This window comes from Megalobrama amblycephala, linkage group LG2 (genome assembly GCF_018812025.1).
Source record: "Megalobrama amblycephala isolate DHTTF-2021 linkage group LG2, ASM1881202v1, whole genome shotgun sequence".
NCBI lineage: Eukaryota > Metazoa > Chordata > Actinopteri > Cypriniformes > Xenocyprididae > Megalobrama > Megalobrama amblycephala.
In genome coordinates, this window is record NC_063045.1 from 32,628,786 (window position 1) to 32,772,964 (window position 144,179).

Sequence of the window (144,179 nt, forward strand, 5' to 3'; positions counted from 1 at the left end):
GTAGCTATTTGAAAGTCTACTTAATTACTTTTGGTCAACTTAATTCATCCTTTCTGAATGAAATACCGACCCCACGTTTTTTCCTCCAGTAGGTGTCGTATTTTTTCAAGGTTTTCAAACTTCTAGTCTCATTCCCAAATCACTAATGCTACTATGGCGAGAAATCCATGCTGACGTTGCCTAGAAACCTTCGTGGAGCGTCGTGACACGTGACCTCGTTAATATTCAAGAGCCAATCAAAGTTTGCTATTCAGCAAATCAAGTAGGCCTGCTGATTGAAGGTATCATTTGCTAATTAATATTCATGAGCTGGGCCTTTGTCGTAGTAGGATTCGTAAATTCGCTTCCCTCCCTTGGGACGGTTCCATCCTACGTCATGAGGAGTTGGAGTTACTCGCTCCCTTTTCTATTAGGAGAATTTTGGGACACATGAACAGGATCAGCGGCGGTCGACGAACACCTTTCGATTGAACGGGATGAAACGCGTTATTGTTTTGCAAACGAACCACCAAAAACAGTTTCATTCACTTCACACTTGAGACCTTGGGAAAACGCGCTTTGTTCGCACCGCACAAACTCACTTATCACTTGTGGAGAGGTTTGATTCCAGAATCCAGCTGCACCAGAGGAATGTTCCCAGTAAGGATGTATATACTAAGGATTACAACTCAAACTCGGCTGCTGGTGATATCCATCTTCCTCGCAACTTTTACATACGCAGGTAAGAATTTCCTACTTTAAATATCATTTTCTTCCCTGAGCTTATGAGCTTCCATAAAACGTTTTCTTTTTTGTGATTGTGACATTTTATTGCAAGCAATCACTGCTGAATTTAAAATTTGATCAGATTCTTTTTATCATTATGCAAAATTAATAGAAGTGTGGAAAATGTTTTTGCTGTTTAACAAGCTTTATGAAAATGTGAGCTGATTTATTATCCCATGTCACCTAAAGATTAATGTAAGTGTTTGTTCATATTGCTGCTAAATTATTGAATACACTGCAAAAGAAGCAGATTAAGTTCATTTGATATGAGCATATATGTACCTTCATTATTCCCCCTTTAAATCGGTGAGTTTTGTTTGTTGAAATTGCCTGTTGATAATCAGATGCATATTTTGAGAGTGATTTGGTGTTAATTCATTTCCCTCCCTGCAGGGAGGAGTGTGACAGATGTTGAAATTTCCTGTTTTGAATTTGCGCTCTTTTGGCCATTTGGCTGGAGGTTTAAAGGGGGATGGGACATGCATGGTGTCTCCTACCAACTTTATCACCCTGTGCTAAAGCTTTGTCACCGGCACTTGAGATTGTAGGCCTGGTACAGTGGAAGCGTTCAGCTCATTGATTAGGTGTACGTGCGTCAACATCACGTGACTGATTCTTCTTTATCAGCCTTGCCACCAATTATTTCATGAAGACTGCAAATGTACAACCACAATTTTCACCTCAAACTAGAACACTCTCGTTCACACAGAACGCGTTTTTGTGTTTAAAAATGCGAGACAGGGCAGTTGAATGAGGAAAAGAAAAGCAATGATACTTGAGCGTATGGAAAGCCGTAAAGACCAACATTTCTTTAGGTGTAGCGTGTGAGGACGATATTATGGAAGACTGTTTCTGCCACAGAATAAAAAATAAGTTTTTATTTAACAATTCATACTTTTCTTGTAAATGCGAGTTTATATCTCAAATAGTCGCAGTTATTTATATATTTATTTTAGGAAACAAGCTTCCATGCGATATTACGGTTGCACCCATGATATCAGCTTAATTATGGTATTGACCATTTGAACCAAACAATGTTTTTCTGACAAGCTACTGAATTCAGAGGCACTTTTTATAATACCAAAATACCATATTTTTTATGCATTTTAAAGTTTTTGAAAACTCTTCAATCTGCCTTGAAAACTGAAGTGAAAATCATAAACAAGACTTTTGTCTCAAAATATAGGCTATTTTGTATTTTAGCTATTATAAAAATTATATTACCCGAGATGGACAAACACGCCCTGCATGTTTACATAGAAAAACAATATTAAAGTATGCACAGTGGAATGAAAAAAGTTGTTCTGTGTTGAGATTTGCTACAGTATACACTATATATTGCTTTACGTGAGTGTACTGTAGTTATAATACAAGCAGATAAGAGATATAATATATATCCAACTTTATATATAGAGCTGTGCAATAATAATACAGTTTATATTTTGACAATATAAACAATCAAAGCATCCATGTCCACGTGAAAATGTGTCAGTTTGCATTGGGTTTTGTTCTGTTGGCCCTCACCATCCTCTGGATTCACGCTGCTCGCTTTCAGCTGCATTTCTGCCTGTCCACAGGAGGTTCAACCTCTTTTGGCTCACACTTTCAACCATCAAAAAGGTGTTGGAGATGTTCAACAAGCCCATTGACATGGTAATTGATTCAGTTGCTAATAAGAGTCCCTGAACCCACAGACAACTGAATCAGCTTCAAACAATGTAGACTGAGAAGGGGGTATGTGTTTTTAAATAGTCAAGTTATTTTCAGATCTTAATGCCTCCTCCTTTGAGCTTAATGCCTGCTCCTTATAGCCATTTGCATGTTTACACTTTTGAGTCTTTGCATGTTAATGCTGACTGAATCTGTTAATCATTAAAAAACAAAAGGGGCTGGGCTGGTGTAAGGCTGAGCTCTGCATCAGGGTTTTTCATACTGTTTGATGCCTCAGGCACTCCGCCCATTATCAAGATCTCTTTCCTAAAATATAAAGAGAGGAGAAAATTTATTATTGAAAATTAAAATTATTGAAAGTAAATTTCATTGGAATGAAGGAGAAATGAACACATATAAATAAGACATTTTAATTTTATTTATTAAAAAAAAAAAAACACTACTTTTTGTACTAACAGACTTACCAATCTCTGTTTAAATAAAATAATGATGCTGCCATCTTTCTAAAGTAACTTTCTTCCCCCTGTAATTAAAATTGACATTTTTACCCCCCTCAACAAAATATTTGATTACTCATTTTACATTTTTAATATTTTGACTTTCATCTTCATTTGTGCATGTCTTTCACCAGAAAAGAAAGTATAATTTTTTTTAGCTGGGGGCCTCTGGTTGAGGGTATATTTACACAAAAATGATGTACTAAAAACAGAAAGGTTTTTCTTTCATTTTTTTTTATCCGCGTACAGTCGACAGTGTTGTCAAATTGATCTCTGTTCACACAGATCAGCGAAAATGACTAAAAGCGCTGTATTATTCATGCTAGGCCAGTAGTTGGCGATGTTACTTAAAAAAAAAAAAAAAAAACACACTAAATACATAATACTAGGGATGTACCGAAATGAAAATTCTGGGCCGAAACCGAAAATTCAGGATGTACTTGGCCGAAAATCGAAACCAAAAATGCTTTTTTTTAATAAATTATTTATTTCTTATTTTGAGCTTATTAGCTTTTTTGTATAATTGTATTAATATTATTGTATTAATTCAATGTTTTAATGATCATGAATTTAAAAAATGCAAGGCAATAAAATAACAAAAATTTTATTGAAAGTAACGGTAACACATTACAATAAGGTCTCATTTGTTAATATTAGTTAATGTATTGTAATGTATGACCATGATAACGGCTAAAGCGAGAGAAAAACCAGAGCGCTGAACACCGAGGGATGGGCACCATATATTTTTGGTTCATATTTTCATCTGTTTTTCTCTTTCAGCCAAAAAACAAAAATGCCATTTTCGGACAATAATTTTTGGCGTGACTTTCCCTACGTAATATGCATGCACCGTTTTCACAAATTTGTGTTTTTGTAGTTTACACAAAGTCGATATCGTTATAGTTTCCAAAACCATGCACTTTGAAACCTGTTTTCAAAAGTTTGCGTTTTCAGGCCCTGTTGTCGTGGAAATGAACAGCCAAAGCGCATAAAAAGTTTTAAGTTGAAAATGGTGTTGTGTAAACAGCCCCTGAGTTGTCACAGAACGATCCTATATTTTTAAATTTTGTTTATGATTATGGGGTGAAATATGATGAACCTCATCAAGGTACAGCAAGATGGATCTCATAAAAAATCTGAAGAATATCAACAATGTTCATCAAAAAGCCCTGACTCAAAGAAAGCAGGTTGCCCAGCAGAGACGGCCGGTTTGCCTTGATTTTTGAAACAAAGAGAAACATGTTTGGTTGTCCTGTTTTATGGCTCTCTGTCAACCCCCATCAGCAGCGCTGCTATTGAGCTGTGAAATGAGGTGGATGGAAAGGAACTGGACGTGGTTGTAGAGTTACTCAGAGTTCAGTCTGTTAATCCAGAGTTGACCAGGGCAAGAGAAAAATCTTCAAAGCGCCTGTTATGGGGAGAGAAAAAAAAAAAAAGCGGCAAGGCAGCTGATCCTTTAATGCTTTTGGAAAATTTAACCATGGGAATGGCCTTGTCAATTAGTATGTGAAAAAAGAATCATGTTGTACACCTTGATCATTCTGGTTCTGCGGTACCGCTGTAACCTTTATTAAATGCACATGCCTGTTCTGTAATATTAAGGAAGTATAGTTCTATGGTTCTGCAGTGTTTACCAGACGTTCAGGAATACAATATATTATTAGAAATATATTATACCTAAAAGACTAACAAAGCAATATTGAGGACAGAGAAAAAAATCATTTACACTACCTTTCAAAAGTTTGAATATTTTCCATGTCAATATATTGTATCATCAATGTTGAAAACGGTTGTGCTGCTTCATATTTTTTTGGAAACAGTCTGTGATACATTTTATTTTTCAGGATTCATTGATGAATAGAAAGTTAAAAAAGAACAGCATTTATTTGAAATAGAAATCTTTCACAACATTGTCTTTACTGTCACTATGATTAATTTAATGCGTCGAATAAAAGTATTAAATCTCACTAAGCCTAAACTTTTGAATCGGCTCTTTTAGGTTGTATGACTGTGTTGCCTTCGCTCACTATCACTTCATCAGTCAGCACTGCTCTTTAACCAGCATCATTCCAGCATTAAATGTTTTCAGCTCTGCGCATGGATCAGGTTACCTGATGACGCACTGCTGAGATCTCTTCTGCTGGCATGGGCTTATGGTCTACAATAGTGCTGTTTTCTTCTAAACAACTCGCATTGTTCAGGAAGGACAATGCGACCCACTGGTTTCAACTTTTCTTGCTATGTTTTGATTAGAGATGCTTGGATTAGTGATGCGAGAGTTCAATAATGTTACAAAAACATATTTCCGTTCCACAAGCACAACCACTGACCGCAACGCTCTTAACTGCTGTCAAGTCTACGGTTTGGCAGTCAGTGACATATTTCCTCTTTCTAATGTCTCTTTCTATGGACAGCAGCAAAACCATTTTCATCTGCTTGGACTGATGCAGTATTGAATCAGCACCACTGCATGAATTATTTGCTTTGCGTGAATCAGCACACCGAACTCACTCATTGAAGTTTTCCACATTTGTCACCATATTGAAATTACCATAAAATGGATAAAGTAATGCCAGACTTGCTTTGTCCATTTGTACTAGTCAGCCTAGGGGCCTACTTATATAATTGTATCAACCCCCAAAGTGCATAGTATAAATCTTAACCAAAGTATATATTCAGCCATTCCTCCCATGCATTTTATTTAGAAATGATTTATTTTGATTTATTTTTTATTTATTCCATTTGTTTCTTCATTTGTTCCTTTCTTTAATCAAATGAAGCAGCATAACTGTTTTCATCTCTGATAATAATCAGAAATGTTACCAAGTAACGTTTGTGAATGACATTTGTGGATGTTACTCCATGTTGTACAACAAATCAGTTTTCTTGCCATCACAAATGAACCTCTTGGAAGAAAAAGACTAAATATGAATGTAATTAGTACATAAAATGCTTAAAGGTCCCGTTCTTCGTGATCCCATGTTTCAAACTTTAGTTAGTGTGTAATGTTGTTGTTAGAGTATAAATAAAATCTGTAAAATTTTAAAGCTCAAAGTTCAATGCCAAGCGAGATATTTTTTTCAACAGAAGTCGCCTACATCGAACGGCCAGTTTGGACTACATCCCTCTACTTGACGTCACTAAAACAGTTTTTTGACTAACCTCCACCCACAGGAATACACAAGAGTTGCGTTTGTAGAGTGTGTTTGTCGCCATGTCGTCGAAACGCTGTTATTTTCATCCCGCAGTCCAATCGCCGGGTCTGATTCCTGCTCAAATTGATAGGGTAAAATTAAAGACATGTTTACAATAACACTGAGCGCGTGCATCTCCACGTTATGGTAAGAGGCGTGACTTTTCCGGGCAAGATGCGCTAAACTGCTGTCGAATCACAACACAGGAACCGCTGGCACAATCAGAACTCGTTACGTATTTCTGAAGGAGGGACTTCATAGAACAAGGAAGTCATCAGCCCGTTTTTATGACAGTGGAAACAGCGGTATACAGATAAGTAAATTATGTGAAAAATACTGTTTTTTTACACGCGAAACATGAACACATGTTATATTGCACACTATAAACACAATCAAAGCTTCAAAAAACCACGAAAAACGGGACCTTTAAAGGATTAGTTTACTTCAGAATTAAAATTCCCTGATAATTTACTCACCCCCATTTACTCATCCAAGATGTCTTTCTTCAGTAAAAAGAAGAACCGCGGTAGGGTGAAAAACTTCTCAAACCATCTCATTTTCTCCTCCAACTTCATTGTTTTACCTTTTTTTGTAAAAGGCGTTTAGCTTAATCTTTGCACTTTCACCTACGTCACACGTGACCTTTGTAACATGATTGCATCATGTGTGGCGGATCGCAAAGCAGTGCAACCACAAGCATTTGTGGTTAAAAAGTATATAAATTATTATTCTTTTTTTAGAAAATGACGATCGTTTCGCTAGATAAGACCCTTATTCCTCATCTGGGATAATGTAGAGTGCTTTGAAGCTGCATTGAAAATGCAATTTGGACCTTCAATCCGTTGTGCCCCACTGAAGTTCACTATATGGAGAAAAATCCTGGAATGTTTTCCTCAAAAACCTTAATGTCTTTTTGACTGAAGAAAGACATCTTAGATGACAAGATTACGAAACCATTCATGTTTGAGGTCAGCACAGCGAGTACCACGGTATGTACACAGAGACGTATCATAAATCATAGGAAAGTTGCTGACCGCTAAAATGAACTTCTCCATCTTGCCTCGACACTCCACTACAGGTTGTAGTGACGGATCACGGATCACGTGCACTCCACTCCTCTTGGTTGTCGTTCCTGAAAGTCGCTCTTCATTTGTATAAAGTTAAACATATTTCAACTTTGTCACATCAGAAGACACACAGGCATCCTGTCTCTAATGGTCATTGTCGCTCCTGTCACCTGAAATTGCCAGATCTCCATTGAAATGAATTGGATTTGTCACTTTGTCACTGGTAGTGTGAATGCAGCTTAAGTGGCTTTGCATTAAAGTGTTTGTCAGTACATAAAAGGATAATGAATGTGGAGACTCTCATTGCAAAGAAGGTGTTTTATATGGAGTATAGATACATGATGATGAGATAACAATAAATTGATTTTTTTTTTTTTTGCTGAATGATACCATAAAATATATTACGCTGGTCATGGGTATAAAGGCAACAACTTTGTGTTATGATAAACACTGTGACTGATTTCTCTCATATACTATATTGTTGTTTTATACATTAGTAAATTAAGAGTGTAATGACATGGTCTACTCCACATGGTCTGCTCTCACATTTGTTGCATAAAAACAAAACTCTTTTCAAAACTGTTTTTTTTTTTTTTTTTTTTTTTTTGTTATTCAGGTCAGTGACATTCAAACAAGTTAATGGCTTTTCCTGTGTAATCTTTAACATATTACACCATTCTTCCTTCTTCCTCAGTCGCATATCACCGTTTGCTCTACTTAATGCTTGTGTTTGTAAGCATAAGCCTGAAAGAAATTGAAAAAGAATCACTTTTGAGCCATTGATTCATACCACATTAAATCAAAAGTAGGTTATTTTCCAGTGCTACTTTCACATATTCCAATTGAATGTGTATAGAACTATGACTAAGCAGTTTGTTGTTGTTCTCTTGCTGAATCAGATTTTTCACAATGTCGTATTTTTGTAGACCAACCAATTAGCTTGCATCATTCTGGTTCTCTCAACAAAAAAACCCAGTTTATCATGATTTTCACAAATGAACAATGCTAGTAAATTTGGAAGCCTAAATACAATCGACTCAAGACAAAAGCTAAATGTAGGCTGTAAACGAACTACACCATGGTCATGTGACTTCAGCATCACCACTAAGCTTCCGACTCTTTCAGTATTTATTAAAACATTTTACCTGAAACTTTTAAGTTACAATAGTTTGCAAGAGTGTGATTATATAAACGCAACAAGGGTGTGAAAGTGACTGTAACACTTTAGTATAGGGAGCATATATATAAACTATTAACTATGACTTTTCCCTCCATAAACCCCTAATTTAATGCTTATTAATAGTTAGTAAGGTAGTTAAGTTTAGGTATTGGGTAGGATTAAGAATGTAGAATAAGGTCATGCAGAATAAGGCATTAATATGTGTTTAATAACTACTAATAAATAGCCAATATCCTAGTAATATGCATGCTAATAAGCAACTAGTTAAAAGACCCGAGTTAAGCGACTAGTGAGTAGATGAGTTTACCTGTTCCGTGTGATGTTTAATGTCCAACAACCACTGTAGTCCCATTTAGACACTTGATAGCAACTGTTTTTGCTATCAAAACAAGTAATGGCTTTAAAAAAAAATCACAAGTCACATAACTGATGTATTTTATTTTGTAGAGAACAAAATGTGAAAATATATTTTAAGTCAGTGCTACAATGATATATATTACTGCAATTTATAGCAGTCTCTAAGGTTATAAAAACAATTATCAATGTGACAACCTCTCTTTCTTGCATATAACTTTGCCAACAAACCCACCTTATTTTTACCGTAAGATCGGGTGTAACGTATTAGTTAGGCTATTAGTACATTTTAGCCGTGCAAAAACAGAATCGGAAGTCTTGCGCATTCAAAATAGCTTCCTTCCATTCCGTGTTACAGGGTAAGGTGGATACTAGGCACTCAAAACAAAAAACATGGTAACTGCTCTGATTCCCAAAGTAGTATCACAGCTAACCAATCAAATCTAATAATGGCCTCATTGTCATTTTTTTAAAGCAAGGTTTAAGTTATTTAAATGTTCCATTCCTTTTATGTTTGTGGCCATCAGTCAGTGTACTAATATCTGCTCAGATTTTACATCAGGCATATGTTGCATGCCAAACATGTTCTGGAACATTTTTATTTCCAAGTGCCTGTCGTTCGATGTCTTAAGTCAGTGGAATTTATGCTGACTCCCACACCTATGATTTTCTTTGACAGCTTAAAGAACCCGATTCGTCGAAACGCCACATTAAACCAACAAGGTGACATTTTTCCAAAGGCCACCCAGCGTTAGATCAGGAATAAACTTTTAACGTTGAGTGGAGCCTTAGTACTTCAGCACTAATCTCTCCTTGGAGCAGAAGAGCATTAATGTGGTTGCCTTCTGTTGGAAAATTGGCCTGCATCTCCCTCTGTGGTGCCACTCTGGTGCTTTCAGAGTTATTTTTTTCCACTTTGCATGACAGATATAAATAGAATATCAGACAAAAAGCAAAGTGCTTATTCATGTTTATACATATCCATATAGCAGCATTGAGCTGTGTTTTTCATTAGAGAAACTGATACTGAACTGCCATCAAAGATAGTAGCTCGCCCAGATGCTTGTGAGAAGACTGGAGCTGAAGGCATGAGATTACATACTCAGATTTATCAACATCTACTGGAGAATTAAATTCCATGCGGGAAAATCTTGATTCCACTATCACTCCACTGAAGGACCCGAATGTACTTCAAGCTAAATCGAAGAACAAATGGGTGTGGTGTCATTTTGAGGTGTTTTGGAGATCATTTCAGTGGTTTGAAACTGCTTGCCAGCACAAACCTTTTGGAAAACATTGCCCCGGCTGTTAAACTCCTTCAAACTGCTGATGGTCCATGATGATTGGGTAATAGGTGAGGTGCTCTGGAGCTCCACCTCTTTTGACATGGAAATCGTAATGTTCGAAGAATTTCTCAGAGAGTATATCAAGGCCTCAATGAGGGCAGCTGATTATTATTATTATTATTATTATTATTATTATTATTATTATTATTATTATTTTATTTTAAAGAATTTAAGCCACTTTACTCTATAACTCTTTAAGTGTGAGTCTTGGCTGTAACATCTATTTGTGTTTTGGACATTTTAGTTTGAGGAGTGTTTTATTTAGCGTGTTTTATTTAGTCCAAATTTGAATGGAACAAACATATTTCATTAGGTGTGAATCCTGCTGGGCAAAGCAGAGGGAAAACCAGCTGTGCGTCTCTATAAATTCCACTTGATGTGTTTAGATGAGGAAATGGCCGATCCTCTAGCTGATATGTTTTCAGAAACTGTAAGAAACTGCCTTTAATCTAGTGCCTTGTGAGATGTTAATCAACAGTGCTTGTTTGTGCATGAGCATTGTTGTGTGTGTGTGTGTGTGTGTGTGTGTGTGTGTGTGTGTGTGTGTGTGAGTGTGAGTGTGAGTGTGAGTGTGAGTGCCTGCAGGCCATGTTGGCAATCTTTCCCAAAAAGAAGGAGGGTCTGAAAGCTGTGTGCTCAAAGGGAAGGTTGTGGGTGTAACTTGCAAATATGGATAAAAGGAGCATTGTAGAATAAAAAATTACTTTCAAGATATGACATTGAACAAACGTCCACTGAACTAGATGTTGAAATCAAGACATGTAAAAAAGCAGGTGTTACTGCTTCCTCAGATTCTGGTAGTACAGCTCCATTAAAATATTTATTTTTAAAATTTATAACCTATACATAGCTGTATATTAACCAGCAAATATGTTTTGATTTGTCGTATAAGGACTAGAGCCGCCCCCTAATATTCGACTAATCAAAGCTTAGTCAACCAAAAATGTTATTTAAAAAAAAAAAACTTCAGTAAGGGACAGATCGTTAACGGCGGGTCCTTGTGGTAATTACACTATGTCGGGCAGGATAGGTTTGCCTATCATCCGTTGACCTCAAATATGGGTTATCATTTAAAACATGTAAGTAGCAACTTTACATGGCTGTTCGCACTAACTTTAACCTAGATAAATGTGTGCTATTATTAGGCTCATATCCAAGTGGTTGTGTGGAGTAAGATAAAGTATACTTTTATTTGTGTAAACTCACGATAACAAAAAAACGTTGTGCCTTTGTAAAATGAAGAAAACAAACAGGATGCGCTTTCTGCCATCTCGGTCTCTGTGAACTTGAGTTCGTCAAAAAAATAAACCAAAACTTAGTGTATACTTGCCTCACAGACATGAGAAATATCTTTTGTCAAACAATTCAAGTGGAAAACAAATATTCTCAGGTTATGTTATATGAATATGAAAAAAGTATGAAATGTGCATATAGGCATGTTCACTACTGCGGAGATGACTAGTCAGCATTGTTAACGTAAAAGGATAGTTCACCCAAAAATGAAATTTCTGTCATTAATTCACACTCCCCCTCATGTCTTTCTACACCCGTAAGACCTTCGTTCATCTTCAGAACACAAATTAAGATATTTTTGATGAAATTCGAGAGGTATATGGCTCGTCCATAGATAGCAATTTAATCACCACTTTCAAGGTCCAGAAAGGTACTAAAGACATCGTTAAAACAGTCGACGTGACTGCAGTCAACTGAGCCGCTACTGAATACTGAGCCGCCATTCTGACATAGAACCTGAAAGCGTTAAACATAAACAGCATACGAGAATGACACAGAAGCGTCATTCATAAATAAAAATAAAGTCATTATTTTTGTTTTATGGAGTCATAAAACAAAATTGTCATTATTAAAGGGTTAGTTCACCCAAAAATGAAAATTCTGTCATTTATTACTCACCCTCATGCCGTTCCACACCCGTAAGACCTTCGTTGATTTTCGGAACACAAATTAAGATATTTTAGTTGAAATCCGATAGCTCCGTGAGCCCTGCATAGGGAGCAATGACACTTCCTCTCTCAAGATCCATAAAGGTACTAAAAACATATTTAAATCAGTTCATGTGAATACAGTGGTTCAATATTAATATTATAAAGTGACAAGAATACTTTTGGTGCGCCAAAAAAACCAAAATAACGACTTATATAGTGATGGCTGATTTCAAAACACTGCTTCAGGAAGCTTCGGAGTAGGGCTGGGCGATATATCGCATGCATTTGTCACGCGCATTTCGTCAGTAAAGCCGGTTCCCTGATTACCGCGAAATCACCATCACCTGCTTTTAAATTGCGTGGCTTATCAGTGAACTACGGCTCTGTCTATTAAATACCGCTCCATTTAAAAGCAGGTGATGGCGATTTAGCGGCAATCAGGGAACCGGCTTTATTGACGAAATGCGCGTGACAATCGCATGCGATATATCGCCCAGCCCTACTTTGGAGCATAATGAATCGGCGTGTCGAATCAGTGGTTTGGAGCGCCAAAGTCACATGATTTCAGCAGTTTGCCGGTTTGACGCGAAATTCTGGTAGTGTCAGAAGATTTGGCACACGGTACTGCAGTGCGACACCTTCTATGGCGAATGTCGGATTGTCTTCGTTTTTCAAGACAATCCTTTATCAAAATTAATGCAAGAGATTTCTTCGTTAGCCACCATTTAAAACACCACGTGCAATGCAGCTCACAGTTGCCAAACGTGAATGGGTTGATGTAAAACAAGTTTTCGTGAGTGCGTTTGTTTTTAACGTATAGTTTTACATAAATGACTGCTGAGATCCCACAGTGTAACATGAGGATCATGTTCATACAGTTAGGGCTGGGCGATATATCGCATGCGATTGTCACGCGCATTTCGTCAGTAAAGCCGGTTCCCTGATTACCGCTAAATCGCCATCACCTGCTTTCAAATGGAGCGCCATTTAATAGACAGAGCCGTAGATCACTGACAAGCTACGCAATATCGCGTTCATTATTGAAGGCGATTCATCTGCGATATGAACGCGATATTGCGTGGCTTGTCAGTGATCTACGGCTCTGTCTATTAAATGGCGCTCCATTTGAAAGCAGGTGATGGCGATTTAGCGGTAATCAGGGAACCGGCTTTACTGACGAAATGCGCGTGACAATCACATGCGATATATCGCCCAGCCCTACATACAGTCTGACAATCGTAAAGGACTATTATAAATCGTACTGCGCCCGGCTCTCTGCAGCCGAAAGCACAGAAAACATTATCAATAAATTGTTAAAATGTTTAGTGTCCTTGCTGTTTTTTCAAAATACATTCATAATCCTTACTTTTGAGGCAAGCTTTATGTGTGCGATTGAGTGCTGATTAGGCTATGTATTATATATAGGCAATTAAAGGCTCATTATTATGGTTTATATGGCTTATTAACATACATGTGCGATTAGTTGACTATTCGCTTAAATGAACGATTACTAGTCGACTAGAAACATCTTTAGTCGAGGGCAGTCCTAAGGACAGAACAAAATTTTGTCACTTTATGTAGATGCATAAACTTTGAAACAAACATATATATGCAATATTTCTAACTGAAATGTTTTCAGCGCACAATGTGACAGTTTCATAGGGTATAAACATTAAATTTTATAAATGGCACTTAAATATGACATTTGTAAATCCTGTAGATCTTACATCCTAACAAAAATGTATAAAATCTCCTTCCCTCTACCTCTCCCACAGAAAAAGAAACTAACGTCTAGCTCGCCTGTCCAGATAAGGTTTAAGTTTGTAATCCTTACACCTTCATGAATCAAGGATCTGTAGAGAACCTTGCATCGTAGCTGCTGAAGAAATGAAATGTAAGATGGCCGTCAGCCAGCAGTAGATCTAGCCTACAGTTATGTGCGTTCATCACGCATCCATCAGCGGTAAGCGAGCTACAGCAAGGCCTCATTCACGTCTGCTGCGGCAGGTGTTCAGCGTGGCTCACTGCATTCCATCAGGTGACTGATCCTGAGAGGCTTTCAAATGAGATAAGCCAAAAACTAATAACCCACAGGCATGTTCTGTTGGCTTCACACACACAGGAAGGAATTTATTCAAAAATATGTTCTGTTCATATTCTGCACTGACAGGAGATGGAGATGGCAAAGAACAATGTAGTGGATATACAGTTTGGTGGTCTAAAAAAAAAAATATATATATATAATACAAATTATATTATCAGCATAATAAGTAAAAAGTTTAAAGTTCCCTTTTGGTGAAAATTAAGTTTTTAATGTTTTTTTTATTTGTATATTTGGTTTTTAAAATGCTTTGAGACAAGCCATGTCCAAATTCATAAGTCAACACCATTGCTGAGAATTTTCCCCTTAAAACTGCAGTGATCTAAAGACGGTTTCAAAAATCCGGTTTTGAAATAGATAGTGTTTCCTACTTCTACGTTTCTTACAAACTACCTTGTAACCAATCACATCAACGTACGGGCGGGCTTTAGCATATCATTAACTATATGACCGCTGTGAAGCAAGGGAGTCGTGTTACTTTAGCAACACGTATGAGCTGTTTGATAACGTAGTCGAGCAAAAGGTTAATCATAATAATTACTGTTATGTGTCCGATGTTGTAAAAGCGATACCATCATGCAGTGTTTACTTCAGTAAGTTGACTGGGTGGATCTCTGAGCTCGTGTGAGTGAGTGGAGGCGGGGCCAATTAGCATATTCATATATCCACTTATACTAAATGAAGCAAGGGTGTAGAGTTGCATTCAAGCTATTTTAAGGCATGAAGAATTTTTTTCCCACTGGGAAAAACATTTAAATATGTAATTTTGGTGATCAAAGATGAGTTTTAAAGGGATAGTTCACCCAAAAAAGAAAATTTTGTCATCATTTATTCACTCTCAAGTAGTTCCAAATCTGTATACATTTCTTTGTTCTGCTGAACAAAAAGGAATATATTTGGAAGAATGTCAGTAACCAAACAGATCTTGACCCCCTTCAATAGATCTTACTTTATACAGATTTGGAACAACATGAGGGTGAGTAAATGACAGAATTTTCATTTTTGGGTAAACTATCCCTTTAACGCTGCATCCACCAGGGAGCGTTGGCGTTAACGCTTCTCATTTACTTTGGGTGACGTCATGTGTTGCCGAACTGAATTGTGGGTTCCGTCGTGTTGGGACTTCAATTCAAGTCACCTTTATTTCTGTATCACTTTATACAATACAGATTGCTCAAAGCAGCTTTACAGTGATAAACAGGAAAATAATGAACAAAGATGCAAACAGTTCAGTTCTGCTGTAAAGCAGCTCTAAAAAGATATTCAGTTGAAATCATTTCAGTGTTGAATCAATTCTGTTAAAAAACTGAGTTATGATCAGCTCAGTTCAGTTCTCATCCAATAGTGTCAGTGTAGTCAAATCAATAATATTGCTCAATATTTTAATAGTGTCCCAATCTAAGCAAACCAGAGGCGACAGTAGCAAGGAACCCAAACTCCATTGGTGACAGAAATGGAAAAGAAAACCTTGGGAGAAAACTCAGTCGGGGGGCCAGTTCTCCTCTGGCTAAACAAACCTGTGTGATGTGGTTATATTTCTAGGCTACATCACAAGTCCGATTGTAAATTGGTATCATTCAGTTCCTTCTGCCTGAAGATTGGCAAATTGGTCCCATTGATCCCATTTGGTGGGAGGGAGATGTAGCTGGCCTTAGGGTCTGTGGAGAAGGCTTCGCTGTTTAGTCATCACAAAAAAAGCTAGAAAATGAAATGTCCTTGCTCTTAAAGGTAAAAAAAAAAAAAAAATTCTTTCATTATTTACTCACCCTCATGTTGTTCCAAACTTTCTTTGTTCTCAAGGAACACACACACACACACACACACACACACACACACACACACACACACACACACACACACACACACACACACACACACACACACACAGATATATATAAAAGAATAATATATATATATATATTACACACACAATGTAATGATTAGATAGTTTGTTCCAAATTTGAGAACTTTTAGAGATTTCAATACTGTAAATTGTTAGACATTGTGAAGTCAGTAATTGAACTATTTAGCTATAAATTATTTAAATCAAAGTATTCATTCCTTTCATGTCATTTGGATTCCTAGTCTTACCGGCGCATGATAAAAGATGTGTTTTTGCAGATTCATGTAAGTGATTATAAATCTGTTTCTTGTGTAACTTTGTGGAATGGTTTGCGGTTTGTATTTGTGTTGATTGTTGTTTTTTCTCTATAGTTGTCTGAAAGTAATATTGTGCCATTGATTTTGATTAATTCCTGCTCTGATAAAGATGGAAGTCTATTTTCAGCATTTAGCAATTGCTGTTTCATGTTGAGCTGCTGAGATGCTGGGGTCTTTAATGATACACTAGGAAACGCTCTGAAATCTGTTTTTAATTTGCCTCATAAACAGTCACAGGACATTGCCTCATGTTTAATACAGCATACTTCCACAAGTATGTAACGGTCTAGCATCGGCTTGCTCTTTTGGATCGGGATGTATATTTTCTTCTTGGACTCGAGGGTTATTTTAGCTTTCTTTTTAAAATAATTAAAACACATGGGCTTTGTTCCAAACCTGTGTAGTCTCAAATGTTTAGATGTCATCTGTCTTAAAAACAGCTGTAAAAAACACCAAAAAAACCCTTTAACTCTCATAATCCTTTTAACCGTTTGTGCTTGAAGTCTTAATAGAATTGTCATTTTAAATAACTACATACCAAAACAGTATTTCATATGGAAAGAAGACCAAGATTTTCTTTGAAAAGCTTTGAACGTTAGCTCTGTTCCAAAACCTAGTGAGCTGCCTAGCCCTAGACCATAACTTCCTAATTTTTTGGCCGTAGGATATATTTGTTTTTGATATTCTGAAAAAGGAACTTCTAACCATAAGGGAACAAGTTGTCGAGGCTTTTGGGGTGTAGTGGTACTGTGTGTGTGAGTGCGTGTGTTGAGTCTGTCAGCAACATCACCTATCTTATTAGGTGAGAAACAATTGGAAACAATTATGTCTATTATATTAAGAACATCTTTGGGTTTAAAGTTTCTTGGGTGGAGGTGGAGCAAGCTATTACTTTTTGATGAAAGATTAAGACAAACTTTTTTTATTTGATACAATTTGCAAAAATGAATCTCACACACCCTGAACATGCAATAAGTTTTGATTTCATTTTTAAGAGGAAACTGATACACCAAGGGAATTTTACACATTTTTACACTCACCAATTTAAAGTGCCCCTATTATGCTATTTTAGAGGCTCCTAATTTTGTCTTAGAGTCTCCTACAATAGGATTCCATGCATCCAAGGTCAAAAAACAATTTAATTTGCTCATAATATACATTGCACATTTCTCAGTGTCTGAAACTGTTTGATAAAGGATTCAGTCTCTCTAAACATCTCCTTTCCAAGAGCTTCCTCTGCTCTGATTGGTTGGATGGCCCAGTCTGTTGTGATTGGTTGACTGTTTACAGCACTTGTCGGAAGATCATTAGCATATCTGAATTTGGGCTGTGGATCATACCCAGCACTTGATTCACGGTAATATGAACAGTAACGATGGTGTCGGTTTTACTGTATACATTACAGCGTGAGTCCTCATCCTTTGGAAGTGTATCAAAGTGGATTTGCTTTCGTAGCACAGAAAACAGTATCTTCTTGACATGTCGAAAACGCAAACCAAACTCTTCCAGTCTCAGCTACAAATACAGTGTTTGAGGGTCAAAGTAGATGTTGTTCGTGGGCAGCCAATGAAAGCCATAGGCTGGCATTATGCTTTTTTTTTTTTTTTTTTACCAAGCTAAGTAGGAAGTGAGACTTGAATTACCATCTGTAAGCTACCCTGATGATAAGGTTGATGCTGTCTGTTGATGAAAATTTCAGTGTTGCTGTACTGTTGGTGTGGTGTTCTGGGTGGTTTATTAAAGGATTAGTCCACTTTCAAATAAAATTTTCCTGATAATTTACTCGCCCCCATGTCATCCAAGATGTTCATGTCTGTCTTTCTTCAGTCGAAAAGAAATTAAGGTTTTTGATGAAAACATTCCAGGATTTTTCTCCTTATAGTGGACTTCAATGGCCTCCAGATGGTTGAAGGTCAAAATGACAGTTTCAGTGCAGCTTCAAAGGGCTTTAAACTATACCAGACGAGGAATAAGGGTCTTATCTAGCGAAATGATTGGTCATTTTCGAAAAAAAAAAAAAAATACAACTGTATATGCTTTACCTTAATTTCTTTTTGACTGACGAAAGAAAGACATGGACATCTTGGATGACATGGGGGTGAGTAAATTATCAGGAAAATTTTATTTGAAAGTGGACTAATCCTTTAAGGCCCGGGTATACTTCACTTTACGCGCCCAGATGTGTCTCGCATGCAACCATGGATGCACCCATATGACTGAGTTCAACACATGCGCAGTACAATTTTTTTTTTTTTTCCTATACTCTACCAGACATCGTGGCATCAATGGGACATCCGCTGGGCAGGATCGGAGAAGAAAAATAGTGCATCCACCATTGCAACATAGTTCAGAAGATACACCAAGAGAACAAGAATAAAAAAACGATGGAGAAAGCACGCTTCTGAGTTTACTCGTCTTGTTTTTGAATCACTCTTTCCACACTCTTCTTCGACAACTGCACACTGTGCTCAGTACTGTGCGTATTGCCACCTAGTGGACTCTTCTGTCCTGCATGCGCATGCACTGTTGCACGCGCGCTGTCCGCATGGTCTCAAAATTTGGGCTGCACGCGGACTGGTTGTGCGGACGTCCATGAGCCCTCCGGATGGCGAAAATTACGTCACGCGGACGGTGCACGAACATGGACGGCCAAAGTAGATATAGTTTTATTTTTTTACTTTTAGTCAGCAAGGATGCATTAAATTGCTCCAAAGTGACAGTAAAGACTTTTACATTGTTGCATAAAATTAAAGAATCCTAAATGTAAATATGAAGCAGCACAACTGTTAATAATCAGAAATGTTTCCTAAGCAGCAAATCAGCATATTAGAATGATTTCTGAAGGATCATGTGACGCTGAAGAGAAACGCTGAAAAAAAAGAATAATTTTACCAATAAATTCAATTTAAGTGAGTATAAGAAACTTCTTACAAAAACACACCAGTCATATAATTTGAGGTATCATTCATGTATGTAACACACATGGTGCAGGATGAGTTAAAAGCAAAATTAATAGAAATTGTTAAAGTTTGTTCAAATCCCTTTTCCGTAAGCATTAGAAACACTAATGAGAAGCATCTAGAGGGTTAAGAAATGTTGGTCACTTTATCAAAAGTTTGTGCCTTAATGGAACACAGGCAGTGAAACTAGATGTGCCTCTATTTATTGAACGTGTACACAATGACATCTGCGTTTCGTTTCTCAGCCTGTGCAATCATTCATGGCTTATGTTATGAGCTCTCTCTCTCTCTCTCTTACTTTCTCTCTTGTGTGTTTGATGTCTTGATGTTTACAGTTCCCTTCTCCCTGATTGAAATCGGAACAAACACACACAAATGCACACTTCTTCCCATAATTTCTTGAAAAGTTTAAACCTAAAGATCAGTGGTCAGCAGTTGAAAATGGATCTTTTTTGCCTGTCTAGATGCATATGCTGCCTCACACCGTGTTCTTTTGAGCACAGTGTGAGGGTTTACCATATTAATAAAGACCAGATGATGCTGGTTCACGAAAGGGCCTGTATTTAAGTTTGGCGACGGTTCCATCCCACTCCAACTGTAGTGACTCATGTTAGAAGTTTAAAAGGAAATATTTCACCCCCAAATGAAAAATGTCATCCTTTAATCACACTTATTATTATCATTTTTCAATAAAACCTTAATGTCTGAGCTGTTATTTTCCATTCAGGAAAAGTGGATGTTAATTTATACTGTCAAGCTCCACAAAGAAGGAAAAAAAAACCCAAAAAGTCCATCTGACTTTTGTTTTGTGGCTCTTTTTTAAAGCCATACAATAGCTTCAGTGTTCAATTAAGAAATGGCACCTTCAGATGCTTCACTCCAGATTCGTGTCTTTGACACCAAATGCCATTGGTTCTCACTTATACACTACTGTAATATTTTTATGTTGTGGAAATTCTCTAAATAACTGATTTCTATTGTAATATATTTTGAAATGTAACTCCGGTCTTTAGTATCACATGATCCTTCAGAAATCATTCTAAAATGTTGATTGTTGACATGTTGAAAACTGTTCTGCTGCTTAATATTTTTTTCAAGTTTCATTGAATAGAAAAAACTCATTCAAAAGAACAATAAAAATATTATTTTAAGTTACTGTCTTTAGAATGGTAGTATAAATCACCATCCACTTTCATTAAGGGAAAACAGTAGCTTTAACATTCTGCGTAACGTCTCCTTTTGTGTTTCACATAAAAAAATATTTGAGGAACCATTCCTTCATAGTCCTAACTTTTTTTTTTTTTTTTTCCAACAAATATTTTGGATCCTGTTGGTTCAAAGTTCTGGTTCTGTGAAAATTCTGATGCATTGATCTTGTCAAAGATCGATAAGAGGGGCATCTGGTAATATGAAAGTTATTTTAAGTGGAAAGCACTTATGTATTAGCAGGGATGACAAACCACATCAAACTGACAGAGCTCCTTGCCCCTCTCCAAGTAAGGTAAGAAGAGGCTTCAAGCCTTTTCATGTGTCTTCCCACTTGAATAACTCATTTAGTTATCAGTCAATCATCCTGTTCATGAGAATAGTATGGCAGCCATAAAAGTGGAGTCGGAGTCAGACAGCGACTCCGGCTGGCTAATTACAGGCTTGTCTTTGTGCAGATATACATCTTAGGAACGCTCTGTAAAAGCATTAGTGTACAGTCAGGGTGACTCAGATACCAAAATGCCTCATTATTCCCCCTCCTCATTTCCTGTGCCCATGTTTCACCTGGTTTTAGCACTCTGTGTGCCATACACACCTGTCTAGAACACCACAGATTAATGAAATCTAAACTTTTAGAGCGTTCACACTTGTTTGGTTCTGTAGTGTACATGCATTACATACATTTAGCATTGACAAACAATTGAATCTACTGCCACTTATATTGCATTCAAGATACATGTTTTATCAGTTCATGCATTCCCTGGGAATCAAACCCTTGACCTGTTTGAGAGGGAACATTTTGTCGCAAATGTCTTTTGAAGAAATGTTGCGTAATGCATGCAGTCTTGTATCGAAATTCAGGCAGTGTATTATATACTGGTCCGAATACCATTTTTTGAGCTTCGAAGCTCTGTAGTAATCGGCACCGAATATTTGAAGCTTCTGCGGTAGGGGGCTGAGGATAATTCTTCTAATAAAGGCATGTGTAATGAGTAGAAATATGGTGTGGCCCCGATATACTTCAAACGAAGTTCTTTTTCATTCTTCGTTTAGGAGTAAAACGAAGTTCAAAATGTGTGAGCAGCGATATACTTTAATCGAACATCTGACGCCGCCCAAACTGCTGAGAGCGACGGTTAGATGAATATGTAAATACATGCAATACACTTTCTTCTCAGTAATAAAACAAACACAACTAAATAAGAAAACTACTAGCATTTTTATTGAAAGCATAAGAAAAGCGTCTGATCATAACAACATGGGTATGTTAGCACAAACTCTGCAAATTAGCACTCCAGTCACGTATATTTATGTAGCACTTTAAGCAGCTTTACAGTATCAAACATGAAAAACAGTGTCAGTGCCTCGTTTTTTCAGAAGCACAACTTCATTTGTATTATAAAGCGGCTATCCAGTGTGTTCATGTTTTCACCCGCAGAGCTCTTACCTCAACAAACTCAACAGATGAAATGAGTCCGAGAGAAGGGTTCCAAGTGAAATAAGGCGGAGCCTCAGCGCACACTGTTACGTTATCGTCAAGGACCAATAGAGTACCTCAGGGATGACGCATTTTTGTAGGCAAAACCGGGAAGCGAGTTAGCATTTTAGGGCTTCCGGTTCCACCGCCGTAAAGTCTATGGGTTTTTTTTAATGGGTTTTTGCTAAATCGCCTAAAATAAGGTCTGTGGTTAACAAAGCCTCTAAACATTTTCACGTTTTGATCTATGACATAAAACACACCAGTTATAACCTGCTTGTGATTTTTTTTTTTTTTTTTTTTTTTTTTTTTTTTTTTTTTTTTTAAAAGGTGCCCTAGAATCAGAATTTGAATTTACCTCGGCATAGTTGAATAACAAGAGTTCAGTACATGGAAAAGACATACACTGAGTTTCAAACCCCATTGTTTCCTCCTTCTTATGTAAATCTCATTTGTTTAAAAGGCTTCTGGAAAACACTCGGATCTCAACATAACACCGACTGTTACTTAACAGTCGGGATCATTAATATGTATGACCCCAATATTTGCATAATGCCAGCCCATTCGACGCATTAGACAAGGAAAGGCAGTATTAACGGCTGGATCTGTGCACAGACAAGGTAAGCAAGCAAGAACAACAGCGAAAAATGGCAGATGGAGCAATAATAACTGACATGATCCATGATATCATGATATTTTTAGTGATATTTGTAAATTGTCTTTCTAAATGTTTCATTAGCATGTTGCTAATGTACTGTTAAATGTGAGTTACCATCGTTTATTACTGTATTCACGGAGACGAGAGTCGTTGCTATTTTCATTTTTAAACACTTGCAGTCTGTATAATGCATAAACACAACTTCATTCTTTATAAATCTCTCCAACAGTGTGTAATGTTAGCCGTTAGCCACAGAGTACAGCCTCAAACTCACACAGAATCAAACGTAACCATCTAAATAAATACTTTACTCACATAATTCGAAGCATGCATACAGCATGCATGACGAACATCTTGTAAAGATCCATTTGAGGGTTATATTAGCTGTGTGAACTTTGTAAATGCACTGTATTATAGTCGAGAGCTTGTGGGGCAGAGGGAGCGCATCTCTTAAAGGGGCCGTGCTGAAAAAATCAGTGCATAGTTGATGCCCCAAAATAGGCAGTTAAAAAAATAATTTAAAAAAATCTATGGGGTATTTTGAGCTGAAACTTCACAGACACATTCAGGGGACACCTTAGACTTATATTACATCTTGTAAAAAAAACAATCTAGGGCACCTTTAAACCTTTACTGTGTCTTAAAAACGGTGGTTGCTAACAAGTTGCTAAAAGGAACTACTTCCTTTGGCGGAGACTTTAGACGTCATCATGATAAACAGGACATTTGGACAGCATTTCTCATGAAAAAGTGTACAAGTATTCATACACAGCACAGATCATAAACAGCGAACATGTTTTTAAATAACGTTGTTTTTTAAATACAGTTTGAAGAAGCTTGGTGGTGACGACGTTGATCCGCGACCATGGTGTGCTGTAGGGGCCTATCGGGGCCTTAAGAGCTGCGCGCTCCTGGTTGAACTGTTTTGAACGACTTGAGCACTGCATGTATGCGGGTTATTTGTTTTTCTGTTGCTCATTTAAATTTATTTTCTTCATTAAGTAACGCTGTGGACGGCATAACATTTGTAACGGAGAGTTACACAAGTTTCATGGGGAATAAAGTGCCAGTTGTGAAATTTCAAACACCCTCGTAGTCACAATCTCTTCTCTTCCCTGTCATTATCCTTACGCAGTTGGAGTAAGTGCAGTGAAGGCTTCCATGTTTATGTCGGAATGCCGGCTCAGTATTGGTACCGGCTCATCACGACGCATACGTGTGATGCTGATGCAGGAGCCGGCCAATAATGAGTCGGCATTCTGATGTAGAACCTGGAAGTGCTGGACGTGAACAATGTATGAGAATGACATGGAAGAGAAGATAGTGTTGAATAAAGTCGTTATTTTTATTTGTTTTTGCGCACAAAAAGTATTCTCGACGCTTCATAAAATTAAGGTTGATCCACTGTAGTCACGTCGACTGTTTTGACAATATCTTTAGTACCTTTCTGGACCTTGAAAGTGGTCATTGTATTGCGGACTATGGACGAGCCATTTACCTCTCAGATTTCATCAAAAATATTTTAATTTATGTTCTGAAGAAAAATTAAGGTCTTACGGGTTTGGAACGACTTGAGGGTGAGAAATTAATGACAGAATTTTCATTTTTGGATGAACTAACCCTTTAAGGGATGTAGAATATGGTCATGCAGAATAATGTGCTTTATAAGTACTAATAAACAGCCAAATATCCAACTAGTTAGTATTGACAATTGTACTCTAAACTAAAGTGTTACCAACATTTCTTATGGATTGTGAGTGTATATGGTCAAATGGCAGATGAGACTGTCAGCACTAAAACCTGTTTAGAACAGAAATCTCAATGTTCACAGCAAATTGATCATTGTTGTCTTGGCCCTCTCAACTAGCATCCTGCTGGCCAAGACACTTAGAGGTGACTATACCGTCTGATGTGCATTTTTCTTTGCCGATGAAACAGGCATGAGAGGTTCATGGATCCTTGAATGATTTTTCCAGACTCTGTTAGTTTTCTGCTCCCCAGGACATCTCATGTCTGCTCGTTTAATCGTTCAGAGTGTTAACGGAGAGCTGCACTTCACACATGATAAATTGGGCTTCACTTTCAGAGAGCACAGGCCCAAAGGGAGTCCCTGGCTCTCGCTGTTCCTCATTTCCGAGTCAGTTTTTATACAGCAGCCCACAACTATCTTAACTCTTTGCACTTTCTGTGCCCCTTTTTCCTGAAATAACACATTTCAAGTTTCTCGCTTCACTTCACGCAATGTTTTTATTCCTACATCATTTTCCACTACCCAATATTTTGTCTGCTCATGCACTTTTTACATTTCCTAAAATAAAACCCTTTATTATGGTGGGATTGTGGAGTAGTTGACTGTGCAGATCTATGAACTATTCACTTCTAAAGAGAGGATGTTTTTTTTTTGTTTTTTTTTTAAATCTGGTTTCTGTGTAAGACGGAGTCACCTATGAACTGCGAGTTTTCATATGTATTCATAATTTTTTTTACATAAAGTAAAAATAGATAGCAATGTTTGTTTACTTAGGTTTTCATACACACTTCTAATATTGATGTACTGACAGCACTAAAATGTAAATTATTTACGTATGAAGAACTAGCAGTACAAATATGTATGAATCCTTATGAATATTAAAGGTGCCCTAGAATTAAAAATGTAATTTATCTTGGCATAGTTAAATAACAAGAGTTCAGTACATGGAAATGACATACAGTGAGTCTCAAACACCATTGTTTCCTCCTCCTTATATAAATCTCATTTGTTTAAAAGACCTCTAAAGAACAGGCGAATCTCAGCATAACACCGACTGTTACGTAACAGTCGGGATCATTAATATGTACGCCCCCAATATTTGCATATGCCAGCTCATGTTCAATGCATTAGACAAGGGCAGAATGTCTGGATCTGTGCACAGCTGAATCATCAGACTAGGTAAGCAAGCAAGAACAATAGCGAAAAATCGCAGATGGAGCGATAATAACTGACATGATCCATGATATCATGATATTTTTAGTGATATTTGTAAATTGTCTTTCTAAATGTTTCATTAGCATATTGCTAATGAACTGTTAAATGTGGTTAAAGTTACCATCGTTTCTTACTGTATTCACGGAGACAAGAGCCATCGCTATTTTCATTTTTAAACACTTGCAGTCTGTATAATGCATAAACACAACTTCATTCTCTATAAATCTCTCCAACAGTGTGTAATGTTAGCCCGTTAGCCACAGAGCACTATCAAACTCATTCAGAATCAAATGTAAACATCCAAATAAATACTATACTCGCATGATCCGACGCATGCATGCAGTATCCATGACGAACACTTTGTAAAGATCCATTTTGAGGGTTATATTAGCTGTGTGAACTTTGTTTATGCACTATTTAAGGCAAGCGCGAGCTCCAGGGGTGGAGAGCGTCAGCATTTAAAGGGGCCGCAGCCTGAATCGGCGCATTTCTAATGATGCCCCAAAATAGGCAGTTAAAAAAATTTATTAAAAAAAATCTATGGGGTATTTTGAGCTGAAACTTCAGACACATTCAGGGGACACCTTAGACTTATATTACATCTTGTAAAAAAAAAAAAAACGTTCGATGGCAACTTTAAAATCGTGGCATTAATATTTTGATTTTATTGTATTTGTTATATCAATGACATTGTTTTCAGTCATATTTATTCATCTACTTAAAGGATTAGTCCACTTTTAAATACACTTTTCCTGATAAATTTACTCACCCCCATGTCATCCAAGATGTTCATGTCTTTCTTTCGTCAGCTGAAAAGAAATGAAGGTTTTTGAGGAAAACATTCCAGGATTTTTCTCCTTACAGTGGATTTCAATGGCTACCAACAGGTTGAAGGTCAAAATTACAGTTTCAGTGCAGCTTCAAGGGCTTTAAACGATACCAGATGAGTAATAAGGGTCTTATCTAGCGAATCGATCGGTCATTTTCAAAATAAATACAACCGTTTATGCTTTATAAACACAATATTGGCTTGAACATACTTTCGCTTCCGCATTCTTCATAACGCTTACGTTGAATGTCCTCCTATGCCTTCCCTATTCAAGTTACGGAAAAAAACTAAACTGGCGCCGCGTTCTTTCCGTAAGTTGAATAGGGAAGGCGTAGAATATCCAGCGTAAGCGTTATGAAGAATGCGGAAGTGGAAAGTACGTTCAAGGCGATATTTTGTTTATAAAGCATAAACAGTTGTATTTTTTTCGAAAATGACCGATCGATTCGCTAGATAAGACACTTATTACTCATTTGGTATCGTTTAAAGCCCTTGAAGCATCATTGGAACAGTAATTTTGACTGCCTCAAGAAGCAATACAGCATGTTTTACGGCAATGATATCAAACGCTTATGGCTCTTGCCTACTTCGTCACAGATTGAAACATGCTGTATTTTGGTTGATGTGCGTTTGAATGAGAAATGCACGCCTTCATGAGTGGATCAGGATAAGATTTTCAGTGATTAAGAACTTAAATTCTGCTTTGTACCTCATATAAATAAGTAATTTGAACTACTTTTTGTATTGCTTTTGACATTTTTGCAACAAATAGTATTGTGATTCCACTTGTCCATCTATTATGTTTTTCTTTATAACCACATAGTTTTAGGAAATGGTTATGGGTAGGTTTTTAATCGAGATAGGAGTAGGATTAGCAGCTCAAAATATCTTTTTAATGGTATATTTTTAGTAAAAGTGTAATTTTCCTACACATTTCTGTCCATTATGTTTTAAATATTCTTTTTATATTCTCTATAAAATGGTTGTTTGGGTTTGGGGGTTGGGTTAAAGGATCTACAATTTATCTATAAAATGGCAATTATACAAATATCTTTATGATAAAAAAGATTTGTAAATATTTAGTTTTTAGCTGTAAATGTTTAGTAAAGTTTACGTTTAAGTGTTGTCAATATTGTCCATATTGTACGTTTCAGCATCTATCCAAATGTACAAAAATGTAGGTTTTGCACCTGAAAATGTTACATATTGATACCTACATATTAAATCAATTAATTATTGAGTAATTTGAAATTTCTATTTAAATGCTGTTTTTATTTATTTATTTATTTATTTATTTTTTATTTTAATCTTTCTATTTAGCAAAGAATCCTGAAAAAGTATCATGGTTCCAACAAAAATATGAAGCAGTGCAACTGTTTTCCACATTGATAATAATCAGAAATGTTTCTTGAGCATCAAATCAGCATATTAGAATAATTTCTGATGGATCATGTGACACTGAAGACTGGAGAAATGATGCTGAAAATGCATCTTTGATAACAGAACTAAATTACATTTTATTTGTATTCTTATAGAAAACAGCTATTTTACAGTGTAAAAAATATTACAGAATATTACTCTTTTACTGTATTTTTGATCAAATGAATGCAGCCTTGATAAACAGATCAGACTTCTTTCAAAAACATTTCAAAAATCTTACCGACCCTAAAATTTTGAAACGTATAGTGTATATAAAGTGTATAGTTTGAAGCAGTAAATGAGAACAATGACCAGAACTATATTCCACTTTGCTAGTAGAGTTATGTTTGTGCAGTAGTCATTATTTATTAATTTTGGATGAATGGAGTTTCTACCACAAAAAGTAACGCTTTCCAACAATTTCCTCAATCTTTTCTGTTCACGGAGACTGCTGTGCCATTATATGAGTAGCTACCACTTCATTGTACTGCAGTCTATAATTGTGGCTGTGGGTAAATTCTGTGCTTGGTCACTGAACAATGTAGTGAGCTGTAGTGGATTGAGCTACACTGTCACTGTATCAAAGATACTTCAGGATAGAAGAGACTCAAAGAAATTGGTTTGAAAGTGGGACTGAATGAATAACTAAAGAGCTCCATTATCAGCATGTCCAAATAAAATCCTCCTCTCTTTCTGTTCTTAGCCTTGTAGACACCCAATACCCTTCTATTGTGCTTCCCAAGAGGCATATGTTCTCTAAACTTCAGTCAGCTCAGGATGTCTCTCTAAGGGGATTCTGCCTGGATTCATTTAATGGCAATTCAATAAATGGTGTACCATATTGTCCAGTCTACGTTTTATGGAAGTTTTATTGTATGGTTATTAATAGTTTTGAATTGATGATGCATTATCTAGATTAGAAAACAAGGAGGCAGATGGTTGTTATGATGCACAAATGTTTCTTAAATACTATTACCTATAAATTTTTAAAAATGTATAATGAAATATTATATATATATATATATATATATATATATATATATATATATATATATATATATATATATAGTAACAAGATCATCATCAACAACAACAAGAACAACAACAACAATAATAATTAATATTATTATTATTAGTGGTAGTATTTTATAGTCATTGATATAGATTAACAATTTTTTTTGGCCAAATTGCAAAACACACCTGGAACTTTTCTTTTAAATCGCATAATTTTATGGTTGATTCATTATTTAGTTAGTTAATTTTATCTGTTGATCTATTGATCTTTCAATCTATCTATCGATCTATATATATTTTAAGGGATGCCAACATAAATATCCATAATCAATCGTTGTTTAAATTAACGTTCAATTAATCGTTAACCTTAACCTCTTAAATCCGAAGCGGGAGCGCTACTAAGTTATCACATTACTTAAATACTTGCTTAACCAACACAAAATGGATCATTTTAAAGCTTAGAGCTTTTCTTTAATGCTTTTCTTCACAGTGAATATGATCATCACTTAACAAGTGCTTTTAAATTTGTTGACATGTCCACCCTTTTCCTAACAAGTCTGCTGTGTTTTAGATTATGGGAGGCACTTCTGGTTTGAGGAAGTTCCACTCGTAGCCAGAAACAAATAATTTCAAATCATAAGGTTACGCTACAAATAATCCTTATCCATCAGTCTGACTAAATGAGCTGTAAAATTTCCTTTTAATGTGACATGGTATAAAATATCTATTGCAAGAGCTCTTTTAAGTCGCTGCATTCTTTTCCTCCTGATTATTTTCTATTTTCTTTTGTTTTCCACTGTAACAGTATGAAAAAGGACAACATATACTGCACATTTGTGGTCTGCTCTCCTGATTTAATTTACAATATATATATCCCATGATCACTGGAATGCATAATGATTTCTCTGGAATGTTTCTAAAGCAGGTAAATACAATATTTATTGTCTGTCAAAATGATGGAAATCACTAAATATTCCAGTTTATGAACATTTTTGATTAAGGGAACGTGTTACATAATACAGACATATATTACTACAGTGATATTTAACATGTCTGTAATATTGCTGCGGAAATAATCTGGGATTATTCATGGTCTGTTGTAGTAATTTAAGTAAGTTCCATGGATTCATTTGTTTTGCGCATGAGCCACATGCACCTAAATATATTATGACTGATTTGTTTTGTAAAAGGATAACTGAGTAATTGGCTTTTTGATCAGTGATTGGAAATGAACAAATTATTTTTCAGGGGATGTAATTCTTTCTGTTGCACGTATGCTTATTGCGAATAATGCAGAAAAGATCTAATTGGTGAGTATAATTAATTAAGTTAAAATGCTTTCTTTTTCTGATTTTAAAATCCTGACATCAACAATACCACAACATTGATGTTCTGGGATTTTCATATTGGAAAGAAATAATTGCATTAAATTTTCATCACATTTCAAAAATTCAAGTAATTGTTTAAATGCCTTATGAATCTGTCGAATTCTTGGAGGCAACCCTGCTTGATTCTGTGTTTAGTCAGGCTCCTAACTGTTTCTAAAGTGAGTTGGGACTCGGGAGTTTCACAGAACACATTGTAGAGTCTAGTGCATTCCTTCCAATACAAGTGGTGCCTTGTTCCCATTAAAAATGTTCATGGATTTAGAGGAGCTGTGCATGTAATGAGACACAGATCAGAGCAGATGTTGATGTCTGATCTCTGAGGAACTCCTCACAGGCCGAAGACTTGTCCTGAGGGGGTCTATTCTGTCGACATGCACTCTGACATTTTGACAAAATATGTATCCTCCTCATGAAAAATCTTTCAGTTCTGTTACTGAACCATGAAATCGGTTTTATTTTTGGTAAGCTAGACACTATGGTGTTTAAGACAGGCGGTTTGTTAAGAAAAACTGCAGTAAACTGTCATTATTAATTACTTTTTTTACTTTACTAATTACTAATTACTTAATTACTTTAATTTGGGTTTTGATTTGAGCCAGTAAACTACTCTTGCAACTGCCTGGCAACACATTAAAACACTGCATAGCAGTGCATCATATCATATAGGCCTACCTGATAAAATGGAGCTTTGTAAATGGAGCGATCTGATTAGTGTACTAAATGAATTTTTTTTTCGTCATTGTCAGATGATAAAATGTGAAAATCTAGCCCATTCCAATCCCATCCACACCTGTGGCAATTAGTTTAATCTAATGCAGGTGTGAGGTATAAGCCAGTATTATATCCCTCCTACTTTGTTCCTAGAGTCCAGTGATTGGCTGCCTTTGCTGTGAACTAACACAAGGCAGCTGCTGTGGTCTTTGTCCAACTTGCCAGCCTGCAAACAATTTGACGTCTGTGACTGCCGGGAGTCCTCGGTCAAAACGTGTAGAAGTTAAGCTGCTGGGAAGCTCAGCAAACCCAGCGAATCGGCCTGAAACCCCAAAGGAAGACACGAGAGCATGTTGAATATCCTGTTTCACTCAAATAGAAGGTGCTGTGGATGATATAAACACATGGATTTACAAACCATCTTATACTCATGGAATTTTATTTAATTTTTTAAAAATTTTTGCTGCATGTATAGTGATTGTATTCTTACTGTATAGTTTCATAATTAAAACCCTTTAAAAAGTGAGAATGAGTTCTGCTGTCTGACCAGTGTTTGAGGTAACGAATTACAAGTAACGTGCATTTCATTTACTTCAGATTACTTTTTTGATTTAACAAGTAAAGTATTTATATTTAAGTAATGGATTACTTTATAAATTTACACATTAATATTTGAGTTAAAGGATTAGTTCACTTTCAAATTACAATTTCCTGATAATTTACTCACCCCCATGTCATCCAAGATGTTCATGTCCTTCTCTCTTCAGTCGAAAAGAAATTAAGGTTTTTGATGAAAACATTCTAGGATTATTCTCCATATAGTGGACTTCAGTGGCCTCCAAACGGTTGAAGGTCAAAATTACAGTTTCATTGCAGCTTCATACATGCTACGCGATCCCAGACGAGGAATAAGGGTCTTATCTAGAGAAACCATCACTCATTTTCTAAATGACACATCATTGGTATTTTAATATCACTGTCTTACTATATTAGTACTTAGCACAAACCTGGTAAAAATGAATGGTGGACGATGGAGGAAATGCTTGTTTTGCCCACCGGGGGGAGGGGTTGTGACGTCACGTGAAACCCTTGGTTGTGTGGGCCATGATCTGTACATTTACCAGGTATCAGGGTTTTTCCTGGGTCAAAAGTGGTCTTTGGTGATGGCTGACAGACACGGTCATACACACAAACAGTAAAAAGTAGCTTACCCACGTGATCTGAGAGCCCAGTACTGATAATAAATTACCTGCCACTCTCACTGTAATCGTTTCTTGCCCTCTCTGTGATTTCATAGCTTTGTAAGAGAAGATGCTTCTTTGCTAGACCTGATAATTATTTTGGTACATATATTAATAATGATTAATAATCAATATTAAGAAGTAGCATTAAAAAAGCTTATTTTAACTAATAGTCTAATATTCTACCATATACAATTGAATGCACCTAGCTAACAACAACTTGTTTGTTCTGGTTTCACATCAATCCAGTCTAAACTAACTGATTTTATAGGTAATTTACTACACATTTTCATATAAATAACCTGAAAATACTGTGGATTATTAAGGCTAAATCTTATTAACCGCTCTTGCTAAATGGAGTAAGCGCACTTACGTTCTCATTTCAGAGGTGTTCAGACTCAGAGTAAATGATTTGTTACACCGATTCAGACAGTGACATCTCGTGAGTTCAGAGCTGGACAGATAAGTTGTTATAAATATTCATTAAAATGAATCGGTTCAAATGAGTCATTAGGTCGCGGATCGGACATTAGCGCATGTGGACACATTGTTTGCGAACCCAGGCTGTTAGGACATCGCAAAGGATAACACTTCATCACTGGATATTTATTTATTTATTTATTTTTTGCTTGTTCCGCCTGTCAGAGAAGATGTGACGTTTTGCCACGTGAAATATGGTCTTCCGAACTTTTAGCATTGTGCCAGTTGATTTAGATTAATATGTGCAAGGGAGAGCAAAGACAGTGCTTAGCTTGAAGACGGAGGAATTGCGTGTGCACGAGAAAGGAACTTTCTGCTCGTTCTTTCCATCAGTTAACATGCGCCCTATCACTGCGTCACTCATAAATCACATTACTGATCAAATAAAGCTTTGGCGGGACAAAAATTAGTTTTGGCGGCCGCCAAAAAAATTTCAATGCAGAAAAAAACCCTGGGTATGTAGAAAGTATGTCTAGGTGGAGTCAAGAAGCTGTAAGTTCTGGCAGCCCTTGTCGAGTTTGTACCTATTAAAAAGGCCACACTAATTCAGTTGGGCCTCCACACCACACTTGTAGGTCTCCATGCTCCATTCTGAATCCTTATTTCCTACAAGATGTCATGGTTCTTCATTTGAAGTTAGACAGACACACCAGTCAGAGATTATAAGGGCAAGACATCTGTGTCATAGACTGAAAAAAACTTACATGTAAATGTCACAGGAGTGTTTCCATTTTGCATAAAGGCTTGTCCTGACAGCAAGCGAGACTCTGTTAAACTTCATAGAGCACCGGCGGAAAAGAGGATTCTAACTGAAATATACATTTAAAAAAAAAAAAAAAAAAAAAAAAATTTCTTAAACGTCAGTTAAAAATTATAACAAGTAATTGGGACTGTTGTAATAGAATATATTCAGATGAGTGAATGTGTGTTCCTCTTTCATTTTTTATTTATTAATTTTTTTTTATTTGGTGATTTTATTTTTTTATTTTTATAAGCAACCATTTTTAATTTGAACCCCTTTTTTTGTTTTATTACACAGAGCCTTTATAGATATAATCTCTATATTTGTTTTCATTGCCTTCAAATTGCACATTGTTTGGAGGAAAATATTGAGCAGGATGTGGAATAGCAATTTTGTAAAAAATGAGTTAAAATAAATGTATTTTAAATGATTTTTAATCAGTTTTTTTCCCATTTGATTTTGATTCATTGAAGAAAAAATTAACAGATTAATCATTAACCAAAATAACTGTTAGTTAGCCCTATTTTGAGATGACAGGGACAAGACGGTTAACCTCTCTTTCTAATAGAAGACAGCCAATTGCTTAAACACAGTAATGGCCACATTAGTTAGCTTTGAGCCTTTCTTACCTGAAATCTTAATTGCAGATAAGTGTTGATTCTACAAACACTTTGTTAATTGTATGACCTTTAGAATGGCATGTTGGACATTAAGTGAAATGCAGTTGATGACATAAATGTCCTATGGTGAAGAACCAGAGGCTTGTGTTGCGTTTGAGTGTGTGCACATGGACGATCAATGGAACAAGATTCAGTGCACAGGAAGTTACGGTTCATTTATCTGCAAGTCAACATTGAACATTGGCTCATTTTTACTTGATTAATGCACATTGCTGGGCATGACCAATTGGTGCATGTTATTCCAGGTAAATACATGTCTGTTTTCAGAATATAATTAAAACGTAATAGCCTACTAAACCTCTGAAACAACTTGACTGCCAAGTTTGTTTTTCTTTTTTTCTTTTTTTTTAGCTTCTGGAAAAAGACACATTGCTGTAGGGTTGTCATGGTCTGTACCAATACCAGTAACATTTAATGGTTCTCTGTACCAATTTCAGTACCGCAGCAAAATATTTTGAGCTATTTTACTATTTTATTTAACTATTTGAAATCAAAATTATGAATTAAATTAAATGAGTTTATCATTTATCATGATAGTAATTATGATACATTTAAATAGCATATAGCCTTTAAATGTTCATAAGTAAACATTGTTTATTAAAAGATCAAGTGAAAAAGGAAGGACAAACATACACAATACACAGAACAAGACTTAATGCACGGATCTATTTTGACATAGAGTATCAGGTTGTTTTGTCCCACTCCCATCTGTTTCTATGGTTATATCACTGTCATTCGTTGCAGTCAACCACTTCAGTTCAGTTCAGAGCCTGCTCACTGAGATCTACACTCCTGCGAAAACTCACGCTATAATCAAAACGGCTGTCTACACTGCACAATGAATCTCTTATTTATATCATGTTTCCACTTTTTTGGTAATGAAAGGATTCGCGAGCATGCAGAACTCTAATGCACGCAGTGAATAAATTCTGGTGTTTTGAGTGCTGTTGAGTCAATTCTGACTAACTTAAACATGTCTGATTGGCCATTGTGTTCGCGGTCTCAACAGTTAGGTCTGTGATTGGCTACAATGATCAATGCTTCAAAAACACATTGTAAAACCTTTTGAAGTTCTTCACACAGCACATACACAGATACACACGGGAGCATTTGAAAGCAGCCGCCTATCAGCGGGTACTGAATATACCCGGTACTCGGTACTACCGGTAGTGCAGAAATGCTGGTATCGTCACATTTTTAAAATTTCAATACCGACTTTGTTCTGAAGTACCGTTACTTTTGACAACCCTACATTGCTGTATATTTCAGATAAGGGTTATTGCAGGTGTCAGAGATTCATTGTTCAGTTTGAAACTTTCGTCATGCATGTTTTTGCACCAAGCAAACTCAAAGCTACAGTGTGTGATTTCTCCATCCCCAGCAGCACCAATTGGAATTACACAAATTGTTTTCGAACAACCTTTGCCTACAACTGTACTACTCGCCTGACTCAAACATCATTTGCTTCGTGTGCTCAACTGCCTTTGCTTACACTTCACTAGCATTTCACCTTTTAATTTGAGAAAAACTATTGTCAAAATCACAAGGAAACTCAGTCTACTTATGGGGTAGTGAAAATACCTCAAAATCACATCATTGGTTAAGTTAGATAGTGTCACTCAAATAAAACATCAGGAAGAATTTTAACTCTAAATTTTAAAAACTAACTTCAGCTTGAATGTAAAGAGGCCTAGGATTTGTGGTTTCACCTCAAAAGCATGTTTGTCAGAATCATTCTGACATATGGTGCAATAGCATAGCACTTGGGGTCCTTTCCCAATCCCCTTCCTCTCTGTCTTCTCCAGTTATGTCCTGTCTCCTCAAACTATCTTGTTTAAATAAAGTCAGAAAAGAGACAATTTCAGCAAGTCTGTTGCTTTCCAGATTTCCACTTTACAGAAAACACCACCATGTGCTAACAAAGTGTGATGCAATAAGTTTGTAGTGACAAGCAATTTGTCTGTACACAATGAATAGAGAGTTTTTGCACAATATGAGACAAATCACCAATTTCCTATATAATATATACAGTTATGTGAAGTAGGATTCTAGACCAATTTGAATTCACAATGGGCGGGACTACCCAGCACAATGCTGAAGAAACTAGCTGCATAGGACAACAACTTGCATCAAAGAGACTAGTGGTCGTGTACTATATGCAAAATTAGCATGATCTTTGTCTTTATTTAAAAAAAAAAAAAAAAAAAAAAGATTCCTGGTGCCCATGACTTATCAGATTTCTGGGTAAGATTGCTATTCATATTTTTAACAATTTCTTTATTTGACAGCCATAAATAATAGTATTGTAATTTTTATAGATAGTGTAAAATTATTACTTTTATTTTACAGTGAAATTTTACAACAGTAATATTTCTTATTGCTTAATATTTTAATTAGTGGTAATAATGTAATTTATATTTGTTGTATCATTATTACTTTAAAGTAATTGATATTTGAGCAAAACATTTTTGTGCAAAACCTTACAAACCTGGATTTTTTTAAATTGCATTTTTAAATAACCAGATTTGGGTAAGATTTCTGCCATCAAAAAAATCTATGGTTGCCTACTAGAAGAGACAAATCTTAATTATGTCATACGGTCTCAACTATCAAATCAGCTGATGATCTGATGCATTCTGTCAGTAAATATCATTTTGAAAAAGATGCTGTCCTGGTAAATGCAGTATATCTCTGTGAAGCTTTGCTGAAAGGTGCTGCTCTTGGCATAAATCCGCTGGCTCCACTTCTAATCTGGAATATTGTAAGAAAAAACAGCAGCAGAATTTGGCACGTCTAAGAGTTTGCGATTGACTCTTAATCCCAATCACACTGACCCGTTTGAGCTGTGTTTATGTAAAGAAACTGTAAACTTTGCGTGAGGTGCTGAAATATGCACTATTGAAGCCCTCTAAGCTGGGAGAAGCACACTTTATGAAAACAACAGGGCAAAGAAGAAAACCCAAGCCCTGGCCGACCACAGGGCTCTGTGTATATGGAAACTGAAGTTATGATGATATTATACGTAAAGAGTAACGAGGGTCCCAGCACTGTTTATTCCAGTTCTGGGTGTTATCATCAAAGTCCCATGAGGCAGTATATGACACACATCAGCAGTGATAGATTTATCACATTAGTGTGTGTGTGTGGTCTGCTCTGAACAAGAGGTACTAGGTCACATCTTCTGTCCATATTTGGGTACCTTATTTCAAAAAAAGCTTCTGGTGGGTTGCTGCCCAGTAATGTTCTTGTAGACTTATGGACGGAAGAGTTGTTATCATTAAAGTCTGTGCTCTGTGGTATTTTGGTACAAATTTACAATTAACTCTTTGATAATTGAGCATAAAAAGCAGTTCAGCAATAGTAGACTGCATTTTACAACACAACTTATTTGGATGATTTGGATGTTAAGTTTGGCTTAGGGAGGAACAAAAGCACACAGCAGAATGCGGCAGTGGCACAATAATCATTTTACGTCGATTATATTGTTTTCATAATGGTTGAAAGCCAAAATCAAAATAGAAAAATCAATTACGATTAATCGCACAACCCTAAATCGCAGTGTCACATGAGCGTAACCCTGCCTCTGTGTTAAAGGTGCCATAGATTTGAAAATTGAATTTACCTTGGCATAGTTGAATAACAAGAGTTCAGTACATGGAAATGAAATACAGTGAGTCTCAAACTCCATTGTTTCCTCCTCCTTATGTAAATTTGATTTGTGCAAAAGACCTCTGAAGAACAGGCGAATCTCAACATGACACAGACTGTTACGTAACAGTCGGGATCATTAATATGTACACCCCCAAATTTTGCATATGCCAGCCCATGTTCAAGGCATTAGACAAGGCAGAATTAACGTTTGGATCTGTGCACAGCTGAATCAACAGACTTTCTGCAAGTAAGCAAGCAAGGACAATAGCGAAAAATGGCAGATGGAGCGATAATAACTGACATGATCCATGATATCATGATATTTTTAGTGATATTTGTAAATTGTCTTTCTAAATGTTTCGTTAGCATGTTGCTAATGTACTGTTAAATGTGGTTAAAGTTACCATCGTTTATTACTGTATTCATGGAGACAAGCCATCATTATTTTCACTATTAAACACTTGCAGTCTGTATAATTCATAAACACAACTTCATTCTTTATAAATCTCTCCAACAGTGTGTAATGTTAGATTTAGCCATGAAGCATAGCGGTCTCAGAGCGGTTCATAGTAAATGCTGCTCCACACAAACTCATCTCTGCATCTGTTGAGTTTGATGCAGTCGCTTTAATGTGCATTTGGGAACATAACATGCAGCAGTATCTTCCCAAACTTATAAACCTGCTGTTGTTATCAAAAGAGAAGCTTTACGGGCTGTCTGCAGTTTTCCACCAGAGTAAAATCTTGATGGTTTAATTTGAAAATGAGTTAAGACGGCCATAAATAGTAGTTTTGTAATTTTACAGGTGTACTGTAAAATAGTGATTATTTTTATGAAATGCTTTTAATAATACTAATACTGCTACTACTACTACTAATAGTTATTTTATTATTATTATTATTATTTCATAGCTATTGATATACAGTGCTTCCCACAGGTTTGAAATACACTTGTGGTTCTGATGCACACATAACGAGTAGGTATGAAACACGTATTTTCCACTAGTTAATCGATCGCAGATGGTTTCATTATCTTGGGCGGATACAAAAGTATACGAGGATAAAAATAATAAAAGCATAAATGTGTCTCCAAATATACTTGGGCGGCCGTTAAAATATACCTGGGCGGCCCGCCCAAATAAAGTCTATGTGTGAGAAGCACTGATATATAAGCATAACATTTTTGGTCAAATCGTGCACCCCTGAAAAGTTCTTTGGAGGTTTTTTTTTTTTTTTTTTTTTTTTTAGAATCACATTTTAAATCAGTTGTAATTTTTATTGCTGGCCTACTATTCAGTTCATTGCTATATTGATACATTTCACTGAGTGAAAGGACATTTTTCTACAATAAACAATGTTGGGACTGTGTTGCATTGCCATTTGATGTTCAATGTAAATCATGTTTCTGAGAAGCAGTGTTTTATACTCTGCACCAACAATTTATTTGCCTAAGCAGGGGTGTTATTTAGGCCAAAAGGCTCTCATTGTGACTGAAAGTAAATGGTGCTTTGTTAAGGGTCGTTAACAGTGCTTTGACATGAAGAAAGGTGAGGGCTGACAAACAACAAAGACACACACAGAGAGAGAAAGTGGGGGAGATCCAGTGAGAAAACAACTTGAGCGAGGATAAGGATGCCAGTAGATGGGCCAGTCAGATGCCTCAAAGGGCTCTTTCATGACCACAGTCATTGGATGAACGTTGCGTTTTCAAGTTCATGCCTACCTTTCCATTCAAAGCCCTAGATCTCAGAGTTAATATAGAGAAAGAACATTTTTCATTTATTAGCTGCAACACTGCTTAGTTTTTGGTACTTAAAAAAAAAAAAAAGCTGGAATGGTACCATGGTACAGTGATGATAATACTGAATGTTACTGAATAGGGGTGAGCGGTATGACCAAAACCTTATATTTGCATGGCAACAGTTTAGAAAAAATTCAGTCTTTATTTCAGAGTGATTCCCACATGATATGTGAATTTACATATAGCACTTGTTAACTCAGAAACATCTAAACACAAAGAAGGCATGCAGTTTGCATCTGAATTACCTATTTAATTTGAGCGTTAAATCCACAGGAAACTGTAGCACTATCAGCAAACATGCGAAGCTCCCTTAGTCCCGCTGTCAATCTCACAATACCCAAATCATCGGTCACTCAGCTTCTATAAAGAATAAATTAAAAATGTCTGTTCAGATCCGCTTAGTACCCAGCAGTGCACATGTACAATGATTTAATTTCACGGTGGCATTTTACACGAATGTTCAAAAGTTTAGGGTCAGTAAGATATCTTTTTAAAGAGAAATTAACACTTTTATTCAGCAAGGATGCATTAAAAAGATCAAAAGTGACAGTAAATTCTTTTTTTAAATAAATGCTGTTCTTTTAAACTTTCTATTTATTAAAAAATCCTGAAAAAAAGTAAGAAACTTAAGAGAATGTTTCAATGTTTCAAAAACAAAAAAGCAAATTCTTAAATCATTTGAGTCTTCTCTGTTTATTTAAAGGGACAATGAAATGAAAGTGTCAAATTTTATAATACATTCTCTAGGTTACTGTACATAACTGTGAATGGGAGAATTTGAAAATGAGTTGGTATTGCAGGCGACTATCATAACATTTTAATAACTGAATTTAATATCGACTTTTGACATGACCACTATAAACTGAATAGTGCTCATACACTGTCATGACATTGATTGAGCCTATTTGGTATCACCACGGTATATGTCCAAAAACATTTTTTGTTAGAGGGTGGGTAGCATTGTGTATGAAAAAATAAATCACTGTTAAATGCAAATTTTTTTTATTAAATCAAGAGGCTGTACTCCGTTTTAATGAGTGTGAGTGAAGGAATGAATGTTGTAGACCTGTTGTTTGCAGGTTTGGGCTCTTTTAAGTTTAATTGCGGTTGTTCACAGACAGTAAAGACTTCCTCTAGTGGCTTCATAAATGCTTCCCCTGAACTGGCTCTGATTTTTGTTTTTCATTCGTAATTCAGTAACTTTTGGTCAGAAATGTGGTCTGTGGAGGTCCAATTGAGTCAGGATAAAATCAAAGGAAATTGGACTTATCTGATCTTCGTCTGGGGGCCATTAAAAGGATATGGGGGGCCAAGAGAGAGGGGATATGAAAAGAACTACAGAACATGATGGGGGGTTGGGATCCTTTGTATATACAAAACATTCATGCAGCTTGCTGAATATTCCTCTTGAAAATGTGGCCGTGTTTTTCATAGTGTAATGTAAATAGGGCCATTTTTGATTTTGTGTTGACTTTGTGTAAATGGTGCTAATCTGTAGCACTAAAGAGAAGACTCTCTCACCCAGACACGGTGTGTGAAAGGTCAGGAAAAAGAGCTGCTCTGTCTGTTGCATTGCGTCTGTTCATAAGAGGCTGTTTGTTTTGGGCACCTCCAAACCCTGCTGTGGTATGTGGAGTGCCCTGGTGGTGTGTCCGTACTGATACGTCTACAAACGCTTTTATTCCCAGCCAAAAGCTGAAGCCATCGACCAGAAATTGAGATTACACTTTCAACGGAATATATTGTAATTTGATTGAAGGTGGTATTTGGCCTAAAAGGTCAGTAAGATGTTTGGAGAAAACTTGTTAACCTTTTATTTGACATGGTTCCTAAGTGGATTAAAGTCATTTAAACAACATAGGCTCATTGGAAAAACATGCTTCGACCTACATTTTTGCTCAAAACAAAGCAGTTTTCTGCTGAAATGAGGACGACTGGCAGTAAAATGCCAACTTTTATTCCTTTTCACACAAATTGTGATTAGAGAATCAGATTGAAGGCTTATTTTCTCATGGTTCCTTGCAAAAATACTGTTTTATGACCTAAAAACACTTTTATCATAGTGCATGTTTTGCAAACTAATACATTTTGACATTTGTATCACATAATAAGCTACATATGTATGGCATATCTGACATGGTAAACTTGCTCGGTAGCTCACCTGCTATAGCATTGCATTTGTAATGTGGAGTGAAACACAAGTCACAACTAAAGAGCTCAAAGACTTAAATGTAGCTAAAATGGCATGATTACTTCAGCAAATATGTTTTCATGTAATCGGTTAGGATTAGTGTTAGGTTTAGTGTAGGTGGAATGTTATTTTCAAATACAATAGAGTTTTAGTGCCACTCAACAGACATTTAATTTCAGAGCTGCTATGATACGTACAACAACACATGTCAGAATCATGTTGATCTGTTTCAAATAAAACTGAATGCACTTTTACTTTGAAAGTGTTGCGTAAAGTGCAAGAAGCAAAGTAATTTCTGACGGAAATTTAGTTTAGTCAACACAAAATCAAAAATGGCCCTAGTTTAGTTTAGTTTACCTACTACTACTATGAAATAAATGAATTATTTTGCAGACTAGCACTATTAGATCAACGTAATTGATTTTAATCTAACTGATGTGAAGGAATACACATTTCTAGACTTCTGAGAAGAGCTTCCTGGCTTTGTGAAGTAGGGTCAAAGTTTTATTAATGAGCGTTGAGGTTGTAAGCCGGATATTGTCAAGCCACTATACAGAACAAGTTTGAGGTACAAAAGGAAAGCACTTGTTTTCCCACATCTGCTGAGCACATGGCACTGGTGCAGTATGGAGAGTGAAGGTTAGATGAGTGTGTTCCATGTTTTTTTTTTTTTTTTTTTTATGTATTTTTGAGTACTATAGTGAGGCTTTACAGAACAGTACTTTACATTAGTTTTCGTAGTTTTGTATTGGTTTTTCTGAACAAACACCACATTATTTAATAATATTATACACTTGTTGGCACATTTTAAAGGGTTTAAATGGAAGGGCTTCTGAGAAGCATCATAAGATCTTTTGTCAAGCCAACCATATTTTTTTTTTTTAGTACTTTCCTAAGAATGACATTATATTAATTTAATTTGACTGGATCTGTTGAATTGATAGGAGTCCTTTGATGCATAGATTCTTAGATTAAAGATAATTTGAATTTGTGTTGTGCGGGGATTGAGTTGTCTTTAGTTGCTATTAATGTCATGTTTTGTAGAGTTTGTGTTTCCTCTAGATTGAGCTCAATAAATAATTTGTCACTAAAGTTAATTATATTGAGAAACATTTCCACAGAGTTAATTTAGGTTTGTACCTCTAGACCAAAAAGACTAGAACATGTCCATTTAAATAAATAGTTTTGTTGGACAAACTTAGTAAATTTAAGTTCTTGTGTCAGATAACTACTAGCTAGCAATAGCACATGTTAGCATGCCTAGTGGTTGACTGATATATTGCCAAGGCAGCTATATCTGCTGATATTTGGCTTCTTTTTTTTTCTTTTTTTTTAAACATCGTTTTGCCATTTAAGTTTTCCTGTTTGGCCGATGTGTTGGAAGGGGGACCTTTATTTTGACGCCGTTGAGAAAGGCAGTGCTTGAGCACACAGTGCTCCCATTCTCTGTCTTCATTAGTTATGGTCTCTCTTTAACAGTTTTGTCTCATACGTTAGATAGAACTGTTAAAAAAAGAAAGTAAACTGTGTATGCGTGTAAGTGCGTCAGTGAATGGTTTTACCCTTGTTAATTTTGGACCTTTATGACTTGAAGATAAACTCAAAATATCAGATCATTTGTTTTGCAATGTAAATGGTGCATTTTTAGTTTTCATTGTCCGTGAATCACATTAAAATATTTATGCTTTGTGTAATGTGTGCTACATTTGTTTTCTCGAAGAAAAATGGCATTTTGAGGGCTGATTTGGCCATTTCACAAGCCAGGATATAAATGGTTTGCAGTATGGCGTGTAGTGAATACTAAAGCTCTGACGTGCAAGAAATTTAATGAAGTACATAGAAGTTTATTGAGTTCTGGAATTATTACAATTTATCAATGTAAACAGTCAGCAATGTTGGTAAAATATAAACATATTCATTATAAGTGATAGTTTGTTAGCTTGTAAAAATGTAATGCTCCTAAATGCAAAAGTATTGAAAAAATATTTATAATTAAATGAAAAAATCTTAGGTAAATGGATCACTAATGGTTCGAGCAATTTCACACTGATACAATAGATGGTGCAATGCACCTTTCAGCTGCTCTGACATATTATAACATTTTTTCAGGTTTCTGTAGAGTTTAGTGTTTGTATTCACTTGTGCATTTTGTTTTTATTTTGAGCAATATGAAATCTTTGTGTGTGTGATGGAGTGAGATGAGTGTTTTCAGTGACTTTATATATGCAGTAGCTCTAGATGCAACACAAAGCTCAAATCTTATTGGCCGACACAGTTTATCACTGAACAAAGAATTAAAAATGATGTTGATGGCCACATGTTCGCTCCATAGAAATAATCTTTGTGCCACTGAATATTTGTGTTTGGTGTGAAAGAGCCTTAAGCTACTTTTTTTACAACGCAACTGTACTCAGACTAGACAAGTAAAGTACTATTTATATATTACTTGCCCTGATTGCTTCTCACTTGAAGTTAAGTTGATAATCTAATTGCAGGCCAAGTTTACGAAATCCACAGCAGTTTACATTAAACCACAGAAAACAAACCATAAATTCAAAGAGAACAACAATGCACAATAAGTGCATTACACACACATACACAGTATTGGCCAAAAGTGATGTATAGAGGGGATATTTGCTTCTAATGATACTTCAGGTTCTCCTCTATAAAGAAGTATGCTATATTGGAAAGAAGAATCCAACTTAGTTATGGTACTGAAATGACAAAATTATTTGGCAAGAAAGGCAAACTCCAGCAGTCCTGGGTAGATTACTTACAAACTATAGGCAGTTACAGTTTGCAAATTACATGATAAAAATTGTATTCTGGCTATTTTGTGATTACTTTAAGATTACTTTTGGCCTAACTCATTTATCATATTGATTTGAATAGGACAGACAAAATATATATATTAAAATGAAAAAGAAGAAAAACATTCTGTGAATATGTAATCATGTAATCTATTAAAATGTAACTGTAGTCTGATCATAAGTATTTTAAAATGTAATATAATCCATTGTACCTTTTTTCAAATCTTGAACCCTGGGATAGTCTACACTAATGTGTTTACGCTTGAGGCCCAACAGTGGTCTTATTTTGGCTCTTGTGTCTGGTGATGTTGGTGTCATTAGATGGCTCTAAAGCCCAGGCCTCCCTGAGGGCTCGTCCTCGTTGTCTGAGATGAACGACTCTGCCATTTCCTGTCCGTGACACAACAGTCCTTTTAACTGCATGAAACCCCTGATGACCTTTCCAAATATGCTAAAGGTAGAGATTGTTTAGAAGATTAACTGGACCTGACTGAGTCATCTGTCCAATACTAGATAAGCTATTTTATTTTGGAAATAAAATATCATATTCCTGAAAGAACTTTGTTTACAGCAGTTGTTTGTATTATCTGCCAAATTAACTGTTGTTGTTTTATTTTATTGTGCACAAAGTTTTTTTTTTTTTCTTTTACCAAATTAATTTTGTTGTACATAAAACAACAAATGTGTTTTCATACAGAAACAACAGTTTTACTGTATTAGTGCATTCCAAGCCACTGGCCACAGGTCTAATGAACTAATGAAGTACATAGAAGTTTACGGAGTTCTAGAATTATTAAAATTTGCCAATGTAAACAGTCGGCAATGTTGGTAAAATATAAACATATTCATTATAAGTGATAGTTTGTCTTGATGCACAATTCCGATTTGGTGACTATATCCTTTTTTTTTTTTTTTTTTTTTTTTTTTTTTTTTTGACGACCCTCTTATATCATCCTTTAAGTGACCCGTGTCCAATATTTGCATTTACACTATACACTGGCAAAACAGCCCAAGATGTTCTGACCCGGAAAAGAAAGTAAAATGGCGCGATATGCAATGGATGCAGACGAAATGATTATATAATGCCTTTAAAGGTGCCCAAGAATGCTTTTTCACAAGATGTAATATAAGTCTAAGGTGTCTCCTGAATGTGTCTGTGAAGTTTCAGCTCAAAATACCCCATAGATTTTTTTAAAAAATTTTAACTGCCTATTTTGGGGCATCATTAACTATACACTGATTTTGGCAGCGCGCCGCCTCTTTAATTCGCCTGCTCCCTGCCACACGAGCTCTCGACTATATTGCAGTGCATTTACAAAGTTCACACAGCTAATATAACCCTCAAATGGATCTTTACAAGATGTTCGTCATGTATGCTGTATGCATGCTTCGAATTATGTGAGTAAAGTATTTATTTAGATGGTTACGTTTGATTCTGTGTGAGTTTGAGGCTGTGCTCTGTGGCTAACGGCTAATGCTACACTGTTGGAGAGATTTATAAAGAATGAAGTTGTGTTTATGAATTATACAGACTGCACATGTTTAAAAATGAAAATAGCGACAGCTCTCTTGTCTCTGTGAATACAGTAATAAACGATGGTAACTTTAACCACATTTAACTGCAACATGCTAATGAAACATTTAGAAAGACAATTTACAAATATCACTAAAAATATCATGATGTCATGGATCATGTCAGTTATTATCGCTCCATCTGCCATTTTTCGCTGCTGTTCTTGCTTGCTTACCTTGTCTGTGCACAGATCCAGACGTTAATTCTGCCTTTCCTTGTCTAATGCCTTGAACATGGGCTGGCATATATGCAAATATTGGGGTCATACATATTAATGATCCGGACTGTTACGTAACAGTCGGTGTTATGTTGAGATCCGCGTGTTTTTAAGTCTTTTAAACAAATGAGATTTATATAAGAAGGAGGAAGCAATGGGGTTTGAAACACAATGTATGTCTTTTCCATGTATTGAACTCTTGTTATTTAACTCTGCCGAGGTAAATTCAAATTTTGATTCTAGGGCACCTTTAAAGGTCAGCAAAACATTGCTCTTGTAAGGCGGAGAGAGCCATTAGTGTCATGTGATCACAGTTCATGTCCACCTGAGTTGACGTTGTTCGCCTCCGTCACTTTTTCAATGATGTACAACTCTCATTTACTGGGGAATATTTGATTTGACCACTTACATGGCAGACGCAAATGCACATATCCGATTCATATCAGATTTATTTCCACATATGAGTGAGGCCTGAAACTGATCTGAGAATATCGGAATTCATGAGGTTTTTCCTGCTTACACGTTCACATGTCATATCTGATCTGAATTAGGTCACTTGAACCATGCAGTGTAAATGGGGCCTTATAGACTTATGTCTTAATCTTGTGCAAATCTAAACCTCTGTTTGGGCATTCAGTTTGAGTTAGCAGTTTAAATAAGAAAAGTGAGTTTTGTAAATCCGTTTACTGTGTTGGTACTGATGCCAGTCAGTAATTTACGTTATAGACACTTTGGTCCCACTTTATATTAGGTGGCCTTAACTACTGTGTACTTGCATTTAAATTGATCATTTGATACAATGCACTTATTGTGTACATACATGTTTTTACATTGTACTTATTGTACATATATTTTAAAAACACCTGCATGTAATTACATCTGTAATTAATTTCTGTAATTACATTTATAATTACACTGTTGACCCATTCCTTACACCTTAACCCTCCCTTAAACCTACCCATACCACTAAAGCTTTCCCTAACCTTACCCGTATCCCACCTCAATAGCAGCAAAAGTGTTTTGCAATTCAATATGAACCCAATAAGTACATTGTACTTATTTTTTGATGTAAGGCCACTTAATATAAAGTGGGACTGACACTTTTACTGTAAACATCAACAAAACCAGTCTGTTTTAGTGCAGAAGCTGCACAGTGTGCAACTGACAATGAATCTGACAATGATCTAGAACTGTGAAAATCCTTTATAAAACTATGAATTAACTGAATAGAGTTGTTTGGAAATCTGATTTACACTGGACACACTTTTTTGCATACAGAACAAATTTGGGATTCTGTCCAAACCTGTGGAAGAACAAAGACATTCCAGCCCTGATAACGGAACCAAACAAAATAAACTGAAAGATGCATGCAATGAATACAAAGATATTTTAAGCGCTCATAACGTCTGGAGAGAAATGGTACAAACACTGGGAAATGCTGAAACTTTCCTTTGCCTGTATTCATACACTCCATCAAACATTTCAGGGTTAAAATGTGATTCTCAATACCCAACCATAACAGACTCTCTAAATTACTGCTTCAGTTTCCTAACTTGTTGGAATACCATTTGGGAAATTCTGGCTTCTCAGCAAAGTTCTGCAAGATAAAGTGCTGTAAAGCGTACAATTGCCAACAACAAAAGTTTTATTAGCACCGTTGGATGCACATGTGTAAGGATCATTTTGAAACTCTGGTTTCCGCATCTGTTAGAGCGGTTTTGTGGGAGTTGTACATCTGTGAAGGTCTCTCCCCAGAGGCGTGTAGTTGGCTATTGACAGGCTGGAGGTGATGAAAACCAGAAGATGTCTCAATAAAGGCCCAGTGGTTCTCAGACCTGCTCGAGCAAGTCCAGCAATGCGTGACCAAACATCTTTCCATTTCCATTTATGCTTTTAATGAACAGGTGGCATTCATCTTTTTATGAACTCTAAATAAGTGTATCTTCTACAATAAGGCAACTGTATGTTTTGGATATGTTCTACAGTGCCTCCTCTGTTAATATATAAACTATTTGACCAGAAGTATATTGCCAAACCCTTCTAATTAACTAAGTAGTGTTTGCTATTCTAACCATTTCTTTGGGGTCTTAAAGGGCTAGTTCACCCAAAAAGGAAAATTCTTTCAGCATTTACCAGCATTTACTCGCCTTCATATCGTTGCAAACCCATAAGACTTACATTCATTTTCAGAACAGGGCAGTTTAATCCAAGTCTTTTAAAAAGAAATTATCAATTTATATGATGAACAGATTCCATTTAGAATTTTATACTGAACAAATATTGTTGTACAATTTACTTAGAAGTGATTTTCACTCAGAAATTGCTAGTAAATTTCACAGTTCATTTCACACATTTAATTAAGCATGAAATTTTGAAATAATATTTTTAAGTAGTATTTTTCTTGTAAACTGTACTCCAATGATCTTTATTTACAATTTTGAAAAGTCATGTTTTACAGTTTATTCACATACAAATATAGAGAGAAACACATGCATACAGCATATGGATTACATGGATTACTTTTACAATGTCTTTATGTGCTTTTTGAGTCTTTAAAAATGGCTACATGGACACTATAATACTACAAACATAAAAATATAACTCAAAATGATAAAAATATAATATAATATAATATAATATAATATAGTACAACATTTTAACTTTAGGTTGAAGTTTTGATAAATCGCTCTTTGACAGGTTACAGAACTGCTCGTAAAAGTAAAGGTTCTTTATTGGCATCAGTGGTTCCATAAAGAAGCTTTAACAACAATGTAATCTTTCCATTGCACAAAAGGTTCTTTATAGGAAAAGGTTTCTTCCGATTATTAAATTGGAATCTTTCCATTGCACAAAAGGTTTTTGTGTGTACTAAGAAAATCTCTGGACAGTTCTTTGTGGAAGTCAGAACAGTTTATCTGAGGCATTGCTGTGAATAACCCCTTTTAGGATTGTTAAGAGCACTGAGTGTTTTTCTTTGAGGATGGCACACAAAATAGTGCGACTCAATGGCTGCCTCATGTAAATGGAATTTATTGCTTTGTTCTAATAACAGGGTGGTTTCTTAAATAAACTTATGTTGGCAGACGATCCACAAATCTGGTCTGTAACATATCAGATGAAGCACTCTGAAAGTTTCCTCCCCTTCCTCCCTGTTGAATATTGCCCACTGCCCCACTTTGGGTGACTTTTGCCAACATCATAATCATATGAGCATTGCAGAGCTATAGACTGTGGAGACTGCTCTCTGAGGTGGAAAGTTTAAGGTCTCCTTGTGTCAGCGGATGTAAATTGTAGCACGTCGTCTGACACGAGCCAGTGAGGTGGGCTGCAACTGCCTGACGTTTTGTTAGTGTGAGTTTTGTCAGCTTTCCAGCTGGAGCATTAAATGCTTTCAAAAGGTCATTGCTGGATGTTAGAGCCACTGGTGCAGTTAGTTTGAGTTTGACACAGATGCATGTATACAATACCATGTTTCTGTAACGCCTAAGCTCAGCTTTACTTACAGACCAGAACATATCTCCTTGTTTTTGTTACAATGACCATGACATGATCATGAACATGACAACGGATGTTTTTTATTAATTAATTATAACCATTCAACACTACAACATAATTGAAAGCTATCATTTGTAATATTTTGTAGGCTTTAAAAATATATAAAACTTTTAATTTAAGTGAACTTAAATCAATCTTCACTTGAACCCATTGCAATAAATGTCACATTTAGCTGTGCCTTTAATATATCAGGGCTCAAGTAAAATTTTGGATTTGTCGTTATTTGAATTGTCTCGTAAATACCAAAGTGGAAGTTTTTTGGAAAGCTGTGACTGCCGCTGTACGCCATAGAGTTCAGCGCATTGGGCAGTGCTGTGATCTCCACATTAGGTGATCATATTTGCACTATGCTCCTCATTTTATGTGATGACCTATTACACTTTATATATTTAGTCTTGTTATGACTACCAGCATTCCTGCAGATAAACACACTGCCCAGAGGGAGTTTATGTGTGTGGAGAGAGCTGTTATTATCCCATCATTTGTGTGGAAGATCTGAGCAAAGCTCATATGCTGCCATGTAATTACAATTTTGCCGTGAAAAAATACTCTACTCTAATGGAATCCCATCTGACTTCGTTTTTAGTGTGAAAGACCTTGTTTAGTGACAAATGTTCTGTTTCCTGTCTCGACACTAGTCCATTTAGGAGTTATGACATTACACATGCACAGCTCTATCTCACACACCCACTAATGCACTCATTTATTGCATTCTTTAACTCTGTCACAAACTCTAGTTGCCTCATTGTCTATGTTGTACATGGTTAACTGAATTTTATGGTAAATCCTAAATAGTGGTCAACAAACTTTTTTCAATTTTTGAGACACTTTTCAGAGACTGGAGTTGGAAAAAAAATAGGCATTGAAGAACAAAACCTGCACGTCATCCACTGACATGGGCTGCATTGTCCAAAAGCATCATGAGCTAAGTTTATCATAGAGAATGGTCTCCACGATCAACTTGGGCTCAAGGTGCTTTTGGGAAATGCAGCCATGGTCTTTTTTTAACAAATGTCACAAGTGAGTGTTAATACTTTTGGTAATTGGCTAAACAGGCACTGTTATCATCTCAATCGATTATCGTACAATGGTTAATTTTAGCCAATTAATCGGGCAATTGGCAGTCTTGCTTAGTTAATTCCTAAAGTATATACTCTACTAAGGGCAAACAATAGCACACAGAAATTGGATGGATGGATGGATGGATGGATGGATGGATATGAATCATATAAATGATAGATAAATTAATCATATGAATAAATGTAAAGTTATATAGATACAGTACTGTAAAAATTATTATTTTTAAAGTTGTAAAAAAGACATTAAAGACATTAAACATGTTCACATGGAAATACTATTTCAGTCTTTCTACTTGAAAATTTCACATTTAATTCAATGTGTTACTTGCTGGTTCTTTGTAATTGTTTGTGAAATTTACTGGCAATTTCTGAGTGAAAATTGTTTCAAAGTAAATCCTGCACAAAATTAATATCTAATCTGTATCTATATCTATATCTACAGTGCTCAGCGTAAATGAGTACACCCCCTTTGAAAAGTAACATTTTAAACAATATCTCAATGAACACAAAAACAATTTCCAAAATGTTGACAAGACTAAGTTTTATCTAAGTTTTATACATCTGTTTAACTTATAACATGAAAATAAGGATAATAATATAACTTGGAGAACAAAATTTTCAGTTTTACTCAAATTAGCAAAAATGAGTGCACCCCACTGAAAATCTCTGGAGCAAAGCTAAATTTTAGACTTCAAATGTCTAATTTAACAAGAATTCAACCACGGGTGAGTCTAATTATTCATTACTCAGGTGTCCAGCAGACAGTTGACTATAGAGGGTATGCATGTGACGTCACCGTCAACCGTTATGACTGTGGTTGCACCCAATGAGTGGCAGCATTGGTTTTCAGCGTGAATGCCGCAAAAAACACACAAAACGCATCCAAAACGGGAAAGAGCTTTGCGATTAACTGTACAAATAACTTTGACACAAAATCTGAGGTATAATTTTACAGACTGCCAAAAGCTATAGGAAAAAAAGCAAATGGATCGCTGCAATTCACAGAAACAACTGGACTCCAGGCAGAGAAACGTGGATTTGCAGTTATCATTTTGTGTCAAAACATTGGATTGTGAGGTAAAATCATACCCTATATATTGTATTGTTATATATTGTGTTGTCAATTCATCAATTAAATATTTACCATCTTATATTCTGCATAATTGGGTGTTTTTAAATAAACACTGACAAAGACTATACAAGTTTTAGGGCTGGACAATATATATATAACATTGATATAAGTGATCACTCCGATTTAGACTTACCTATATTGTAGTTACATAAAGCATTTACAGGCAGATTTGTTTTATGTATTTCCCCGGCGTCGAATTCAGGCACATATAAATGTAAGGAAACAGGATTCTTGGCTGCATGTCAATATCCATGGATTAGGTTAGCACTGTATATCTATATCTATAGCCAAATCTAAGATATAGATTTAGATTTACTTATTTTTATAGATTTACTTTTTCTGTATTGAATGAAATACAGGTGTATTTGTAGTTTTCATTTCTCTCAGCTTATCTGCCATTATGACAAGCATTTTCACTAAGCTCATCACAATGCTTTTTCTGTGAACACATGTAATTCTGCTTTCGAATCTGGCTCTCTTAGCAACACTTTGCTGCCTTCTATCTATTCTTTGTATTAGATGGGTGTCTAGAAATATATATCTCTGAATTACATGCATCTGTTTTCATGTAAATATTTTTTTTTGGTTCGGATTCCAGAAACTTCCTTCAATACATTGATTTCAAATTGTAATCCCCCGTTGAATTGATTTTAAAGATCTAATATTGCCTTTGTTAGAGTAGCTGGATAGTGTACTGTATATCTGGCAGGTTCTGCTCAGATTTTCAGAATGTTGCTGGCCTTGAGGGGGAAAAACTGGATGGTTTGAACTGCAAACAAATGTTTGCTCTTACCATCTCTTTTGAAGTCTGTTTCCAATGGTCTTGCCAGCAATTGTTTACTGTGTGATGGTGGTCCTCAAGTTCGTGTATTAAAACAGATTTGATTGATTGATTTTCTATGTAAGAAACTGTGAGCACTTTTTAATTCAGTACCTGAACTTGTTTTGTGAATTTCTTGTGATTTGTTAAATGACTACTGAATGGATGGATTATTTGAGTTGCTGGATTATCTCTATTTGGCACTCTCTGGTAACGAGTAAGACTTTTTGAGAGACACCAATTTAATTTTTTTTGCCACTTTCTTTCTTTTTTCTTTAAATATATTTTGTCTGTACATTTTATATGCAACCTGCAATCCTGACCACTCTTAAATAAATACTACACCAAAATCGCCCAGGTTGTTAACCACCATGTACATGATGGGACATAGTGTGTAATTTGAAAATAAATCTTAAGTGAAAAAAATTACAGCGTGACATTCTGCTTTTGGTTCAGGGCCATTGGCAATTAGCTTTTTGGTTACAAGCTGAACAACTTCCAGTGGCCTCGCATGGTATATGAAAGCTACACTGAAGATGTAGTAAAGTCAGTATGAAAACCTGACCACACAACCACAGCATTATAGAAAAAATTCTCTATAGCATTTAGTTTAACAAACAAACAAACAGCCGGTAATTAAACAGTTTTTCTTAGTACAAAGATTGTGGATTATGTCATGGCATTGTGGTAATACTGAATTAAATGAAGTTGCTCTTAAAATCGGTGTCTATGTCAAATTTTTTAAGGTTTTAGTTACAGTAGCTACAGTATACCGATTCTGCGACCCTACATGGAACAAGTGGTTTGGAGAATAAATGGATAGTCAGGAATTGCAGGGCTTGATTTGATGTTGTCACATGATATTGTAGGATTGGACGTCATGTTGAGCTTTGGTGAATTGATGGGTGATTGTTGCCTTTTAGTTGCCAATTTGAAACAATGCTGGCTTTGATGTAAGTCTCAGATGTCCTTTAACACTATTGGAAGAAGTGAATCTCGAACTAATGAGCCACTGCTGACCTCACTAACCATATCAACCAACTGTTAAGTAAATGGATCTAAGGAAACTTGTTTTGGGCTTTTTCCTTCTTTAAATGAGTAGTAGGTAAGAAAACAAATGGCTCAGGAATGTCGTAACGATCCTTTCACCAGGTCATTGCTTATGTGGCCTCTGCTTGTCAGGAACCACCAGGAGCTGTTTTTCATGCTTGGCACCTCATGCTAAGTACATCTGCAGATGTGCTGGTAAACCAGGTCTGGAAGTGAATTGTCCTGGTGTCTTTTTGCAGACCAGAACTGACGATTAAGTGATTGAACTCAATAAGGCCAGGAATGTGCCCAGTCAGAAAACCCGAAAGGTACAGAATCCTCCTTTTAAAAGCTTACACAGTTTCTCATATATGGTCAGGCCCTAAACAAAACATCTAATTTGTGGAAGAGAATGCAATGTTCTTCTCAATTTGTTACAATTTAACTAAGTGGGTTCTTAGCAGTTTTGTTGTACCCAATGAGTTCAGCTTCTCCAATGTTTCTCCCCTTTATCCCACTCCTTGATTTTATGAATCTGGCAACCAGTTCCTGTTTAAACGGTTCTCCAGAGGACAAGATGGAGTGTTAACAAGCTTCTACATTCTCAGTCTGGCTGAGGGTGTGCTGCCCCCATCCTGGAGCCGGACTCTCCCACGGGGGCGACTCTGTGTACTGCAGCCATCGTGCTGTTTGCCATCACCTCTTTATGAGCACCCAGAGCGGCCTGCTTGCCGACAGTTGCCAGGCGAGTAATTCGCTCAAAAAGGAGAATCCGCTGTGAAAGGTGGTGATTCAGAGGGTTGAGTGCTCGCAGGCACCCCGAGCCAAAATAATTAGATCAGCGTCTTTTCCCAGGTCTCGACACTGGCCCTTTTGTTGGCCTCCCTCCAGTGTGGTGGCAGCCTACTGATTACTGCTTTGGGCTGCTTAGACGAAGGTTGCAGGTTCAGTCCTTAAGTAGAGGTGTCTTGGGAACTGATAAGATACAGTGACTGTAGACATTACAAGAAATTACAAAAGAAAATACAAAAACTTAAAAAGTCATTATTAGAGTGATTATTAGTGTTCTCTTCTGTGAGATTTCTTTCATTTCAGCACATATTGCTGAGCTTGTTTTGGTGTATAGAAGTAATTCTATATAACCTTTTTCAGTTCTACAGAACTGAAAGTTCTACAGCATTATTTTGAAATATCAATGCTTGTATTAACTTAAAAATCTGATTGAACATGGATCTACAATTAAACAACTTCGGGCCTCAAGGTACAGGGTTGAGAAACACTATAAAGCATTATAATTTTCTATTTAGTAGCATGATTGTTGTAGTGTTGTTGTATGTGTACAACAAATGATTATGATTAGTCAAATGAGGTGATTAGCAGAGAGCAAATTCATGCGAGCTCAAAACCAGTTATAGAGAAGTTGTGAACAAGCCTAAGCCTAACTTGGTCTTTATTTGTCAGTGTACATGTAAATGACCTTGCTTTCCAGACAAATAACATGTGCTTATTCATATATTCATCTCAGTTTGCTCTCACAAGTCCTTGCCAAAGTCAGCCTAATTATTCACTTTGTTGTGCCTTAGGCTTTTCCAAGACCAGGAATCCTTTTGCACATTATTTGAGAGCGGAAACACCTGTTCAGTGCTCTAAGGTGCTAAACTACATGTGTTTTTATTATTATTTTTAATTAAACAACTGTAATTGTGGTTCAACAGAAATGGAAACAAGCATTTCTTTCTGAATAATATGCTGTCTTCAGAATTTTACTGCACAGATCTGCTTAATTATTTGTATTGACTCAGTATTGGTGTCCACATCAACCGACACTAACATTCTGTTTGTTGTAAGTGTGTGGTGCAATTTTATCGTCTGTTGTTTTAAATGCTCAAGCACTTTTTGAAGTGAAGTTGATACTGATTGGGTGTAAATGTTTTTATCATTCATCAGCTGGAAAAATGTCATTCTAATGGTGAGACCAAAGATCTCATTCCTCTGTGTCTCTTTATAGTGATTGTCCTTTAGAGTTTCTCATTTATGGACATGATGTGACCATCTAGTTAAATTTTGCTTTTTGAAAGTGTCACTAAATTAAAAATTTGAATTGCGTTTGATAGTGCAGGAGCATTCTGAATTTCACTGTTGAGCAGAAAAATATGCTATGATAAGGATAATGCTGGTTTTCTGAAACCTTTCCAGTTCTGCTGTGCTTTTTGCCGATTCCATTAATAATCCACTAATGGATTCTTGTAAAATGTGTACATTCTAAAAGCATCCTTTTCTGTTATGGGACTCATGCCTTTGGATTGTGCAATAGTTTCAGGCATTGGAATGTTTAAAATATTTCATAGGCAAATTTTTTAACCTTAGTGTCGGTTCTTCCCTAGCCATTACCATCTGTGTGTTATGGCATATAATTATTTAAGATGGCATAAAATAGACAGAATTTAAAGTCTTAAAGATCAATGTTTGATCAGGAGAATCATCAACATCATCAGGATCCTCCTAATCTTTGCAGTTCTTTGTTTTAGAAAAGATGAATGTTAAATAGTCAATGTATATTTTGCATAAATAGTTGGATAATGTGCCTTTTGGCACCTTTACACATGCCCAAACCCCCAATCTGATTCCTTTATACAATCTATATCTGTATATACATTGGTGCATTGTGGTAGTACTGTAAATAAAGAAACAGGATGGGATCCTTTTCATTTAATGTATTGCAGTACGTTTGGGGTGAAATATGACCCATCTAATGTCTTCCATGTGGTGTGTTTGTTAGGACTATGTGGATGAGTCCTAATCACTCACTAATGGTTCAGCTGGCAGTGCATTATGGAATACTACTCGAATACAGCACTACTAGACCAGCTGTTTATAGCATGTCAAATGTGGTTTTCAACATGCACATTCCCAGCTTTGTTTTATTTGAGGATAATTTGCCTATTATGAAAAAAATAAAAACAATTTACTTTATTGGAACAGATGAAACAGGGAAATAATTGAGGGTGCATTGCAACATCATATTAAGCGAGCATAAATTATGCCCCATGTTTCTCATATGTAATGGTTCTCACATTGTTTTCAGTCTCAGAAGGAAGTCATTCCACACTGTTAAACAAGGATGTAATTTGCCCTTAACCACATACGGTGAGCTTGTTAAACACCGGCCCAGTTAAAGATTCTATGAAAACTCCACTAATATTGTCTGTGTGATTAACTTAATGTAGGGTATTTATGTAACATCTCAGAAACCACTCCGTCAGCAGTAATGTGATCTTCACAGTGTTTTATAATAAATATGATGTTCTTTTTGGAACAGATGAAGAATGAACTAAATGCTGTTTTAGGTGAAACCTGCAGGCTTGAAGCCGCCTAAAGTTGCTTTTGCTTGCAATGTAATGGTAATTGTAATGGTAATTTTCCGCTTAGAGACCCTGACTCTCAGTCTGATATTTTCTTTTCTTTTTTTCTCGTTTGTGCAAAATATGATCCAAGATGAAAAGAAGAAATCTTTCAACAATATATAGTTTAAAAATGAACATGCCAACTTGGAAATATGTATGTCTTTGTATTCATATTGGCATACTGTGAAAGTTCAATTTTCAAGTCTTTTTTTTTTTTTTTTTTTTTTTGTCAAGTTGTATTACAATACTCAGATATTTGATTTTATATGCCTCACAAAAATACTTTTGTTATTGACTATGTAGAAAAAGTATATTCAAGTCTGTATGAATTGCATGTTTGTTTTTTTAATAACCTGTTTATTGAATTCTAATATGGGTTTACTGTTGTTGTTGTTGTGAATTTGTATTGTGTAAACTCTAGAACTACAAGTTACTTCTACTGTGTTTATCAGAACAGATGCTAAAGTTTCACAATTTGATTATACTGAAGAAACGGGCAGAATATTTGTCCTCATAATTTGAGAGCACATTTTCCTTGTTATTCCTTGGTTATTTTAGCACAGGACTTTACTAATACTGCGCTAACAGTCTCCTCTCTGTTTTGCAGCGGCTGACATGAACCTGTCGGAGTCTGGAGAGATTGAGGCTCTAGCTGAGGCCCAAAGCGGAGGACTGCCAACAGCTGAAGGTAAAATAACACAAGGCCCCATTAAACTCCAGTCCAGAAAGCCTCATCCTGAGATTAAAACAACCAGTATATCCAGGTCACATTAACACTGTGTATTTATATTGCCTTTTAATTAACATTTTATATAATTATTATGCAGTTTAATGTACATTTGACGTTATCACATTCTCACAAACCGCCAATCTGGGAAATTCAAATCAAAAGTTCACCCCAAAATGCAAATTCTGTCATTTATTTACTGATGCTCTATATCTTTATTATAGTAGTGTCATGATAGTTGGCTCCACCCACAATGAAATCTTATTGGACAAAAATCCCACTCACATAGCTGTGTATTAAACATCTAATATGTTCTTATTGGCTTTTAAGACCCTTTCACAGCAAGAACAATATATATTAGTGTCCACATTAATGAATATAACTAGGGCTGTCAAACGATTAATCGTGATTAATCGCATACAAAATAAAAGTTTGAGTAATATATGTGTGAGTAATGTGTGTAATTAATATGTATATATAAGTACACACAAATTAATGTATATATTTAAGAGAAATGTTATTTATGTACAAAAAATGTATTTATATATAATATAAATTATATAAAAATATAAATAAATAAATATACTTGTAAATATTTCTCAAATATATACATGGATGTATTTGTATTTATATATACATAATAATTACACACACATATATTAGGCAAACTCAAACTTTAATTTTGTATGCGATTAATCGTGATTAATCATTTGACAGCCCTAAATATAACATTTGGTTAATTATATGCGTGCCTGCAGCTTTAAATGCTCGAGCTCTTTAACCCTTTAAACCCGAAATGTGCCTCCCATCCATCCATCCATCCATCCATCCATCCATCCATCCATCCATCCATCCATCCATCCATCCATCCATCCATCCATCCATCCATCCATCCATCCATCCATCCATCCATCCATCCATCCATCCATCCATCCATCCATCCATCCATCCATCCATCCATCCATCCATCCATCCCAACTCTTAACGAGTGCTGAGTCATCCCTATAAAGCGGAGCATATGTTAGAGAGTCGGACCAGTAACCCGAAGGTTGTGGGTTCGAATCTCTGTACCGGCAGGAAATGCAGGTCCAGGTGAGTGAATGAACAGCGCTCTCTTCCACACTCATTATCCACAAGTGAGGTGCCCTTGAGCAAGACACCAAACCCCCAGTCGCTCCCCGGGCGCCGCAGCAAAAATGGCTGCCCACTGTTCTGGGTGTGTGTTCAATACTCACTGCTGTGTGTGTGCGCACTTGGATGGGTGAAATGCAGAGCACAAATTCCGAGTATGGGACATCATACTTGGCTACACGTCACGTCACTTTCACTTTTTAATCCAACCAAACATGCCAAATACTATCCAGTATGTCCATAACTACATAGTATGTTAGAATAAGTGTGTCCCAAAGCATAGTATGTTGAACAGAGTATGCCAAAAGTCCCCGGATGATCTACTATTTCTGGTAGGAGTGTGGATCCGTGCACACTATAAAGGCGCTTTGGAGGAGGATTTGGTTCAGAACTACAAACACGAATAAAAAAGTGCTAAACTACAAACATGGCGGATATACGCTACCGACGGTTAATTAGAGAGGTTTAGATAAAGGGGTTTGAGTGACTAATAATCAACATTTAACCTTGTAAAAATATTTAATGTTATCAGTGTTATATTTCATCTACAACAAAGTGAACTTTTATGAAGATCCGTATGGCCATTAACTTTTAAATGCATCATTATGCAAAAATATGAGAGTTCTCCACATGAAAGACCAATGACTGGCAGATCAATGTGCAGCTACTTTTCTCACCAGTATGGTAGGAAATGAAAAGAAATGCAATGTGGAGGATGTTAACTGTGACAAGATGATTGACAGGCCATTTTATGGTGACAGGATGCACGTAACTGAGACAGAGCAGAGCGTCTGTTAAAGATACAATTTTATGACGTAATCGTATGTCCCAAAGCTTGTCTACTCTTCTGCTACACACTCAAAAGTATGTACTTTTTTCTTCACAAAAAGAGTACATACTTTTAGGGCGTAGTGTTAGTAGGCTAATTGGGACACAGCAAGAGAGTGATTCTAATGACATCATTCCTCTGTGATGTTATTGTTAAAGCTGTGGTGTGGACTCTAGAATGGTTATTAAGCCTTAGCCTTTATTTTGTTATTTTAATCTTGAATGCTGAACCAAAAATCTTTCTCTCTGCTGAAGCTCTGATTCTCATTCTTCATTACACTTATTCAAACTGAGGTGCCATTCATGTCAGAACCAATGCTGTTTACATGACATTAATAATTGAAATCAATGAAACAATTCCTTTATAACTGCATGATGGGTGTTCACGATAAAGTTTGGATCATGAAATGTGGCCTGCTGTGTCGAGCAGGAGTGTGTCTGCGTTTCTGCTTTCAGTGTGCATAAATCAGTGGGTTTCAGGAAAACCCAGCACTTTGCTCTGGCAGGCCTGTTTAATAGCAGCTCAGCAAAGGAGTGCTGCAGAGACTATTTGTGTTGGCCATGGGACCAAGGGGTCTGGGGACGAGAGGAGGCAGTAATAGTTTTCAGGAGAGTGAATGAATGTATGAAGGGCAGCGTTTCTAAACCATGCATTACCAATATGAACTCGAAGCAAGATCAAAATTCACAGTGGCTGCAAAGCATGTTAGTAAAATTAAATTAATTCCTATATCTAACCAGGTGCATAATAAAGCATTTTTTGAATCAAAGATGTCTCCATATTCGATAACCAGTTGTGACTGTCAACAGTGTTCTTCAACAAGACATTTTGTTAGTTTTTTTGATTTCTATTTTAATAGTGTTATATGCTAGTTAGCTCCACCCACAATAGATCTTGCTGGTCCACCAGTTTTAAATGTCCCTAAAACTCTAAACAGTTCAAGTAAGGCTAGGTATTGATACAGATTTTATGATTCAATAATAACCACTCAAAACAAAACTGTATACACAATTTTATATAAATTATACTCATTTAATTGGCACATCATTGAATGGCACGGGTTTAATAAACCCATACGTAAAAAATTAACCAGTTACATCACAAATGTTGAATATTTATTACAATAAAACAAATCAGCAACATCTGAAATGTTCCCATACATCACTTTGACTGACTTTGTTTACACTTAATTGTATTGAATGTGCACTTGCAGCGATATACAGTGGCATGAAAAAGTATGTGAACCCCTTGCAGAATCTGTGAAAATGAGAATTATTTTAATAAAATAAGTGATAAAATTAAAGTAAAATAACCCCATTCATAAGTATGTGAACCATTGATTCTCAATACTGTGTGTGGTTACCTGATGATGTTCTTCAGAAAAATCCTCCAGCTCCTGCAGATTCATCAGTTTTCAAACATTTTTGCATATTTGAACCCTTTCCAGCAGTGACTGTATGATTTTGAGATCTGTGTTTTCATACTGAGGACAGCTGAGGGACTCAAACATATATATATATATATATATATATATATATATATATATATATATATATATATATATATATATATATATATATATATATATATATATATATATATATATATATATATATTATGTGTGTGTGTTTATATGTATGTATATATATATACACACACACACACATTTTTACTGTATTTACAGATATTATTAATATAAAGGCCACTTATACAAAAAAAGCACATTTTCATGACTTTCTTAACACACTTTGTAAAAGTGTGCTTAGTAATAATGTGAAATTAAATAAAGTCAAATGACATAAAGTACATTTTAAATCCTTGTTTTAATCTTTTGCAATTGAGGCCTGGTTTTACAGACATGGCTTATTAAGCCAGGATTAGGCCTTAGTTCAATTAGGACATTTAAGTAGCTTTTGTAAATATGCCCTAGAAGAAAAAAAAAATTACTGGTGTGCATCTTGAAACAAAACAGTGGCACTGACATATTTTAAGATATGCTAGTGCAGGTTGCTTTCAGTTAAAACAGCTCAAACATGCACTTTAAGTCTGGGACTAGGTCTTGTCTGTAAAAACATTCCAAAACTTTCTGTTCAAACTTAAGTGTTCTTTTAAAATATATTATTTCCGTACTATTTTTGAAAGTACGCTAAAGTATACTTCTTTTTCAAATGGGTCGCTGGCTTCAGGGCTGCATATTACTCATATTACTGCATATCGTTTTAATGACATGTTTGGTATGTTTGATCAGTAATAACTTGGCAAATTCTGCTACAAATAATGTTTATTAAAGTTATATTTATGCAGCCACTGAAAAAATCTATAGACAAAAGATATATCTTTAAAATAGTCATTGTGATGCATTGAAAATTGTCTTAAAATCCTTTTTGTTCATCTTAAAGCTGCAGTCCGTAAGTGTTCTCAAATTGTTAATGTTAACATTGCGTGACTACGTTAGTGTGTAATATTAACGTTATCCAATTAGCATTATCCACTGAGTGAACCATTAAAATGTCTTACCTGTCCAGCAGAAAAAAGCAATCTCTGCATTCGTTTTAAACCTGTTCAAAACACAGACTTCATGCCACCTATCAAAAGCACTGCCGATATTTATTCTTGTTTTCACACGATCACATTCCCTATTTTTCTGTAGCCACTCCGCAGTCTGAAGTCTTTTGCTTTTTACTACTGGTTGATTCACCAGTTATCAAAGATACAATCCGCCATCAAAATGACATTTAATTATTCCAGCTACTGTTTAAAGAACCTACAAATGACCGCCACCAGCAGCATCCGGGGCTCCTTCTTTATGTATACAGATGTGACGTAATGATGCAAAGGCAAACTCGCATTTCCTACCAGTACCACTCAAATAAAAAAATAAAAATAAATAAAAAAACATTATTACAAGCTCCTAAGGTAAGGAGATGGCTTTGAACACTGGCTGGTTATGCACTTACTCAATAATTTATTGCAGTTTTAAAATATTGAAAATGTAGCATTTTGTGTTGCGTTTGAAGGCCAGAGGTTGGTTACATGGAGGGTTATAGTGGCTTGTCAGCACTGCTTGTGTTGTTTATCGTTCCAATCATGGCCGGCCACAAATAGTCAAACCCACTTAAACTCGCCTGCTAGCTGCACTTGCCAAACCTGGGCTACAGAGAGAGATATCTTGGAGACTTTTTTTCTTTTTGCATGACGGTCAACTGCATGATGGTCTGTTCCAAATATATTCTTGAGTCGTATTATTATTATTTTTTATTGTGATTATTATTATTAAGGCAGTAATGTTGGCTTCTCTAATTCGGCCTTATTGTTTTACTTCAACTTACCCCTTCCCTAGCCTGACACAAGCGAATGCTTTATTTTGTACTGTTCACAGCATGTTGTAACCCTGCTTGATTGCATGTACGACTTGACGTCTTCACAGTAGGTGCAGACATTGAACTTTTGTTTTGGTGTGCTTTTTGTGATTCATTTGCACTGGCACACATGCATGAGAAATAATGGACTTGTGTAATATTATTTTCACATTCTGCATGTTGTAACATGCTGACCTTACCTGAATGTAAGTCTAGCCACAGACGGTCTTGCAGCAGCGGTTCTTTGGAGAGTGCTGTGCTTCACTGATACGGAACACACTCATGTACAGTAGTAGACACTCTCATTGTCATGTCTTCAGAACGTCATCTGAGCATGATAACAACACCCTCGCTCATGTTTCCACACCGATTATAGATAGCAGAGTGCCTGTGACAACTTGCCTTTACCACAGTTGAGGGTGTCTCACTCATTCTCAGACTGCTTGTGTTTTCACAGCTTCTCCTCACTTTCTCAGTTTGGGTGTGCAACACAAATGGGCCTTTCATGCCTCAGTTTCTTTACAAATCTTCTGTGATGTGATGCAGATCTTGTCAACGCTGCCTTGTTTTGATGTTGTTATTTTTTTGTGTGTGTGTGTGTGTGTGTGTGTGTGTGTTTTTTTTTTTTTTTTTTTTTTTTTTTGGCTTATCCCTGTTGTCTTTTGTTGACTGTTGAATTATCTGCTTCTCAGGATCATTATGGTTTCATGTTGTTCCTAACTGTGTGTTTTCAGGGTTGCCTTAAGCCCAAAGTATACTTTGGTTTATACAAAAAAAAAAAAAAATGATTTTAATGTTTTAATAATTTTATCTTATTATTAATAGACTTTTTCATGGGACCCCTGTCAGTCCCTTGTGGCCCTGTGCATGTGTTTTTTGTATTTATTTTATTTCTAACCTCTTGTACTCCATATACAGTCCACAACATGCGTATTGAATTTCTTTGCTCTAATTTGTTGTTCCTCAAGGTGACGACACTGACCCACATATTGTTTCACAATTGAAAAAAACAAAAATACTGGAGAAGGCAGCAACAATAGGTGCCTGCATTTATGAGCGGTGAGCGCTTCTGTGGGGATGAAGAAATATGCACAAGTCTAGTTTAAAAGAGTACAATTTTTTTTTTTTTTTTTTTATCGGCCATAACTTAAGGAGAGAAATGGCACAGACACTAGACAAAGATGAAGTTTTGTATGTGTCGGCACGCTATAAAATGGAGTATACATTAAAAGGCTACATGTTTGGATGTACGCATTCACTAAGTGTTTGCCTAAAAACCATATACTTGCTCTTGTAATCATTCATGCGTAAGCTGGACAACTTGGCAACTGCGTGTCAACCCATTTAAGGCTACATACCACCCTTATGATGGCTGTGGGTTGTAGAGATATGATCTCAGATCAGGTTCAAGAGCGCAGCACATTTCATGTCTGCTTGATAAGGCTGAGGTCTGGCTCTTGCGCACACGGCTGTGTTTATTTGAGATCCGTCTGGCTCTGTACATGCTATGAGCTCACACTTTTCAGGCTGAGGTTACCCAGGACTGTTGCCTCTTCTCTTTGCACTCTTGCTGACACTTTCTCTGCTTTCCCATCATGCAATCCTGTTGCATTTCTCACTTCCATACCATCGAGTCATCTCTCATGTCTTTGTGAAGAGTGGAGGCCTCTGACTCAATGGCACACCGGGGCCAGCGCTGGTAAAACTATTTAAAGCTAACTACATCCCTCTATGCACACAATGGCAATATAATCGGTATTGACGATAACCGTGATATTCAAAAAAATACATATTGATGTCATGTTAAAATTATACAATAATATTGTAAATATTGGTTGACACTCCAACATAGTAGGTGGCGCTATTGCACCTTTAATGCTGGTTGCCACCCGTCATAAAACAAAAAAGACACGGTGTGTAGCTGCTGCTGTCACACAAAATCATGTCGGAGGAGAAAGGCGAAAGCATGACGCTACTTGTACGTGAGAAAAGTTCAATCGCCAGTGTGGGAGTGTTAGATTCCCCAGTTCCCAGCACCAGGAAGTGCTGATCAACAGGAAGTTCTGCTTTTTGTAAAGTAATGGTTACAAACTCTCGCTCCACTTCCTTGCACTCATAATTTGAGTGATTTACTTTTTCTTTTTGTTGTGAAAACACAAAATAAACAAGAAAAATTAATTTGACTGATAAGTTTTTTTCCAAACTTAATATTTTGATTAATATCATAATTGTGAAATGTTTTAGCCAAGGTATTCAAAATATGAAATTGTAAAATCCAACTTTGAAAGAAAGTTCAGGTGTTTTATTAACTTCTGACCAAAACACAGATTCCATGCACATTTGGAAGGCTCTGCTCTACCCAAAATGAGTAGCCTTTTCAGGGTTTGTTTGCTACATTGCTAAGGTCTACAAATCATAGGTTCGCCAAAACAAACAAAACCTCTCCTGAGACGCTTCTTTCATCCGCATTTGTCAGGATGGGACCACTCAACGGAAGATGTTTGTTTTGAGCTGAAGCTGAAGTTGCTTAATCCAGATGTGCTTTCCCAGAGTTGAGAAGTTCATTTAAAATTCTGCCATCTAATGTAGGGGTCAGCGCTGCAACAGTCTGACCTTGGCCAGTCCACTTGTTTATCTTTTTCATTTAAAAATGAGACAAACTTCAACTAAAACAAACTCAAAAATTGTTTACAAACTAGTGATGTAACAATTGAAATTCTTGGAACCAAAAATCTTGGACCAGCTTCAATGTGGCTCATGCAAACCAAATTTTGAATCTGTTAATAAAGTAATATCACATGAGCCAGTGTTTTAGGACAGTTCATAGAACATGCAATTAAATGGAAGAAGTATTTAAATAAGAAAAAGATGAGGAGTGTCAAAAAGAACCTCTTGTATGTGGAACCTCTTTCTTACCCCGCAGATTCAGCATCTGCCAACCTATTTTAAAAGACCTATTTTAAAATAGTGGTTTCTGAGGAATTGGACTAAAAAGAAGATGGCACAACTGTGTGTGATTGCATTTACACAACATTTCAATAAATATGTTAATATTGAGTAACTCACATTTTAAAAACAATAGACTCTTTTCACAGACTGTGATGTGTTTCCACGGTTATTAACATCTTCAGTCAAAGTTTATATATATATATATATATATGTGACCAGATCTCGTGTCATGAGATCTCACGAGATTAAAGAATATGTAAAGAATTTGGAAAGAATATGCCACCGCTACGTTTACATTATGCCTCCACTGTCGTTTTGCTTTTTATAGAAATAAAAAATAAAAAAAACATTTAATTCAGTTGGATAACGGTCGCTGCCGCTCCCTATTCACAGAGTTCAAACGCGATGTCAATACCCCGCATTTGAAAGCGGCTCCCTGATGCATGCAAATATCTTCCAATATGAAATCTATCTTAGGCTGGGCTGTGTAGTTGTAAGCATCTCTCAGCTCTGTATCATGCTTAAAGAAAAATTTGGTCTGTATTTGCACTTTGAATATTGAGAAAGTGCTTTGATTATGGTTGCACTTATTGATTGCACTTAAGACTAAAAGAAACCTGTTATTTATTTTTATGGTAAAACTTTACAATAAGGTTTCATTAGTTAACGTTAGTTAACTTTACATGAACTAAGGAAGAACAATGCTTCTACACCATTTTACTTAATGTTAATTTCAAAATCTACAAATACATTGTTAAATCAAAAGTTGTATTTGTTAACATTACTTAATGCATTCTTCTCATGAACTAACCATGAATGACTATTTTTATGTTTAACTAACATTAACAAAGATTAATAAATACTGTAGCACATATATTGCTCATTGTTAGTTGATGTGGGTTAATACATTAACGTTAATAAATGAGACCTTACTGTACAGTTTTACCATTTTTATTTATACTCTTTATTTCTATGATCAATTTGTGGAAAGGAGTTCAGTTAGGAGGTCAAAAGTTGTAGAAGCTCATAACTCATGTACAGTAAGGTCTGAAAAGACTCGTATGAAATACAGGAGAGAAGCCAGTTTTTTTACAGCCAAAAATTTTTACAGTGCTTGAATATTGTTGTCTTTTACTGCATATGATAATTCACGCTCAGAAAGTAGAACTGAAATGACATTAATTACCAGATTAGTTCATTTCAAATACACCTGCAGATTATTTTTCTAATCATGTATTTCATCTTTGAGGATTTCTTAAAAATAGTGTGTAAAAGTCTCGTCTCGTTCTCGTGAACTCAATCTCGTGTCTCACCTCGTGAGCTACCTGTCTCGTCACACCCCTAATAAATATAATATATATATATATATATATATATATATATATATATATATATATATATATATATATATATATATATATATATATATATATATATATATATATATATATATATGATTGGGAATGATTGTAAATGTTACATTTTTCTCTCTTCTGTTTGATCAGTCTCTTAACATTGTTTTTCCTCATTTGTAGTTGTGGAAATGCTGTAATGCATATTTTTTCTTTAGCTGTTGGAGCAAATTGGAATGCAACAATCAATCTGGCTGCAGTTTCCCTATTTCAAATTCAACATCTAAGAACACTGGAAATGTGAAAAGGGTCCATATTGCCAAAAAAGTTTCAAATTAAGCCACTTAGCCACAGCAGAATCACTGCAACACAGAGCAGTGGCATTTTGCTTTTAAATGATTCAGTGGCTTTGAACAGATTGGTTGAGTGAATTATTCAGTGACTTATTTATAAAGATAGTTACTTATTTACAGAGCAGTTTTACTGCAAACTGAGAGCAGTATTATCTGTGAACTCTCACAAGCAGCTCGTAAGAACACAGAAATCACAGTTTTCATGAGCTACTTGTGTGTGTATGAGCAGTGCTGCGCTTTACACTGAAACACATTGCGAATGTCTTTATTTTATTTATTTATCACAGACTATGCAATTTAGTCATCTGAAAGGTAAACTCCTACAAATGCTTATGTAACAAGGTTCGCCACAAAAATAACTGTATCCATGCCTTTTCATTGCTAATTTTTCACTGACAGTAGTTTTTAATGCCAAAAAAGGATTTGCGCTGGCGCAAGCTGTTAGCAAATCTGGACCTTATTTTTTCCCCATTCACAATGTTTTTTTTTTCTTTGAGACTTGAGACCTGCTCTTTTTTAGGCAGAAAGCAATACATCAGTGAAACTTTAAAATGGTTTCACTGTCTAAAGGTAGTGTCTGTCACAGGCCTCACAACAAGGATTGGGGGGTTGATTTTTTTTTCTTAAGCCTGCATTGATGCTCAGGGTCCCCACCTTTGACCCCTCTAACAGCCTTACTTGCCCTTTTCCCTCAGGTTATTTCCTGGAGTTTGTGGAGCCGCCGAACAATATAACTATAGTGCAGGGCCAGACAGCCACTTTACACTGCAAAGTAGCGGGCCACCCGTGGCCCATCATCCGCTGGCTGAAGAACGATGCCCCAGTGGTGCAGGAACAGGGCCGAGTCTCCATCCGCAAGACCGAGGCTGGATCCAAGCTTCGCATTCAAGACCTGGACACCACCGACACCGGATACTACCAGTGTGTGGCTTCAAATTCCATCAAGGTTATTTCGGCAACTGGAGTGCTCTATGTGCGACTGGGTAATGGAGGTAATTGATTTTTTTTTTTTTTTTTTTTTTTCCCCAATCCAATTCTTATTCTTAATTGACGACCTTTAATCTGTGATCCAATCTAATTACAAATATTCTGAAATGAGTACCTTGGTGAGCAAAAGAGACTTTAAAAACATTTTAAAAAATCATACCGAATACAAACTTTTGAAAGCTAGTGTATATTTGTTCTTTGAGACTTAGTGATGTCATTCACAATGCTTCATGGGAGTGGGCGAAGGCTGCTGAGCTCTTTTGCCTTCTTTGTCTATGGTAACAATGGCTTTTCTGATTGGTGGAGCTCTCTTCAGGATTATGGGTAGTGTAGTTTTTCACCAGGAATCTGGCTATTAACTAATGAAAAATTAAATTGAAATCACACTGGCTTCCATAGGAGCATATTTCATTCTTTAAATTTTGTAGGTCTCTCTTGGAAGGTTTATACGCTATCATTAAAGGGTCATGAAACCCCCCTGTTTTAGCCTGGTCATTCACACCTCTGAGCTGGAAAATCTCTGTAAAAATGGGCGTGTAAAGCTCTGGAAAAGTGGGAGTGTAGAATGGGGGAAGAGGGGAGAGAACAACCAATGAAACAGAGACATACAACACAGAATAATGAATATGAGCACGGAGAAAAATGACAACTAACTCCCAAGCACAAGGGAGAAATGCGAAAGAATATTTAAAAGGGCTAATAATACTTTCATTACGTTTACGAGCACTACAGTCTCATGATAAACGACTCATAGTTTAACAGAGAAAGAATAAAGACATAGTTTAATTTTGTCCATTCTCTAAGTCTTTTGTTCATCAGTAATCGTGTCATCACGTTAACATACACCACTGTATCAGTGTCCAGTTTGCACATATAATTCATTTGAAGAAGACTTGATGAAATATGTGTGCATACACCGTGCTGGTTCATGTTTGGTGCAGGAGAATATGTGAAATATGTTTATAAAAACTTTAAACACGGATACTTTATTCTGTATATGATATAGGCCTATGATCCATGTGGCTAGTGTTGTTAAACAAAAAGCGGAGCTTTGCGCTGAAACCGATCATATGCGCACTCTGCGTTTCTATCATAACAATCGTATTTTTCACGTGTTCGTATTCAAACTCCAGTTCTGACCGCATCGCGGGCAAAATACAAACAACACTCATGTGCTGCTGTACTGAGGGAAACATACATACGGCTCACGTTTTTGAACGCAGCTAGAGCAGGCAGAGGTGAATGAGCCGCACTTTTGTGACATTTGAATTCTCCGCTGTAATGCGATCTCACGCGAACATATTTTCCATTTGTGCTGGTAGATTACAGCAAAACAATCCACATGCACACAAACTTTTGTATTTTTGTGTTGTAGCACTGAGGAAACGAACACCAACGATATGTCTCTGAATGACAAGAGACCGAGGCGAGAGAAGTGATACTTCCTCATGCATAATACCGCAATTATAATCTTATGCATACTACAGCGCAGTGATTGGATTGAATGAGCTTTAAGTCATGAATAAATGTAGAAACTGTTGACGTCACCATGTTCGACCAGCCCGTACTTGGAGCCAACCAGCACTCCGGATCTTCTCCGACTTTGTTTTTCAAACCGGAAGATAGAAATCGCTCTGAAAAATGCAAAAATAACTAATTTCAAATGATAAATAAAATTAATGAGTACCTTTTAGTGTTTTCAATGATGTGCAGCCTATACATATCTGTTCACAGCTCAAAAAATGTGTTCTGGGGTTTCATGACCCTTTAAAAATCAGTTTCTCTACAGAGTAAATTAATGGGATTTTTTTCTATGAGAACCCTGCTGTTGCACTCTATAGGAAGAAGGCACAAATTTCCATTCATTGCAGAGATTTGTTGGCCAAGTTTGTACTTTTAATTTGGAAATGATTGTCATGAATGATGGTGTCACATGAACCTAGCTCAATTAAATACACCTGTGTGGCATTCTAATCTAAACTCCTGTCAGACTTTCATAACTTTTTTTTCCTCACAGTCGGGGCTGCAATCAGTGCATTCTCCTCTGTATCGTAGCTCTAGTGTTTTCTTTACTGTTTGCCTATTTTCGCTTATTTGGGGAGTCCATTGATTTACAGAGCAAACTAAAGCAGCACTGTTTTACAGCCATGTGCGCCAAATCTCACCCTGGCATCGCTGTATATTTATAGGAAAGCAGCAGCATAAATCTCAGTGTTCCTGCATTAGGACTCTTCTTAAGAAACAACTTCCCACTGTTTCATTCTGGGGGGGAAAAATTCCCTTTTATGTGCATACGGTAAATTCTCCACAAGGAGCATGTTCAATATTTCACATTATGCTTTTGACAGTTTTAGGAGCTTGCTTGAGCCGTGCCTCCTTCCTCTCTGAAAAGTCATTTTGGCGTAATAACACTGCAGCTTCTCTTGAGCTGAAACGGCAAATTAGGCTTTGTGAAAACAGCTGCTCCCAAAGGGAAGATCATGTTAAGACTCTTGTCTGTAATTCCTCCTATCTGTGTTTTACAGGACAGTCCCCTGGCCCTGGACCAGACGATTCGTAAGTACTGCTTTTGTCCAGTTGTCTCTGTGTGCTTTCACATTTCCCTGCTTTTTGTTTGTTTTTGTAAATAAAAGTTTCATCATTTCCACACGGTAAATTGTTTATTCCCACCCATTGGCCTCATCTTCAAATGCGCACACTCAAATGGCCCTACATTTAAAGGTGCTCTAAGCGATGTCACGCGTTTTTAGGCCAAAACATTTTTTGTCACATACAGCAAACATCTCCTCACTATCCGCTAGCTGCCTGTCCCCTGAACACACTGTAAAAAAACGCGGTCTCTGTAGTCGCCACAAGCTCCGAAAATGGCAATAAAAACAAACTGGTGCAGCCTGGACCACGAATCATAATAAACATGCTCCAGCCAATAACCGACAAGAATGATTTTAAATGCGCGTTCATGACTGTTTCAGGAAGCACGGAGGGGAGGGGGAGGAGGAGGAGGAGGAGGAGGAGGAGGGAGGGTCTAGCTAGCCTCTGTTTTGTTTGACAACACTTCAAACGTCAACAGCAAGTTACTCCACCCATGATCGCTTAGAGCACCTTTAATGAATTTTAAAAATTCTTCTCAAAAAAATCAGTATTGGTAGGACTTTGAGTTGGATCACATTGTTTAAAAAGCTGATTCACCACATTTCTGTTTAAAATTGATATCAGATCTCTTCGCAGTTGTGTGAACTGAAGCTTGAGAAGATTATCTGATAGAAAAACAGTTTTGTGTTTAGTTTAAAGCTCTTTGCTGGCTGTCTTCTTATAATATAAATATGGTAGATCTGCGTCTTGTTTTTACTCTTTCTCTCACTCTCTTTCTATTTATCTTGACATGACAAAAAGCTTCGGCTGATTAGTGGAAAAAAAAGCAGGACCTGCTTTTCCAAAAAAGAACAAAAATACAGAATTGTATCCTGGCATGAACTAGTATCTGACTTAACTTCCCTAAGAGCCGAAGAGAGTGCTGGCAGCCTCCTTCGGTTGGGGAAATTTTGTGGCAGGTCCTAATGTTTCCTTTTCCAGGTTAAATAAATGGTACAATGTCTGTGGGGATGTTTCCAGGGCAGTGCTCATGTTAATAGGATTCAGCCTTCATTCCCACAAACTGACATACTGTGGATTAGGAGTGTGCCCCGAAGCACACCGAAGTACCTTATTCGGAAATGCATGGATAATGGTTTTCAAAATGAATAAAAAATAATGAGTAATTCTGCAGAATAATATTCGGCTGAGGCTGACACAGTCACTCCTTGTGTTTGCTGGATGTCAGGTGAGCCAGGGGAAAGCACGATACATAAACCCCTAAAATCACTACGCAATAATGAGAGTGTGAATTGAATAAGTGTAAACACTATGAATGAAATGAGCACAAATCAAATAACTGCATTGATTTTGCCTCTCAGAAATCAGAGCAAATAAACTAGAATCAACTTTCATCATATACCTTCTACTATACATACACACTCTTATTAACATTTATTATTGCTGTTTTAATTAGAACTTTTTAATTTTTAGGACTTGCCTGAAACACAACCGCATTACCCCTCAAAGCTGTCGGCTTTGGCTATCGGCTTGAACAGTATTTAAAGAATATTATAGTAATAATAATAAAAAAATATTATTTTTATCAGTTATACAAGGCATATTTGTTCAGTAATAATTACGAAGAAAACAGACATATACATAACAGTCTTCTCAAGTAATTGTATGAACTTCCGGGTAAAGCCCCTTCCACTTCCTTTTTTTTTTTTTTTTTTTCGAATACAGATACGAATAATTTTTTAATTGTTACAAATACAGATACTGGCTCTGCTGCACACCCCTATTGTGGATCAATGCTGTAAAGGTGCAGCCACATTTATTGTTGTTCAGAGTATTTTTGCAGGTCATTTCAATAGGAATCCATGCAATCTGGAATTTCGTGTGAAGGTAAAATATTTTTCGCTTTGACCAACAGGTGGCTGGTTTGAAAGTGACTTTTGCATGAGCAGTGCTTTATACATCGCTATGCTATAGACAATGACCTTTAAAAGTCTCACTAATGTTACTACACATGTTAAGCACAATTTTGTGTCATTGGAAGTCTTCTTGCACTGATGTTCCAAACCTGAATGTCTTTGTTTTGTCCGTGGAACACAAAAGGAGATATTTTGGAAAAATGTTCCATGTAGTTTTGATGCATTAGCGTATCCATCTGGTATTAAAGGTGCCCTCGAATGAAAAATTGAATTTATCTTGCCATAGTTAAATAACAAGAGTTCAGTACATGGAAATGACATACAGTGAGTCTCAAACTCCATTGTTTCCTCCTTCTTATATAAATCTCATTTGTTTAAAAGACCTCCGAAGAACAGGCAAATCTCAACATAACACCGACTGTTACGTAACAGTTGGGGTGTACGCCCCCAATATTTGCATATGCCAGCCCACGGTCCCAACATTATCATTATGAAAGGCATTAGACAAGGGCAAAACGTCTGGATGTGCACAGATGAATCAACAGACTAGGTAAGCAAGCAAGAACAACAGTGAAAAATGGCAGATGGAGCAATAATAACTGACATGATCCATGATAACATGATATTTTTAGTGATATTTGTAAATTGTCTTTCTAAATGTTTTGTTAACATGTTGCTAATGTACTGTTAAATGAGGTTAAAGTTACCATCGTTTCTTACTGTATTCACGGAGACAAGAGAGCCGTTGCTATTTTCATTTTTAAACACTTGCAGTCTGTATAATGCATAAACACAACTTCATTCTTTATAAATCTCTCCAACAGTGTGTAATGTTTGTTTTAGCCACGCAGCATAGCCTCAAACTCATTCAGAATCAATGTAAACAATATAACAGTATACAATACTCACATAATCCGACGCATGCATGCCGCATGCATGACGAACACTTTGTAAAGATCCATTTTGAGGGTTATATTAGCTGTGTAAACTTTGTTACGGCACTGTTTAAGGCAAGCGCGAGCTCTGTGGGCGGAGAGCACGGGATTTAAAGGGGCCGCACAGCATAAATCGGCGCGTTTATAATGATGCCCCAAAATAGGCAGTTAAAAAAATTAATTAAAAAAATCTATGGGGTATTTTGAGCTGAAACTTCACAGACACATTCAGGGGACACCTTAGACTTATATTACATCTTTTAAAAACATAATCTAGGGCACCTTTAACATGTATTTCAAAAAAGTCACTTATGTCTAAATTTTTACTATAGACACTCCCCTCGTATTTCATCACACTTTTGTGAACGCGCCAAATGTGGTGTACGATTATATTAAATGAACAACCCATGTTACACAGCTTACTCTAACGTAATCAGTGTGTTTTGATTAGTAACATAATCAGTGTGTTTCGGTTTTGGTGCGCTTTCTCATATTTTGGGTGGACGAGTGTTTGGACGTAGTCATATGTGCCAGGTCGTTTCAGTGATCTGATCACAAAACGTTTAAGACCCCATTTTCATCTGTATTTAGCACTGACCACTTGTGTTATGATCACAAAAAACACATGGGTCCTAAGATGAGATGAGAGCTTTAGTAAGATGTGTGGGCCCTTGGCAGTTAGAAGTAGTTTAGTGGTGAAATTTGCAGTGTTTGTCTTCTTTCAGTTCCCAGTACTGCATATGTAGCTCTCTCTTCCGAGTAGACAACACATCCTCTGTTCCTGTCCAGCGGTTAGATCCACACTCCAGTGAAGTGAGTTTCAGCAGACGCCTTGGCATTAGCCTAATCCTCAATATTACGTTTTCTTGCTGCACTGACTGATTCAAAACAAATGTTTTTTATCAGGAATACAATGTTTGTCCAACTGTTAAGCTAAAAATGATTCCTGCTTGTACTGCCAGAAAAAAAAACTTCTGTTTCATTGAAATTACCTTGTCTCAAGGTCCTAATAAACTCACAGCTAAGTTCTTTACCGTTTTTCACTTACAGGGGTAAAAAGTTGTTTAAAATACCTGAGCAGTGGCATAGTGTTAAGGAACATCCCAATGCAGTCCACATTTAGATGAATGTGTAAATATGTGCTGCGCGCTTTCCTCTCAATAACAAAATAAAAGCTTGATAAGTAAGTACTTAGTAAAGCATGCTCAGGGTTTGTTTTTCAGATAATGCTGTGATTTGTGACTTTTTGGTTTTCAAGTGTTTTAATTATGACTAAATTGGTCAGATGAGGATTAATCTAATCTAAACATCCTTGAGATAAGGCCTCTTCCTCATAATATGTAATCTCTCAAGGAAAAGAAGACTGACAAATAATTTACTTGCACTGCAGCTTGCTTTTAAAGGTTGTGTTAAGAAAAAAAAAAATCATTTTATATATATATATATATATATATATATATATATATATATATATATATATATATATATATATATCTAGTGACATTTATTTTAAACAAAGGTAAAAAATTAAAAAAAAAAAAAAAAACATTATATATATATATATATATATATATATATATATAATCTAGTGACATTTATTTTAAACAAAGATAAAAAAATTTAAGCAAAAGAAAATGTTTCAAGGGAACTGACTTCATAATATATTCACCAAGTCGCCTTGGGGAAATTATTCTTTTGTAAAGGCTCAGCATCAGTTGCTTGCTCTGATAATTTATCAATGCAATAATAATATTCAGTCATTTTATACAACGTTTTTAAGCTGAACTAATATGTGTTCATATTTTGAGTTGGTCACACCTTGACGGACTAAAAAAAAGAAATGAACACGCCTAGAAAGAAAAAGCCACACCTACCTATTACCCATTTACATGGACCAATGGTAGTTCGAAGGTGTTTATCTGCCAGAGCAAACTTTCCCAGAAATTTTGTTCGAAATGATGTCACACCAGTTCATTCTTCGATTTTGCTTAAAGTATATCGAGGCCTTTAGAGTTCTTTGCACAAATGAAGGTCCAAGGCTGCATTTGTTTTGTGGGACAGCGAGGATAATTGGTGATTAGAGTCATTAAAGAAGAATATTATCCAAGTAGAAGAGCATTAAGACCACATGTAGACACATTTGATCAAGGCAGAGTATTGTTTTTGTCTACATAAGTGGTTACAGATGAGCATGAGAGGCACAAATCTCCAGTTGTGTCGTTTACAGCTTGACAGGCTCATTGTTTTTCACATTGATAAATGTTGAGTATATGAGATGTGGGTCAGAATGTTCAAAAATGTTGTCCATTATTTTCTTAAAGTCAAACTTCTATGCAAAACTAATATCCAGTTTACAAAGATTACAGATTACAAGGAACAGCCATTAGGGAAATGATGTTTTGCATTTATTCTTTTTTTTTTTTTTTTCTTTGCAATATTTTCAACAACAAAAATGTAGGAAGTAAATCTGAATCTTGTTAGGCTCGAGTCCCTGAACATTAGCTTGAGAGAAAATTCCTTGCTCAGTCCAAATTGCGGTGAAATTGTAACCATATGTGATATTGAGCTTGGACGTAGCAGAAGTGTGCGGCATTGATGGGTACGCTGGCAATGTGCCACAGTTGGAGCAAAATGAAAAGTGAATAGTGCAAAATTCCTTCAGAGAGCAGTTATTTTAGCAAAACTTCACACTACATCCATTCAGGTTTCACCATAGGAATTTTCAGGCAGCAGTGTGTGATTTACTGTATAACAGTTTTAAACAAAAATAAGAGAACTTTGAATGATTAGGGATCCTCTAAAATGTCAAAAAGGCTGATAAGTTTGTTTGTTTGTTTCTGATCATGTTGCATATGGGCCAGGTTAGGACATTTTCAGAAAACTGTTTGGCATATCACTAAACTCCAGTAAATTAGTGAGATATTGGAGAAAATGTATTTTCCTGTTGTTCTGGATTGGTAACAGATCAGTTCTATTTGCAGTGCAGGAGTCTCACTCGCAAGCAAAATGATGTACTCTATAGCGCACTAATCAAAAACCTAGTAGCGCGTACCTTCAAAGGCAACATGAAGGCATTGTAGACGCCCTCTCAATGTGAAAGGTGTTCCAGAAGGATTGTGCTGCCTTCTACAATACATTCTTTTGGCCAAATTCTAAGGTAACATTGTATGTATCCTTCGCACATTTCATCGAGCTCTGTGAAAAAAATGGTGAATGGAGCAGGCGAAAATTGTTACAAAATTACATTTTGAATTAATGTAATTCTTTTAAACTTCCTATTCATCAAAGAATCCTGAAAAATGCATCATGGTTTTCACAAAAACATATAAAGCAGCACAACACTGAAATAATCAGAAATTTTTCTTGAGCATCAAATCAGAATTGATGATTTGAATTTGAATGATTTCTGAAGGATCATGTGACACTGAAGACTGGAGTAATGATGCTGAAAATTCAGCTTTGATCACAGAAATAAATTACATTTTACAATTTATTCTCATAGAAAACAGTTATTTTGAATTTTAATATTATATGATATTACTGTTTTTACTGTATTTTTGCCTAGATAAATGCAGCCTCGGTGAGTAGAAGAGACTACTTTCAGAAACATTATAAAATCTTACAGACCCCAAACATTTCAATGATCGTGTATCCAGGTATTTAGTGCACTCTTTATTTTTGGAATTTTCAGTGTGAACACTGATCAGACTATTTATACTACAAAACAGCATAGTACACAAGCACACTATTTGGGGTTCACCTTTAGTTTTACTACCCCTGTTTTAACAACACACTAAAGTTTCTGCTTGTGTTGCATATGTTTCAAGTCCATCAGGTACAAGGTTCCATTTCAGCTAGGATGCTGCCTTAGAAGGTAGACAGGAGACAAGTTTTTGGACCCGAGCCTTACACCGTATCGTATTTTAGCTCTGGAAATCATTGCTGTTGTGTGTTGTCAGTTCATTGTGAGACTAAAACAAATGTCTGTTGTGGAGACCAAAAAAAAAAAAAAAAAAAAAAAAACCTTTAGGCATCAAGTTTAGAAGCCTTCAGAATCCAGTTCCAAGCAGTTCCTGAGTCATCACATAAAGCCATTTCTGTTTTGCCAGAATAGGCCACTTTTATCCAGTCGGTAACTGCATAAACAGCAGAGATGGATATCCTGAGCAGCAAATCTTAGTGATTTTGGTCACTTCAAATTCAGATTATGATGAGAGAAACAGCAAAGCCCAAAGTAGCGTAATAAACAACCATTGAAACTTCTTCAGAAGTGCTCCAATCATAACACTCAAACCGCAGTCCACAGTGACTTTTGTATCGCTTTGGCTCAACGTGAGCACCTAGATTTCAGGATCCATGAACAAGAGGTCATGAGATGCATAGGCTCACTAGAGAGTCCCTTAATGCTCATTACTGTGGTCTTTTTGCTGAGGTCAGCAGGATATTCGTTTAACATCAGTATAAGAAGGGTTGCAGATTGGTCAGACTGGATGGAAATATCATTTCTCTACGTACTCGCATCCCTGAAAAATGATTAACGAGTTAAAATTATGACATGCACCAAATATACAGGGACAATGAAACACCTGGTTTTAGACCACAATAATTTATTAGTATGGTGCAGAGCCTATTTTTGCGGCCAATACAGCATCAATTCATCTTGGGAGTGACAGATATAATTCCTTCACAGTGGCCAGAGAGATTTTAAGCCATTCCTCTTCCAGAACAGTGGCCAGGTCACTGTGTGATGCTGGTGGAGGAAAACATTTAAAGACTTGCTCCTCCAAAATACCCCAAAGTGGCTCAAAAATATTTAAATCTGGTGACACTGCAGGCCATGGGAGATGTTCAACTTCACTTTCATGTTCATCAAACCATTCCGTCACAAGTCTTGTTGTGTGTACTGATGCATTATCATGCTGATACACGGCACCCCCTTCAGGGTACAATGTTTGAACCATTAGGTGGACATGGTCCTCCAGAATCTTCTCCTTGGCAGTGACACGCCCATCAATCACAGCCATGATATTGTAGCCCAAACCATCACTGATCTCCTTCATACTGGGCAGCAACAGGGTTCTAAGCCTCTATGGGGCTTCTCCACATCGTAAAGACAGTGAAGGTGGACTCATCAGAGAACAATACATGTTTGACATTGTCCACAGCCCAATATTGTCACTGCTGGCACCAATTAAACTGACATTTGGCATTGGCATGACTGGCCAAAAGTTTGGCTACAGCAGCCCGACCATGAATATTGACCCTGTGGAGCTCCTGACAGGCAGCTTTCGTGAACACAGGAGAGTCGAGGTGCGCATTTAATTCTGCAGTGAGTTGGGCAGTTGTGGTTTTATGTTTTTTGGATACAATCTGGGTAAGTACCTGGCCATCCCTTTCAGATAGTTTCCTCTTGCGTCGACAGTTACTCCTGTTGGTTGTGGTTCATCCTACGTGGTGGTATGTCGACATTACCCTGGATACCATAGCTCTCAAAACACCACAAAGACTTGCTGTCCTAGTCACAGATGAGCCAGTGAGACATGCACCAAGAATTTGTCCTCTTTTGAACTCTGATATGTCTCCCATTATGTTGTGTGGATTGCAATATTTTATGTACAACTGTGCTATTGCTCTGCTATTTCAACCACACTCTGCTCTTACTGAGGGAATGTAAAATCAGTGAAGATTGGCCACCAGGCCACGCATATATAGCCGTGAAACCTCCAAAACTATATTGGCCAGCATTTAGTTTCATTGTCCAGACCTTGTAACTAGTGTTAAACTGCCATAATCACATGGTATTGTGATAAGTAATGTGGTGTCTGAAGTTAGAAACTCAAACTTGTCCTCTGTGGGCCTTATTCTGCAAAGTAACGCTTTAGTCGAGTTTTAGTCTTACTAAATATCAGCTGTATGCCATTCAGGCAAGTTATCATCTTGGTCATCAACACTGTCTATCATTTTCTTCTAGAAGGCACGAGAAGGGCTTCTGCCAGCCGTACCGAGGCATTGCATGTGCTCGCTTCATAGGAAACAGGAGTATCTACGTGGAGTCTCTGCAGATGCAGGGCGAAAGTGAAAACCGCATCACTGGTGAGCATTGCTTTCTTGAAACCAGCGCTGTGAACACTGAGCACTGTTATTACCACATGTATCATGATAATGCTGCACGATATTGGAAAAAAAATGATATTGCGATGTTTTTCTGCGATATATTTTGTAATACAGGAAGTTTCACTGGATGACTTGAATAGCTCTATTTGGAAAGAATGAATCATTCTAGAATGATTCTTCTGAACTGGTTCATCTGTGTAAATTCAGTTATTTTGTCTTGTGGATTATATGTAAACAACTGTTATGTAAAACAGCTTACTAAGGACAGTACTAAAAAATAACATGCAATGTTTGTGATCCCTCTAATTTTTTTTAAATATTATTAGCATCTTGCATATTCTACAAGGGGTATGTAAACTTATGAGCAGATTTATAAATGTGCTGCTGGTTTCAGAGTGAAGTGTGTTCATTTACACATGTAGCTCACAGCTCTCAGAATGATTTGATTCACTGTAAATGAACAAGGCCATTCTGAGAATCTAAAACGATGCATCATGAACTACATCTGTTTAAATGACATGCTTCACTCTGAAACTGCAAGCACATATATTTACTTTATTAAATCGCAGCTTGCATGATTTGACAATCGCACTTAGCCACATCACAATATTGATTTTATTCTGATATATCATGCAGCCCTACCATACTTTCTGCTTTTATGATTATTTATCATTCCTGTGATTATTTATCATTCCTCCAGCGGCCTTCACGATGATTGGCACCTCTACCCAGCTATCAGACCAGTGCTCTGAATTTGCCATCCCATCTTTCTGCTATTACGTCTTCCCATTATGCGAGGAGGGCACCAGAGGTCCACGACGGCGCCAGCTCTGCCGTGATGAGTGCGAAGCTTTGGAGAATGACTTGTGCAATGCGGAGTACACCATCGCACGCTCCAACCCTCTCATCCTCATGCAGCTCGAACTGCCTGTGTGCAAACTGCTTCCACATCCCGGGTCACCTGAAGCTGCCAGCTGCATTCGTATTGGCCTGCCTCCGCAATGTAGGTTGACATGACTGAACTCTAAAACACAAAAATGGGTTTTAATTCAGAGCCAAGGAAAACTCAAGTGAGGGTAAATAATAGCATGAGATCTGAGGTAATTGGCTCCCAAGCACTCTCAAAGAGCAACAGCAATTAAAGCGAGAGGGCCCTCTTGTGGTGCATCTAAAATTTCTTGAGGTTGTATTGGTTTATACATGATTGTCTATAACTCTGACTCACAAATGAATATTTCAATGACTGATTTACATTTACTCAATGTTTTGAGAGAAAATACTAATTTTCAATCCTTGTTAAAGATTCACCCCCAAATCACAGCTGTTACAATGGAAGTGGCGCCAACTACAAAGGCACGGTCAGTGTCACAAAATCAGGCTACCAGTGCCAGCCCTGGAGTACACAATATCCACACAGTCATCATCTAACCCCTGTCGAGTATCCTGAACTCAGAGGAGGGCACAACTTCTGCAGGAACCCTGGAGGGCAAATGGAGAGCCCTTGGTGTTTCACTTTGGACCCTAATGTTAGAGTGGATGTCTGTGACGTTCAGCCCTGCAGTAAGTAGAACATCTCAACCTCATGACTCTCATGGTGAGCAAAAAAACAACTGATTTCAATGTATTTAAGCAATATTTGTTCTGCATTTTTCCCAGAACCTCCAGAGAAAATGAAAAAGGAGATACTGTACATCTTGATCCCAAGTATAGCCACACCTCTTGTTATTGCCTGCTTATTCTTCTTGATCTGCATGTGCCGCAACAAACAAAAGGAGTCTGTTGACACTCCTACTCGCCGACAACTCACTGCATCACCGAGTCAAGAATTGGAGCTGCCCCTACTTAATCAGCACAAGCATCAGGTAATCTTCCATCATTTTAGCTTTTTAAAGTCTTAACCCTCATAATTAATTCAGAACCATGTTTGCATTCAAAGGAACTTAAACTTATATACCCGTAATAACTTAATTTTTTTTTTTTCAACTAAAACCATATTGTATCTGATCAATAACTTGACATTGAGTGAATTCACAAAAATGTCCAACTTTTGAATGTTACCATGGTATGTTATTATCTTACATTACATTTACCCTTTTATTAATTTAAACATCGAGAGATTATTTGAAAATGTTTAGAAAAAATTGTATTTGAATATATCATTGTTAAATATAAGAAATCATTAGAACATATTATATTAACTCAATAGATTAAATCAATGTATTAAATCAGTTAAATCATTATTAAATCACTGGATTTAAATAAATTCCTCTCAGAAACAGTCCAACTTTATAAAAACCTACATATTCATTTTCTAACAAAACATCATTATTACCCTGAAATGTTTTCAAACAAAATATATTAATTTTACTTGCATAAACTTTCCCTTTCAGATGTGAAATATATATTTTTTTTCCATGCTGCAATGATTCATCAATAGGTGTGCAATATTAAATATTATAAAAGTATTTGTGACAAATCTAACTTGTAGATGTAAAAAATAAAATGCAACTTTAAGTGGTTATATCAAAAAATGTAACTTTAAGTGGTTATATCTTTTTTTTTTTTTTTTTTTTTTTTCTTTTTTTTTTATGAGATTGTGTATTTTGATAGTCATGGCTCATTTGCAAAGTTTGGTTCCTGTATTAAAACCCATTCCAAAAATTATGTATCTCTCCTAGGTCAAAACGAACTTCAATGCTTTGAGGATTCATGTGCCAGAATTGTATTTGCCATTCAATTTTGACATTACATCAGATGTGTTACTTGACATTTAGCCTCTTCTGTTGAGCAAAAGCAGACTTGAAATGGCTTATTTTCTTTTCTTTCTAGGCAAAGCTCAGAGAACTCAACCTCTCAGCGGTTCGATTCATGGAAGAGCTTGGAGAAGACCGTTTTGGAAAAGTCTACAAAGGTCACCTCTATGGTACAGCTCCAGGTGAACAGACGCAGGTGGTGGCTATAAAGACGGTCAAGGACAAGGACGAGGGACCTCTACGGGAAGAGTTCCGCCACGAGGCGATGCTCCGGTCCCGCCTACAGCACCCCAATATCGTCTGCCTGTTGGGTGTGATAACTAAAGAACAGCCCATGAGCATGATCTTCAGCTATTCGGGCCACGGTGACCTACACGAGTTCCTGGTCATGCGATCCCCTCACTCCGATGTTGGCAGCTCTGATGACGACAAGACAGTCAAATCCACCCTGGAGCAGGCAGACTTCCTACATATTGTCACACAAATAGCCGCCGGAATGGAGTATCTTTCCAGCCACCACGTGGTACACAAGGATCTGGCTGCTCGTAACATCCTGGTTTGCGATAAGCTCAATGTTAAGATCCTGGACCTTGGGCTGTTCAGAGAGGTCTACTCTGCCGACTACTACAAGCTAATGGGCACCAGTCCCTTCCCAGTCCGCTGGATGTCCCCAGAAGCCATACTGTATGGCAAGTTCTCCACCGATTCAGACATCTGGGCCTACGGCGTGGTGCTATGGGAGATATTCAGCTACGGCCTTCAGCCTTACTGCGGCTATTCGAACCAGGACGTGATTGAGATGGTACGCAATAGACAAGTACTTTCCTGCCCAGACGACTGTCCAGCCTGGATTTACACTCTGATGTTAGAGTGTTGGAATGAGTTCCCCGCACGAAGGCCACGTTTCAAAGATATTCATGCACGGTTGCGCACCTGGGAGAGCTTGTCCAATTACAACAGCTCGGCTCAGACCTCAGGGGCGAGCAACACCACTCAAACCAGCTCCCTCAGCACAAGTCCTGTCAGTAACATCAGCAATGCCCGCTATGTTAGTCCCAAAAAGTCTTCCCCCTTTCCTCAGCCTCAATTTGTGCCCATGAAGGGCCAGATGCGCCCAATGGTGCCACCCCAACTCTACATCCCAGTCAATGGCTACCAGCCAATGCCGGCCTATCCGTACCTGCAGAACTTCTACCCCATGCAGATCCCCATGCAGATGCCTCCACAGCAGCTGCACCCGCAGATGGTCGCCAAGGCTGGATCGCACCACAGCGGCAGCGGCTCCACCAGCACCGGCTATGTGACCACAGCACCCTCCAATGGGTCTGGCACGGAGAAGGCTGCCCTCATGAATGAAGACCTGAAGGCAACAGATGAGGATTTCGCCGATGGGGCCTCTCAAAATGGTCTGCACAATGAAGACCTATCTGTTCCAGAGACAGAGCTCCTGGGGGACAATGACAGCCCGCAGACAGAGGACAATGGCATCAATTCAGAAGCATAGACAATCTTTTTTATTAGATGAGAAGAGTAATTCTCTGCAATGTAATTTTTCTACTTTATCAGTTGTACAGGTTTAAAAAGTGAAGGGAAACCAGTAAATGACACATGGACGTGATGTTATTTATGGGTTTTTAGTTGTATCAGCAGTCACTGATGAATGGAAACATCATGCTGTTGGAGATATTTTTATAAGAGATTTCAGCTTCACCAATGAGCTGCAATTTTCGTAGTCTATGAAGAAGGATCGAGCTTTCAGCCCTTCTGCTTTGGGTTCAGTAGCAGATATGACACAACAATGGATCTTGTTGGTTTGGGTGTTTTAATCAAATTGTTGCAAAGCTATTCAGAAGAATGCATGTTCTTACTGTTGCTGTGCAACATGATACACCATTTCAGGCTTTTTTGTGGGTACCATTCATTAATGTAGTTGGCAGTGTCATCGAGAGCAAGACTTCAATTATTTTACTTCAGTAATTGAACCTTAAAGCTCCACAGGATAAAAAGGATTTGCTTGAGGGCATTGATGTGCATGATCAAACCTCATGGATCACGATATTGGACTATAAAAGAGGTGGATGTGCAAAGACATGGATGCTGACCCAAAGCCATTTGTCCATTTTTAGAAGTTGCTTTTATAAAACATTGAATTCCTGTTGTAAAGATTTGTAATTTATGCCATTGATTCTCTTGAAGATTTGTAACTGGTTTGTAATATTCATTGTCTTGTTTTTAAGCAGGTTTTGTTTAACCAGTAGTATTACTTTAAAGTCATACCAACCCGAAACTTTCTTTCTACACAGATGTTATTAACAAACATTAACCATATATTTTGTTCATCCAGGCACGTGGAGAATCCAATAAAGTAATACATATGATATTACTTGTGGGGTTTTCTCAACTTCTAGAAAGACAAGCTAGACATTGGAAAAGCATTTTGCTTGGATATTGTAATTAAAATAGCACAATCATTTATTTTATATGGCTCATTTAATGTGTACTTTGTAAAAGATTAAAGGTGCAGTATGTAGGATTTCTGTCCGCTAGAGGTCGCTAGAGGCCTATTCAAAACAAAGGCGTAACTTGATGACACCAAGTTTGAGCGCGGAATCTTGGGACATGTGGTCTTCACCTCAACGGACAGTGCAAAATAATAGGGATAGGACTCGGTAAGGAATCATGTTCATGGATGCGATTATTAACATTACTGTAGTATGAAGCAGAGCAGGACCGAGTTGTGGGAGCTGAACGAGGCCGCTGGAGTGACTGAGCAACACACGCCTCACGAGCAGCTGAACTTTTATTATGACACAGTCGCCGGCGCCGCTTCCACTTTTCTGGTCATGAGTATGAGGTAATGCAGCTCTGTTTATCATATTAGATACATTTGAGTGTGTTGAAATTGATGTTATAACGTTACTCTGTGCGTTCGCTCGGCGGCTGCTGTGAGACACTGTTGCACACTTCAGTAAGCTGATCGGTTTTAGAATATCACATTAATAAATGCTGGATGGCTTGTGTTGATAAATGGCATGCAATTAATTTTAAAATGTATTGTATGATGGAGAAAATTTTGTATTACTGTTACTAAAAATAAAGCTGCATCATTATGCTATGTTAGCTACTTGACAAAATAGTGTTTTTCTCTGAGGCATGGTAAAGCATGGTACTCGCAAAAAATCAAGAAAATTAGATTTAAACAATAAGACTAAACGTGTTGAGCTATATAACAACAATTAGTTTTCTGTCTATAAATATATCAAAACAGTTGTTCCCTTGTCTATTAAAACATTTAATACATTTAAGCGTCTTTGGTGTTTCCATGGTTTCTACAAAATAAAACCGAAGCAGACCGAGGGTTAACGTGGGTATGACGCAATTGACAGGCGACTCCTCACACGTCCGTACAAATAGTTCGAAACATTTGGGATATTGTTAAGTACTCAAGTGAACAAAATATATAACACTGGCCTAGTGGTTTTTGGATATTTTACTGCAAAAATCTTACATATTGCACCTTTAAGTTACTAAGTGAGAATTGTGTGCAGGTTCATGTTAACCAATGACTGTAAAGTAGGTGTTCTTATCTCATGCCACTTCCCAATAAGGCGGGACCAAAATAATAACTGATATATTCTCCACTTTTTGGCATACAAACTGCAAATAATTTGCACTTGCATAAGCAATCTGATTTTGCCTGCTGAGATGTCAACAGGTACTTGTTGCTCCACGCATGATGAACTGACTTGCATCAGCAATGTACGAGATGCCTACCAACTTCACGCGGTGCCAAGCCTCCGTGCAAACAGCGGAACGCGACGGAAAAGAGAATTTACGCCTGACGAGCAGAAGGACACCAATTACTGGCTCAAACGGAATCGGAATAACGAAGCTGCGAAGAGGTCTCGCCAGCGCAAGAGGATGGAGGAACATCTTTTGGAGACTCGTGCCGTCGAGCTTCAACGGGAAAATGACAAACTAAAGGCTGCGCTCTCTGCCGTTCATCATCACAGCACTGGTCAAAATAACCCAGTGGATGCTGCTTTTGGGTTCCCGATTGGATTGCCAAATAACGGTTATCCGCGCAGTTTACCCGTTCCTACAACTGTGTTGCCATTGCGTAGTCTGCCGCATTGCCAATTTTCTGCTTGTTGCGGATCAATGTGTCCTCAAACTAATCATTTTAGTTCAGCTTTCGATTTGAGCGCTGCCTATAATACTACGAAATCGCCGCGCACCAGTTTATTGGATGGTTATTATCCAATGGGCAGGTACAGTAACGGGGCGAACGCATGCACCAACGGAGCTTACATGAGGAATAGAAGTTTTGCGAATGGAAATGACTCTGCTCAAACGATTGGGCTGCCAGACTACAGAAGTGCATTGGTCAACCTGTCGCGCATGCCCCGCTGTTATAATGCTAAAACAGTGTCATCTGAAATGGCACAGAATTGCGCGCCTGGACCGATCGGAGCCACGTATGACGGTGCAACGCAAACGCATGCAGTAGAACGAATTTGTCAAAAACAAGCGACCAAAGGGTCAGTTTTGCTTCCACATAAACTGCGCTACAAAGTTGGTAGCACAGGGTTTGCGTCCAACTACTTTTCACCTTAATGGAAACTAAGCAAAGCAGACCTTGCGTTCATGCTACATTTTCCTTATTACAAATGTGTTTCTGGCTGTTACTAAAAAAAAATGTATATATATATATATATATATTTTTTTTTTTTGTATTGCATTTGTTTAATTGGTCACATTTAAATCAAGAGAAAATCACTCACTTTGCACTGTGAATCTTTGGTTATAATACCTCTTAAATAAAAGGTATTGTTTCTGCACAAGTGAGTGCTTTGGTGTGTGTTATGCTTTGAACGTTGCTAAAATAATTTTTCATTCTGTTAACATCAAAACCTTTGAATATTTAAAATATTCATGTTCATTAAAATGAAGTCCTAACAGAGTGTGAGATATGGGAAAGAGTAGCCTATTTAAAAATATTTTAAATATTTAAAAATGTTCTAATGAATATCATGAGCGAAAAGTAGAGTATAATTAATCTGGTGCAATTTAACACGCTCAACAAGGTGCATTGAATAAAAACAAAGCTATTTATGGACAATACCAGCAACATCTGTGGCGTCGAGGGGTCAAAAATACATGTTTTGTTTATTTTGACCCCTCGACGCCACAAGTGTTGCTGGTATTGTCCATAAATATCATGAACGAAAAGTCAGTGCATTTGCTTCTTGGTATAGGCTATTTTTAATAGGAAATTCTTTCTGAATGTGCACTTCATCAAATGCCAGTGCAATCTAAACAAGTTTCCTTTTCCACTGGATGGCGCACTCGCACACATCTTATTTAATGTAGGTCATCTTGGGCGCCACGTTGTGCAACTCCTTTAGTTTTAGGTTACATCACACATCCACACCTGTTATATCATATCGACCATTAGATAACCATAAATTATATAGATTGACAATGGCATAATAAATATATCAAACCAGTTTTATTTGTTGGGAAAGTGCATACGATGGTCACTGAGTTTTGCGATTAGAAATGAGAACTGGTTGAACTCTAGTATGGCCGTGTCCTTTAAACGACGTAATAATGCGTAACACATTTATGCAAGTGTGTTTCAACGGTAGGCTATCCATTCGATTGTAAGCTTTTCCTTTTTTCTTTGAATACCACTAGGTGGCTTACTTTCTTTCAAACAAGAGGTGCTGATATTTCGGTAACAAAAACACGTCATCCAAATTCGAAGCAATTAAAATTAGACCGATAATAATGAGAATAATCGCTATAAGTAGTAAGTTGTTTTTATTTCTGTATCAAGATTAACAATTACAGGCTAATAATGCTAGTTCTGCTACTATATACAGCAATAATAATAGCTAATAATAATAGGCTAAACGTATTTATTAATGTTTGGCACCCAGAGATATTAATTAAATCTGATTGCCTGTTAGAGAAAACGAGTTTAGAAAGTTTCACTGTAAGCATTTCATTAAGAAAATACTTCTTAAAGGTGTTTCTCAACTGTATTTTCGACTATGTTAAGTATATATTCTCATGGAGTCATTATTGCATATGCGCTAGACTACTATTAATGAGGAGCGATTCATTGGCTCAAATCGGAAGATGCTGTATTTCGATTGGTCGCGAGATGTGCCAGTCAACGGACGCTGCCAATACACTTCTGTAGTGACCTACTAACACAGATCCATGAGGCAGCAGTCACTCCGGCAGGAAAACGCATAGGAGAAACACAAGTATTATTTCCAGATGGGATTTTATTACTGCTACTGAAACACTTCTGATCGCTTTGAATGTTTTCATATAGACCTACATTATTTATCCTGGACCTCCGTCTAATTGGGCCTTTGCTTATTAGAGGTAACTGCTTTCTTCTTTTACTGGGAGGCTTATATGAACGGATAGGGCTGGTATGGGGTGTTTCAACCGGTAGCCGGTGTTCATGGGCTGTAACAGATGAATACAGTAAAGCAACTTTCAGCGTGGTCTATTTGTGATATTTGCGCCATACTACTTTTCGCTCAACATCATATCAATGCAGACATATTTTAGTGTTCAAGTATTATTACCCATGTACTTGTACCGCACATTACTAGTATAATATTTTTGAGGGATTGGGCGACAGGGTGGCACATTGACCCAGTATTCATGTGGGTGCATCAAGCTCTCAGGTCAGTACATAAGAAATCTACACATTGTGCAAGTTAATTTAATACAGTTTAAAAATTAAAATGGGTTACATAGATGATTGGTGGATTTAATACTATGCAGTCATACTGAAATTAAAATCGCTTTAATAGTAAATGTTAATAATAAATAATCCATAAACGGTTGTTTGCATTTATTGTGTAATAGTGAATGATCATCTTACAGTCCTTGCACAATAACGGAAGCTGGGACACTTCTGACAAAAAAAAAAAAACACTGCAACAGCACGACACGACATTCGAGCTGTTTCATGCTCAGCGACAACTGCTATTTCTTCAGTCAGTCTGTAAAAAAAAATAAAAAATCTATATCTTAAATGTATCGCTAAGGTTAATGTTTCACGCGCACACATTCGACTGTCCTGAGTGTCTCTGTCGGGATGGGGTGAATGCATTAAAGGCCTGTCAAATAACAACACAACAAGGGAATGGTGTGTGTGTACGCCTTTGCGTTGGAGGTAGCCTACCATTTTAAACCCGATTTAAGAGTCACTCCACGCCAGCTAACTTTGTTAAAGCCCATGTCTTTATTATTCCTTGGAGATACAGCCATGGTTGAATCCCAAAACCATAACACTCACCCAAAATGTATTCTCGGTTTGACTTTGAGAAATAATTTGTTGCCATAAACCATTCTAGTATACGAATACACGCCTTTTGCTTGTTTTGTGGAGTTGAGAGATGTTTCGATCGCATTTTTCTAGCGCCCTTGTATTAATTAATTTGTCTCTGTTCAGCCACGTGTGATGCTGCTGCTCGCATTCCTTTGTTCCCTGCGCTCTAGTCTGCGCCTATACTGGAGCCCAAGTTAAGCCTGGCTGTGTTTACACTCTCTTAATAGTGTTATGATCTACCGCACTATTAAGTTGCTACGTAAAACTTTACAGTTTATGACCACAGCCCGCTTTAGATGATGTAATTCCAGCTGTTTGATCTGTACGTGGAAGGTCATTGTCAGATCGGCTCTTCAAATTTGTCTCCTGCATTGCTGTGAATAATATACCGGCCTCTATATGACCGTACTTCTTCGAAAGAGTTTCCATATTTTAATTTAATCACGGCCACATTATAAAAGCTCTTTACGTTTGAAAGCTTGAGTTGCATTACTTTGAGCACGACCCGCCTCAAAAATGGTGACATAATTGGGCAAAGCATAGTTTGGAAATTACATTTTAATAAACACGTTTCGACCTGCGTATAATATCAACATGTAAAAGGTTTTTTTTTTTTTTTTTTTTTTTTTTTCCCTGTCCTTTTTAAACTTTTTAAACTTTTCTCAAGTCAACTTTGATGCAGGGTTAACTTAAACTAAAACCATAAAAAAACCTTTGTCACTTGAAATAAAATAAATTGTAAATAAAATAAATAAATGTAACACTAAAATTAATTAAACATCTTTTGCCAATATTTTCAAGGCAACATTTCTCATTTAATTTAAGTTGTAGCCTACTATAGACAGTTTTTAGATGAATTCAAATGACAAAAATGCGCAGTAAAATTACTAAAAACTTTAAATGACAACAGTAAACATAAGAATAAAAACATTCTAAATAATTGATAAAAATAAAATAGTATCTCAGTGGTACTAAAATAACACTTATTATTATGTGCAGGGGTGTTGCTAAAAATAATTTTTCCTTTTATGATCAGAACTAGTGATGCTGGATAGCCAGTGAATCAATCTTTTGATATAATCAGTCAAACGGGTTTGCAAATCACTTGAAATTGTTTGAGATTCAGACATTTCACTCACATTTGCAGCAATTTCTCACACCATAAAGGGATTCTTTATAAAACAGAAGAGTTCTGGATGAGGTGGATTTTTACCTACAATCCATTATAGGGAACAAAACTGGGAAATGTCTTCAATTGATAAGCAGCTCTTTATTGCGTGTGCAGCTAGTGAATCACTCTGTATTGCAGGTAAAGACTATTTATATCCATAGCAGTATCAGAGAGAAAAAAAAAAAAGGGGAAAAAAAGTCTTGAGACACTTTTGTGAAGGGGTGGGGTGGTGGAGGTGGGTTTCCTAATAAAAGGCTAGAAACACTCCAGACAATATCAGATGATGGTGTGTCTCTGTTCTTATCTCCCTAGATCCTTTTCTCTGGAAATTCTCTGGAACTGACTTCACGAAGAGGACACACATGACTTCTATATCACGTGGTCTACGATGAGCTGTTTACTTAAAACCAGAGTCAACTAATGTGCTTATGCATTCTTGATGACAACATTGTGTAATATGCAAGCCATTAAGAAGGAGCCCTCATGCAGTGGGCCCTACGGTGGAGAGGATGCCTTGGTGCTGGCAGTGGCTTTGCAAGGGACAGACCAGGACCTGATTAATCACAAGTTGTCCACACTGCCTTTCAAGACCAAGTCCACCACCTGTCGCAGAAAACGCGAGTTCATACCAGATGAGAAGAAAGACAACCTGTATTGGGAAAGAAGGCGCAAGAACAACGAAGCAGCCAAGCGCTCGCGAGAAAAGCGCAGACTCAACGATATGGTTCTGGAGAACAAGCTCATGGCCCTTGGGGAAGAGAACGCATCGCTGAAAGCCGAGCTTCTGTCCCTTAAACTCAGGTTTGGCCTAGTGAGCTCAGCAGCTTATGCTCAAGAGGTGCAGAAAATTTCCAGCTCCACTGCTGCACTCTACCAGGACTTTATCCCACCCAGTGCCAGCAAGGGTTCCTACCCAAGTGAACTGGAACCAGCGCGTTTGACCAGCAGCTGCATATCGGTCATCAAGCACTCACCTCACAGCGCCTTGTCCGATAGATCCGACTCAAGCACGGTGACCCAAGGGAGCCCACTTATAAATATTTCCAGAACCCCTGATAGCATCAAACAAGAACCCCTGGAAAGCGGCAGATATGCCAAAGACAGGGCCAGTCCATACGAACTGTACAGGAACTACCTTAGTAGCCCTTTCCCCGGGAGATTCTCCCAGCCATCTCCATTCTTGCAAATCACCAGATCGTCTAGCAATTCGCCACGCACCTCTGATGGAGATGATGGGGCTGTAAGCAAGTCCTCAGATGGAGAGGACGAACAGCAGGTCCCGAAGGGTCCAGTTCCACCCCGGGCTGATTCACAGAGTGTGATTGTGTCGACCCTCAAAGTGCCAGATGCCAGTGCCTCAGCTTTGCCCCACAAGTTGAGGATCAAAGCCCGGGCCATCCAGATCAAAGTGGAGGCTATTGATCCCGACTATGAATCATCTGGCAAGTCCTCCTTTCCCATTGACATGTCTGCAAGTAGATGCTACCAAATGAGTCAGTACGCTACACCCGAGTACATTCAATCATCTCTTAGCCCGATGTCCTTCCAGGTGGCCAATGTTCAGGACTGGAGTCACCAGCCAAAGGAGTGGCACAATGATCACCAGGAGGCACCAACTGGCTGCAAACACCGGCACTGTCCAGACTCACCAAGTCCTATGCCTAACAAACTCATCGTCGACCTTAAAAATGACTCGTATACCAACTCCGAATCTGAGAACTTGTATTTGAAACAGGGAATTGCCGACCTGTCGGCAGAGGTGGCCTCCTTGAAAAGACTGATTACAAAGCAGCAGGGGTCTGTAATTGAGTCCACGAAAAGCACTACTGAAATTGACTCGTTATGAAATGGATGTTTCTGAAACTGAGTTCTCTCTATTTGCACAACGCCTGTTTTCCACTGTGTTCGCTACTGCACTGTGCGGTTGTTATGGTGTCAAAAAGCTGCACTTCATTGAGAAGAATGGTGTTTTGTGCACTTACTGTTGTAGTTTGGCGTGTCTTCTTGATGACTCCATTTGTAGCCCAAAAGCCAAAAATTGGGCTACTGTTAATGTTAACTTCTCAAAATGTATTGTACATTGTATGTTCTCTTTTGTTTACAATAAATGCAAGCACTGAAATACTGTTTTTTTCCCCTTTCTCGTTCACCTTGGAAAGTATATCTACTTTGTCATTGCAGGTTTTAAAAGAACATTTACTTTTGAATGTTTAGCTTGTGGTCATAACTTAACTATAAGTATCATGATTTATAACACAATGAACACCCTGTTATGTCTACATAAGTTAAAATGGATTATAGTTCTTTTAATTATAATGTATTATAAGGCTCTTGACACTAAGATCTACACAATATCTTGCATCTTTTTGATTATTGTTAAGTTACAAATACAAAGTCTCCTCATAAACATCCAAAAGGCTTTATAATTTGGTCATAATATTTATAAGTGGTCTTTGACTTCAAGTAAGGTAACATAAGTTCTTTAAACATCCATAATATATCATGAATGGATTATATGACACATTTACAGTATTCATTGTAATATTAACACAACCATAATGCATTGTTTAAGCTACCAGTGAACTTAAACTAGATCACACTGAAATTAACATTAGCCTCACAGGAAACAATCAAAAATGAACCACTTAACTAAAATGTAGTAAAATAATATGCAGATCTTAAAAAATGTCAATATAACTATAATCCGGTGGATATAACATCGTGTAATAAATCATCCTACTCTTTAAAGTAACCATATATAAGTATTAACTTAGAATGTTTTACAACGGTTGTTACGAATGAATACTCGTGAGATGATATGAGTCATTTCAGGAAACCGGTATGATTTGAGTCCCTCTGACCTTTTTCAGTGTATTTTATCTATTGGGTCACCAAAATATGTTTTTAAAAGCTTTTTGTATTAATTGAAATGTCTCCTTTAATAATGTTTAAAAACATGACATACGTTTTATCTTTATATTAGAAATGATTTAGTTTTTTTCAGTTGACCCTACCATTTTGTCATGTCCCTCAAAGCCTTCTATGAAAGTGTACTTGGAATAAGAATAATATAATGAGAAAAAAGTCCACATTTTGCCATTCCCATAAAAATCCATCTGTGCTTTATTCATTAAAATCACATTATTTATTTCCGTACCTCCGTAACCCCTCAACCCCATTACACAAACCATTCTCCGACTATAAATATAATGAACCGATACTTATGTGACACCATTAAAAGGAAGTGACATCATAGAAGTCTTCTGAACAACACTGTGAGCAGACACAGGTAAGTTACCACCTTTTTTAATAATTATAACTACATTATGTTGTGAAATTGTGTTTGTCAAGCATAACGACTCAACCCCGTTACATAAATTAAAGATAGAAAATTATCTTTATTTCATTTATTATTCATCATTTCTTAATATCGTGCATGCCATGTGCTCTCCATTTATTCACTAGAGAGCAGTGGCCAATTTGGGCAAAAAATTACAACCCCGTCACACCTACATTTTTATTCATTTATTTTTTTTTTTTAAGTTTATGAAAAAGTTATTTAAAATTTATTGAAGTCTGTCTGAAATGTTCAGAGAAATCATAAGAATACTGATTTTAGTTCAAATTCTGAAGTTCAGCCTTTGATCAAAAATGAGGTTGCGCATTTCAGGCAGGCTTTAGTAGCCTATATCAAAAGTGTGAGATTGTATGTAACTTTTATATTTGCAATTACTGAATTAGTGTGAGGGACATCTGATTAATAGGAAAATGTTGATTTTTCTTATCACAAATACATTTTAAAATAATATTCAGAGAGCTCCCAAAGTGTCCATACTTAAAATAAAGACCAATAATAATAGAGATTTGATGCCTGAGATGGGAAAATATGTTTTTCTGGAAGTTAAATATGTCATTAATGTTGTGGGGTGTTCAGGAAAGTAATACATTTTGGTAAAAAATCTAAAAATGTGTAAGTTCAAATTGTACCGGTTTTGTGGAATGACTTGTATAACATTCTAAGGGTTTTTAAGGCATTATGCATGCATTAATACCCTTATAAATAATGCTTTATCAATACAGGCTTCATATATTTAGCGTATGATATAATTTTGATATTACAAAATGGAAACGCTATTTCCCATTTGATAATCAGGTTAGAACTAATGGGCTGACCAATTTTGAAATACCAAGGGTATGCTGTTGTTAAGTCATCAGTAATGTAAATATTTGTGGTGGTGGTTTTCAACTGGTTTTGAGTCAGGAAACCGAATTTACTTTGGACATCAAATGCTGAAACAACACTGATTGGTTCTTCTACAATGTAAACAAAAATGTATTTAAAATAAATTGAAATTCGTTCATTTCCATTTACTGCACAAATTATTAACGAAGGTTGAATAGGTCATATGTGGGGGGTCCGGGGCATCTAAAATATAGAAAACCCCTGCTTATGTTATGAGTAATAATAAGCCAAATTGGTTATGATGTTCCTAATTTGGATAAAGCGTCTGCTAAATGAACAAACGTAAAAGGCAATAACAAATGGTGCACGTCTTTATAAATGTATTATTTAAATTATATATAGGCTACATATTTTACCTAAGGAACTGTGTGCTGATGAAGTTCATGACGTCTGGACAGTAGGCAAATCCAGCTTTTTTTCGGAGGAGAAATCCCGCCGCAGAGACAGCAGTCACGTGACCTCAAAAATACGTCACTCGCAGTTCAGAGTTGAAAGTCAAGGAAAGCAGCAGCATGGCGGCTTTAGTGAGGTGCAGAGTGCTGTTTCAGTCTTTCCGATGTCAAACAAGCATTATCAACGGAGTGTGCAGATCGGACAATGTTTTGCATACATTTCTAAACAAGAGGTCGCATTGTGTGCGTCCCGCTTTCAACGGAGGTGTCCGACTGTACAGCTCCGATGTTAATTCTGGAGATGACCTTATCGTTAGATACCTGGACGGTGATGACTCAGGTAGACAACAAGATATAGTGATTGATCAGAGTTGTGTAGGCTATCGGATTCTTGTAGGCTACGTGTTGCGTCTAACGTCTGTCACTCAAAAGCCTCTCTCTGCACTGCCCCATAATTCAACGGTTTCAGTGCCTATTACTGCAAGACGGTGTCAATCATTTGTCCTTTACAAATTCCTGAATTTAGGATTTAATATCTGCTCATTTACCTTACCCCAACGTATTTTCAATGAAGTGTTCTTGTTTTTTTATATAGAGTTTCTTGTCACTTTCAGAGACTGTTGCTGTTGTCATGTCACTTGTTATTCTTTTTTTTATATTTTTTCATAATGCTGTTCATCATTTTCCTTCAATTTGTTGACTATCTTTTGTAGTGTGACTGTTTTTGTGTTTCTAGGTATTGTTGTTTTGGGGATTAATCGCCCTAAATCTAAAAATGCCATCAGCAAAAATCTTGTTATGGTGGTGAGTATTTGTAGAATGTTACTTGTCAAAATGTAATCATTAAAGACTTTAGTCAGGTTAGATGCCATATTGAATTGAATAGATGAAAATGAGGCTGTGAAGAATAGAAATACAGTCTTTACAGTTATGGTCTATTGGCTACAACAGAATGACTACTTCACTAACAAAAAGGTTTCAAAAATTATATAATAAATAATAAGATAAAAAAAGTGATTAAAAATATTTGTTATTATTCTATGAAAATATGTTAGATTTATATTTGATTGGATAACAAGAGCCTATGACCTACATAATGTTCCCCCTATTTATGATTTTTTTTTTTTTAATGATTTCATTTTTGCCAGATGTCTGAAGCCGTAGAGTCATTGAAGAAAAACAACAAAGTGCGTACTGTAATTTTATGCAGTATGGTGCCTGGAATATTCTGTGCAGGTATGTAGCCATTGAAGTGTTTAATGCAAGTTGTATACAACTTTTCAGTATGTGTTGTTGGTATGATATTAATATTGGTTACATTGGATAAGTAAAGTCAACAGAAAATAGGCATATTGGTGGAGAAATTGCCTTCAGAATAATGTGAAATAGTGAATCATACACAATGAAGATGTGGTCATACGGATGTGAAAGTGGGACAGCAACAAAACAAGTACATGCAAAGTCTTCTGCTGCATACAAAAGTTTGATGAATCCAATTTGCATATCAAAAAGACATTGGAACACAAAAAAAGAGCAAACCTTAAAATGGTTTACACAATCAGAAGAAATGTGACAGCAGCTTTGGAACATGTTTCTTTATTTAAAAAGTAAATTAGGTATAGTAAATAAATTTAGATTTCTTTTTTTGTTTACAGTTTCATTACTTTTTGCACTAGAAAAAAATGGATTTACAGTGTCTTTCACAATAACACATTTACATTAAAACACGATTGTCTGAACAGGTGCAGACTTAAAAGAAAGAGCAAAGATGCACCAGAGTGAAGTAGGACCTTTTGTTACTAAAGCAAGGACACTTATAACAGAACTTGGTAAGTTAAACTGCTGAAAACATTAATATCAAACTTGAGAATGTGTGCTGTGTAGCGAAATCCATTTCCATGTTTCTCACAGTAAGAAAGTTCAAGAACTGATCACTGAAAGCTTCTTTAGGGAACCAAAAATGGTTCTTCTATGGCATCCCTGTGAAAACCCCACCCTGTTCTCCAGATATCTGTTCAGCCATTTAAAAACAAACATATCAGTTGATAAAAAAATATGGTTGTATGAGAAGTGCACTATTTAATGTGTAATACAGATGTAGCACTTTTAATTAAATGTTTTTTAGGTACTCTTCCCATGCCAACGATTGCAGCTATAGATGGGGCAGCTCTTGGAGGGGGTCTTGAAATGGCTCTTGCCTGTGACATCAGAGTGGCAGGTATAACATGTTGTCATTTATGGTTTGCCTTGTGGGTTTATATGAACACTGAAGCTAATCACACAGTGCAATATGAATGATTGCAGAATAAATGCGGAATATTATTGTTGCCACATGCTTCCAATTTAAATCCATATTAGAGATGTAGAGATTCCTTAAACTTAGTCCTGGCTTCATTTGCAAAAATTTAGCTACTATGTTACAGTTTTTTTAAAATTGCTTACTAACTAAAAGTGGTACTTGAGGCCCACTCAGTGAAACCATTTGAAACTAAACTTGAGACCAAGTCTGCAAAACTGCAAGCACATTATCTGATTTACACTCAGTTTGCAATTGTAAAACAAACTTTTTGCAAAATGCTAAACAAAGTTAGACACATCACTCACAGGTCTTGTTTCATTTTGAAAACTCTGTCATTTAAATGACACACTCATTTACAGAGTACCCACACCCAGCAATCATGTGTGAAAACACTTATATATAATTAGTTCACTTAGAAATCAAAACTCATTGTTTTGAGAAAGAAGTCCGCTATACGCCACTGTGAAGGGCTAAATGGCTTCCACCAGGTACGGCATCAAATGATTAACTGTTAATCCACATGCATTGACCATTCAATGTTCAGTAACCTGCTGCAATGTCTGAGAGTTTCCACCTTTCTCATGGTGTTTCTCGTGTGTTTTCAATTGGCGCAAGCAATAAAAAAAAATTCACACGATGCAATGTTCATCGGCACAGTCAAGAAAATCTTAAAGAGGTTGCCAATGTTTACTAGACTGTGGATAATTTTGACTCTCTGAACATTGAGTTTTTCTTGCGTGTGCCCTGAACAGGCCATTCATGTGGACTTGAATATTGCTCAGGACGCGCACTGTCTGTGGAGGCCTGACTCAAGCCCAAAATATACGGACGGTGCGTGTACAGCAGCGCATGTGCGAGTGACTTTTGCACTTCAAAAGTCCACTTGATAGTGTGCATGCAATGTCACCCATGCAACTGAATATGCATACAAGTCACCTCTATTTCTATAGCGCTTTAAACAATGCAGATTGTTTCAAAGAAGCTTCACAATAGGAACAAATTCTTCTGAAAAGCAGCTCTAACAAGCAAAATGTGTCATTCAGCTCAAGTCAGTTCAGTGTTGATTCAGTTCAGTTCAATAAAGTCTCAGGTTGTAACCATGTAACCATGGTTCTCTGAGAAGGGGAACAAGACACTGTGTCCTCTAGAGGTCACTATGGGGAAAAAGTCGAAGTTATCTTATGTGAGTTGACTTGAGAAAAAAAAAAGGAAAACTTCAAAGTCGCATTTGTCATCGGTCACTGTGACAGCAAGTAGACTTTTGAAGCTGGAATAATGAGTGGATTAAGTAGGCTCTTTCAGTCAGCAAGAGAGGAATAACATGGATGGAACTTTCTTGTCAAGAAGGATTATATGCATCACAGTCAGGTACAAGGGAAAAGGCTACTAACATTAGGTAAGACAAAAAGTTTTATTTTTGCAACTTGTTTACTGATTTGTTAATAGTAATTTTTTGTGGAATATGTGCCGATCAGGTCCAGTCGGGTCTGTGTCTTCCCGGCCGGGTACGGGTCCAACTTTCAAATATTAGACGGGTCCAGGTCGGTTCCGTGTAGCACATTTGAGGGTCTTTTCAGATTTTAATTTTTGGACCTGTGAAGACTTCTAGAGCAGAGGCCTCAGTACAACAACTTGCAACTAATAAGGAGAGGAGGCCTAGAAACACTCCATGCTAAATGGGCTCTGTAGCCAAGGAGGCTCACAGAGAGCCTAGACCACCTGCCCAAGCTATAAGGATGAAGGTCCTTGCTTAGGGGAGCAGAGGCCTGAGCAGGATGACTCTTTATAGTGAGAGGAGGCCTAATAATGCTAACTTTTTTACAAGCAGTACCCAAGGAGGATCACAGAGAGCCTAACAACTTGGTTCCTAGCCGACGGATTTCCTAGTAGTAAGTCCTACATCCGTTTTCAAGAAGGCTACGCAAGGCCCTATCATTAAAGGGGTTATGAACTGTGTTATTTTATTGTTTTATATTGTTGCCAGGGGGTGCTCTTATAATGTTAGTATGCTTTTTACATCCAAAACTGTCATAATTTACAAATAAAAGGCATTTTTGCTACCCTGATTTTAGCCTCTGATTTGAATGCTCTGTTTTAAGGGGTGTGTCTGCTGTGAGACTTCAGTGTAAACTCCCACTGCTGTGATTGGCTAACATTTTTGCATATGAAATAGCCAAGTATTACTCTCTGCTTTAGCGTGTTTTTACTATTGCAGCTCTCAAGGTTAACTAATCGTGAAAAGTGTTGCATTATATTTAGATCTATGGCATTATATTTACATCATGGCATGAAAGGTTGCAGTGATGAACAGCTGATCACAGACGTGTGCGTGTGTCCAGAACTTAGTCACTGATAAACTTGCACTGTTTGATTGACAGCTTCAGCGCGCGCTGCTCCAACTATTACAAAGGGAGCTTTCTTTGATCGCTTTCTTTATATAATTTAATCACCGTTTAAATAACAGATTATTTTCATCCTACTAAGAGAAACAACGCAAGTTGACGTTTAGTCACGGGTTTGATTTACTGACACATAGACAAAGAACAGTATGATGTCTCTCTAAAGCGAGAGGAGGCCTAACTAAATTCTATGTTCAGGGCAGCCTCCAAGGTGGCTCAAAGAGAGCCTAACAAGTCAGAACTGCTATTTAGGTGGAGCTCTGGGGGAGCAGAGGCCTAAATGTACAATTCTCTTAGGAAAGAGAAGGCCTAGCAACACTCTAGATCAAAGCAGCAGCCAAGGAGCATAACAACTCAGCACTACTACCCCATCAAGCTCTAAGGTCAGAGGCCTCAACATAATATTTCTCCAGATTGAGAAGAGGCTTACCACATCTACACTTCCTTTCTAAAGCAGTGACCAAGGAGGCTCACAAAGAGTGCCTGGTCTCAGCATGACGACTCTCTAAAGGAAAAGGAGCCCTAACTGTGTCCTATACTCAGAACAGCTTACCAAGGAGGCTCACAGAGAGCCTAACTACCTGATGTTGCTATTGGAGTGGAGCTCCAGGGAGTGGAGGCCTCAGCAGAACGACTCCATATCGAGAGGAGGCCCACCAATGCTCCATTGTAAAGACAGCAATCAAGAAGGCTCACAGAGAGCCAAACTACTTGATGACGTTATCCAAGCTGGGGCCTCAGCAGAAAGACACTTTATAGAGAAGGCACATCAATTGCCCCATTGTAAAGACCAATCAAGGAGGCTCACAGAGAGTCTAACTACTTGATGATGCTATCCGAGCAGAGCTCTGGGGAGTGGAAGCCTTAGTAGAACGACTGTCTATAGTGAGAGGAGGCCTAACCATGCTCCATTAAAAAAAAAGCCATAACTAAGGAGGCTCACAGAGAGAGCCCAACCGGTTAGCAAACTGTCAGCCGTCAGACATCGTATTCACAACCAGCCTCCTGTGCCAAACCATCAATAAGGCAGATGTTGGTATTAGAGCATACAGCCAAAAACATCATAGGTCCAGCTTCAGGGCCAGATGTAAACATGTGTGAGAGCCCCACCTTACCTTAGTCAGGGGATGGAAGATGGGGAGAGGGGGAAGGAGGCAGATGTTATTTAGCCTCTGGGACCGCATAACACTGAGTGCATTTATTCTGGATCACTCAATTTTAAGGTTCTTCTCCCTCTGGCTTCTCGACTCCTCCACGTTCTACCCCTCGAAAGAGCCTTGCCCTCCTCAGACTGGGACTAACCTGACCCCTTTGCTGCTTAAGGCGCAGACCCTAAACTTCCTGACCACCATCTCAACTGATGTGCCAAAAAGTTTGGAAGGCAAAAGAGGTGCATCTCTTTCTCCCCGATGTCAGCCAGATTTACCTAGAGATGTTTCCGTAGACACCATGGCTGCCATGGATCGACCGATCGCGGTGGCAGTCTGTTTTGTGGCACGGAGAGCAAAATCTTAGTACGGTGCAGCTCCTCCACCGCCTCAGGGGGAAGCCCCTGGTCCAGGTCCTTCAGCAGGTCAGCCTGGTAGGCTTGCAGTACGGACACTGTGTGCAAAGCTGTCCCAGCCTGACCTGCTTCCGCATATGCTCTGCCATTTAAGCATGACACGCAGTGGCTTAGTTGGCAGAGACGGAGCCTTAAATGTGGATGCATCACCCACCGAGAAATAGCTAGCCAGCGTCACTTCGATCGAAGGCATCAATGCATAACCATATTCCTGAATATGGCTTTCCCCAAGATCTCTCCACCTCAGCGTGAAGATCTGCGAGAAAGGGAAGGCTTGTACAAGCTGGGTGGTTATGTCTTGACAAAAAGCGTTCATCCAGGCGACTGCGAGTGAACTCACACTTCCATGTCAGGCGGGCTGAGAGCACTCAGAAACATCTTAGGTCTCAACAGGCTCGTCCTGCTCATATTGGCTTGAAGCCAGGAGCTTGCTGATGTGAGAGATGACACATCATCATACAGCAGCTCGCTCTCGTCAGCCACCGACGAATGCAGGATATTCATACCTTTTTAACTCTTCAGCAAGCTCCAGACGTTTTCAGTCTCCTACTCTCCTACCAGCCGCCGCAGGTCTTGAACCGTGAGGCACAGATGGTTGTCCCAATTCCCTCGAGAAAAGAGACAAACGAGAGCGAAGTTTCTTCATTAAGAAGTGCTAACAATGCATGCATACAGCCTCCTCAAGGACTGAGCATACATGCTCCTCGTCCAGGCAAATAACGCACATACTGTGTGTCATCGGGTGTCAGATAACACACCTCCTAAAGTTCTTAGTACTAGTGCTTGGCATAATCGCCTTATTTAGACACACATTCAAACAAACAGTCTCCTAAAGACATGAAAGAGGATGGAATATTCCACAGGTGCCCTTTTATACTCACTGTTGCACCAGTAGTGATGTCACAGGCTGTTGCCGGCCAATGTCAAGTTCATTGTCTTGAAGTTGGTCTAAATTTCGCCGTGGGATTGGGCGTGAAAGTGGTGAATTGATTTCTTTTTCATGGGTTTTTCAAGACATAAGATAGTAGTGTTTTACATTATTCACATTCACGTGTAGTTTGACATGTTTATGGCTGATCATTTGATAGCTTGTGTGTAGAGTTACTATGCAAAAACACATTTTTTTAGAAGAGTTAAAGTAGTTTTGAATGAAGTGTTTGCTTTTGGGAGAGTTTATTTTGTGGTTTTGTGTGTAGAGTTTAGAGAAATGGAGCCATAGTTTCAGAAATTGTATGTAAGCAATTAAAAAAAAAACCCTGTAAGACTGTGTTTTAAGAACTAGTTTGAGCAACTAGCAGTTAACCAAGTCTTACTTTTTCAGTTCCAATTAGACTTTTTTTTTAAATCTTTTTATGTGACTGACTGTAAAAGTTAGGAACAGTCTTGAAGAAAAAAATTAGATGACTAACTTTTAAGACTAGTCTAAAGAGTTTATGCAACTAGCCACTGGACTAAACTGCTGGTTATATTTAGAGCTCCACTGGAAAGAATAAATTGATCTTGGTTTGCTCATCGGAATTTCTTTTATCTGAGCATCTCGTAAGTGAATTAACATTTCTCCATTACGCTGTCAGTTAGCAGATGTCTTCTTTCATATATTCTCTTCACACACCCAGATTTAGATAGAAATCTGCACATGATGGTCTCCTGCAATGTTCAGAATTCACACCATATGTTTTCACACAAGACACCTTTTTTTCATTTGTAGCTATTTTAGGGTCTGTAATTGGTGTAATGTGACTCAAAGTTGCCATGTAAAAGAAAAATTGAATAAATTATAGAATGCAAGTGTTTTGTATTTTCTTTCGAGATTCTCTGATTTTGGAATATCATTATATCATTTTGTGTTTTTATATGCCTCTAGCATTGTGTTGTCATGGTTTCAAACTGAAATAAACCTGCAGCCTTTGAGCATTTTGACTGGTGTAAGAACTAAATATAACAATCTATAACAATCCTCTTTTTTTTTTCTTTTTTTTTTTTTTTTGCATTTATGCTTTCACTTTTACTCATCAGTTTATTTCTCAGTACAGTATGTGTGTTCCCATGACAATTCTACTAGTTGGATCTACAGGAACATAACATTTTGGGAAATTTAAAGCTATTTGCCAAATAACCTTTTTTACTTTTTTTTTTTTAACCATTGCATTCAATATGACAAAACAGAAAGCATCTTATTATTATTACAGTATTCTCTATAAAAAATGCATTTCATTTATCCAAGAAGAAAGCAAAATGAAACTTAATTTCATTTAGTACTGTAAGTATTTCTTATTTTATGATATATTGTAATACAACTTTACTTTTTAAAAGTTATCCCTTTGCTTGGTTTCAAATGTGTGCTTTTTGAAGGCATTCATATTTGTCAATGTCTTTTGAGATGCTACACTAGACTTTTATCTCATTTGAAAAAATATAGGCTAACTGATTCTCCACACTTTGACCTATTTTACAGCCACCTCTGCTAAGATGGGACTAGTTGAAACTAAATTAGCCATCATTCCAGGTGCTGGTAAGTGCCTCTGTCTGTATTTTTATTTGTAATGTTTTTGTAATTGCTTCTGACTTCTGAAATTGAACAAATGAGTGATAAATTGTCTTCTGGATTGTTAGGTAAATAAAGGGGATATTTCTTTTGCAAAAAAGACACAAAACTAAGTATCTAATGCACAAGAACCAGACTATGGCCTTGCTGCAAATGATTCATTTATTATGTACTTAAGTGCCTGACATGACCATTGCATGTGGATGTCTATGAAATACATGAGACTAACTAAATCAATGCTGAAAAATGTAAATAATACATTTTGAGGAGTATATTTACAATTTTCCTTAACATGCCCCTGTTATGCTATTTAAAATTTTGTTTTGGAGGTCTCCTCCAATAGATTTACATAGATCCAAGGTCAAAAACACTTTAATTTTCTCATAGATACATTTCAGCATCACCTATTTTCTCACAGTGTCTGAAACGGTTCGATAATGTATTCAGTCTCTCTAAACCCCTCCTTTCTTAGAGCTTCCTTTGCTTTGACTGGTCAGTTTGCCCATTATGTTATGATTGGTCTACTCTGCTCTGATTGGTCAGATGGCCCAGTCTTTTGTGATTGGTCTACTCTGCTCTGATTGGTCAGATGGCCCCATCTTATCAGCACTTGATACACAGTAATATGAACAGTAACGATGGTGTAGGTTTTACTGTATATATTTCAGTGTGAGTCCTTATCCTTTGGAAATGCATCATGTCAACAACACAAACCAACTCTTCCAGTCTCAGCTACAACTACAGTGTTTGAGGGTCAAATAGACATTGTTCGTGGGCAGCCAATGAAGAACATAGGCTGGCATTATGCAAATTTGTTACAAACCTACATAGGTATGGAAGTAAGACTGGAATTACTGGTGTCTCATTTCAGGCAATTCAGAATCAATACTTTCTTTTAGGAGACAATGAGTCTAGTTTACGAAACAAATGTACACCAGAAAACTGGGTGTACAGTTGTTGCACACAAAACTGTCATAAGGAAAAATCCAAGTGATTGCGCAGGTGCCTTCAATCGTGCCTCATGCGCGCACACACACAGCTTATCAGTTCAAGCATTGCTAACTTGACATCACAGCCTATTCATCATCAAACTAAAATGCAGTCAACCAAACAAAGAAAAAGTTACACTGCTCATTTTAAATGATCCGCTTTAGCTGTTCAATCTGTGCCATTTAGCTTGAGCACCACCCCACTGTGATGTTATGCCAGGCACATTTTTGTGCATGTGAAGGATGAAGTTTTACATGGATATTGGAACACGAGTGAAGTACAAAGCCTAGATTACAGGGTTTAGCAACTAATGGTTTAGCAACCAAATGTTACACCGCAAATATGGAAACATTTGGATTTGTGCCGAATGAGAGAGGTACGTGAGCCCAATTCCATTTCAGTTTTGCTTTTAATAAATTCATTTTGGCTTGATGTTTTGGCTATATGTTGTTTAAAATGAATGCCACTATAATTTGTCTTATTTTATAATTTCAATATATAGTTTTATACTATAATTTTATAGCTATAGGCCTATTTTTCATTCTTGTCCTGTTCTAAATACTGTTAAATTGAAAGGATTTGTTGTGGAGTGAGGAGAACTAAAATAGCCTATAGCTATGATTATAGTGTAATCACATTATTTCTGAATGTGATTGTAAAATGCAATTTTAGTTTTCTCTCTCTCTCTCTTTCTCTCTCTCTCTCTCTCTCTCTCTCTCTCTCTCTCTCTCTCTCTCTCTTAAAAACACAATTTGGATTGATATGTGTAGCGTTTTTTTTTTTTTTTTTTTAAATTACTTCAACCGTTTAAATGAATTCTTACCGTTGGTTATTTGGTTAATCCCATTCAGTGGGATTGGGATGGGATTGGCAGCATACAAATGTTTCTTGAATCACACGTGAACTTTGTCGTAAGATTCTGTTCTCGTTTCTATGTTAGATTGATAAATGAGGAGACATTTCACAAAACAACTTCAAATTCACAAACAGCTGTATTAAACACTGCATGAAAGAAAGGTAATATTCAAAAAAGCATTTTTATGTTATTTTATTGAGGGAATTCATAAGTGACATCTTAGTTAGTGTGCTTCCATCTCAGTTAGCATGCTGCTTTATTGGCAGTTTTCCACGTAGATAGAAAGGCAGTAATATCATATCGTTCCATACTACGTCTATAATTTGGTACATGTATACATAAATTAAAAGTATTTGGGAAGTGTTTAAAAATGATGTATCATATCAAGGAACTGGTGTATTTTACACGCCTATAAGGCAGTTCACTACGTCTTGGATCACAGCTTGTATCTTGTAATAACAAACTAGGCTAAATATTTGCAACTGCCAGGAAGAGGAAAACAGAACGCAATAAAATTATTATTCAAAGGTATGCATGTTGTCTTCAAAACGTCTGTACATGATTTCCTAGACTTGCTCTTTTGTTTAAAAAAATTGCTTTTTTATCTAAAGTTATGAGTTTTCCAACGTACCTGTAAGCAATTGTCACAGATTTCCAAACTCTTGGAGTACAACATAGAGCTGGAGCAGTGCCTCATTAAGTATTTGGAGACTTCATGGATCCATAATTTATATAATTTCAAACAAAACATTTCACAAAAATAAGTGTAAACACTTTTAGTGTCATTTACATAAAGTAAATTGTTAATAATTACATTCAACTAACCCTAAACCAAACACTAACCTTAATTATAGTAATGTAGTAATATAGTAATGTTGTTCCTTGATTTTACACAGTACTTAAATGTATAGTTACACTGTAACAAGGAAACCTTAAAATAAAGAGCAACCCAATAAGTTTTAGGTTTCAGTTCAACAATGCATTATACTATTACCAATTTTAGACAAAGAATGTGAACGCTTTGTGGTTGTCTTAGTAGAGCATATCCAGAGTTAATGTGATGAACCACACCTCATTATGGTTACACCTGTGTGAACTTGAACTTGAGCTTGAACTGATTTTATTTATTTACTAAAATCATCTTGACATAAGCTAGTTGGGTTATACTTTACTTGAAGCCTTTATGTATTATATAGTGTAATGCATTATAAGGTATTCAAAATGTATGTTATAATGCATTATATCTTTTAATAAATAATTGTAACCAAAGTTATAATGCATTATTGTATTTGCTGATGCCTTGTTGCATTTAAAATTGGTTGTTTGTCATGTGTTTTAATGCATAATACTTTCTAAAAGTGTAACAAAAGTAGATAAATATTATAATGTATTATAACTACGGTTTCACTTATTAGTGAGATCATACAATGCATAATAAAGTGCATTACAACAAGGCATAATTAATGTATTTAAAAATACTTGTATAAAATATCAAACCAGGTGGCATGATATGATATTTTATCTAATGCAGTGACATTTAGACATGTTCAAGTGTGCCTAAGAGTAAGTGTCCAAAAACTTCTGGGGCCACTGTAGCTTATGAATTAGTTGGACTAATCTGCAACAAACAGATTTGATATGGAAGAATTGTTTGTTGGGTGAGAACCAGTGGCAGTGTTTTTTCAGTTTTCTTAGGTCTCTGTACATGTGGTTGAGTTGGAAAGTAGCTTTTTGTTTCAGTATAATCTCAGTCCAGACAGCCAGTATGGTTATCACTCAAAGCTTGACTTGCAGCCAGAGGTTTTCTCTCTTCAGGATGGAAATAGGTCACCAGAGCCTTGGCACCCACCCAACTAGTCAGAGGTTTATTCAGCAGGCAGAGTCCCTGGAAAAAGAGTGGCTAAGACATCAGCACAAGGCATTTGGTGTCGTGCTGTTTTGTGCCCTTGATCCAATTTCCTCTTTGACCTGTTATCTGAAAAGGTAAACCTCTCATTTTTGTATTTGTGTGGACATCCATTTCTATACTTTGTATACTCAACTACATCCAAATAAGGAATGGTGCACCAAAAACAAAAACAACAAAACAAAACAAAAAAAACCCCAATGTTATCTACATAAGATGGAACACAGAAGGAGAAGTTATTACATAAAAGTTACCTGCAATGGAGGAGATGATATTCAGTTAATAACTTACATTTCAATCTGGCTTGAAAGAGGCCATATTGATTTTTTGGACTTGAATGTTGTTGCTCCTCTCTTCCCAATCTGTCAGTAATGCTCTGTTTAGTTCCTGTCTCTATGAAGCCCCTCTTTCCAAAATGTGTGATGTGCTCTTATTGGTCACCTGGACCAGTGTGTTGTGATTGCGTATTTGGGATATGTCACCCCCCCATAACCGCGAGTTTCAACACTACTAATTAACTCAACCGGGCCTTCCCTTTATTTTGCATACGCCTTGGGTGGGAATGATTTGAATGAAGAATGTTGTAAAGTGTTAGTTTCCAGGAGAAAACTCAAGACTACAATCGAGGCATTTCAGGGAGTTTAGAAACAAGTGCACTGATATACAGATCAACTACCTTTGGAGTGACTTTGTGCTTTGGAACTTTGCAGACCTTTTTCATGCTTAAACAGCAACATTACACACAAAAGCAAGTTGAACATGTAGTAATAATAATAATAATAGGTCCTTTAAAAAAAAACTCTGAATATTGCTTGTGAGTCATATGGATAAATTTTATGTGCATGTGTGTAGGTTTTGGAGCAGTGGTCACTACTATCAACCATTGTATGGAAAAGAGCTAGTTAATAAATGATAACAGAACTTTGACTTCTGGATTAATTACTTAGAATTAAATGACTTAGGGCAAGTTCCTTTTAGGCCTCTGTTAATAATGTATAATGCTGGCTTGCTTCTCCAAGGTTAATTATTTGACTCTCTGATTGCCAAATAGGGCTTGATTGGTAGCTTTTGGAAAATTGCAAGATTGCAAAGGATATTACAATCTTCCACATAAAGTCTGGAGGCTTCTGAGTTTGAAAAACCTTTTAAATCCAGAACATTTTCAGTTGGTGGTATTGACTTAAGAGTATTTGGGATCGTAGCCTGTGTCTGGCTTAATCATGCAAGCCTTTTCCATGCATGAATCTGGTTTCCAGTGACTCAGCACATAGTGGAGTCAGAATAGCAACTGTTATGCTAAGGAATATTCACACCCTGGATGACCAGTCATTTGGCCACATGCCTTAGGCACAAATGAATATGCCAGTGGAGCAGGGCAGGGCTGAGCATGATTTGGGTCTTTCTTTATAGATTTTCTAGGTCATAACAAACTTTCAATGCTTTGAAAGCTGCACAGAGCCTCAGTCTTTAGGAAGTCAACTTGCAACAATAGAAATGCTTCTAGCAGTGATGATTATTATTTTGATACTGTTTGTACCACGGTACATATATCCATGCAGCTATCAGTGGCCAGAACTGTTTCTTTACACATGAGAACTACTAAGATACATGGACTTATCACCAAAAAATGAAAATTCTGTCATCATTTACTCACCCATCCTGTATGTGTCTGACACAGACGAGGACACAGATGAGGTAAGTGCAACAGTGTTTATTAACAGAGGTTTCAGACACAGGTGATAACACAGGTAGAGAATCTTGAAACGTAGAACTGACAACTGGTGTAATATAGATAACTTTCCTTGGCAGACGAAGATGATGACACAGATGATGACGAAGGACTCAGGATTGGAGACGAAGACGATGAAGACAACAGGTAGGTACAATGTTCAGGTAAGACGAGGTCGAGTGACGTGTAGGGATCGGTGCAAGACCAGACAATGAGTGAATGGGACTGGCGTGCTTATATGTGGCTCTGGTGATGATGCACAGGTGTTCAGTATTCCGGTGATTGTGAACGAGTGGGCGTGGCGTAAGTGTTCGTGTCAGAAGGTGCAGTTTGTGTAGCCGTGACAGTACCCCCTCCTCCACGGGCGGCTCCTGACGGCTGGGAACGACGGCGGCGACGGGGTCTACCACGGCCTCGAGGAGCGGGACGGTCGGGATGTTCATGGTGGAATTCGGTAAGTAGACTGGGGTCAAGGATATCCTGGCGGTTGACCCAGCATCGCTCCTCTGGGCCGTAGTTCTCCCAGTCCACTAGGTACTCCAGTTGGGACCCACGTCGCCGCGAGTCAAGGATAGCTCTCACCCGGTAGATGTTGGTGTCTTCATCGATGGCATCTGTGGAAGGAGGAGACAAAGGGTCAGTGAAGGGTTTGAGAAGTGAAACATGGAAGGATGGTGAGATGCGGTACTGTGCTGGGAGTTGGAGACGGTAGGTCACTTCATTCAGCTGCCTCTTGATGGTGAATGGTCCGATGTACCGGGGACTCAGCTTACGGCAAGGCAGCCGGAGGCGGATGTCCTGAGTGGAGAGCCAAACTTGTTGTCCTGGTTGATATTGAGGAGTGGGTCGTCGGCGGGCGTCAGCTTGCTCCTTGTGCCTCCGGACTGCCTGCTGGAGGTGCACGTGAGCTGAGTCCCAGACCCTCTCGCTCTGTCGGAACCAGTGATCTACCGCTGGGATCTCCGAGGGCTCACCCGACCATGGAAACAAGGGAGGTTGGTATCCTAACGCACACTGGAACGGGGTGAGCCCTGTGGTGGACTGCTGGAGGGAATTCTGGGCGTATTCGGCCCAGGGCAGATACTGGCTCCAACAGTCCTGGTTACGGTGACAGTAGACCCTCAGGAACCTCCCGATTTCCTGGATTTTCCGCTCAGTCTGGCCGTTGGTCTGAGGGTGGTATCCTGACGAGAGGCTGACGGATACCCCTAGGAGGCGGAAGAATGCGGTCCAGACCCGGGAGATGAACTGTGGTCCGCGGTCAGAAACGATGTCTTCAGGTAAACCGAAGTGGCGGAAGACGTTGTGAAAGAGTGCCTCTGCCGTTTCGAAGGTCGTTGGTAGTCCTTTGAGAGGAATGAGCTTACAGGATTTCGAGAATCTATCCACCACAACGAGTATACAGGTGAATCCTTGAGAGGAAGGAAGATCTGTCATAAAGTCTATTCCAATGTGGGTCCAGGGTCGTTCTGGGATGGGCAGAGGCACAAGCTTTCCTTCAGGCAATCTCCTAGGGGTATCCGCGATGGCACAGACTGAGCAGCCCCTGATGTACCGGGAGATGTCCTGAGGCATGGATGGCCACCAATAACATTGTTGAAGGAGCGAGAGGGTCCTTCTCCTGCCTGGGTGTCCAGAGCCCGGAGATGAGTGAGCCAAGTCCAAGAGGGTGATCCGGTGATGAGGTGGAACGTACAATCTACCCTCTGGACCTCCCGGCGGAGAAGGTTCTCTTGTTGGATCTGTTGGTTGATGGTCCACTGGATAGGGCTTACGATCATGGCTGGAGGGAGGATAGGTTCTGGAGTTTCAGGATCGGGATCGGCTTGGTGAAGACGAGATAGAGCATCAGCACGGTTGTTCTGATCTCCTGGACGGTAGGTAACTTTGAAGTTGAATCTGGTGAAGAATAAAGCCCATCGGGCTTGGCGATGGTTGAGTCTTTTTGCATCTCGTAGATATTCAAGGTTGCGGTGGTCAGTGATGACTTCAAACGGTTCCTTAGCTCCCTCCAGCCAATGTCGCCACTCCTCCAATGCGAGCTTGATCGCCAGGAGCTCACGATTGCCAATGTCGTAATTCTGCTCCGCCGGGGACAGCTTCTTGGAATAGAAGGCGCATGGATGGAGTCGTGGAGGATCCCCCTGCCGCTGGGACAGTACCGCTCCGACCCCGGTGGAAGAGGCATCTACCTCGACGATGAACTGACGGTTTGGATCGGGATGGACCAGGTTCAGAGCGGACTTGAAGGCGAGTTTCATCTGATGGAAGGCGTCCGTGGCTGCGGGGTTCCAGGACAGAGACTTGGGCCGGTTACGGAGAAGAGAGGTGAGTGGTGAACTGAGCATGCTGTAGTTGTTGATGAAACGGCGGTAGAAATTAGCAAAACCCAGGAATCTCTGAAGCTCCTTGATGGTGTTGGGTTGCTTCCAGTGAGTGATGGCTTCCACCTTCCCCTGGTCCATCTTCACACCATTGGGATCGATGACGTAACCCAGGAACTGGACTGAAGGAGTATGGAACTCGCATTTTTCCAGTTTAAGGTAAAGTTTATGTTCACGGAGCTTCTGGAGGACGAGTTTGACATGGTTCACATGGTCTTCATAACGATGAGAATAGATGAGAATGTCGTCGATGTATACAATGACGAACTTGTTCAGATAATCCCGGAAAACTTCATTCATATAATTCTGGAAAACAGATGGACTATTGGACAGCCCATACGGCATCACCTGATATTCGTAGTGTCCGGATGGGGTGATGAACGCCGTCTTCCACTCATCCCCCTTCCGTATGCGAATCAGGTTGTATGCGCTCCTCAAATCCAGTTTTGAGAAAATGGTGGCTCCACGTAGTTGTTCCAGGGCAGCTGGGACCAGAGGAAGGGGATAGCTGAACTTTACTGTCTGTGAATTGAGATGGCGATAGTCAATACACGGCCGCAAGCCTCCGTCCTTCTTGGCCACGAAGAAGAAACTCGACGCGGCAGGGGAAGTTGATGGTCGTATGAATTCCTGCTGAAGAGCTTCTTGAACGTACTCCTCCATGGCCTTCTGCTCCGGGATGGACAAGGGGTATACTCTTCCCTTAGGTAACATAGCCCCAGGCAGGAGGTCGATGGCGCAGTCCCATGGCCGATGAGGTGGAAGTTGAGTTGCCAACCGCTTACTGAAGACATCCTGGAACGCCCGATAAGCTGGAGGGATGGTTACTTGGACTTGGGTTTCTGGACTTTCAACTGAGGTAGATTGGATCGGTAGTGGTGGTTTTCTGGATGAAGAAGATGATTGAAGAACTTTTACAGGTAGGGTGATGCAGTGTTCATGGCAGTTCTTACCCCACTTGAGGATTTCACCATTCGGCCAATGGATGTAAGGTTGGTGTTGGTTTAACCATGGGCGTCCCAGGATAATGTCAGCGGTTGACTCCTCCAGCACCATAAATGTGATGTCCTCCACATGCAAGTGACCGACGCGAAGGATGAGTGTGGGGGAGAAGTAACGGACATGACCTCGGCCCAGCGGTTTTCCCTGTATGGTAGTTATTTCCAGGTCGACGGGGCTGCGTTGACGTTTGGCATTCAGGTGATTGAGGGTTTGTTGGCTGATGAAGTTCCCCGCCGACCCGGAGTCGATGAGGGCTTGGACTGAAACAGAAGATTGACAATGTCTTAGGTTCAACCAGGTTTTAGTTAAACGTGCTGTTTGAGGAGGTAATTGAATGGTACTCACCGCTGGATGAGGAGGTCGAACTAGACATGTGGGTAGTTGATGTCCATCTCCCCCACAATACAAGCACAACCGTAAGTTGATGCGGCGTTGTCGTTCTGAGGTGGTGAGATGGTATGTATCAACTTGCATGGGTTCAGGTGCTGGAGGCGCGACAGATGGTGAGACGGGCGGAGGATTTACAGCGGGAGCGGTGTGACTGCAAGCAGCGAGTCGTTGGGAGACCCGGATAGTTTTTTGGATCAAACTCTCTAATCCCAGGGAATCTTCATATACCACGATCAATTGTTGAACTTCTTCGCGCAATCCATGGCGAAAAGCTGTGAGGAGAGCGGTTTCATTCCAGCCGCTGATATAGGCGAGGGTGCGGAAGCGCACAGCATATGAACTCACGGTCTTGTTCCTTTCTTGTCGAATGTTGAATAACTGATCGTGAATGGATAAGTCAGCTGTCTGCTGGCCGAAGACTTCCTTTAACTGGGAACAGAATGAGGACACGGAACCAAGGACCGCAGAATTTGCTTCCCATAATGATTGGGCCCATTGCAGGGCTTTACCTGATAGTAGATTGATGATGAAAGCCACCCGGCTTCTTTCGGTGGTGAATAGATGGGTATTGGCTTCCATGTAAAGAGAGCATTGTAGTAGGAACCCGCTGCAATCCTCCGCTGCGCCGCTGTATGTCGCCGGTTTGGCCATGGGACTCGCAGGGGCAGCTGAAGAAGTGAGCGGGGGAGTAGGTGTTGATGATGACGGTGCGGTGGTTGTGGTATTTTGAAGGAGTGAGGACCGTACAGCGTTGACCAGTTCCAGGAAGGGATCCGTGGTGCGGTCCCCGCCTGTGCCTGAAGAGCTCTGCATCTGGTCTGGTCTTCTGTCTGACACAGACGAGGACACAGATGAGGTAAGTGCAACAGTGTTTATTAACAGAGGTTTCAGACACAGGTGATAACACAGGTAGAGAATCTTGAAACGTAGAACTGACAACTGGTGTAATATAGATAACTTTCCTTGGCAGACGAAGATGATGACACAGATGATGACGAAGGACTCAGGATTGGAGACGAAGACGATGAAGACAACAGGTAGGTACAATGTTCAGGTAAGACGAGGTCGAGTGACGTGTAGGGATCGGTGCAAGACCAGACAATGAGTGAATGGGACTGGCGTGCTTATATGTGGCTCTGGTGATGATGCACAGGTGTTCAGTATTCCGGTGATTGTGAACGAGTGGGCGTGGCGTAAGTGTTCGTGTCAGAAGGTGCAGATTGTGTAGCCGTGACAGTATGACATAATTTCTTCTGCAGAACATAAATAAATTTGAAGAGTGTTAAAGAATTTTGGTGACCATTAACTTCCATTTGTACAAAAAACACTTAGATGCTCTCAGAGGTCTCTTTCAGGAGGACCATGAGACCAGGAGGACATGATCTTCCCCTGTATGACAATAAGGGCCAGATTTACTAAACAGGGCAAATTAGCGTGAGAGTGCAATTCTACAAATGCGCCGATGGGAGTGGCAAGTTTTGCGCGTGATCTACTGCTAACGTGCAAATTACAGATCACAGACACAGTCAAATCATTTACATAATGACCAATGCAATCTACCAAGAGCAGTGCAAATTAGCATTGGGTTGCATATAAGACATGCTTTTAAGAAATGGTTTTTTGAGGTGTTACATAATGGCACAAATACTAGTAAATTGACTAGCGTAAACATTAGTTAATTGCGTTGCATGATTCATTTAAATACTCTCCTACCATAAATTTTGCATCTGAAAGGGAAACTCCTACAAATGCATATGCAATAAGGTCAGCTGCAAAAACAACTCAGTCCATGCGCTCAGTCAGCGTTAAGTTTGCACTGCGTGTCTTTAGTAAATCCTGACAGTACTTTTTTAACGCCAAAAGAAGGTTTGTGCTGGCACAAGCTGTTAGTATATCTGGCCCTAAGTCGATTAGAATTCAAGGACAAGAACTCTGAATTCTTAGTTTGAAGAAGAATTCAAATCATTTATGAGGAGGATGCTGCATTTTGAATTCTAGCATATGAGGCATGAGAGTCAACATTATTGGCCCAAGAAGCACACAAAGCCAGTCATGAGGGAGTAGCTGGAACTCTTCTAAGAATGAGGAAGATCAGGTGTGACCTTCCACTCGAGACTAGAGAGGACAGAGTCAGCTTCACCGCTTAAGTTCACAACCTGTTTGGCCCTTACAAAGTGAAATATGCAGTATTAAAGGCATTAAAGGTATTAAACCTCAAAGTCTGGGAAATTGTGTTGCATCAGGGGCTATAGACACAGATGTTGTTGGGACCAGTCAGCTGAAGAATTTATGTTGACCTATAAAAGAATTATGTAAGGGAACAAAGAAGTTGTAGGACATTGTAGGAGCCAAGTCAGCCCTAAAACTACAAGATGTAACAAAGATGTAAACTGGAAGAAAAGGCTGTTAAACATGACAGAATGGTCTTAGAAAATTAATCCCACAGACTCTTCCCACAAATTTAGTTCATAGACACCAGGACACAAGAACCAGGTGATGAAACAAAGTGTTAATAAATAAGAGACAAAACTTTTGTTTCTTCATGGTTATTAATCTAAGCCTCTAAATATCTTGAATAAAGAATGCAATGAAAATTAATGAAGATTTGTCCATAAATGTTCCATGTGTCCCCTGTTTATGGCTGAGGACATTTATGAGTGCATAAATGTCCATTTTCAATCAACTCTACAGCCATCTTCCTGCAGAGTTTAAAGGTGTTTCATATTACTAGAAACATCCATGCAGTTCTGTTGGAGCAGGTTGGAAGTAACTCTACAATAATGATCTTTTAAGAGTAGGGTTGGACACATTAATGTATACCCTTCATCATCAGCAAACAGTTTTTTCACAGCTACAAAATTATGAATTGTGTTGATAATATAAATCTTATAGAATATAAGACTTATAAAGGAACAAGTGTGTTATTTATTTATGGATACCATGAACTGTAAAACCTGTGTTCATTGGAAATGCGTGCTTGTGGCAAAATATTACATTGCTTCTTCCACGTTTTGCTACACTTTCAAAGTGAAATGTCCAGTGAGTGGTGGCAAATATTTCCAATGAGCCTGTGATAAATTTGTAATTTCTGCTATTTTGCTCATCCCCACACACTATTTGCATTTAGTACTGCTGACAAGGTTACTTTTGTCCATCTACAGATGGAATATACAGTATCTCAATCATAATCTATCCCATTTGTGTGATTGCAGAATGAATCAGCACCTCTGCCACTCTCCTGCAAATTAAGAATAAAACCAAAATTTTCAATATCCATTTTATAAACCATACAAGGGCTTTCTAGACCATGACTTTCTGAAAAGCATATTTATTTTTGTAACCAGATTTAGTGGAACAACACATTTGAGTCATCAAAGCTTTTGGAACTGCTGTCAAAAATAGACTGTCCATCACATGATTTAAATGGTCAGAAATAGAAGACCAGGTGTCTACATAACTCGAGAGGGGCCAGAGGGGGTAATCTATTATATTATTTTTTATTTTTTAATATTTTTAGCTGCAATGCTTTAATTTGTTTGTTTCTGTATAGACCTCATGTCAACAAAGGTTGCTTTTTAAGACTGAAACCACCCTAATTATACTGAGCTTCCTTTAGCCAGTTAATCAGTTTTGGTGTATTGCCTGAACAACTAGTCTATTTTGGAAATGTGTAGTTTTTAACATCCTTACAAGCAATGTTTATTTGATATTAAGTAGTTCCAGGCGCTGCTAAGCTAGTAGTGAAATATCATGAGCTCCTTATTGATTAACTCTACAGTAAGCAAAGTCATTCCTTATAATAAACGTGTATGAGTGAGTTAATGACAGATCAACTTGACCCACTTCTCAGTACTTCAATATGCCTTGGTAAACCTGGCCCAGATTCTTTAGAAGGACTGTTGCACAGGTTTCAGATTGAGCTGTCTCTTTTCATTGCTGGTCTACACATATGATCATAACAAATATTAAAACATATGGTGGTTAAAGGTGATACAGAGGATCTTTTCGTCGACTGAGAAACCAAAGACTGTTAGTGAGTTTTTGAAATGAGCGCATGCGTAAGAACAACCCCCCTCCTTCACAGCTCATTTCGAGGGAACGCCTCCCAAAACTCGTGCACGAGTATTGGAACACGAGTGTTTACCACCGGCATTCGCTGTGTCGTGTTAGTGGATTCATTATGTCGGACTCACCGCAGGTAACTCATAATCTGCAGTTGTTACTCCTGTCTCCTAACAAAAACATTGCATGTGACGCCTGTGGAGTGTGGAAAGTTACTGGAGTGTGCAGCCGCGCTCGTCTCTCACAAGGAACGTCACGGCAGTGATTGACAAGCCAGAGGGCCAATCCGCGCACGTCTCTCACAAGGGACGTAATGCTGATGTTTTTAAGGCCCTACCTCGTGCACAGATGATGTATATTAATATTATTCCTTTCAGTGCACCTAATAAATAGTCTTTTATCAGTTAGTAAAGACAGTTTCAAGTAATATTGCAAAAATGTATAAAACAAAAAATATCCTCTTTAGCACCTTTAATGAGACTTAGATTAGTTGTAATTTTGTTTTAGAGAAGAAAAAAACTGTCTTAAAAGTTTATTCACCTTTTTGTTTTTTCCACAAAGTTTTAGGTAGCACTTTATAATGAGGTACAATAAGTTACAATTACTTTAACTTACATTAAATAACAATCAGCAATACATTTGTTAAAGTATTTAAAAATCTTTCTTAATATTGGTTTGTTTTTCATTGATGGTACATTTGAGCTCAAGTTCATATTATATTAACAGATACAACTTTTGATTTGTATTAACATTAAGATGCTTTATTTATTGATTTATTTTTTAAAATTGTTAGCTTATGGGGGGGGGGGTAACAGTAGTATTCAGGTAAGAAATATAACAGAAGTTGAATAATCAAATATAAAATAACTGCGTAGTCTTAACTGTATAAATTAAATATTCATTTTGTTTTAAATTTTTTTTGGATTAATGCCACAAAGGTTATTCAGTGAAGATCCGTGAGTAATTTTCTCTTTTTTTGATTGTTTGATTAACATTGATGACAGAGAGCAGCAGTTATGCTAGGCTGTTGTCACATTTAGATCAAAAGAAAGGATCCAAAATACTGTTGCACATGCATTGTCTTTCTCAACTGCTTACGTTCACTTAAGATATAACTGGCTGTGTTTGCGTGAATACTCGCCAAGACGGGCATTTTGACAATTTTGTGTGTATCCGTAATAAGCCACAAAAATAACTTAATTTGATACTCACAAACTGTTTAATAGTCGACATTTTTTGGCTGAGAGCGCACAGAAAACTGTCTCTCAGAGAACGTTTAAAATCATCTGAATGTTTAAAGGTGCCATCGAATTGAAAATTGAATTTTCCTCGGCATAGTTGAATAACGAGTTCAGTACATGGAAATGACATACAGTGAGTCTCAAACTCCATTGTTTCCTCCTGCTTATATAAATCTCATTTGTTTAAAAGACCTCTGAAGAACAGGCGAATCTCAACATAACACCGACTGTTACGTAACAGTCGGGATCATTAATATGTACGCCCCCAATATTTGCATATGCCAGCTCATGTTCAAAGGCATTAGACAAGGGCAGCCAGTATTAACGTCTGGATCTGTGCACAACTGAATCATCAGACTAGGTAAGCAAGCAAGGACAATAGCGAAAAATGGCAGATGGAGCGATAATAACTGACATGATAACATCCATGATAACATGATATTTTTTGTGATATTTGTAAATTGTCTTTCTAAATGTTTCGTTAGCATGTTGCTAATGTACTGTTAAATGTGGTTAAAGTTACCATTGTTTCTTACTGTATTCACGGAGACAAGAGCCGTCGCTATTTTCACTTTTAAACACTTGCAGTCTGTATAATGCATAAACACAACTTCATTCTTTATAAATCTCTCCAACAGTGTGTAATGTTAGCTTTAGCCACTGAGCATAGCCTCAAACTCATTCAGAATCAAATTTAAACATCCAAATAAATACCATACTTACGCGATTAGACATGCTGCATGACGAACACTTTGTAAAGATCCATTTTGAGGGTTATATTAGCTGTGTAAACTTTGTTTATGCACTGTTTAAGGCAAGCGCGAGCTCCGTGGGCGGGGAGCGTGAGCATTTAAAGGGGCCACAGCCTAAATCGGCTCATATTTAATTATGCCCCAAAATAGGCAGTTAAAATAATTAATTAAAAAAAATCTATGGGGTATTTTGAGCTGAAACTTCACAGACACATTCAGGGGACACCTTAGACTTATATTACATCTTTTAAAAAGACGTTCTACGGCACCTTTAAATTAGTACGACTTAAAATTACGTGCAAATGATAAACTTTAGTGATGATGCAACACTGGCCTGAATTGGCAAGTGACATTCCGTCAACTGGTCTGAAACAGGAACAAATGTCTTGTATCGCTGTGTGCAGCTTGTTTGCAGAGTGATGTAAATCCATTTGCGCATTTTGAGAGAGAGAGAGAGAAGACGCGGTACAGTTGAATAACTCGCACTGTTTCTGAAATTACGCCTCACAGAAAGTATTCATAGTGCTCTGATAATTTGTATGGATTAATTTGCTCATCTAACCTACCTGAATCCAAACAAATTATCAGAGCAATCAGTAATTTGAATCCTTTCTGTGAGACATAATTTCACAAACCATATTCAAATGACTGATTTACTCTGATAATCTGTTTGGATTCATTTGCTCATCTAACCTACGTGATATAGTGCATAAATGTTTGCAGGAATATAAAAGCATTATAATCGCGATACGTGTGGGAATGTGTACAATTATGCACAAAACCCTGTTAACAAATGGAACCTTATAGTAAAATGTTTTGATGACAATTTTGCTTTTCCAATGAACTGTTCCTTTAAATTATAATACTGTACGTGGGCAGATCACATATTTTCATAGTTCTTCATACTTCCTGTCCTGTGCTGGGAATGATTGGTGTTTTGTGTGTAATGAGGAGGAACAGAAGGTCAGTCCATGGCCAGTGGAATAGGCTATAGGCCTTCTTAATAGAAGTGCCATGTGAGACGTGTGTTTTTGTGTGTGAGACATATGACATCACTGACACACCTTTTAAATACAGCGGAAAGCAGTGATACCAGCTAAATTGGGTGGAGTGTTGCAGTAAATGTTTTGTGTGTGCTTGTTCACGTTTTATTTTCTAATGGTGTTGAAAGACAAGCTTGCATCATGACTTTACCGTTAAGAGTGTTTGTGTGGCATTACTCAGTTAAAGTAGTTAAATAAGAATGTGTGCACATCTGTCAATCAAAATGTGCTTTTAACCACATTTTCAGGATATAGGTATTTGCAGGTTTTCTTGCAAACGTCGGGCCTCATTCTTTAATCGCAAGCAGAATGAATTTCTGAATAGTAATCTAAATAGCAAGTAATTTGTTTCTTAAATTGTAACATTGAAATAAATGCAGCAATTTAAATAAAATCAATTGCACAATTGCATTCTGCATGAGTTTTATGAAACGGAACTATAATTTGTATGTACAAAAAAAATTACTTTCTTTCAGAGAATTATTATGGGTGGTTACCTAAAACCCCAAAGTGAAACAAAAAGTTGTAAGTTTCCATCATCAATCTTAAAATGTACATGTTATTTGAAAGTGTATATGTATGATCACTTCACTATTTATGTCTAGTCCGTGCATTTGCAATCTCTAACCCCTGTCAAACTGGACAAGATTAGATTAAATGTTGCAGGGATTGTGTAGCCTTTCCAGGAACTCAAGCACATGTTTGACTATGACGCTTTTTCTTGACGGCCTCTCCGGTTTCTTGGAATGCAATGTGTAACATTTACCAGCCTCTGCTGCCGATTTCAAAACAACCCTGAACTAACCTCTGTCACAGTCTTTGCCCTTAGTCTTTCTTCAACATGTTGACATCGTTTATGGTAATGTTTTTTTTTTTTTTTTTTTTTTTTTTTTTTTTTTTGTGTGGGGGATGGGGGGGGGTGTTTCTAAATTCACTGTATGAAGGCAAAGGCCACTTTCTCACTGGCCAGGACTGATGTGATGCAAGGATTTCCCTGAATTTCTTGCGAAATCTCAGCTGTGTAACAAAATGTGTTTTTTATTACTGAACGCTGCTCAAGTCATAGAGTTTAGTCTAAAAAAAAATCCACTAATACATGACACATTTGATATACTATTTTTCATCTACTTCTCTAAAATATGTGATTTTCATAAACTATTTTAAGGTCTTTGGTAGCCAAAAATATAGATTTGTTTGTAAAACAAAATGAAGGCTAATGAAAAATTAGATCTTGTCATTGCTCATGTTGATATATAGTGTTCGTCTGTATGTACTGTATAAAAGTCTTACGGTCGAATATTTGCACTGCTGTCCAAGAGCATTCATCAGAAATAGTCAAACTGGAAGGAAAGACAGTCAGTCAGTGTGGCCTTGTCCTAGATTTATAAACACTATGATTTATTCATGTTTTCTTTTTCTCTTTTTGCCAGAGAGAGGTGGCAGTTGCCCATGGAGGGTTGTGAACTGCTTTATTAGCGAGCACTTATGCAACACGTCTCTGTGCTTTCATGTGTAAACATATTTCACACAAGATCTTGAGTAAGAGTTGTGCAACAGAGTCAAAAGATTGCCTGATTACAATTGTGAAAGGAACCTGTCCTTGTAAGTTGCGGTTGTATGCCAAAACAGTAAATTTCTAAAGAAAAGATTCATGCTTCAAATATTATGAATGCAGGTTGTCTTAGAAATGATACATACTGATTTGAATAATATAAAGAACGTTTTCCAAAGCCCTACAGTGTTTACACTCTTCGGGAAATCAACCTAAAAATGGCTTGCTTACAACAGAATCTGCACATAATAAAATTCCCAAAAATGAAAATGTATTCCCCCTCATGTTTTTCTAAACCTGTATTTTGTTGTGTTCTCTGTGCAACGCAAGAATTTAGGAATATTTATAAGGCTCTTTTCCATACAACAATAGATCATGTATAAGACTCTCAACTCCAAAAAACACCACAGAAAGAACCATTACTGAAACTTTCTCCGTTTTAGGCTACACACTGTATATCAAACTTGTGCAACTGCATTCAGTTAATACATCGAAACCATTGGCATTTTGAACCAATGGCATTTTTTAATCTGAATGCGGATGCATGTTTGTGTGAAGAACAAACTGAAATTTATCACAAGACTTTAAATGTAGCGCACATAAAATATCCTTATTATCTGACAGATGTCAGTTGATTAACTTTTAATTAGGGCTGTCAAATGATTAATCGTGATTAATCGCATACAAAATTAAAGTGTGAGTTTGCCTAATAATATATGTGGGTGTACTGTGTGTAATTATTATGTATATATAAATACAAACACATTCATGTATATATTTGAGAAATATTTACAAGTATATGTATTTATTTATAATTTTATATAATTTATATTATATATCAATAAAAATATTTTGTACACAAATCACATATTTCTCTTAAATATATACATTAATTTGTGTGTATTTGTATATACATATTAATTACACACAGTTCACCCACATATATTAGGCAAACTCAAACTTTTATTTTGTATGCGATTAATTGTTTGACAGCCCTACTTTTTATATGATTTTATGATGCTGTTTATTTGTTTTGTGTACTAGAACTTGATAACCCTGGTCATTTTGAACTCTACTGTAGTTATTATTCAAGCTCTACCAGTAAAAAGTTTGGAATAGAATTGAAAAATATACAGTTTGCCCTTAACTAGAATGTTAGTACATATCTATTTTTCTTATCACTTGGCATGTCTATGCAATCTAGCAAAACCAGTAAAAAGTTTTCAACATACGTTACCTAGATATCAATGATGAACGTTCATTTCCTGCAGTTAAATAGATAAAATTCTAGCTATTGTTTAAAAACATTACAGCCTGTCATAAGCATGCACAGCTTCAGATTCTCAAACATGGGTGCGCACAGACACACACACACACACACACACACACACACACACACACACACACACACACACACACACACACACATACACATACACACAGGTTTGTTTTTGTGAATTGTGGGGACATTCCATAGGCATAATGGCTTTTATACTGTACAAACCGTACTTTCTATCCACCTACACTACCCCTACCCCTAAACCTACCTATCACAGGAAACTTTTGCTTTTTTTACTTTCTCCAGAAAACTCATTCTGTATGACTTATAAAAATGGGGACATGGGGTAATGTCCTCATAAGTCATACCCATGTCATTATACAAATTTGTGTCCTGATATGTCACAAAAATGCGCGCGCGCTCTCTCTCAATTTTCAATTTTCAATTTCAAATGAGCTTTATTAGCATGACTGTGAATCACAGTGCCAAAGCATTAACATATTATACATAAATAATAAAATAAACAAACAAACAAAACATATATTTATACATCGTTACATGCAGCAATGCAAACAAATCCATCTTAGTAAATTAATAAATTAAGCAGGTCTCTAGAGAGTTATCCATCTCTAATTTTGTGAATGGCTAACACATATTTTGCAACTAGTGTAGCTGTGTTATCATCTTCACCAAGTATGAAGGGCATTTTCTCAGTATCACTCAGTTCAGTGAATGATGGAATTAGTGTTCCAAGTATGGAGAGAAATGTTTCTCTTGCATTGCGATATTTAGGACAGATGAGTAGGAAGTGTTTTGCTGTAGATCACAGTGTCTACAGATCCTCTGTTCTCTCGCTGTCCATGTTTGTCTATGTCTTCCTCTCTCTATTTCTAGATCAGGGTCACTTAATCTGTATTTGGAGAGGATTTGTCTTTCTTTAAATTGTTTGATTAATAAATAATTTGCCAATTTAGTGGTTCTATTTAGGGTCGAGTAACATTGGAGTTTATTTTGGATCTCAAAATGTGCTTTTAGTGATTCATCATGAGTATCTTAGATTTTTGTCAATTTCTTTAATAATAGTTTTGGGGTTGTAGCTGTGGTCCACTGGGAATTGAGTTTCATGGACAAGTTGAAGAGCGAGTGTGTTAAGAGGATGAGAATCTGCTGAGGTTTCATTGGCGAGGAGGGCTTTATATTGGACTGAATCAGGATCTGACTGATGGAGGTGATGCCAGAACTGAACACATCTCTTCTGGATCTCAATGTTCAGTGGGTACAAACCTAATTCAGCCCTACAGGTGTCGTTGGATGTGCTTCTGTGAACCCCTAAAATGTTTTTGCTAATTTCCAATTGTAGTTTTTCTACTGAAGTTTTATCCCAATTTCTAAAATTTTGTACTGGTCCCCAAATTTCACATCCATATAAAAGAATTGGTTTTATTATTGAATTATATAATTTTATCCAAGTTTTAATGGGTAATTTTAAGTGACCGCATCGTGACTTTATAGCATAAAAACCCCTCCGAGCCTTTTCGCTCAGTGTTTTGACAGCCAGACCAAAGCTTCCCGAAGTGCTGATGTCGATGCCCAGATAACTGTAGCTGGTGCTATGCTGTAGGACCTGGCCTTTATAAGTGAACTGGTGTTTGTTTGCCTGAGATCTGGCCTTTTTCTGAAACACCATTACTCTGGTTTTGTCCAGATTGACTGTCAGGGCCCACTCATGACAGTACTGTTCCAGCAGGGACAGGCTTTGCTGGAGACCCTCAGGTGTGCGGGACAGCAGGACCAGATCATCTGCGTACAGCAGACATCTGACCTCTGTGTGGTGTAGAGTGAGGCCGGGGACAGTAGAACGTTCTAGCATTGATGCCAGATCATTTATGTAGATGTTGAATAGAGTCGGACTCAGACTGCATCCCTGCCTCACTCCACGTCCCTGCTGGAAAAACGCTGTTCTGTGGTTATTGATTTTCACCGCACATTTACTGTTGGTGTACAGGGATTGTATAGTGTCAAAAGTTTTCCCACCAATGCCAATTTGTAGGAGTTTGTACAGTAAACCGTCATGCCAAATTGAGTCGAATGCTTTTTTAAAATCTACAAAACATGCAAATATTTTTCTTTGTTTGTCCTTGTAAGGCCCGCCCAATCGGCCCAACGGTGGTTTCCCACCGGGCGGGAAGGTTTCTTGCGTGTTCGGTCTTTTCAGTGTGGCAAAATAGTTTAATTCCAATTAAACATTTATCTGACTCCATTTTATTATGACCTCGAATTTAGGTTTGAATGCCAATTGATAATTGACAATTTACACGATAATTTATCTAGACATTTGATTATTCTATTTAACTCTTTACTCTTATTGTACTCGTTCATTCGGATTCCTATAACGCTTTGAGTCTCGCACCGGCCGGGCATACGATCTCATACGCACAATCTCGTCAGTCTTGGTCATTAGACAGAGGCGATGACTAATATTCTAGAGGCCGTACCCACTTTGCTCATTCTAGAATACGTTTATTTAGTCCCTATAGATCTGAACACACCGAATTAAGGTAAGATTACTTTAACTAGGGGCCATGACCATTACCATAAAATCAGGCTGACCAATTTAGCTTCCTCTAGTGGTAACTTTACATAATCACGCAGTGGTTTACCCACAGACACTTAGTTAGAATAATCTCACCATAACCAGAGGTTGAGGCCCACCCTGTTTAGATTGATCTTGCATCTCTCTGTTGCTCTAAAAGGAAAAAAAACCATGATTAGCCTACACAGTCTAAGTATACTTAACTAATGCCAATGTGCTAGTCGGAGCTCTAAAATATCAGTTGGTGTGCCCCACTGCACACCTAAACTGTACTTTAGTCCGTTACTAACCTGAGCGTAGATTTGTGGGGTTATGGACTTAACGTAATCTACTAGAGTCAATAATTTCAGAGTAAGTCAGAATAAAGTCAAATGTAACAATTTATTAATCAGGTAAATGTATCATGCCAATTACATAATCATCTAAAGATGATCAATACAAACATCAAATGCTCAGGAACAGAGTAAAAGATGCATACCTGACATTAGAAAAATGCACATTGTGTCTGAAGGACACTCAACAATGTGGGCTCATCTGCACAGGATCGAGCCCTGAGTCTCCTGCAACATCTCTTTAAATACTCAGACCAAGACAGAAACTTCTTTCAAATGGAAACATGACTTCAGAATTGGAATTTGCATTAATCAGGGTCCCAGACTGAGTAGTTTACACCTTTTGGGGACAGAAGGCCATTTGCATGAAAGACCCTGTGAAGGTGGACACACCCATTACAGAGAGTAAAATATCTCTAAAATCTTTAAACCTTTATTACCTTCTGGTTTACTTCTATAGGAATGAGACCTTTGTACCAGTCGCACTGAGACGTTTCAAATGATACCAAACATGTATAATGTTGTATGATAACTGTTCACATTAAACCATATAGATTTTGGGTGAATTTCAGGTCATCTTTGCATGTAGAGAGAAGAGGGGTTGAAGGAAGGGAGATGTAGATTAAGGCATTGCTGAGGTGTGATCGACTCAGTGTGATTACGTCTCAAATGGGGATGCTAATTTTGCAAGAGAGAGTTTGAATGTTAATTTCCTTTGTTTTCTCAATGAGTAGCCCTTTCTCAGTCCAGACAGTCCGGCATTAGTCTTACATCCTTGATGTTTTTGTTAATTAGTGTGTGAAGAGAATAGATGTGGTCGGATGTGCGTTGTTTTGGTAAAAATCCAATTTGTGCTTTATTTAAAATGTTGTGTGTGGAGATGTGTGTGACAATCCGGCTGTTTATGATGCTGCAGAACAGTTTTCCTAACGCACTGCCCACACAGATGCCACGATAATTATTGGGGTCAAATCGATCACCTTTTTTAAATATGGGGGTGATCAGTCCCTCAGACCAGATCTCAGGGAAGTTACCGGACCATAAAACCAGATTAAATAATTTAGCTAGAGCTTTATTCATGCTGGGACTGTTGAGTTTAAGCATTTCATTGCTAATGTCATCTTGGCCACATGCTTTCTTTAATTTAAGTCTTTTAATATGCTCTGTTATTTCAGATATTGTTATAAATTTGTCTAATGGATTTTGATCATTTTTAATTGTTTTCTCCAAGTCTACTAGTGTTTTCTTTATTTTACACTGAGGCTGGTTAAGGTCAATATGTTCAATTTTTTGATAAAGATTTTCGAAATAAGTTTTCCAAATTGTGCCACTCTGTAATGATATTTCTGATTTGGGTTTTTCAAGTTTTTTATATAGATTCCAGAAAGAATTTTGATCAACTGATTCATCAATTTCCTCAATTTTGGTTTTAAAATAATTTTCTCTTTTGTTCCACATTAGTCTCTTGTAATTTTTCAGACAGTCAGCATAAGTAAGCCGTAATGTCTGGCTGGATGGCTCTTTGTGCTTTTTGTTAGAAAGTCTCCTTAGTTCTTTTCTGAGACTTACACATTCACCATCAAACCAAACATCCTTTCTTAATGTCTGTTGGTTTGTTTTACGTTTGCGTTTGCGGAGCAATAGGTGAATCTTCCTAATGTATCTCCTCTAGTTCTGCCATTAATTATGTATATCCCTAAACCTTTACAGAGTTTTAATATTTGCTTTCCATTCATGTTAACTAAACTATCATAGCTGTTTCTTGGTGTGGTACTTGAGGAGTGAAACATGGTGTCATTGAGTATATGGTCATTATCTACAATATTTACATAATCAATTTCTCTCCCCGTTCTGGCATTTAAATCTCCACATATGAGGATATTTCCTCTGGACTGAAAGTGTAAGATGTCAGTCTGTAGTTTGGAAAAGCTTTGCTCTTCGTAATAGGGAGAGTCATGAGGTGGAATATAGACTGCACAGAGGTAAAGATTAGACTGTGATATGACAGAATTCACTTCAAGCCAAATAGAAGATTTTTCAATTTTAACAATTTTAATCGAATGTTTCAGATTGTCTTTGTGCCATATAAGTATTCCACCTGAGTCTCGGCCGCATTTTATTGTAGAATTTTTTGATGAAGGAACAACAATTTCCTTGTATCCTATTGGACAATGTAAAGTCTCATTACTACGACACCACGTCTCATGAAAGATACAGATATCCATATCTGTTATACTGTTGAGTACGTCTTGGTCTGCAGTCTTGTTACCAAAAGTAGAAGAGTGCAGACCCTGTATATTCCAACAACTGATTTTAAATGATTTCATGGATAGATTTTTCTGTAATGTGTGTATGTGTGTGTGTGAGTTATACAGGTTATGTCCTCAGTCTGGAGCAGATGATGTTCAGTAGATGTCTTATCTGGTTGAGTTCAGCAGCTGCAGGGTTTTGTGGCTGTTGAACTGCCGCTGCGTAGCTCTTGTGTTGTGATGGCGGTCTTGTGGTCGTTCTGGACTCTGCTGGAGGACGGATGGTTCTTGCCGCTGTGTAGCTCTGGTGTTGTGATTGAGGTCCTGTGGCTGTTCTGAACTCTGCTGGAGGACGGATGGTTCTTGGTGACTGAGGTCTTCTCTTGTCATTGGAGTTTCTGTTGTTTCTTGGTGTGTTTCCAAGGGCTGTGCTTTTCAGCACTCTGGCAAAGACTTTCACTCCTTGCTTGTTGAGATGTACATGGTCATACATATGATGAGGCCGTATGTCTTTGTGATGGGCGAGGTGGACATTAGGAATAAGTGCACAACTTCTGGAAAGCTCCACATTATTTCCATGGATCACATGAAATGGCACATCAGTGCATGGTAGTAGTGTAGACAGAGTTATTTTAGCCTCTGGGAAACGTTGTGTGGCTCTGATCGCCACCTCTCTGATCACAGGAGCCACATGTCCCTTCATGGCCCTTAAATAATTTGTCCCTGTGTGGATAATGATGTGTTTATAGTTTTCATTCAGGTTTCTCTCAGACAGGATCTGAAAAGCACTTCTTGTGTTTGGGCACCAGATTTTCTTGGTTCTCATATTTGGGAATAAAAGTTTCTCATTGATGTATTTCCCATTTGAGTCAGTCAGGATAAGAGCGTGTGTTTCTCTCGGGTCCTCTGCAGTGGAGCTGTGGATCTGGGATGCTGGATCAGTCGAGCAGTGAGACTCTTCCTCCACTGGAAGCTGTTCAGGTTGAGGATTTTCTGTGAGCATCTCTGGACACATCAAGGGTTTAGAAGACTCTTTAGGTGCAGAAACAGAATTGAGTTCTTCTTTCAGATTGTTGATGAGTTCATCTTTGGTGCGGAGTGCTGACTTCAAGGCAGAGAGCTCCTCCTGCATTTCTATTCTTACTTCTGTTAGTTGTCTTCTTAAAGTTGATTTTACTTCAGTCAGTTCATCTTTAGTTTGCTGAAATTCTTTTGACATTTCTTCTCTGTGTTTCTGCAGATATTCAACCTCTTGTCTTAGATTCTTTATGTCAATTGTCAGCTGTTCCATGTTGTTGTCTTTCAGGTGGGACAGTATCAATTCTTTTAGCTCCACTACTTCTACCTCCAGAAGTGAAAAATTGTCTTTCATTCTTGATATTGGAGATGGAATCACAGTTGCTGAGGTCACTGTCATCTTTTGGACTGATTTTCCAGGGGGGGCATCAGTGTTCATGTCCTTGTTGTCACCTTCATCAGACAGCGCCAGCGTTTTTATATGTTCAAAATCCTCAATGAAGACTTTGAGAGCAGACTCTGATCCTTGGACCATGACAGTGTCATTTTGATATAAGTTCAGGGTTATATATCTTGTTTCATCATTTTTTTCAGCATCTTCAAATGCTAAGATCTGTCTGCCTTTACAGATGCCTCTTTTTTTGGTAAAGATGAAATGTTGACAGAAGGCAGTGTGCCATAAAGAGCCGTGTTCAGTGTAGAAGAGCAGGTTGGTCATGACACTGTGGTCTTGCTCAGCAAACAGTGTATCAGGCCTTTCCTTCATCTGCTTGTGTCTGAGCAGCTGCCTGGAGTGTTCGGAACTCTTCTGAGGGTAGATGAAGGGGCGAGGCCAAGATGATGTGCTGGCCATAGTTGATTTAGAATGTAAACAATCAACTGAATTAACTGCCAGTTTTTTGTTTATTTTCTCTCATTGAGGATATAAAGAGAGAAAAATGAAAAATAATCCAAAAGGGGACAAAAATTACCCTCACTGATTTTGTGGAGGGGGAAAAATGTCTACAAAGTACCAGTTTTGTCCAAAATGCTCTCCTTGTGCTGTTCCTCTAAGCCAAAACCCAAAGAGATATGAAATAGCACAGTCTGTTCAAAATGTCCTCACCTCTCCCTTCTTGTAAGTTTTCTTCTTCTTATTTGTTGTTATTTTTGTTGTTTGTTGTTATCCTTTTCAACTTGAATATCCTCTTCTGCAGAGGGTTGTCCTGTGATTATCTTCTCTTGAACTTCCTCTTGAACTTTCCTCAGATTCAGGTGTGAAAGTGTAAAAAAAAAAAAAAATCAACTGAATTCAACTGAAACTTTTGTCTTTTTTGTCTAAACGTTGTCTTATGTTGAATCTTCTACTTTTCTGCTAATTTGTTGATAAAATTATTCTCATTTTTCGTAATTTATCTGGAGCTCCACTCAAGTGTGACCATCTCTCACGGAACTCTCTCTCTCTCTCTCATTGTACCTTAATTTGTTTGCTGCCAATTTCTGTTTATTCTGCTGTTTTGAATTGAATACAAAATGGTTTGTTGTAGTGACCATAATTACCTCCATTTTTGTACATGTGGATTGTGACCTTAACTGCCCATTGCAATGCTGAAGTGTAGATTAGTTTAAGCAGTGAAAATCTTTGTGTAAATTGAAATAAATTAAGGCTTCCAGAAACATGGGTGCAACAAGTGGCCCAATCATTTTCAAAACTCATTGTAAAACACTGCTTTATTTTGTACAATTTTCTAAGACTGGTGTACAATTTTCTAAAGCTCAGGCTGCACAGTCGATACCATGCTGAAACACAGGTCATGAGTTTTTGTCTTCCACTGCAACACTTTCAATGAATGACCCCAATACCTTTCAAATGTTTGTGTGCAACAAACATTTATCACATGAGTGTTTCTGAGTATGGAGAGGTGGCCTGAGTCACTGCTAAGATGCAGCCTTTTGTTGCAGTTGCAAATTACAATGTGTATTTTTGATAGTGTTAAGACGACTGAAGCACAATACAACTTACTCCACACCAACTTTTTGCTCAATTTTCAAAATTCTACTCAGAACTAACCTGTGGTCAAATGGAGAGTTTTCTAACACTTTAAAGATGTTGTTTTCAGTTTTTCTGAAATTAGAGAATTGACAAAAGGTGTCCTAAGAAGTCACATCTCTCTCTTTGACAGCCTTAACCCCTTAAGACCGGATGGAGCGTCGGCGCTCCCATTTGCGTGTCTCTATTTAAAAGCCAATAAAAATTGAATCCATATAGGTAGCACAAAAATTCTTTTTGCATACAAAACCAAAGACTTTAAACTTTCATATCAAGCCTCCAACATGCTTCTGTTGCGTTGTTTTCACCCTCTAATTAGTCTGAGTAATATGCATTTACAACAAAAATAGCACAGCCGCAAACTGAATACAAGTATGTATTTCACATGCTCATAACTTCATGAAAAATGCACAGATCATAGAAAATTGCACATCAATATTTAAAGCAGATTCTCAAGATTAAAATGAATCTAAAATGAATATAATATATTGCGTTGATCACAAGATATTACTCACTGAATGATTTAACATACTTGGCTAAAAACATGTCTCTCATCTCTCCGGGATGCAGTGTGTATCCAATGTTCCCGGACCCATCCATGTTCGTTTTCCAACGTGGAATAACACATAATAGATATCATTTTAAAGCTTAGAATCTCATCTTTTTAATGCATCTAACCATTTTGAAGAACTCCTAACGAGTGCGGAGAAGCACCTCTAAACCGGAGTTTACCGCCCGTTGGCGCCACCTGACTGCGGAAAAAATGAACAACAATTTTTCAAACTATTCTTTATAATATCACCACGAAATTTGAACCAGATGCAGCTCACATATAGGAGAGCATCACCAAAAAAGAATTTTTTAGCGATCTTACTGTGTTCCTGAGTTATTCCATGTCAAAAAAAAAAAAGAAAAATTATTTTTAAAAAATTATATATATTTTTTGTCTTTTATCAGCTGTTTCTCAGCAAGAAGATGTCCAAATGTAATGTAATTTATATTTTCTTAAAATTTAAAATGTTTTCTATCAAATGATACCTACCCTTTGACTCTCCTTGCTAGAGTTTTGGAGTTATGAGTCTTTACTTTTGTGTGTGTCGCTCAGAAAAAAAAAACTCTAAAAAAGCCTTCAGGTCTTAAAGGGTTAAGGCCTTTGCACACTGAGTCAGAAATGTTCGCATGCGTTTATTTGTATTCGTCCTTAATCCTAAAAATTCGTATTAATGGCGTATTAATGAATGTGTTGCGAAAAAAATCGCAAAACAATACAAAATGAAGTCTTCAAGCAGTGAGCATGATTTAGTTGTCCTCTATCTTCATAAGAAGAGAAAAAGAAAGATGAAATATTGGGTCCATCCAATCCCGAGATTGCATGGAGAGAAAGGAGAGTTCACCTCATTAAGGAGCTGCGTCATTATCCCGAGCATTTCAAAGTTTACTTCAGGATGTCAGTGGCTCATTTTGATGCTTTGCTACTGGCACAATCTGTCTTTATAGTCTCTTTGTATTCCGCACATTGTGTGTCATACAGTGCTACTGCTTTGTGCTGTAGACAACGTGGATCAACTTGTCAGATGGCATTCTGGATTTTTGCATTTGTGTACAGTGGCTCTGAATTGTCAAAACGTCTCTTAAAATGCATGCCACGGATGCAAAAAAATGCAGAAATTCAAACCTAATCTGAATATTTTTATGACAGATGAAAGTTTCGGAGGCAGTCTGTAAATGTGATTGACATAACGTGAGGTCGAATGTATTTTTTAAGGTGCGAAAGTTTTGCATGCAAATTTCGGATGCAGTGTGCAAAGGCCTTTAGACACCGTAAACATAAAACGAAGCATCTGGCACTATAGTTTAGCTGATCAGAGAACTTGAGCATTGCCGGTATGTCTTTGGAAGATAGGGGTTCGAAGAGAAGCCGCTAGCAACATCTGAGATCATCATTGTCATCTGTTTCCACAAAAACATGAAGATTTCAGCTTTGATAATAATAATAATGTGACACTGAAGACTGGAGTAATGATGCTGAAAATTCAGCTTTGCATCACAGGAATAAGTTAAAATTTATAAACAATAGAAAACAGTTATTTTCTGTATTTTTGATCAAAAAAATCAAAGCCTTGGTGAGCAGAAGACATGTCTTTTGTCAAAAACTAAAATATTTACTAGCCCCAAACTTTTAAACTGTAATCATATATGCTTTGAATGTAATTCCAAGTCACATATTACTATAACATTATTTGTCATCATATTCTGGCTGTAGGGGGAACTCAGCGTCTGCCCCGAACTGTAGGAGTGTCCATAGCTAAAGAGCTGATATTCGCGGCGCGGGTGCTGAGTGGTGATGAGGCCAAGAGTCTTGGCCTAGTCAATCATGCTGTGGAGCAAAATCAGAGTGGAGATGCTGCGTATTTGCGAGCTCTGGATCTGGCCCGTGAATTCATCCCTCAGGTATGATGCTCGCTCATTCAGCTTCTACAGTTTCTTAGTGTACGTTGTTCTAATGAAGGTTTGATGATTGTTCTCTCTCAGGGGCCAATTGCAATTAGAATGGCGAAGTTAGCAATCAACCAGGGAATAGAGGTAAGATTGCACATTGTACTGACTTTTCTGATCAAAAATAAAGAGTTGTTTTCTTGAGAGTGAGGCAACCTGTCTGTGTTGGCATCTTTTACCAAGTGACTAGAATGTTTGCAAAAATACTGTAGAGTTTGATTGAACAAACTGCCTTTGACATCAACCAAAAAAGACTGGAAGCATTTTCTCCTCCATTTAAAAAGTTGATATTTATTTTGATACAAGTTAGTATAATTATTATAGTTGTATAATAGATAATCTAGTTATTTGCATTTCGCATTAATTGTTTTTCTGCTGTCCATGAGCGAACATAAAAGAACAAACATAATATGATGGAGCAGATATACCAGTGTTAAAGGGTTAGTTCACCTGAAAATTCTGTCATTAATGACTCACCCTCATGCCGTTCCACACCCGTAAGACCTTCGTTAATCTTCAGAACGCAAATTAAGATATTTTTGTTGAAATCCGATGGCTCCGTGAGGCCTGCATAGCCAGCAATGACATTTCCTCTCTCAAGATCAATAAAGGTACTAAAAACATATTTAAATCAGTTCATGTGAGAACAGTTCAATATTAATATTATAAAGCGACAAGAATATTTTTGGTGCACCAAAAAAAAAAAAAAAATGACTTATATAGTGATGGCCGATTTCAAAACACTGCTTAAGGAAGCATTGGAGCACAAATGAATCAGTGGTTCGGAGCGCCAAAGTCACGTGATTTCAGCAGTTTTTGGCGGTTTGACATGTGATCCGAATCATGATTCAACACAGAAGAATCATAACACTCAGAATCTTCCTGAAGCAGTGTTTTGAAATCGGCCATCACTAAATAAGTCGTTATTTTGTTTTTTTGGCACACCAAAAATATTCTCGTCGCTTTATAATATTAATATTGAACCACTGTACTCACATGAACCGATTTAAATATGTTTTTAGTACATTAATGGATCTTGAGAGAGGAAATGTCATTGCTGGCTATGAAGGCCTCACGGAGCCATCGGATTTCAACAAAAATATCTTAATTTGTCTTCCGAAGATTAACGAAGGTCTTACGGGTGTGGAGCGGCATGAAGGTGAGTAATAAATGACAGAATTTTAATTTTTGGGTGAACTAACCCTTTAAGCCCTATTCGGATGCACATCTCTGAGTTTACAAGAGGAGATCAATTCTAAATTTCACAGTTTAAACCCTTTATCAGTAAATCCTCAGTTTTATCCTTTTTTACCTCTGCAGAACACCATACGTAGTGGCGCTTCACTGTAATTAGCATGCATTTTAAATATGTACACTTTTATTACTAAAATGCTGTGAAGTATGTACAAGAACAATATTTCATCACTGCTCCACCTCAGCAAAAGGAGAAAGAGGAAAAAAGCACGTAAACATTTGAAATGGGTCATTACAGCAATACGATTTTAACATGGTATATTATTGAAAAATGTGATGATATTTTCCTATTACTAAGTTAAATATGAATTTATTTGTATTATTCCAAGCATAGCATATTACCTTTTATTTACAGAAGACAATCATGCGACCATGTGAGCGCATTCCTGGGTTCGTAGGATCACTAAACTCACTCCTCCACCGTGAATAAATCGCCATCTGAATGCATGAGTTTTATCACTGAGGTGCCATGCAAATTTCATTTTACAGACGTGAGAAAGTTACCTTCCGAATAGGGTTTTATACTACCTACGTCAGTCTTTCAGCATGTATATGCTTACTAGTAAAAGTGGGTTGTACGTAAAGTCATGTGCAGCTGTCATCTGAGATACCAAAGAGAGAGTCTGCTTTATGACATTACCTTGACCCTTGAGGCCACCACACGTTCTTTAGGAAGTGACCTCCTCATCATTTCTGTTGATGTCATTAAAAGAGAGAAAAAAGCAAACATAAGCTCATTGGAAAAACGTGCCTCTATCTACATGTTAGCAAAACTCTTAAAACGTACCAATACAATTCAGTGCAGCTGAAATGAACACTAGAGGCAGTAAAACACCAACAACATTTATTCTTTTCACACAAATTATGATTACAGGGGCAAATTATTAATTAATAAGGACCAGTGTTGGGGGTAACGCATTACAAGTAACTTGAGTTACGTAATCAGATTACTTTTTCAAGTAACTAGTAAAGTAATGCATTACTTTTTCAATTTACAACAAAATATCTGAGTTACTTTTTCAAATAAGTAACGCAAGTTACTTTTCACATTTATTGACTGACAGATCTCCTGTCCCCATATTGAGAGAAATAAAGTGCAGAGTGTGTTGTGTGCGCTGTGTAAGCATGATGATTATTGTAGTTTTAGACTAAATGTGAACATGCATTTACTCATTTCACTTGCACGAAAACATTCAGTATTCCTCAAAATGAATAAAAACAGTGAAATGCAATCTCAGCAAACCTGTAATAATAAACTATATTAAATTACACAAATATACTTTGTATTTAATCTCAATTATTAACCAATGTCTTTGCTGCTGACCTTCAATATACCTAATTCAGCCATACTAATAATCAAAAAATACTTTAGATTAGATTTAGAAATAAGAACTAGAACTTCTTTCTTCTCTATTATATTTTTCTTTAATCCAGAATGGCAGCACAGCTGAAAGGTTTGTTTGAGCTGCGCCCTCTACTGTACAGGTGTAAATATGCATTTCCTTCAGCCTGAGGCTTATTGATTTCACTTTTGGTGTAAAAGGGCCTTTTTGCCAAAAATATAACTTTTTTGTTGTTATTAAAAAACAAACAAGCAAGCCCAGCCCCGGTGAGAAAAAGTAACGCAAAAGTAATGTAACGCATTACTTTTCATAAAAAGTAACGAAGTAACGCAATTAGTTACTTTTTTAGGAAGTAACGCAATATTGTAATGCATTACTTTTAAAAGTAACTTTCCCCAACACTGATAAGGACATAGTATTGTGCATGGAATCGCACAGAAATATGATATGACCTTTTATCATAGTGCATCATTTGTAAACTAATATATTTTGATGTTTGTATCACAATGCTCCATATGTGTGGCTTTTCTGATATAGTAAACTTGCTCGGTGGCTCACCTGGTATAGCACTGCACTTGCAATGTGCTCACGTCGAGTCCCATGAAGCACCAGTCATGATAACAAAGCTCAAAGACTTGAAGTTTTTAGCTCACGTTTGCTTTTAACACTATCAGTCAAGTTTAGAGTAGGTGGTACGTTATTTTCAAACGTGATAGAGGATTAACATTTTAGTGCCAGTCACCAGACATTTCATTTACATAATACCGTCATACACTGTAAAAAAAATTACCGTGAGATTTTTTTTTACAGTAAAAGACTGTAAAAATGCTGCAGTGAAAAACAGTTAACAGAAAAGTTTCCGTACTATATACGGTGATCTAACGGTACATTTAATGTAATTTTATGGTAAAATACCATTAAATTTACAGTTTTTGGAAGTGAAAAATAACAAGTCATTGTATAATTTACAGTAAAAAAAACATAAATTGACATTCCCTCAATTCCCTGCTTGACACTTCACATTTGATGTATTTTGATGTATTTGTATTTGATGTTTCTTCTTAGTTGTTCTTAGTTTTTTTTCTAATCAGTTATGTACATTAGGGTTTTATGTTACATCTAATGTTTTTAAATTAATGTTTATTGCATTTTTAAAATTTCATGTGCGTTACCATGATGGTGTTTAGTGTTTGTGTGAATGACACTGTGTGTGCTTGTGGAAAAGCTGCTTGTAATGAGCTTTGATTCATCATGTGACTCTCATCACCACTGTGTTTGGTGGTTGTCAGTGTAAAGGTACAAAACAGATATTAGAACTTCAGTAGGTTGGTAAATTAACATTATATCAGTTAATGAAATATGTTTTTTTTTACAGTGTGTAAAATAAACAGTTATGAACCGTAATTATTATAATATAAACCTTTAAATTATTTTGAACTGTAAAATAGACAGTAAACTAAGTGCTGTCCCGTAAAACCTAAAACGTTGCTACTGTATTTTTTTTAAGGCAAAGTTCTGGCAACCACAGCTGCCATTTTTTTTAAAGGTGCCGAAGAACATGTTTTCAAAAGGTGTAATATAAGTCTTAAGTGTCCCCTGAATGTGTCTGTGAAGTTTCAGCTCAAAATACCCCATAGATTTTTTTAAATTAATTTTTTATTAATTATTATAAATGCGCCAATTCAGGGTACGCGCCCCCTTTAAATCTCGTGCTCCACGCCCCAAGAGCTTGCGCTTGCCTTAAACATCATAAAAAAAGTTCACACAGCTAATATAACCCTCAAAATGGATCTTTACAAAGTGTTCGTCATGCAACATGTCTAATCGCATAAGTATGATATTTATTTGGATGTTTACATTTGATTCTGAATGAGTTTGAGGCTATGCTTCGTGGCTAAAGCTAACATTACACACTGTTGGAGAGATTTATAAAGAAATAAGTTGTTTATGAATTATACAGACTGCAAGTGTTTAAAAAATGAAAATAACGACAGTCTTGTCTCTGTGAATACAGTAAGAAACTATGGTAACTTTAACCACATTTAACAGTACATTAGCAACATGCTAACGAAACATTTAGAAAGACAATTTACAAATATCACTAAAAATATCATGTTATCATGGATCATGTCAGTTATTATTGCTCCATCTGCCATTTTTCGCTATTGTTCTTGCTTGCTTACCTAGTCTGATGATTCAGCTGTGCAGATCCAGACGTTAATACTGGCTGCCCTTGTCTAATGCCTTGAACATGGGCTGGCATATGCAAATATTGGGGGCATACACCCCGACTGTTATGTAACAGTCGGTGTTATGTTGAGATTCACCTGTTCTTCGGAGGTCTTTTAAACAAATTAGATTTACATAAGAAGGAGGAAACAATGGAGTTTGAGACTCACTGTATGTCATTTCCATGTACTGAACTCTTGTTATTCAACTATGCCGGGGTAAATTAAATTTTTGAACCTAGGGCACCTTTAACCGTAAATTTTACAGGGATTTTTTTTTTTTTTTTTTTTTTTTACAGTGTATGTACAATAACCAACATAATACAACACTGTCATATTCAAATTCATGTTTCAGAGAAAACTGAAAGTGCTTTTAGTGTCACTCACCAGACATTTCACTTTGAAAGTGTTGCGAAACATGCAAGAAGCAACACAATATCATTTTGCAGAAATGTTGCCACTGACACGTTTTTCTCAATGTGCCTGTGATGAAAAAAGCAATTCCTTACATCTGAAGATGCTTCACTAGGAAGCAAAATAGCTCATTTTCATCTGACCTTCTTTAGAAGAGCTGTCGTTGTTGAAATGGAGAAAGAGCTCTATTGAGCCTCTAATGCCAAAGGACATTTACTTAAAATTCGGTTGTTTTTCTAGTAAGGAGTTCAGATATTTGTGTTTTTGTAAAAAGCCAAGGTCACCTACAAAATTAGGTCTCTGTTCTTCTGTGTTGTCATGAGGAGCTCTTGCACGTTTATTGGATGGTTTGTTCCTACGGCTACAAGGAGAAAAGAAAGTGTGTTGTGTGGGCACTCAACATCAATTCAGACTTAAGTGTTCTCACAACTAATACAGTAGCTGTGGTTCATGTCTGCAAATGAAAAGGGATGATGCAAAACTAGTGTGTTGTTAATTATTTTATTTTTTTTTTCCAGGTGGATTTAAAGACAGGGTTAGCCATTGAAGAGGCATGTTATGCTCAGGTATGTTTACACAAAATTTATCTGAGAATCAAAAATACTATTCTGTTTTTGTTGAGCCAAAATATTGTTCTACAATAAAGCACAACAGTTGTGTTCCAAAGTAAAAACCCTATTCAGCATGGAGAAATATATTTTTTAACGATGATAAATAAACCTTTCAAGAGCCGTGTCCCTGTGGATGGGGCTCTGACATATTAACTCAAGTTTGAGGTCCTTTCCCAATCCTGATCCTCTCTATCCTCTCCCATGTACATCCTCATGTGTCAAATAAAAGGAAAACGCACACAAATATAAAAAAGAATGCCTAATTTCATATAATCAGTCTGTGTATCATACGTTTCAAGTGTTAACATAATGCACTTCATGCGGAGAGGGAACGCTGGCCTAGATCACTCAGAAAGCCACTATATTTAGCTCTTAAGACGGCACAGCTTCAGTGTTCCACTGATACGACTCTGTTGTCTCCTAGGTGATCCCAACCAAAGACAGACTGGAAGGTTTGCTGGCGTTCAAAGAAAAACGTCCTCCTTGCTATAAGGGCGAGTAACACCGGCCTAACGAACCCAATTACAAGCAGATGCCTTCCAAATTGCCTTTCAGTGTTGTTGTAAAGAATGTTGCATACCTGAAATATTTGGAGCACTGCCAGGGGCCCGATGATGGTCAAACCTGTAGGGATTTCAGCTGAAATGTTTGAAGAGCAAGTTTGAAAGATGAAAACTATTCCTCTGTTTGTGGAACAGCTTCTTTTTGCATGGTATGTCTTTTGTGATTTTGAACTGTTTTCCTTTTTATGTTGTATGTTTGTTACCTAATGTAAAGAGACTTTGGAAATAAGCTATTGTATTCCATTATATACTGTATATGCAACAAGAGAGTTCAAGGAGCGTGCAGTACTACCCAAACAAATTCTGGTTTGGTAGGTTGATTCCAGGAATCAGCACTGATATTAAGCATTAAAGCTGCTTTCACTTCAAACATGTGCATATAATTAGTCCAGTCAACGACTACCCAGTTTTTGCCCTAAGGATATTGAATCTCTCTCAATTTCAAGGTATATGTTGTAGTGAAATGGACACTGTAAGCAAAGCTATTAGGAAAAAGTACTGAAATTTGTAATTTACTATATGCATTAAAGCCTTAAAACTCATCCATACTCAGTGTAATTCAACAACACAACTATTTAAGATTAAAAAACAAGATAATACTGACAAGTACTTCTATAAACATCATCTTACTTCCTCCAGTGAGTATTGCCCTAGTGCCCTTAGTGTTTACTCATGCTATCTTACAGCTACATCCTGCTCTTTATTGGTTAGATATCTGGCAGTAAACAATATATGTGCCATTACTGGCCTACAACAGCTTTATTCATGCTAATTTTGCAAACAAGGAACTGTCTAACAAGAAAATTATAAAAAGTATCTATGCACTTCTGTTCAAAAAGGGGCCAGTGAGATTTTTTTTTAAAGAAATGAATACTTTTATTCATCAAGGATGCATTAAATTGATCAAAAGTGACAGTGGAGACATTTATAATCTTACAAATGATTTCTATTTCAAATACATGCTGTTCTTTTGAACCTTCTATTCATTAAAGAATCCTGAACAAAATGTATCATAGTTTCCACAAAGATATGAATCAGCACAACTGTGTTTTCAACATTGATAATAATCAGAAATGTTTCATCATATTATATGATTTCTGAAGGATCTTGTGACACTGAAGACTGGAGTAATGATGCTGAAAATCTAGCTTTGATCTCAGGAATAAATTGAACAATATATTACAATAGAAAACAGTTATTTTAAATTGTAATAATAATATTTCACAATATTACTGTTTTTAATGTATTTTTCATCAAATAAATTTTGAGCAGAAGTAACTGAAGACAAAAATTGTAATTTAAACAGTAGCAAAGTCCCTTTAAGACAAGTCATTTCACTCGGCGTCCATCTTTGAAATGCCTCTCAGGCATGCAAGTGCAGCTCCTATCTCTTTGAATGGGGAAACATCAAATTCTCCAAAGCTGTTTGCCAAGATTTTGATTAAATTTCATATGTGAAATCACCAATGAAATCTGACAAACAACTCTCTCATAAATTTAGTTTCTAAACGCTCATGACAAAAAAAGGTATTTTTCAGGCTGGATCAAGCTAATGCGCATGCGCAGTCCTAAAGCGCGCGTCTATTTTGTCTCATTTCGGAGGCGCGGGTCTGACTGTTTCTATAGGAACTGGAGCTTCTATTGGCCACTGCAGTGATGCGATGACTTTACCAATCGGCGATTGTCTCTTATTTAGAAGGCGGGACATATTCCGCCATATTCCGCGTTGCACTTTCTCCCATTCAAAACAATACGAGTGACTCGTCTTGTGTTATTCTATAGTCTTTGGTGGTAGTAACAATAAGGGATGTGCTTTCCAAAAAACAGTGACCATGACTATCATGCTCCAAAAGGACAAAGAAACACTGAAGAATTAGCATGTGACATACAGGTGCTGGTCATATAATTAGAAGTTCATTTTTTTATTGTAAATTATTTTTAAAAATGAAACTTTCATATATTCTAGATTCCCTACATGTAAAGTAAAACATTTCAAAAGTTTTTTTTTTTTTTAATTTTGATGATTAGAGCGTACAGCTCTTGAAAGTCCAAAATCCAGTATCTCAAAATATTAGAATATTTCCTAAGATCAATCAAAAAATGGATTTTCAAAACAGAAAAGTTCAAGTTCTTTAAAGTATGTTCATTTGTACACTCAATACTTGGTCGGCAGCACATATTACAGTAAATGACTTGCTCCTAGCACAAATTACAGCATCAGTGAAGTGTGGCATGGAAGTGATCAGCCTGTGGCACTGATGAGGCACTAATGAGCCTTCAGATCATCTGTATATTGTTGGATCGACTGTTTCTCATCTTTCTCTTGAAAATATCCCATAGATTTAGGGGTCAGGCATGTTGGCTGGCCAATAAAACACAGTAATATCATGGTCAGCAAACCACTTGGAAGTGGTTTTTGCACTGTGGGCAGGTGCTAAAGTCCTGCTGGAAAAGGAAATCAGCATCTCCATAAAGCTTGTCAGCAGATGGAAGCATAAAGTGCTCCAAAATCTCCTGGAAGATGGCTGCATTGGCTTTACACTTGATAAAACAATGGACCAACACCAGCAGACGTCACG

General features: G+C 37.3%; 3 protein-coding genes across 5 annotated transcripts; all 3 read left to right on the top strand.

Annotated features, from left to right (window-relative positions):
- The first annotated feature begins 315 nt into the window (after nt 1–315).
- On the top strand, nt 316–85,692 carry ror2 (receptor tyrosine kinase-like orphan receptor 2). 2 transcript variants are annotated; one of them, XM_048171155.1, is made up of 9 exons: nt 316–721; nt 57,920–58,000; nt 68,708–69,004; nt 71,525–71,555; nt 80,417–80,535; nt 81,257–81,559; nt 81,859–82,116; nt 82,213–82,418; nt 83,386–85,692. In XM_048171155.1, the coding sequence occupies exons 1-9, from the start codon at nt 631–633 to the stop codon at nt 84,811–84,813; spliced, it is 2,814 nt and encodes a 937-aa protein (XP_048027112.1). In that variant the 5' UTR covers nt 316–630; the 3' UTR covers nt 84,814–85,692. The 2 variants fall into 2 exon arrangements, with proteins under 2 accessions (XP_048027112.1, XP_048027104.1); XM_048171147.1 differs by having other exon boundaries at nt 317–721; nt 80,414–80,535.
- A 3,819-nt stretch (nt 85,693–89,511) lies between these two features.
- Nucleotides 89,512–93,965, top strand: nfil3 (nuclear factor, interleukin 3 regulated). The gene is made up of 2 exons (XM_048171167.1): nt 89,512–89,711; nt 92,156–93,965. The coding sequence occupies exon 2, from the start codon at nt 92,283–92,285 to the stop codon at nt 93,687–93,689; it is 1,407 nt and encodes a 468-aa protein (XP_048027124.1). The 5' UTR covers nt 89,512–89,711; nt 92,156–92,282; the 3' UTR covers nt 93,690–93,965.
- A 2,576-nt stretch (nt 93,966–96,541) lies between these two features.
- auh (AU RNA binding protein/enoyl-CoA hydratase) lies at nt 96,542–142,142 on the top strand. 2 transcript variants are annotated; one of them, XM_048171175.1, is made up of 10 exons: nt 96,544–96,818; nt 97,215–97,282; nt 97,627–97,714; nt 98,221–98,307; nt 98,604–98,696; nt 105,196–105,252; nt 134,955–135,142; nt 135,224–135,274; nt 140,945–140,992; nt 141,462–142,142. In XM_048171175.1, exons 1-10 carry the CDS (start codon nt 96,599–96,601, stop codon nt 141,537–141,539), a joined length of 978 nt encoding a protein of 325 aa, XP_048027132.1. In that variant the 5' UTR covers nt 96,544–96,598; the 3' UTR covers nt 141,540–142,142. The 2 variants fall into 2 exon arrangements, with proteins under 2 accessions (XP_048027141.1, XP_048027132.1); XM_048171184.1 differs by lacking the exon at nt 105,196–105,252 and having other exon boundaries at nt 96,542–96,818.
- Nucleotides 142,143–144,179: the final 2,037 nt, after the last annotated feature.

Bases quoted from the DNA above. Each gene is read 5' to 3' on its own strand.
- ror2 (XM_048171147.1), top strand. From the start codon at position 631: ATGTTCCCAGTAAGGATGTATATACTAAGGATTACAACTCAAACTCGG. The intron at 58,001-68,707 runs GTAAAATAACAC...CTTTTCCCTCAG, and splicing joins AGGACTGCCAACAGCTGAAG to GTTATTTCCTGGAGTTTGTG. The intron at 81,560-81,858 runs GTAGGTTGACAT...TCCTTGTTAAAG, and splicing joins TATTGGCCTGCCTCCGCAAT to ATTCACCCCCAAATCACAGC.
- nfil3 (XM_048171167.1), top strand. From the start codon at position 92,283: ATGACAACATTGTGTAATATGCAAGCCATTAAGAAGGAGCCCTCATGC.
- auh (XM_048171175.1), top strand. From the start codon at position 96,599: ATGGCGGCTTTAGTGAGGTGCAGAGTGCTGTTTCAGTCTTTCCGATGT. The intron at 135,275-140,944 runs GTAAGATTGCAC...TTTTTTTTCCAG, and splicing joins CAATCAACCAGGGAATAGAG to GTGGATTTAAAGACAGGGTT. The intron at 140,993-141,461 runs GTATGTTTACAC...GTTGTCTCCTAG, and splicing joins AAGAGGCATGTTATGCTCAG to GTGATCCCAACCAAAGACAG.